At 48.6% G+C, this 125,410-nt stretch overlaps 1 protein-coding gene across 1 annotated transcript; it reads left to right on the forward strand.

Moving 5' to 3' along the window:
• The first annotated feature begins 41,080 nt into the window (after positions 1 to 41,080).
• Positions 41,081 to 73,316, forward strand: TTC5 (tetratricopeptide repeat domain 5). Its single transcript, XM_075341348.1, has 10 exons — positions 41,081 to 41,191; positions 44,786 to 44,918; positions 51,037 to 51,248; positions 51,355 to 51,505; positions 53,076 to 53,167; positions 56,373 to 56,429; positions 63,449 to 63,595; positions 64,007 to 64,194; positions 72,127 to 72,271; positions 72,758 to 73,316. Exons 1-10 carry the CDS (start codon positions 41,141 to 41,143, stop codon positions 72,875 to 72,877), a joined length of 1,296 nt encoding a protein of 431 aa, XP_075197463.1. The 5' UTR covers positions 41,081 to 41,140; the 3' UTR covers positions 72,878 to 73,316.
• Positions 73,317 to 125,410: the final 52,094 nt, after the last annotated feature.

Consider the following 125,410-nt stretch of genomic DNA (forward strand, 5'->3'; position numbering starts at 1 on the left):
GAGAGGTGTGTATAACATACAGTACAGAGAGGGGTGTGTACAGCTTACAGTACAGAGAGGGGTGTGTATAACATACAGTACAGAGGGGTGTGTATAACATACAGTACAGAGAGGGGTGTGTGTACAGCTTACAGTACAGAGAGGGGGGTGTGTACAGCTTACAGTACAGAGAGGGGTGTGTATAACATACAGTACAGAGGGGTGTGTATAACATACAGTACAGAGTGGGGTGTGTGTACAGCTTACAGTACAGAGAGGGGTGTGTATAACATACAGTACAGAAGGGTGTGTATAACATACAGTACAGAGGGGTGTGTATAACATACAGTACAGAGAGGGGTGTGTACAGCTTACAGTACAGAGAGGGGTGTGTATAACATACAGTACAGAGGGGTGTGTATAACATACAGTACAGAGAGGGGTGTGTGTACAGCTTACAGTACAGAGAGGGGTGTGTATAACATACAGTACAGAAAGGTGTGTATAACATACAGTACAGAGGGGTGTGTATAACATACAGTACAGAGAGGGGTGTGTGTACAGCTTACAGTACAGAGAGGGGTGTGAGGACTGGCATCTGGCTCGTTGAGGACCCTTGGGTGAGCTGCTCCTCATCTTGTCCATCAGTGCCAGGTTGTGCGATGTCCTCTGCAGAGCTGTTCTCTGGCGTCGGGCTCTTGGAGGGCTCGTGGACAACCTCCTCATCGTCTCTGGCCTGAGCATCGGCCATTCCTTTGGCTTTGCTCCTGGTGCTCTCAGCCATTGTTGCAGACTTTTGGTCACTGACACAGAACTGACACCTGATGCCTCCACACACCTTACAGTAACTGCACTCTGACACTCTAGTGTTGAGCTGGTCTGAAGACCCCAGCAGCCACAGCTGCTGCAGGCAGTCTTTAGTGTCTGGGAGTATGGGTCTCACACTCACACACACTATTATCTCGATCCCACCGCTTGCCACCAATATGTCACGAACCACCGGGGGGGGTCACTCAGAAATCCCCCGCGCTGGCTACCAGTACGTCACAATCGGGGGGTAACAAGTGGGGGTCACCCCTCCTTTATACCTCCCGACCGACAGACAGAGCACGTGACGCGCTCTCTAGCGCCCCTCTTATAGTCAGGCCAATTATGGAATTGCCCGACAATAAGCAAGGAGGCCGCTATACTACTTATGCCGATTATTGAAGGGTCCCCGGTGAGAGTAGGGTATATATTCCCCCGACCTCCGCGGGCGGAATATATAAAACCTCCCCGAATCTCACTGGCCTCCCCACAATAATCCTTGGCACAACTCGCTGCCACCAACCGCTTCACGGTAACTATTAGCCGAACACACAGACGTGGGATTCAAGATCGAGTTAACAGAACAGCCCAAGATTAATTATATAATTTAATCAGCCTAAAGCCACACTAGAAAATACAATATATACAATAGGGAATCTACAGAATATACATAGGTCAGAGTACAGTTACAATCAAAGCATGGGTTACAAACAGGCATACACAGTTCCAGCAGTTACCTTGTGCGTCTGGCCACAGGGGGGCGCTGCAGACCAGGTTTCTAGGATCCTTCCCACAGATGTTTCCTACACGTGACCCCCGGCGAAAGAACACTGGAAAATGGCCGAAGTAGGGTTATCAACCTGGGCAAATCCAGGTCCCCTCCTACCTTAGTGACCTCAGAGGGAGCACTGCTCCACCCCTGGCTGGAGTTATGGACAATATCCACAACAGGGGATATGGCCATAACTTGGCCTGGGAGCGTCGTAGGCAGACGCCAACGCTCTCATTGTGACAGTTATGAATTTAGCTACAGAACGAGAGGACTCATGACTTGTCTACTAGTTCCCCATTGGCTGATATCACGCCTGGGGTATTTCCCCAGGTCCTGCTCCCATAAAAAGGGTGTGCCAGCCTCGTCCGCATGCGGAGACACCATTTTTATGGTTGCCATATTTATCGGAAATATGGCTTGCGAGATATGAACCATTTTTTACTGGAGTCGTTCTGTCTGGATACTTCCATAGCCTTATAATGAGATACAACTCTTGTTACAGGGTGACGGCAGGGGGTCATCCTGTGTCCATTGTTCCCAGGTCATCTAATCTCCATATCACAGGAGATGGCCATGGGATGTGTTGCTGGGATGTGACACCTTCCCAGATGGTGGACATTGAGAACAAGAAGGGAGGGGGCACTGCCAGGGAGTGATGAGAGCGATTATGACTGGCAATCATAATCCCTCTTCATATCCCAGGATTTGCCTCACATGATTTAACCCCATATTTCCAATTTTCACAAGGGGAATATGTAAAAAAGGCTCCATAATGTGTACAACATACAGTACAGAGAGAGGTGTGTACAACATACAGTACAGAGAGAGGTGTGTACAACATACAGTACAGAGGTGTGTGTACAACATACAGTACAGAGAGGGGTGTGTGTACTGCTTACAGTACAGAGGTATGTACAACATACAGTGCAGAGGGGTGTGTGTGTACAACATACAGTACAGAGAACTGTGTGTTTGTGTGTGTGTACACAACATACAGTACAGAAAGGGGTGCGTGTACAGCTTATAGTACAGAGGTGTGTACAACTTACAGTACACAGAGGGGTGTGTACAGCTTACAGTACAGAGAGGGGTGCCTGTACAGCTTACAGTACAGAGGTGTGTGTGTGGCTTACAGTACGTAGAGATGTGTGTGTGTACAGCTTACAATAGAGAGAGGTGTGAACAACATACAGTACAGAGAGGGGTGTGTGTACAGCAACAGTACAGAGAGGTGTGTGTATAGCTAACAGTACAGAGTTGTGTACAACATACAGTTCAGAGAGGTGTGTGTACAGCTTACAGTACACAGAGGTGTGTGTGTTTTACAGTACAGAGATGTGTACAGCTTACAGTACAGAGAGGTGTGTGTACAGCTTACAGTACAGAGAGGGGTGTGTGTGTGTGTGTGTGTGTGTGAACAGCTTACAGTACAGAGAGGTGTGTGTGGCACCTCTGAGACTCTGGTAGCTACAAGGTACTGCGCCTCAGTTAAGGTGCGGTACCCATCTCAGGTAAGGGGGGGGGTTAATCACCGGTGTTCCACATTCACACTTACATACGGCTTAGGAGCTTTCATACAGGGTGGGATAGCTCAGGGTAGGCAGGGGGGTGGCCATCACGATACATGGTACTTCCCAGGGGGCTGGTTCTACTTGGGGGTAGAAGTAGGCGCAACACACATCAAAAACAGATCCATCGGGACCATAGTTCTGACAAGACACCTTTGGAATTCTTGGACTTTATTAGGCCTCGGGCTTGGAGCGTGATCTCGGCCAGGTTACCTAACTGCAGAGGGGGACATCCTAGAAAAGGGACATTCTCCTTCTCTCTCTTAAAACACCGGTGGTGGCCACTTACTTGCCCTGGGATTGACCGGAGCCCACGACAGCAGAGACCAGCACCTGGGTGCAGCTTTAAATCAGTGAGTAAAAGAACCTGGAACAGCAGTTGCCGACTCAGACTCTGACTAGCAACACTGTTGCCCCGCGCTCCGGCGCTTCCACGGGACTGCCACTTCCCCCGTTATCCACCCAGGGCCCGCTCCGCCTGTGGAGAGCGACACCATCCTGGCTGCCAAAACATCTGCCCCGGTGAGGAATTCTGCAGGGGCGGGTACTCCCTGGCCGCATACCACAGGTGGCGTCACGATAAACTTTCCCTAATACCCCTCTTCCCCCACCATTTACTGTACGCCTCGGGCCAACGGGCAAGGCCACCCGTGACATCGCCTGACCCGACCCGCGACTACCCGGCAACGAGTAGGTTAACCACCTGACCCGTGAGGCGCTACATATGTACAGCTTACAATACAGAGAGGTGTGTGTAAGTACAGCTTACAGTACAGAGGAATGTGTGTGTGTACAGCTTACAGTACAGAGAGGGGTGTGTGTGGCTTAGGCTGCTTTCACACATCCGTTTTTTTTCTGAGCGGTACAATCCGGCTCAAAAACCTATGCAACGGATGCGGCGAAAAAAACGGATCCGTTGAATAAGTTTTTCCATGCAGCCCGTCCGTTTTTTGAAGGTTGCGGCTTGATACTGAGTATGCGCAGTTCAAAAAACGCATCCGGCGGCCGGATGCGTTTCTTGCCGCAGGACGCCGCATCCGGCGTCCATAGGCTTGCATTGTAAATCGCGCCAGATCCGGCGCGATGTGTTTTTTTTGCCGCACAAAAAAACGTGCCAGGCAACGTTCCATCCGGCCGCCGCATGGGCTAAATATGCCGGACGCAACGCAAGGCCATGCGGCACAATACGGCGCTAATGCAAGTCTATGCTGAAAAACGCAAACGGCGGCAAAAAAACCCGGTTGCGTTTTTTCTGCAAAGCGCCGTATTGTGCCGCTCAGCAAAAACTGGATGTGTGAAAGCAGCCTTACAGTACAGAGGTGTGTGTGTACAGCTTACAGTACAGAGGTGTGTGTGTACAGCTTACAGTACAGAGAGGTGTGTGCATAACATACAGTACAGAGGTGTGTGTACAGCTTACAGTACAGAGGTGTGTGTATAACATACAGTACAGAGGGGTGTGTACAGCTTACAATACAGAGAGGTGTGTGTATAACACAGTACAGAGGTGTGTGTATAACACAGTACAGAGGTGTGTGTGTACAGCTTACAGTACAGAGGTGTGTGTATAACATACAGTACAGAGGGGTGTGTACAGCTTACAGTACAAAGAGGGGTGTGTATAACACAGTACAGAGGTGTGTGTACAGCTTACAGTACAGAGGTGTGTGTATAACACAGTACAGAGGTGTGTGTACAGCTTACAGTACAGAGGGGTGTGTATAACACAGTACAGAGGTGTGTGTATAACATACAGTACAGAGGGGTGTGTGTATAACATACAGTACCGAGGGGTGTGTGTATAACATACAGTACAGAGGGGTGTGTGTGTGTATAACATACAGTACAGAGAGGGGTGTGTGCGGCTACAGTACAGAGAGGTGTACAGCTTACAGTACAGAGGGGTGTGTATAACACAGTACAGAGAGGGGTGTGTATAACATACAGTACAGAGGGGTGTGTATAACACAGTACAGAAATGTGTGTATAACATACAGTACAGAGTGGTGTGTGTACAGCTTACAGTACAGAGGGGTGTGTATAACATACAGTACAGAGAGTGGTGTGTACAGCTTACAGTACAGAGAGGGGTGTGTATAACATACAGTACAGAGGGGTGTGTATAACATACAGTACAGAGAGTGGTGTGTATAACATACAGTACAGAGGGGTGTGTATAACATACAGTACAGAGAGTGGTGTGTATAACATACAGTACAGAGGGGTGTGTATAACATACAGTACAGAGGGGTGTGTGTATAACATACAGTACAGAGAGGGGTGTGTGCGGCTACAGTACAGAGGTGTGTGTATAACATACAGTACAGAGGGGTATGTGTATAACATACAGTACAGAGGGGTGTGTGTATAACATACAGTACAGAGGTGTGTGTGTATAACATACAGTACAGAGAGGGGTGTGTGCAGCTACAGTACAGAGGTGTGTGTACAGCTTACAGTACAGAGGGGTGTGTGTATAACATACAGTACAGAGGGGTGTGTGTATAACATACAGTACAGAGAGGGGTGTGTGCGGCTACAGTACAGAGAGGTATACAGCTTACAGTACAGAGGGGTGTGTATAACATACAGTACAGAGAGGGGTGTGTACAGCTTACAGTACAGAGAGGGGTGTGTATAACATACAGTACAGAGGGGTGTGTATAACACAGTACAGAGGTGTGTGTACAGCTTACAGTACAGAGAGGGGTGTGTATAACATACAGTACAGAGGTGTGTGTACAGCTTACAGTACAGAGGGGTGTGTATAACACAGTACAGAGGTGTGTGTATAACATACAGTACAGAGGGGTGTGTGTATAACATACAGTACAGAGGGGTGTGTGTATAACATACAGTACAGAGGGGTGTGTGTGTATAACATACAGTACAGAGAGGGGTGTGTGCGGCTACAGTACAGAGAGGTGTACAGCTTACAGTACAGAGGGGTGTGTATAACACAGTACAGAGAGGGGTGTGTATAACATACAGTACAGAGGGGTGTGTATAACACAGTACAGAGGTGTGTGTATAACATACAGTACAGAGGGGTGTGTATAACACAGTACAGAGGTGTGTGTATAACATACAGTACAGAGGGGTGTGTGTACAGCTTACAGTACAGAGGGGTGTGTATAACATACAGTACAGAAAGTGGTGTGTACAGCTTACAGTACAGAGAGGGGTGTGTATAACATACAGTACAGAGGGGTGTGTATAACATACAGTACAGAGAGTGGTGTGTATAACATACAGTACAGAGGGGTGTGTATAACATACAGTACAGAGAGGGGTGTGTACAGCTTACAGTACAGAGGGGGGTGTGTATAACATACAGTACAGAGGGGTGTGTATAACATACAGTACAGAGAGGGGTGTGTACAGCTTACAGTACAGAGAGGGGTGTGTATAACATACAGTACAGAGGGGTGTGTATAACATACAGTACAGAGAGGGGTGTGTACAGCTTACAGTACAGAGAGGGGTGTGTATAACATACAGTACAGAGGGGTGTGTATAACATACAGTACAGAGTGGGGTGTGTGTACAGCTTACAGTACAGAGAGGGGTGTGTATAACATACAGTACAGAAGGGTGTGTATAATATACAGTACAGAGGGGTGTGTATAACATACAGTACAGAGAGGGGTGTGTACAGCTTACAGTACAGAGAGGGGTGTGTATAACATACAGTACAGAGGGGTGTGTATAACATACAGTACAGAGAGGGGTGTGTGTACAGCTTACAGTACAGAGAGGGGTGTGTATAACATACAGTACAGAGAGGTGTGTATAACATACAGTACAGAGGGGTGTGTATAACATACAGTACAGAGAGGGGTGTGTACAGCTTACAGTACAGAGAGGGGTGTGTATAACATACAGTACAGAGGGGTGTGTATAACATACAGTACAGAGAGGGGTGTGTGTACAGCTTACAGTACAGAGAGGGGTGTGTGTACAGCTTACAGTACAGAGAGGGGTGTGTATAACATACAGTACAGAGGGGTGTGTGTATAACATACAGTACAGAGGGGTGTGTGTACAGCTTACAGTACAGAGGGGTGTGTATAACATACAGTACAGAGAGGGGTGTGTACAGCTTACAGTACAGAGAGGGGTGTGTATAACATACAGTACAGAGGGGTGTGTATAACATACAGTACAGAGAGGGGTGTGTATAACATACAGTACAGAGGGGTGTGTATAACATACAGTACAGAGAGGGGTGTGTACAGCTTACAGTACAGAGGGGGGTGTGTATAACATACAGTACAGAGGGGTGTGTATAACATACAGTACAGAGAGGGGTGTGTACAGCTTACAGTACAGAGAGGGGTGTGTATAACATACAGTACAGAGGGGTGTGTATAACATACAGTACAGAGAGGGGTGTGTACAGCTTACAGTACAGAGAGGGGTGTGTATAACATACAGTACAGAAGGGTGTGTATAACATACAGTACAGAGGGGTGTGTATAACATACAGTACAGAGAGGGGTGTGTACAGCTTACAGTACAGAGAGGGGTGTGTATAACATACAGTACAGAGGGGTGTGTATAACATACAGTACAGAGAGGGGTGTGTGTACAGCTTACAGTACAGAGAGGGGTGTGTATAACATACAGTACAGAGAGGTGTGTATAACATACAGTACAGAGAGGTGTGTATAACATACAGTACAGAGAGGGGTGTGTACAGCTTACAGTACAGAGAGGGGTGTGTATAACATACAGTACAGAGGGGTGTGTATAACATACAGTACAGAGAGGGGTGTGTGTACAGCTTACAGTACAGAGAGGGGGGTGTGTACAGCTTACAGTACAGAGAGGGGTGTGTATAACATACAGTACAGAGGGGTGTGTATAACATACAGTACAGAGAGGGGTGTGTGTACAGCTTACAGTACAGAGAGGGGTGTGTATAACATACAGTACAGAGAGGGGTGTGTATAACATACAGTACAGAGGTGTGTATAACATACAGTACAGAGAGGGGTGTGTATAACATACAGTACAGAGAGGGGTGTGTATAACATACAGTACAGAGAGGGGTGTGTATAACATACAGTACAGAGGTGTGTATAACATACAGTACAGAGAGGGGTGTGTATAACATACAGTACAGACTACAGAGGTGTGTATAACACACAGTACAGAGAGGGGTGTGTATAACATACAGTACAGAGAGGGGTGTGTATAACATACCGTACAGAGAGGGGTGTGCGTGTGTATAACACACAGTACAGAGAGAGGTGTGTATAACACACAGTACAGAGAGGGGTACACAGTACAGAGAGGGGTGTGTGTACAACATACAGTACAGAGAGGGGTGTGTATAACATACAGTACAGAGAGTGGTGTGTATAACATACAGTACAGAGGGGTGTGTATAACATACAGTACAGAGAGTGGTGTGTATAACATACAGTACAGAGGGGTGTGTATAACATACAGTACAGAGGGGTGTGTGTATAACATACAGTACAGAGAGGGGTGTGTGCGGCTACAGTACAGAGGTGTGTGTATAACATACAGTACAGAGGGGTGTGTGTATAACATACAGTACAGAGGGGTGTGTGTATAACATACAGTACAGAGGTGTGTGTGTATAACATACAGTACAGAGAGGGGTGTGTGCAGCTACAGTACAGAGGTGTGTGTACAGCTTACAGTACAGAGGGGTGTGTGTATAACACAGTACAGAGGGGTGTGTGTATAACATACAGTACAGAGAGGGGTGTGTGCGGCTACAGTACAGAGAGGTATACAGCTTACAGTACAGAGGGGTGTGTATAACATACAGTACAGAGAGGGGTGTGTACAGCTTACAGTACAGAGAGGGGTGTGTATAACATACAGTACAGAGGGGTGTGTATAACATACAGTACAGAGAGGGGTGTGTGTACAGCTTACAGTACAGAGAGGGGGGTGTGTACAGCTTACAGTACAGAGAGGGGTGTGTATAACATACAGTACAGAGGGGTGTGTATAACATACAGTACAGAGGGGTGTGTATAACATACAGTACAGAGAGGGGTGTGTACAGCTTACAGTACAGAGAGGGGTGTGTATAACATACAGTACAGAGGGGTGTGTATAACATACAGTACAGAGAGGGGTGTGTGTACAGCTTACAGTACAGAGAGGGGTGTGTATAACATACAGTACAGAGAGGTGTGTATAACATACAGTACAGAGGGGTGTGTATAACATACAGTACAGAGAGGGGTGTGTACAGCTTACAGTACAGAGAGGGGTGTGTATAACATACAGTACAGAGGGGTGTGTATAACATACAGTACAGAGAGGGGTGTGTGTACAGCTTACAGTACAGAGAGGGGTGTGTGTACAGCTTACAGTACAGAGAGGGGTGTGTATAACATACAGTACAGAGGGGTGTGTGTATAACATACAGTACAGAGGGGTGTGTGTACAGCTTACAGTACAGAGGGGTGTGTATAACATACAGTACAGAGAGGGGTGTGTACAGCTTACAGTACAGAGAGGGGTGTGTATAACATACAGTACAGAGGGGTGTGTATAACATACAGTACAGAGAGGGGTGTGTATAACATACAGTACAGAGGGGTGTGTATAACATACAGTACAGAGAGGGGTGTGTACAGCTTACAGTACAGAGGGGGGTGTGTATAACATACAGTACAGAGGGGTGTGTATAACATACAGTACAGAGAGGGGTGTGTACAGCTTACAGTACAGAGAGGGGTGTGTATAACATACAGTACAGAGGGGTGTGTATAACATACAGTACAGAGAGGGGTGTGTACAGCTTACAGTACAGAGAGGGGTGTGTATAACATACAGTACAGAAGGGTGTGTATAACATACAGTACAGAGGGGTGTGTATAACATACAGTACAGAGAGGGGTGTGTACAGCTTACAGTACAGAGAGGGGTGTGTATAACATACAGTACAGAGGGGTGTGTATAACATACAGTACAGAGAGGGGTGTGTGTACAGCTTACAGTACAGAGAGGGGTGTGTATAACATACAGTACAGAGAGGTGTGTATAACATACAGTACAGAGAGGTGTGTATAACATACAGTACAGAGAGGGGTGTGTACAGCTTACAGTACAGAGAGGGGTGTGTATAACATACAGTACAGAGGGGTGTGTATAACATACAGTACAGAGAGGGGTGTGTGTACAGCTTACAGTACAGAGAGGGGGGTGTGTACAGCTTACAGTACAGAGAGGGGTGTGTATAACATACAGTACAGAGGGGTGTGTATAACATACAGTACAGAGAGGGGTGTGTGTACAGCTTACAGTACAGAGAGGGGTGTGTATAACATACAGTACAGAGAGGGGTGTGTATAACATACAGTACAGAGGTGTGTATAACATACAGTACAGAGAGGGGTGTGTATAACATACAGTACAGAGAGGGGTGTGTATAACATACAGTACAGAGAGGGGTGTGTATAACATACAGTACAGAGGTGTGTATAACATACAGTACAGAGAGGGGTGTGTATAACATACAGTACAGACTACAGAGGTGTGTATAACACACAGTACAGAGAGGGGTGTGTATAACATACAGTACAGAGAGGGGTGTGTATAACATACCGTACAGAGAGGGGTGTGCGTGTGTATAACACACAGTACAGAGAGAGGTGTGTATAACACACAGTACAGAGAGGGGTACACAGTACAGAGAGGGGTGTGTGTACAACATACAGTACAGAGAGGGGTGTGTATAACATACAGTACAGAGAGTGGTGTGTATAACATACAGTACAGAGGGGTGTGTATAACATACAGTACAGAAAGTGGTGTGTATAACATACAGTACAGAGGGGTGTGTATAACATACAGTACAGAGGGGTGTGTGTATAACATACAGTACAGAGAGGGGTGTGTGCGGCTACAGTACAGAGGTGTGTGTATAACATACAGTACAGAGGGGTGTGTGTATAACATACAGTACAGAGGGGTGTGTGTATAACATACAGTACAGAGGTGTGTGTGTATAACATACAGTACAGAGAGGGGTGTGTGCAGCTACAGTACAGAGGTGTGTGTACAGCTTACAGTACAGAGGGGTGTGTGTATAACACAGTACAGAGGGGTGTGTGTATAACATACAGTACAGAGAGGGGTGTGTGCGGCTACAGTACAGAGAGGTATACAGCTTACAGTACAGAGGGGTGTGTATAACATACAGTACAGAGAGGGGTGTGTACAGCTTACAGTACAGAGAGGGGTGTGTATAACATACAGTACAGAGGGGTGTGTATAACACAGTACAGAGGTGTGTGTATAACATACAGTACAGAGGGGTGTGTATAACACAGTACAGAGGTGTGTGTATAACATACAGTACAGAGGGGTGTGTGTACAGCTTACAGTACAGAGGGGTGTGTATAACATACAGTACAGAGAGTGGTGTGTACAGCTTACAGTACAGAGAGGGGTGTGTATAACATACAGTACAGAGGGGTGTGTATAACATACAGTACAGAGAGGGGTGTGTACAGCTTACAGTACAGAGGGGGGTGTGTATAACATACAGTACAGAGAGGGGTGTGTACAGCTTACAGTACAGAGAGGGGTGTGTATAACATACAGTACAGAGGGGTGTGTATAACATACAGTACAGAGAGGGGTGTGTACAGCTTACAGTACAGAGAGGGGTGTGTATAACATACAGTACAGAAGGGTGTGTATAACATACAGTACAGAGGGGTGTGTATAACATACAGTACAGAGAGGGGTGTGTACAGCTTACAGTACAGAGAGGGGTGTGTATAACATACAGTACAGAGGGGTGTGTATAACATACAGTACAGAGAGGGGTGTGTGTACAGCTTACAGTACAGAGAGGGGTGTGTATAACATACAGTACAGAAAGGTGTGTATAACATACAGTACAGAGGGGTGTGTATAACATACAGTACAGAGAGGGGTGTGTGTACAGCTTACAGTACAGAGAGGGGTGTGTGTACAGCTTACAGTACAGAGAGGGGTGTGTATAACATACAGTACAGAGGGGTGTGTGTATAACATACAGTACAGAGAGGGGTGTGTGTACAGCTTACAGTACAGAGAGGGGTGTGTGTACAGCTTACAGTACAGAGAGGGGTGTGTATAACATACAGTACAGAGGGGTGTGTGTATAACATACAGTACAGAGGGGTGTGTGTACAGCTTACAGTACAGAGGGGTGTGTATAACATACAGTACAGAGAGGGGTGTGTACAGCTTACAGTACAGAGAGGGGTGTGTATAACATACAGTACAGAGGGGTGTGTATAACATACAGTACAGAGGGGTGTGTATAACATACAGTACAGAGAGGGGTGTGTACAGCTTACAGTACAGAGGGGGGTGTGTATAACATACAGTACAGAGGGTTGTGTATAACATACAGTACAGAGAGGGGTGTGTACAGCTTACAGTACAGAGAGGGGTGTGTATAACATACAGTACAGAGGGGTGTGTATAACATACAGTACAGAGAGGGGTGTGTACAGCTTACAGTACAGAGAGGGGTGTGTATAACATACAGTACAGAAGGGTGTGTATAACATACAGTATAGAGGGGTGTGTATAATGTGTCGCCCTGGGCAAGCCAGGGGACACAGGTCACAACACCACCACACCCCACACTCCAGGTAGGCACATCTGCTAACCAGAAATCCTTGTTGCCTTCCTCCAGGAGTCTGTTGATGCACACCAGGGGGTGGGCCAGGCGGTTGGCTCCGTCCACCAAGGAGCTCACAACTCTGGAGGCAGGAAGTAACCAGGCAGTTGAGCCCAGGGAGGGCAAGAGAAAGGAGAGTCTAGTCAGGGAGGAGGAAGTGGAAGGAGTGAGGAGTAGCCCAGGCAGGGGCTAGAGTAAACAACCAGAAGTGAAAGTGAAGGAAAGGAAAGTGGAAAAGGAGGAAAGCAAGAAGTGGAGACAGCGCAGAGAGTGTGCAAAGCCTGAGAGCCCAGCTGTGTGTAGGGCTAGAACAGCAAGGTCAGCGACGGCGGTGACTGTCCGGAGGGGGACCGTTTGGAAGTTCCTGGAAGGACCCCGTTGGCTGTGTGCCCGGTGGTCTGGAGCAGTGTTCCGAAGGACAGTCAGCACCAGGGCAGGGGCCTCTCGGACCCCGGCAAGGCTAGGAGTCGCCAAATTTGCCGAATCCGTCAGTGAAGGGGACGTAGATCCCCCAACAACCAAGTCCCGATTGACGGCAACAGCCCGACCATTACCGGGGAGACACCGCCACCGCCAGGGCACCAGTTTCCCCAGGGCCAGCGCCTGCGGGCAAAGTGTAGAGCTCCTCCGGCCCAGATTGCAGTCGGGGAGCGGGTAACCGGAGGGAATCCACCGCTACCATCAGACAACACAGGTGCAAGGAAGAGAGACGTCACCGTCACCTACCGGGAGTGCAGGTGCAGCCGTCTGTGGGACCGTCCTACCAGCCGTTGGTTTACCGTACAAACTGTGTCCGTGTCTCAGGCTGAGTGAGTACCACAGTGCCGCAAGGCACAGCGCTGCCCCCGCGTCCCTGCGCCCTCCAGGCCCTACACTTTACATCTCTTCACCGGGCCCCGGGATCACCAACCCCTACCCACGGAGGGGCAACACAACACCTGGCTGCTCCCATCACCATCCCCGGGATCCCCATCCAAAGCAGCGGTGGTGCAATCACCACAACCGTGGGTGGCGTCACGAACTATAACCCCAACAAACACCCCCCTTTCACTCACGGGCGAGGAGTGTCGCTCGAGACACCCCGGGATCCGGCCCACAGCTCGAGCCACCACTGAGCAGCTGCCGGACCCGAGCAGAAGGGGTGAGCGCGGTGTGCTGACACCCTCCTCCCCGCCCGCGACAACTTGGCGTCACGAACAGGATCTCACCGCTCTGCCGTCTGGTAGAGGTGCGCCTTGTTACCGCCGGAGGTATTTGGCAGAAAAATTTCAGAAGCCGCCATCTTTGGCGCGAAAAGTTCCCGCTCGAGCGTCTTCTCGAGCAGTAGAGGCGCGAAGGCCGAAACCCCGCCCCGAGAGAGGAGGGGCCGGAAAGAGCTAAGGGGGACGCGATGGCGGCTGGCCGCATGTGAGCGCGGCTCTGGAAGCAGGGACGCCAGGACCCTGCGGCCATTTACTGGTTCCTGGAAGAGGCCGCTGCTAAAGATGCTGAGTCCGACCAACAACACCGTGGTCCCCGCGCCCGGCATGGCGGCGTGGGTGGAAGTCCGGACCGCCCAGCTAAGCAGCCGTCTGCAGGTCCGCATGCAGCTCCTCCTGGAGGAGTGGGAGGCCGACATGGTGGAAGCGGTGGCTGCTATGCGGAGATGCGAGGTGGAGCAAGATTTGGAGGAACGGGTAAGAGACCCACGTCCCTGTATTCCCGAGGGATCGGCCGCTGCGGCTGAGGGGCCCGGCCTACACCCGTTCACCCTGCTGCCTCTCCCGCTACCCGCGTTAGCTGCTGCTGCCCCGCCACTAGGCCCGCTACCACCACCACCGGTAGCGGTACCCTGCCAATCCGCCCCGGCGGACCGACCTGCAGCAGAAGCTCATGACCACCCTGAACCGCTTCTATGGAAGAAGCCAAAGGCTGAGCCCGTCAGCAAAGATGCACCGGAGGCACGGCGGGGATGCAGCTGCCAGGAGGCAGAGGAGGCCATGTCACAGCGGGGTCCCTCATTACTGAAGGTGCCGGTCGTAGCCGACACGGAGGGACTCTGGCTGGGTCCGTCCCCCGCACACGCTGAACCGGAGCAAACAGAAAGTACTCCCGGCTGGGAGCGGCGGCAACAGCAGCTGCGCAGGGAGATCGATGCCCGAGAGGGGTGTAGAGCGGATGTGCATGCCCGCATGAATATGGAAGAGGATCGCCTGCAGCGAGCTACCATTGGGGTCCAGAGCGGTGCACCGTGTGAAGGTGGCACTAGAGCCCCACGAGTGAGAATGGACTGTTAAGCCGCAAAAGGGCAGCAGATGCCCGCAGCACCGTCCCCGTTGGGACCACCTGCTTGTTTGAAAAGTTTTTGAAAGTTCTGCAATGATAAGTGAAAATGATTACCGAGAAGTCACCTGATTTATTTTGTTGATTTGCAACCGGCTGGAGCCGGCACCGTTGTCCCCGTGGGGACCGTTTAAAGTTTAAAAATGCATGGGAACTCTCCATGGACAAGCCCGTGAACTCTGCAGGGCAACCACAAACGTTAGTGGCTTGTAAATATGTTGGGTACCGTTACCGTTTCCGCAGGCCGCCTCCGGAGAGGCAGGTTGGAGGGAGGGCCCTGAGCAGAGCAGGCCAGGGCCCAGCCACCAAGGGAACCGGTGGCTACCCTCTGGAGGGAAGGACAGATCCCGCTCGGGTACCGTGTGCTGGACTGTGGGTCAAGGGGTGCTGCCTGGGTTTTAGGGGCAGCATCAGGGCCAGGTTACTTGGGTGGGAGAGAGCGGAAACCGTGACCGTATACCGTTGAAACGTTAAAAGAAAATGTGCCTCCCGTCTTGGGAAGAGTTTATTAAAAATGTTATGCATGTTTGTTTAACCCTGTTATCCCCTTTTTACAGAAAAATAAAACCGGTGTAGGACGGCAGCCCGCGGACGGTCTGCATTTTGCTAAGGGGGAATGTGTCGCCCTGGGCAAGCCAGGGGACACAGGACACAACACCACCACACCCCACACTCCAGGTAGGCACATCTGCTAACCAGAAATCCTTGTTGCCTTCCTCCAGGAGTCTGTTGATGCACACCAGGGGGTGGGCCAGGCGGTTGGCTCCGCCCACCAAGGAGCTCACAACTCTGGAGGCAGGAAGTAACCAGGCAGTTGAGCCCAGGGAGGGCAAGAGAAAGGAGAGTCTAGTCAGGGAGGAGGAAGTGGAAGGAGTGAGGAGTAGCCCAGGCAGGGGCTAGAGTAAACAACCAGAAGTGAAAGTGAAGGAAAGGAAAGTGGAAAAGGAGGAAAGCAAGAAGTGGAGACAGCGCAGAGAGTGTGCAAAGCCTGAGAGCCCAGCTGTGTGTAGGGCTAGAACAGCAAGGTCAGCGACGGCGGTGACTGTCCGGAGGGGGACCATTTGGAAGTTCCTGGAAGGACCCCGTTGGCTGTGTGCCCGGTGGTCTGGAGCAGTGTTCCGAAGGACAGTCAGCACCAGGGCAGGGGCCTCTCGGACCCCGGCAAGGCTAGGAGTCGCCAAATTTGCCGAATCCGTCAGTGAAGGGGACGTAGATCCCCCAACAACCAAGTCCCGATTGACGGCAACAGCCCGACCATTACCGGGGAGACACCGCCACCGCCTGGGCACCAGTTTCCCCAGGGCCAGCGCCTGCGGGCAAAGTGTAGAGCTCCTCCGGCCCAGATTGCAGTCGGGGAGCGGGTAACCGGAGGGAATCCACCGCTACCATCAGACAACACAGGTGCAAGGAAGAGAGACGTCACCGTCACCTACCGGGAGTGCAGGTGCAGCCGTCTGTGGGACCGTCCTACCAGCCGTTGGTTTACCGTACAAACTGTGTCCGTGTCTCAGGCTGAGTGAGTACCACAGTGCCGCAAGGCACAGCGCTGCCCCCGCGTCCCTGCGCCCTCCAGGCCCTACACTTTACATCTCTTCACCGGGCCCCAGGATCACCAACCCCTACCCACGGAGGGGCAACACAACACCTGGCTGCTCCCATCACCATCCCCGGGATCCCCATCCAAAGCAGCGGTGGTGCAATCACCACAACCGTGGGTGGCGTCACGAACTATAACCCCAACAAACACCCCCCTTTCACTCACGGGCGAGGAGTGTCGCTCGAGACACCCCGGGATCCGGCCCACAGCTCGAGCCACCACTGAGCAGCTGCCGGACCCGAGCAGAAGGGGTGAGCGCGGTGTGCTGACACCCTCCTCCCCGCCCGCGACAACTTGGCGTCACGAACAGGATCTTACCGCTCTGCCGTCTGGTAGAGGTGCGCCTTGTTACCGCCGGAGGTATCCGGCAGAAAAATTTCAGAAGCCGCCATCTTTGGCGCGAAAAGTTCCCGCTCGAGCGTCTTCTCGAGCAGTAGAGGCGCGAAGGCCGAAACCCCGCCCCGAGAGAGGAGGGGCCGGAAAGAGCTAAGGGGGACGCGATGGCGGCTGGCCGCATGTGAGCGCGGCTCTGGAAGCAGGGACGCCAGGACCCTGCGGCCATTTACTGGTTCCTGGAAGAGGCCGCTGCTAAAGATGCTGAGTCCGACCAACAACACCGTGGTCCCCGCGCCCGGCATGGCGGCGTGGGTGGAAGTCCGGACCGCCCAGCTAAGCAGCCGTCTGCAGGTCCGCATGCAGCTCCTCCTGGAGGAGTGGGAGGCCGACATGGTGGAAGCGGTGGCTGCTATGCGGAGATGCGAGGTGGAGGAAGATTTGGAGGAACGGGTAAGAGACCCACGTCCCTGTATTCCCGAGGGATCGGCCGCTGCGGCTGAGGGGCCCGGCCTACACCCGTTCACCCTGCTGCCTCTCCCGCTACCCGCGTTAGCTGCTGCTGCCCCGCCACTAGGCCCGCTACCACCACCACCGGTAGCGGTACCCTGCCAATCCGCCCCGGTGGACCGACCTGCAGCAGAAGCTCATGACCACCCTGAACCGCTTCTATGGAAGAAGCCAAAGGCTGAGCCCGTCAGCAAAGATGCACCGGAGGCACGGCGGGGATGCAGCTGCCAGGAGGCAGAGGAGGCCATGTCACAGCGGGGTCCCTCATTACTGAAGGTGCCGGTCGTAGCCGACACGGAGGGACTCTGGCTGGGTCCGTCCCCCGCACACGCTGAACCGGAGCAAACAGAAAGTACTCCCGGCTGGGAGCGGCGGCAACAGCAGCTGCGCAGGGAGATCGATGCCCGAGAGGGGTGTAGAGCGGATGTGCATGCCCGCATGAATATGGAAGAGGATCGCCTGCAGCGAGCTACCATTGGGGTCCAGAGCGGTGCACCGTGTGAAGGTGGCACTAGAGCCCCACGAGTGAGAATGGACTGTTAAGCCGCAAAAGGGCAGCAGATGCCCGCAGCACCGTCCCCGTTGGGACCACCTGCTTGTTTGAAAAGTTTTTGAAAGTTCTGCAATGATAAGTGAAAATGATTACCGAGAAGTCACCTGATTTATTTTGTTGATTTGCAACCGGCTGGAGCCGGCACCGTTGTCCCCGTGGGGACCGTTTAAAGTTTAAAAATGCATGGCAACTCTCCATGGACAAGCCCGTGAACTCTGCAGGGCAACCACAAACGTTAGTGGCTTGTAAATATGTTGGGTACCGTTACCGTTTCCGCAGGCCGCCTCCGGAGAGGCAGGTTGGAGGGAGGGCCCTGAGCAGAGCAGGCCAGGGCCCAGCCACCAAGGGAACCGGTGGCTACCCTCTGGAGGGAAGGACAGATCCCGCTCGGGTACCGTGTGCTGGACTGTGGGTCAAGGGGTGCTGCCTGGGTTTTAGGGGCAGCATCAGGGCCAGGTTACTTGGGTGGGAGAGAGCGTAAACCGTGACCGTATACCGTTGAAACGTTAAAAGAAAATGTGCCTCCCGTCTTGGGAAGAGTTTATTAAAAATGTTATGCATGTTTGTTTAACCCTGTTATCCCCTTTTTACAGAAAAATAAAACCGGTGTAGGACGGCAGCCCGCGGACGGTCTGCATTTTGCTAAGGGGGAATGTGTCGCCCTGGGCAAGCCAGGGGACACAGGACACAACACCACCACACCCCACACTCCAGGTAGGCACATCTGCTAACCAGAAATCCTTGTTGCCTTCCTCCAGGAGTCTGTTGATGCACACCAGGGGGTGGGCCAGGCGGTTGGCACCGCCCAACAAGGAGCTCACAACTCTGGAGGCAGGAAGTAACCAGGCAGTTGAGCCCAGGGAGGGCAAGAGAAAGGAGAGTCTAGTCAGGGAGGAGGAAGTGGAAGGAGTGAGGAGTAGCCCAGGCAGGGGCTAGAGTAAACAACCAGAAGTGAAAGTGAAGGAAAGGAAAGTGGAAAAGGAGGAAAGCAAGAAGTGGAGACAGCGCAGAGAGTGTGCAAAGCCTGAGAGCCCAGCTGTGTGTAGGGCTAGAACAGCAAGGTCAGCGACGGCGGTGACTGTCCGGAGGGGGACCGTTTGGAAGTTCCTGGAAGGACCCCGTTGGCTGTGTGCCCGGTGGTCTGGAGCAGTGTTCCGAAGGACAGTCAGCACCAGGGCAGGGGCCTCTCGGACCCCGGCAAGGCTAGGAGTCGCCAAATTTGCCGAATCCGTCAGTGAAGGGGACGTAGATCCCCCAACAACCAAGTCCCGATTGACGGCAACAGCCCGACCATTACCGGGGAGACACCGCCACCGCCTGGGCACCAGTTTCCCCAGGGCCAGCGCCTGCGGGCAAAGTGTAGAGCTCCTCCGGCCCAGATTGCAGTCGGGGAGCGGGTAACCGGAGGGAATCCACCGCTACCATCAGACAACACAGGTGCAAGGAAGAGAGACGTCACCGTCACCTACCGGGAGTGCAGGTGCAGCCGTCTGTGGGACCGTCCTACCAGCCGTTGGTTTACCGTACAAACTGTGTCCATGTCTCAGGCTGAGTGAGTACCACAGTGCCGCAAGGCACAGCGCTGCCCCCGCGTCCCTGCGCCCTCCAGGCCCTACACTTTACATCTCTTCACCGGGCCCCAGGATCACCAACCCCTACCCACGGAGGGGCAACACAACACCTGGCTGCTCCCATCACCATCCCCGGGATCCCCATCCAAAGCAGCGGGGGTGCAATCACCACAACCGTGGGTGGCGTCACGAACTATAACCCCAACAAACACCCCCCTTTCACTCACGGGCGAGGAGTGTCGCTCGAGACACCCCGGGATCCGGCCCACAGCTCGAGCCACCACTGAGCAGCTGCCGGACCCGAGCAGAAGGGGTGAGCGCGGTGTGCTGACACCCTCCTCCCCGCCCGCGACATATAACATACAGTACAGAGAGGGGTGTGTACAGCTTACAGTACAGAGAGGGATGTGTATAACATACAGTACAGAGGGGTGTGTATAACATACAGTACAGAGAGGGGTGTGTGTACAGCTTACAGTACAGAGAGGGGTGTGTATAACATACAGTACAGAGAGGTGTGTATAACATACAGTACAGAGGGGTGTGTATAACATACAGTACAGAGAGGGGTGTGTACAGCTTACAGTACAGAGAGGGGTGTGTATAACATACAGTACAGAGGGGTGTGTATAACATACAGTACAGAGAGGGGTGTGTGTACAGCTTACAGTACAGAGAGGGGTGTGTGTACAGCTTACAGTACAGAGAGGGGTGTGTATAACATACAGTACAGAGGGGTGTGTGTATAACATACAGTACAGAGGGGGGTGTGTACAGCTTACAGTACAGAGGGGTGTGTATAACATACAGTACAGAGAGGGGTGTGTACAGCTTACAGTACAGAGAGGGGTGTGTATAACATACAGTACAGAGGGGTGTGTATAACATACAGTACAGAGAGGGGTGTGTGTACAGCTTACAGTACAGAGAGGGGGGTGTGTACAGCTTACAGTACAGAGAGGGGTGTGTATAACATACAGTACAGAGGGGTGTGTATAACATACAGTACAGAGAGGGGTGTGTGTACAGCTTACAGTACAGAGAGGGGTGTGTATAACATACAGTACAGAGAGGGGTGTGTATAACATACAGTACAGAGAGGGGTGTGTATAACATACAGTACAGAGGTGTGTATAACATACAGTACAGAGAGGGGTGTGTATAACATACAGTACAGACTACAGAGGTGTGTATAACACACAGTACAGAGAGGGGTGTGTATAACATACAGTACAGAGAGGGGTGTGTATAACATACCGTACAGAGAGGGGTGTGTATAACACACAGTACAGAGAGAGGTGTGTATAACACACAGTACAGAGAGGGGTGTGTATAACACACAGTACAGAGAGTGGTGTGTGTACAACATACAGTACAGAGAGGGGTGTGTATAACATACAGTACAGAGAGGGGTGTGTATAACATACAGTACAGAGAGGGGTGTGTATAACATACAGTACAGAGAGGGGTGTGTGTACAACATACAGTACAGAGAGGGGTGTGTATAACATACAGTACAGAGGGGTGTTTGTGTAACATACAGTACAGAGAGGGGTGTGTATAACATACAGTACAGAGAGGGGTGTGTGTACAGCTTACAGTACAGAGAGGGGTGTGTATAACATACAGTACAGAGAGGGGTGTGTGTACAACATACAGTACAGAGAGGGGTGTGTATAACATACAGTACAGAGGGGTGTTTGTGTAACATACAGTACAGAGAGGGGTGTGTATAACATACAGTACAGAGAGGGGTGTGTGTACAGCTTACAGTACAGAGAGGGGTGTGTATAACATACAGTACAGAGGTGTGTATAACATACAGTACAGAGAGGGGTGTGTATAACGTGTATAACATACAGTACAGAGAGGGGTGTGTGTACAGCTTACAGTACAGAGAGGGGTGTGTATAACATACAGTACAGAGGGGTGTTTGTGTAACATACAGTACAGAGAGGGGTGTGTATAACATACAGTACAGAGAGGGGTGTGTGTACAGCTTACAGTACAGAGAGGGGTGTGTATAACATACAGTACAGAGAGGGGTGTGTATAACATACAGTACAGAGGTGTGTATAACATACAGTACAGAGAGGGGTGTGTATAACATACAGTACAGAGAGGGGTGTGTATAACATACAGTACAGAGGTGTGTATAACATACAGTACAGAGAGGGGTGTGTATAACATACAGTACAGACTACAGAGGTGTGTATAACACACTTTACAGAGAGGGGTGTGTATAAAATACAGTACAGAGAGGGGTGTGTATAACATACCGTACAGAGAGGGGTGTGTATAACACACAGTACAGAGAGGGGTACACAGTACAGAGAGGGGTGTGTGTACAACATACAGTACAGAGAGGGGTGTGTATAACATACAGTACAGAGAGGGGTGTGTATAACATACAGTACAGAGAGGGGTGTGTATAACATACAGTACAGAGAGGGGTGTGTATAACATACAGTACAGAGAGGGGTGTGTATAACATACAGTACAGAGAGGGGTGTGTGTACAACATACAGTACAGAGAGGGGTGTGTATAACATACAGTACAGAGGGGTGTTTGTGTAACATACAGTACAGAGAGGGGTGTGTATAACATACAGTACAGAGAGGGGTGTGTGTACAGCTTACAGTACAGAGAGGGGTGTGTATAACATACAGTACAGAGAGGGGTGTGTGTACAACATACAGTACAGAGAGGGGTGTGTATAACATACAGTACAGAGGGGTGTTTGTGTAACATACAGTACAGAGAGGGGTGTGTATAACATACAGTACAGAGAGGGGTGTGTGTACAGCTTACAGTACAGAGAGGGGTGTGTATAACATACAGTACAGAGAGGGGTGTGTATAACATACAGTACAGAGGTGTGTATAACATACAGTACAGAGAGGGGTGTGTATAACACACAGTACAGAGAGGGGTGTGTATAACACACAGTACAGAGAGGGGTGTGTGTACAGCTTACAGTACAGAGAGGGGTGTGTATAACATACAGTACAGAGAGGGGTGTGTATAGCATACAGTACAGAGGTGTGTATAACATACAGTACAGAGAGGGGTGTGTATAACATACAGTACAGAGAGGGGTGTGTATAACATACAGTACAGAGAGGGGTGTGTATAACATACAGTACAGAGGTGTGTATAACATACAGTACAGAGAGGGGTGTGTATAACATACAGTACAGACTACAGAGGTGTGTATAACACACAGTACAGAGAGGGGTGTGTATAACATACAGTACAGAGAGGGGTGTGTATAACATACCGTACAGAGAGGGGTGTGTATAACACACAGTACAGAGAGCGGTGTGTATAACACACAGTACAGAGAGGGGTGTGTATAACACACAGTACAGAGAGGGGTGTGTGTACAACATACAGTACAGAGAGGGGTGTGTATAACATACAGTACAGAGAGGGGTGTGTATAACATACAGTACAGAGAGGGGTGTGTATAACATACAGTACAGAGAGGGGTGTGTATAACATACAGTACAGAGAGGGGTGTGTGTACAACATACAGTACAGAGAGGGGTGTGTATAACATACAGTACAGAGGGGTGTTTGTGTAACATACAGTACAGAGAGGGGTGTGTATAACATACAGTACAGAGAGGGGTGTGTGTACAGCTTACAGTACAGAGAGGGGTGTGTATAACATACAGTACAGAAAGGGGTGTGTGTACAACATACAGTACAGAGAGGGGTGTGTATAACATACAGTACAGAGAGGGGTGTGTATAACACACAGTACAGAGAGGGGTGTGTATAACACACAGTACAGAGAGGGGTGTGTGTACAACATACAGTACAGAGAGGGGTGTGTATAACATACAGTACAGAGAGGGGTGTGTATAACATACAGTACAGAGGGGTGTGTATAACATACAGTACAGAGAGGGGTGTGTGTACAGCTTACAGTACAGAGAGGGGTGTGTATAACATACAGTACAGAGGGGTGTTTGTGTAACATACAGTACAGAGAGGGGTGTGTATAACATACAGTACAGAGAGGGGTGTGTGTACAGCTTACAGTACAGAGGTGTGTATAACATACAGTACAGAGAGGGGTGTGTATAACATACAGTACAGAGAGGGGTGTGTATAACATACAGTACAGAGGTGTGTATAACATACAGTACAGAGAGGGGTGTGTATAACATACAGTACAGACTACAGAGGTGTGTATAACACACTTTACAGAGAGGGGTGTGTATAAAATACAGTACAGAGAGGGGTGTGTATAACATACCGTACAGAGAGGGGTGTGTATAACACACAGTACAGAGAGGGGTACACAGTACAGAGAGGGGTGTGTGTACAACATACAGTACAGAGAGGGGTGTGTATAACATACAGTACAGAGAGGGGTGTGTATAACATACAGTACAGAGAGGGGTGTGTATAACATACAGTACAGAGAAAGGTGTGTATAACATACAGTACAGAGAGGGGTGTGTATAACATACAGTACAGAGAGGGGTGTGTGTACAACATACAGTACAGAGAGGGGTGTGTATAACATACAGTACAGAGGGGTGTTTGTGTAACATACAGTACAGAGAGGGGTGTGTATAACATACAGTACAGAGAGGGGTGTGTGTACAGCTTACAGTACAGAGAGGGGTGTGTATAACATACAGTACAGAGAGGGGTGTGTGTACAACATACAGTACAGAGAGGGGTGTGTATAACATACAGTACAGAGGGGTGTTTGTGTAACATACAGTACAGAGAGGGGTGTGTATAACATACAGTACAGAGAGGGGTGTGTGTACAGCTTACAGTACAGAGAGGGGTGTGTATAACATACAGTACAGAGAGGGGTGTGTATAACATACAGTACAGAGGTGTGTATAACATACAGTACAGAGAGGGGTGTGTATAACACACAGTACAGAGAGGGGTGTGTATAACACACAGTACAGAGAGGGGTGTGTGTACAGCTTACAGTACAGAGAGGGGTGTGTATAACATACAGTACAGAGAGGGGTGTGTATAGCATACAGTACAGAGGTGTGTATAACATACAGTACAGAGAGGGGTGTGTATAACATACAGTACAGAGAGGGGTGTGTATAACATACAGTACAGAGAGGGGTGTGTATAACATACAGTACAGAGGTGTGTATAACATACAGTACAGAGAGGGGTGTGTATAACATACAGTACAGACTACAGAGGTGTGTATAACACACAGTACAGAGAGGGGTGTGTATAACATACAGTACAGAGAGGGGTGTGTATAACATACCGTACAGAGAGGGGTGTGTATAACACACAGTACAGAGAGAGGTGTGTATAACACACAGTACAGAGAGGGGTGTGTATAACACACAGTACAGAGAGGGGTGTGTGTACAACATACAGTACAGAGAGGGGTGTGTATAACATACAGTACAGAGAGGGGTGTGTATAACATACAGTACAGAGAGGGGTGTGTATAACATACAGTACAGAGAGGGGTGTGTATAACATACAGTACAGAGAGGGGTGTGTGTACAACATACAGTACAGAGGGGTGTTTGTGTAACATACAGTACAGAGAGGGGTGTGTATAACATACAGTACAGAGAGGGGTGTGTGTACAGCTTACAGTACAGAGAGGGGTGTGTATAACATACAGTACAGAGAGGGGTGTGTGTACAACATACAGTACAGAGAGGGGTGTGTATAACATACAGTACAGAGGGGTGTTTGTGTAACATACAGTACAGAGAGGGGTGTGTATAACATACAGTACAGAGAGCGGTGTGTGTACAGCTTACAGTACAGAGAGGGGTGTGTATAACATACAGTACAGAGAGGGGTGTGTATAACATACAGTACAGAGGTGTGTATAACATACAGTACAGAGAGGGGTGTGTATAACACACAGTACAGAGAGGGGTGTGTATAACACACAGTACAGAGAGGGGTGTGTGTACAACATACAGTACAGAGAGGGGTGTGTATAACATACAGTACAGAGAGGGGTGTGTATAACATACAGTACAGAGGGGTGTGTATAACATACAGTACAGAGAGGGGTGTGTGTACAGCTTACAGTACAGAGAGGGGTGTGTATAACATACAGTACAGAGGGGTGTTTGTGTAACATACAGTACAGAGAGGGGTGTGTATAACATACAGTACAGAGAGGGGTGTGTGTACAGCTTACAGTACAGAGAGGGGTGTGTATAACATACAGTACAGAGAGGGGTGTGTATAACATACAGTACAGAGGTGTGTATAACATACAGTACAGAGAGGGGTGTGTATAACACACAGTACAGAGAGGGGTGTGTATAACATACAGTACAGAGAGGGGTGTGTATAACATACAGTACAGAGGTGTGTATAACATACAGTACAGAGAGGGGTGTGTATAACACACAGTACAGAGAGGGGTGTGTATAACACACAGTACAGAGAGGGGTGTGTGTACAACATACAGTACAGAGAGGGGTGTGTATAACATACTGTACAGAGAGGGGTGTGTATATGTGGTGCCCCTGACCTGGTCAGGCACCACTGAGTACTGCACCCATGCTGGGGACAGTACAATACAGGTAATCCAGAAGGCTGACCGGGGTGTGGAACACAGGCGCATAGTGACCAGGTCTCACACATGTACCCATGAGAGGACCCCTGGGGATCCCAGGAGGGGGCAAGCCTTCACCTTCACTGGAATAGTGGAGGGGGTAGAGCCTCCATCTCCTCTCAAGGGGTGTGGTGGAGAGTCTGGTTGCTAGGTGGCGTAGGCAAGAACAGGAGAGGAGGGGCAGTGAGTCAGTTAGAGAGAGAACTCCATAGGGCTCAGGAAGGAGCAGACCTGTGGGGCTTGTGCTGTCTAACAGCGCCCGCGCAGTGGCTATTGACGGGGGAGAACGGTCAACTAGGAGTGCTACCTGAAAGCCAGCTTCAGCTAGGGAGTGCAACGGAGTGGGAAGTAAGGAGACTGCTAGAGAGCACCAGGCCCAACCGGGCGGCAGATCCCGAAGCGAGGATAGATCCACCTTTCCCTGCTAAACCTGCCGGTGTGGGGCTCTCAAAGCCCACACCACAACACCACAAAAGCCGCAGCCACGTAACCACAGCGAGGGCCCATAGGTCACAGGAGGCAAGCAGCTGGAGTGGCCTGGTCCGGGGAACAAGCATACGGCGAACGAAGGGGAGAGAGAGGCTGCAGCATCTTCCCTGGGTGACCCCCATAGGGACTAAAAGTCGGGGTCACCCCAAACCACCAAGGGCTAAGGAAGGCGAGTCAGTAGTCACCCTCATAAAGTCAGCCTGAAGGATACCTGGTTCCCACCTGGTTCATCCCAGCTACGCCCGGGTTACTCACCCTGCCATCAAATGTGAGTAAAAACCCTAAAAGACATCCTGCCTGTGTGGTCATTCTGCGACTTGTGGTACTACAAACCTACACAGGGCCCTGGGGCTTGCCTCACTCTCAGGAGGCTACTACATCCGACTGCACCCACCATCAGCCCCAGGCGTCCCCTAACCTGCAGTGGCGGTCCCCACTGACCGCAATACTGAGAGTGGCGTCACGATCAAAACAGAAGATTTCCTACCAGTGACGGAGATCCAGCAACGTGGAGTCCCTGAAGGTAACGCACCGACACCGACACATCACTGGTGGGGCCTCACATCTGGCGTCACGAACAGGATAAGGACTAGACCTGTTCAGACAGGTGACCATGTGCCTGGGCGGTCCGCTTGAAAAATTGGAAGCGCCGCCATATTGCCACCATGAAAAGCGCGCTGAAAAACAACAGCAGCCCGCGCTGGAAGAAGTTACCGCCCACGAAGAGGTGTGGCTACCCAGAGATCCCCTGCAGAGTCCTGACCTCGCTGATGAAGAAAGCGGAAGCGTCCAGAGACGGCGGAGCAGAAGAGAAGCCAGCAGCTTGCTAGAGAAAATGGAGTCCAGACGCGGATACCCAGAACCAGGCACTGCTGCCTGGTGGTGCCGGGAGCTTGCTATCTTCTGCGACCAGCTGGAGGCCAGGATTGTGCGACGGCTCAGAGAAGAACGCACGGAGCTTCTGGAGATGGCGGCGGCGGTTCGGACCTACGAGGAGGGAGCCGCGCGACGCATGCCAGACCGAGCGGCGACGACGCAGACCCCGATGCTGCCACAGATGGGTGAGTCGAGTGATGCCCCGGCCAGCGCAAGTGCCCCGACCCCTGCTGCCACGCCCGCGGTCCCAGAAGAGGCGCCCGGCGCGGCGCCACCGGACCAGGCCGCAGCCACGCTAGATGCGGCCCGCCAAATCCAGGCCGCCGCAGCCATGCCCCGCCTGGCCCGCAAAGGTCCGACTACCACTGCGATACTGATCCGTGCCGCAGGTGTGACACTGACCCAGGCTGCCACCCTGCTGAGCCCAGTCCGCCAAGACCCCACCGCAGCAGCGACGCTCGTCCGCGCCGCAAGTGAGATGCTGAACCAGGCCGCAGCCCCGCCAGGTGCGGCCCGCCAAGCTCCGATCGCTGCAGCGACGTCCAGCCCGGCCTGCACAGAGCCCCCTGCAACAGCGACACTGATCCAGGCCGCCGCCATGCCAGGCGCGGCCCGCCAAGACCAGGCCGCCGCCATACAGGGCGCGGCCCGCCAAGACCAGGCCCCCGCCATGCCAGGCGCGGCCCGCCAAGACCAGGCCGCCGCCATACAGGGCGCGGCCCGCCAAGACCAGGCCGCCGCCATGCCAGGCGCGGCCCGCCAAGACCAGGCCGCCGCCATACAGGGCGCGGCCCGCCAAGAGATTGCATCACTATTTTCCCCGGCCTGCAAGGCCAGAGCAGACACCGCTCCCCAGTCCAAAGAGGTCCCTGCTAGGAAGACCCTGATAGGAGAGGACCCCGAATACTGGAAGCTGAAGGCTGACCTAGAGGCCCAGTTCCCACAAGAGATGGTGGATCGGTATCTGCTCCCTCCGTATACCCCCAAGGAGATTCAGGCAACCCCTGCAGCTGCGCCGGAGAGTCCACCGCCTGGGCCAGCTGAAGAACACTCATCCCCAACGCTGCCACAACCAGAGTGCAGCGAAGAACTAAGGGGGAGGGGAGGCCAGGAAGCTGAGGGGCTGACTCCGACTCCAGTGCCACCAGCAGTGGACCCATACCCAGAGCCAGAGATGCTGCCCTATTCTCGCTGGGATGAGGAAGACCTGACCCCGTCTGCTGACGAAGATCAGCCCAAAGACCTCACCTGGGAGCCTGCAGGCATGAACCCAGCCCGCAAGACACGGCGCAGCAGAGCAAAGTATCCTCCAACACCACAGTCTCCAGAGCAGAGAGAAGTCACAGCCAGAGACCTGCAAGAAAAACGAGCCCTGAGAAGATCCAAAGCCCAGGTCAGAGGACCCCTTTGCAGAGGAGTTGTGGAGGACTTCAATTTGAAAAGCGGATACGGCTTTATTGTAGCAAGAGGAATAAAAGAGGGCATATTTGTGAATCGGAGAGATGTTCAAGCCCACCTGCCCAGAGGACATTCAGGCAGAAATTTGAAAATTGGAGACGCAGTACAGTTCACCTTGCATCAAGGAGAAAGGGGCTACTATGCCTTAGACGTAGCACCATGTCCCAAAGAAGAAAGAAAAGACAGAGATAAAGAAACAGATGCAGAAAAGGAAACAGATGAAGATCTAGAAAGAAAAGACAAAGAGCCTACAGATGAAACTACCTCAGAGGATGACAAGGAGCAAGAAAACAGCAGGTGCCGTAGCCCAATAGGCCAAAGCCCTGGTACCGAGGAGTAAAGTAAAGAAAGAAGTACCGAAAGTTTGACCAGTTTGACAAGTTGAAAAGTTTGCAACGTTATTGTTTAAGCATGTGCCCACAAAAACTATTGTGAGAAATAAACTTTAAGGCTATGAACTTGCTATAGCCACAAACTCTCGCAGTGTAAATAGTTACACCAGTGGCACCGCCACCAGAGCCAGCCTGTTTAGGGGCTTGGCTCGTCTGCAACCAGGAGGAGTCCGTCCGTATATAGGGCCTTGGCTCACTTGCGACCAGAGAGCACGCCTGTTTATGGGGCCTTGGCTCACCACCACAAAGAGGGTACCTGGTCAGCACCAACTGTGGAGGCCGCCTCTACATCCTGCCAGAAGGGGCTGAAGGCGCGGATCCACCAGGCCAGGTAGACCCTGAAACCACCAGCCCATGAAAGCCGCCTCTACATCCTGCCAGAAGTGGCTGAAGTCGCGGCCAACGGGAGAGGAAGATTGGAGGAAAGGTCTGGGGAAACGGATGGCCCAGACCTGGTTACCAACAGGACCGGTGACCTGCCTCCTGAGAGGGTTTTGGGTGGGTTAACGGACTTGTGGGTGGAGGGTGGTGATGTCTGATACCTGGTGGTTTTAAAAATGTTTTACATGTTTTAATGTTTTATGCATTTTAAAATGTTGTCTTGCAGCCCGAGGACGTGCTGGTGATAACTAAGGGGGAATGTGGCGCCCCTGACCTGGTCAGGCACCACTGAGTACTGCACCCATGCTGGGGACAGTACAATACAGGTAATCCAGAAGGCTGACCGGGGTGTGGAACACAGGCGCATAGTGACCAGGTCTCACACATGTACCCATGAGAGGACCCCTGGGGATCCCAGGAGGGGGCAAGCCTTCACCTTCACTGGAATAGTGGAGGGGGTAGAGCCTCCATCTCCTCTCAAGGGGTGTGGTGGAGAGTCTGGTTGCTAGGTGGCGTAGGCAAGAACAGGAGAGGAGGGGCAGTGAGTCAGTTAGAGAGAGAACTCCATAGGGCTCAGGAAGGAGCAGACCTGTGGGGCTTGTGCTGTCTAACAGCGCCCGCGCAGTGGCTATTGACGGGGGAGAACGGTCAACTAGGAGTGCTACCTGAAAGCCAGCTTCAGCTAGGGAGTGCAACGGAGTGGGAAGTAAGGAGACTGCTAGAGAGCACCAGGCCCAACCGGGCGGCAGATCCCGAAGCGAGGATAGATCCACCTTTCCCTGCTAAACCTGCCGGTGTGGGGCTCTCAAAGCCCACACCACAACACCACAAAAGCCGCAGCCACGTAACCACAGCGAGGGCCCATAGGTCACAGGAGGCAAGCAGCTGGAGTGGCCTGGTCCGGGGAACAAGCATACGGCGAACGAAGGGGAGAGAGAGGCTGCAGCATCTTCCCTGGGTGACCCCCATAGGGACTAAAAGTCGGGGTCACCCCAAACCACCAAGGGCTAAGGAAGGCGAGTCAGTAGTCACCCTCATAAAGTCAGCCTGAAGGATACCTGGTTCCCACCTGGTTCATCCCAGCTACGCCCGGGTTACTCACCCTGCCATCAAATGTGAGTAAAAACCCTAAAAGACATCCTGCCTGTGTGGTCATTCTGCGACTTGTGGTACTACAAACCTACACAGGGCCCTGGGGCTTGCCTCACTCTCAGGAGGCTACTACATCCGACTGCACCCACCATCAGCCCCAGGCGTCCCCTAACCTGCAGTGGCGGTCCCCACTGACCGCAATACTGAGAGTGGCGTCACGATCAAAACAGAAGATTTCCTACCAGTGACGGAGATCCAGCAACGTGGAGTCCCTGAAGGTAACGCACCGACACCGACACATCACTGGTGGGGCCTCACATCTGGCGTCACGAACAGGATAAGGACTAGACCTGTTCAGACAGGTGACCATGTGCCTGGGCGGTCCGCTTGAAAAATTGGAAGCGCCGCCATATTGCCACCATGAAAAGCGCGCTGAAAAACAACAGCAGCCCGCGCTGGAAGAAGTTACCGCCCACGAAGAGGTGTGGCTACCCAGAGATCCCCTGCAGAGTCCTGACCTCGCTGATGAAGAAAGCGGAAGCGTCCAGAGACGGCGGAGCAGAAGAGAAGCCAGCAGCTTGCTAGAGAAAATGGAGTCCAGACGCGGATACCCAGAACCAGGCACTGCTGCCTGGTGGTGCCGGGAGCTTGCTATCTTCTGCGACCAGCTGGAGGCCAGGATTGTGCGACGGCTCAGAGAAGAACGCACGGAGCTTCTGGAGATGGCGGCGGCGGTTCGGACCTACGAGGAGGGAGCCGCGCGACGCATGCCAGACCGAGCGGCGACGACGCAGACCCCGATGCTGCCACAGATGGGTGAGTCGAGTGATGCCCCGGCCAGCGCAAGTGCCCCGACCCCTGCTGCCACGCCCGCGGTCCCAGAAGAGGCGCCCGGCGCGGCGCCACCGGACCAGGCCGCAGCCACGCTAGATGCGGCCCGCCAAATCCAGGCCGCCGCAGCCATGCCCCGCCTGGCCCGCAAAGGTCCGACTACCACTGCGATACTGATCCGTGCCGCAGGTGTGACACTGACCCAGGCTGCCACCCTGCTGAGCCCAGTCCGCCAAGACCCCACCGCAGCAGCGACGCTCGTCCGCGCCGCAAGTGAGATGCTGAACCAGGCCGCAGCCCCGCCAGGTGCGGCCCGCCAAGCTCCGATCGCTGCAGCGACGTCCAGCCCGGCCTGCACAGAGCCCCCTGCAACAGCGACACTGATCCAGGCCGCCGCCATGCCAGGCGCGGCCCGCCAAGACCAGGCCGCCGCCATACAGGGCGCGGCCCGCCAAGACCAGGCCCCCGCCATGCCAGGCGCGGCCCGCCAAGACCAGGCCGCCGCCATACAGGGCGCGGCCCGCCAAGACCAGGCCGCCGCCATGCCAGGCGCGGCCCGCCAAGACCAGGCCGCCGCCATACAGGGCGCGGCCCGCCAAGAGATTGCATCACTATTTTCCCCGGCCTGCAAGGCCAGAGCAGACACCGCTCCCCAGTCCAAAGAGGTCCCTGCTAGGAAGACCCTGATAGGAGAGGACCCCGAATACTGGAAGCTGAAGGCTGACCTAGAGGCCCAGTTCCCACAAGAGATGGTGGATCGGTATCTGCTCCCTCCGTATACCCCCAAGGAGATTCAGGCAACCCCTGCAGCTGCGCCGGAGAGTCCACCGCCTGGGCCAGCTGAAGAACACTCATCCCCAACGCTGCCACAACCAGAGTGCAGCGAAGAACTAAGGGGGAGGGGAGGCCAGGAAGCTGAGGGGCTGACTCCGACTCCAGTGCCACCAGCAGTGGACCCATACCCAGAGCCAGAGATGCTGCCCTATTCTCGCTGGGATGAGGAAGACCTGACCCCGTCTGCTGACGAAGATCAGCCCAAAGACCTCACCTGGGAGCCTGCAGGCATGAACCCAGCCCGCAAGACACGGCGCAGCAGAGCAAAGTATCCTCCAACACCACAGTCTCCAGAGCAGAGAGAAGTCACAGCCAGAGACCTGCAAGAAAAACGAGCCCTGAGAAGATCCAAAGCCCAGGTCAGAGGACCCCTTTGCAGAGGAGTTGTGGAGGACTTCAATTTGAAAAGCGGATACGGCTTTATTGTAGCAAGAGGAATAAAAGAGGGCATATTTGTGAATCGGAGAGATGTTCAAGCCCACCTGCCCAGAGGACATTCAGGCAGAAATTTGAAAATTGGAGACGCAGTACAGTTCACCTTGCATCAAGGAGAAAGGGGCTACTATGCCTTAGACGTAGCACCATGTCCCAAAGAAGAAAGAAAAGACAGAGATAAAGAAACAGATGCAGAAAAGGAAACAGATGAAGATCTAGAAAGAAAAGACAAAGAGCCTACAGATGAAACTACCTCAGAGGATGACAAGGAGCAAGAAAACAGCAGGTGCCGTAGCCCAATAGGCCAAAGCCCTGGTACCGAGGAGTAAAGTAAAGAAAGAAGTACCGAAAGTTTGACCAGTTTGACAAGTTGAAAAGTTTGCAACGTTATTGTTTAAGCATGTGCCCACAAAAACTATTGTGAGAAATAAACTTTAAGGCTATGAACTTGCTATAGCCACAAACTCTCGCAGTGTAAATAGTTACACCAGTGGCACCGCCACCAGAGCCAGCCTGTTTAGGGGCTTGGCTCGTCTGCAACCAGGAGGAGTCCGTCCGTATATAGGGCCTTGGCTCACTTGCGACCAGAGAGCACGCCTGTTTATGGGGCCTTGGCTCACCACCACAAAGAGGGTACCTGGTCAGCACCAACTGTGGAGGCCGCCTCTACATCCTGCCAGAAGGGGCTGAAGGCGCGGATCCACCAGGCCAGGTAGACCCTGAAACCACCAGCCCATGAAAGCCGCCTCTACATCCTGCCAGAAGTGGCTGAAGTCGCGGCCAACGGGAGAGGAAGATTGGAGGAAAGGTCTGGGGAAACGGATGGCCCAGACCTGGTTACCAACAGGACCGGTGACCTGCCTCCTGAGAGGGTTTTGGGTGGGTTAACGGACTTGTGGGTGGAGGGTGGTGATGTCTGATACCTGGTGGTTTTAAAAATGTTTTACATGTTTTAATGTTTTATGCATTTTAAAATGTTGTCTTGCAGCCCGAGGACGTGCTGGTGATAACTAAGGGGGAATGTGGCGCCCCTGACCTGGTCAGGCACCACTGAGTACTGCACCCATGCTGGGGACAGTACAATACAGGTAATCCAGAAGGCTGACCGGGGTGTGGAACACAGGCGCATAGTGACCAGGTCTCACACATGTACCCATGAGAGGACCCCTGGGGATCCCAGGAGGGGGCAAGCCTTCACCTTCACTGGAATAGTGGAGGGGGTAGAGCCTCCATCTCCTCTCAAGGGGTGTGGTGGAGAGTCTGGTTGCTAGGTGGCGTAGGCAAGAACAGGAGAGGAGGGGCAGTGAGTCAGTTAGAGAGAGAACTCCATAGGGCTCAGGAAGGAGCAGACCTGTGGGGCTTGTGCTGTCTAACAGCGCCCGCGCAGTGGCTATTGACGGGGGAGAACGGTCAACTAGGAGTGCTACCTGAAAGCCAGCTTCAGCTAGGGAGTGCAACGGAGTGGGAAGTAAGGAGACTGCTAGAGAGCACCAGGCCCAACCGGGCGGCAGATCCCGAAGCGAGGATAGATCCACCTTTCCCTGCTAAACCTGCCGGTGTGGGGCTCTCAAAGCCCACACCACAACACCACAAAAGCCGCAGCCACGTAACCACAGCGAGGGCCCATAGGTCACAGGAGGCAAGCAGCTGGAGTGGCCTGGTCCGGGGAACAAGCATACGGCGAACGAAGGGGAGAGAGAGGCTGCAGCATCTTCCCTGGGTGACCCCCATAGGGACTAAAAGTCGGGGTCACCCCAAACCACCAAGGGCTAAGGAAGGCGAGTCAGTAGTCACCCTCATAAAGTCAGCCTGAAGGATACCTGGTTCCCACCTGGTTCATCCCAGCTACGCCCGGGTTACTCACCCTGCCATCAAATGTGAGTAAAAACCCTAAAAGACATCCTGCCTGTGTGGTCATTCTGCGACTTGTGGTACTACAAACCTACACAGGGCCCTGGGGCTTGCCTCACTCTCAGGAGGCTACTACATCCGACTGCACCCACCATCAGCCCCAGGCGTCCCCTAACCTGCAGTGGCGGTCCCCACTGACCGCAATACTGAGAGTGGCGTCACGATCAAAACAGAAGATTTCCTACCAGTGACGGAGATCCAGCAACGTGGAGTCCCTGAAGGTAACGCACCGACACCGACACATCACTGGTGGGGCCTCACATATAACATACAGTACAGAGGGGTGTGTATAACATACAGTACAGAGAGGGGTGTGTGTACAGCTTACAGTACAGAGAGGGGTGTGTATAACATACAGTACAGAGGGGTGTTTGTGTAACATACAGTACAGAGAGGGGTGTGTATAACATACAGTACAGAGAGGGGTGTGTGTACAGCTTACAGTACAGAGAGGGGTGTGTATAACATACAGTACAGAGAGGGGTGTGTGTACAGCTTACAGTACAGAGAGGGGTGTGCATAACATACAGTACAGAGAGGGGTGTATATAACATACAGTACAGAGGTGTGTATAACATACAGTACAGAGAGGGGTGTGTATAACATACAGTACAGAGAGGGGTGTGTATTACATACAGTACAGAGGTGTGTATAACATACAGTACAGAGAAGGGTGTGTATAACATACAGTACAGACTACAGAGGTGTGTATAACACACAGTACAGAGAGGGGTGTGTATAACATACAGTACAGAGAGGGGTGTGTATAACATACCGTACAGAGAGTGGTGTGTATAACACACAGTACAGAGAGGGGTGTGTATAACACACAGTACAGAGAGGGGTACACAGTACAGAGAGGGGTGTGTGTACAACATACAGTACAGAGAGGGGTGTGTATAACATACAGTACAGAGAGGGGTGTGTATAACATACAGTACAGAGAGGGGTGTGTATAACATACAGTACAGAGAGGGGTGTGTGTACAACATACAGTACAGAGAGGGGTGTGTATAACATACAGTACAGAGAGGGGTGTGTATAACATACAGTACAGAGAGGGGTGTGTATAACATACAGTACAGAGAGGGGTGTGTATAACATACAGTACAGAGAGGGGTGTGTGTACAGCTTACAGTACAGAGAGGGGTGTGTATAACATACAGTACAGAGAGGGGTGTGTGTACAGCTTACAGTACAGAGAGAGTGTGTATAACATACAGTACAGAGGGGTGTGTGTATAACATACAGTACAGAGAGGGGTGTGTATAACATACAGTACAGAGAGGGGTGTGTATAACATACAGTACAGAGGTGTGTATAACATACAGTACAGAGAGGGGTGTGTATAACATACAGTACAGAGAGGGGTGTGTATAACATACAGTACAGAGAGGGGTGTGTATTACATACAGTACAGAGAGGGGTGTGTATTACATACAGTACACAGGTGTGTATAACATACAGTACAGAGAGGGGTGTGTATAACATACAGTACAGACTACAGAGGTGTGTATAACACACAGTACAGAGAGGGGTGTGTATAACATACAGTACAGAGAGGGGTGTGTATAACATACCGTACAGAGAGGGGTGTGTATAACACACAGTACAGAGAGGGGTGTGTATAACACACAGTACAGAGAGGGGTACACAGTACAGAGAGGGGTGTGTGTACAACATACAGTACAGAGAGGGGTGTGTATAACATACAGTACAGAGAGGGGTGTGTATAACATACAGTACAGAGAGGGGTGTGTATAACATACAGTACAGAGAGGGGTGTGTGTACAACATACAGTACAGAGAGGGGTGTGTATAACATACAGTACAGAGAGGGGTGTGTATAACATACAGTACAGAGAGGGGTGTGTATAACATACAGTACAGAGAGGGGTGTGTATAACATACAGTACAGAGAGGGGTGTGTGTACAGCTTACAGTACAGAGAGAGGTGTGTGTACAGCTTACAGTACAGAGAGGGGTGTGTATAACATACAGTACAGAGAGGGGTGTGTGTACAGCTTACAGTACAGAGAGGGGTGTGTATAACATACAGTACAGAGGGGTGTGTGTATAACATACAGTACAGAGAGGGGTGTGTATAACATACAGTACAGAGAGGGGTGTGTACAACATACAGTACAGAGAGGGGTGTGTATAACATACAGTACAGAGAGGGGTGTGTATAACATACAGTACAGAGAGGGGTGTGTATAACATACAGTACAGAGAGGGGTGTGTATAACATACAGTACAGAGAGGGGTGTGTATAACACACAGTACAGAGAGGGGTGTGTATAACATACAGTACAGAGAGGGGTGTGTATAACATACAGTACAGAGAGGGGTGTGTGTACAACATACAGTACAGAGGGGTGTGTATAACATACAGTACAGAGAGGGGTGTGTATAACATACAGTACAGAGAGGGGTGTGTATAACATACAGTACAGAGAGGGGTGTGTATAACATACAGTACAGAGAGGGGTGTGTGTACAACATACAGTACAGAGGGGTGTGTATAACATACAGTACAGAGAGGGGTGTGTATAACATACAGTATAGAGAGGGGTGTGTATAACATACAGTACAGAGAGGGGTGTGTATAACACACAGTACAGAGAGGGGTGTGTATAACATACAGTACAGAGAGGGGTGTGTGTACAACATACAGTACAGAGGGGTGTGTATAACATACAGTACAGAGAGGGGTGTGTATAACATACAGTACAGAGAGGGGTGTGTATAACATACAGTACAGAGAGGGGTGTGTATAACATACAGTACAGAGAGGGGTGTGTGTACAACATACAGTACAGAGGGGTGTGTATAACATACAGTACAGAGAGGGGTGTGTATAACATACAGTACAGAGAGGGGTGTGTATAACATACAGTACAGAGAGGGGTGTGTATAACACACAGTACAGAGAGGGGTGTGTATAACATACAGTACAGAGGGGTGTGTATAACATACAGTACAGAGGGGTGTGTGTATAACATACAGTACAGAGAGGGGTGTGTATAACATACAGTACAGAGAGGGGTGTGTGTACTGCTTACAGTACAGAGGTATGTACAACATACAGTGCAGAGGGGTGTGTGTATAACATACAGTACAGAGAGGGGTGTGTATAACATACAGTACAGAGAGGGGTGTGTATAACATACAGTACAGAGGGGTGTGTATAACATACAGTACAGAGGGGTGTGTATAACATACAGTACAGAGAGGGGTGTGTATAACACAGTACAGAGAGGGGTGTGTATAACATACAGTACAGAGGGGTGTGTATAACATACAGTACAGAGGGGTGTGTATAACATACAGTACAGAGGGGTGTGTGTATAACATACAGTACAGAGAGGGGTGTGTATAACATACAGTACAGAGAGGGGTGTGTATAACACAGTACAGAGAGGGGTGTGTATAACATACAGTACAGAGGGGTGTGTATAACATACAGTACAGAGGGGTGTGTATAACTTACAGTACAGAGAGGGGTGTGTATAACATACAGTACAGAGGGGTGTGTATAACATACAGTACAGAGAGGGGTGTGTATAACATACAGTACAGAGGGGTGTGTATAACATACAGTACAGAGGGGTGTGTGTATAACATACAGTACAGAGAGGGGTGTGTATAACATACAGTACAGAGAGGGGTGTGTATAACATACAGTACAGAGGGGTGTGTATAACATACAGTACAGAGGGGTGTGTGTATAACATACAGTACAGAGGGGTGTGTGTATAACATACAGTACAGAGGGGTGTGTGTATAACATACAGTACAGAGGGGTGTGTATAACATACAGTACAGAGGGGTGTGTGTATAACATACAGTACAGAGGGGTGTGTGTATAACATACAGTACAGAGAGGGGTGTGTATAACACAGTACAGAGAGGGGTGTGTATAACATACAGTACAGAGGGGTGTGTATAACATACAGTACAGAGGGGTGTGTGTATAACATACAGTACAGAGAGGGGTGTGTATAACATACAGTACAGAGAGGGGTGTGTATAACATACAGTACAGAGAGGGGTGTGTATAACATACAGTACAGAGGGGTGTGTATAACATACAGTACAGAGAGGGGTGTGTATAACATACAGTACAGAGAGGGGTGTGTATAACATACAGTACAGAGGGGTGTGTATAACACACAGTACAGAGAGGGGTGTGTATAACATACAGTACAGAGGGGTGTGTATAACTTACAGTACAGAGAGGGGTGTGTATAACATACAGTACAGAGGGGTGTGTATAACATACAGTACAGAGAGGGGTGTGTATAACATACAGTACAGAGAGGGGTGTGTGTACTGCTTACAGTACAGAGGTATGTACAACATACAGTGCAGAGGGGTGTGTGTGTGTACAACATAGGTGTGTGCGGCTACAGTACAGACTACAGAGGAGTGTATACAACGAACATACAGTGTACACTAGTGATGGGTAGTTCGTGAGTGAGTAGTTCAAAATGAACTACTCCTCAGAGTGAACTAGTTCATCTAGTTCACCATCCTGACAGAGATTAGTTCATTATGAACTAAACAGAAAGTGTGAGGAGACAGAGATCCACTACAGCTCCAGGAGGCTCCTGCTCTCACACTGGCTCTATATAACTCCGGATGCTGGAAAAGGAGGTAGTAAAACACTAGATCACACATCAAATACAAATAGTAATAATAAAAACTGAAATTGCAGAGTAGACAAGACACTGCTCATATGTGTGTATGAGAGAGCGTGTTTCTGTGTGTGTTTCTGGGCTCAGTGAGATGCATCAGACTGAACTAGGCTGCTCTGATTCATTCTCAATACAACATTTAGTTCAGCAGCTCATATAGTTCATTTAGTTCACAGGTCACATGATGCATTTCCTGTCAGCTCCTCCAGAGAGATACTGAACTAAATGAACTAATCTTTTGAACTAAACAGCAGTGTGAGGAGACAGAGTGATCCTCTACAGCTCCAGGAGGCTCCTGCTCTCACACTGGCTCCTTATAGCTCCTGATGCTGGAAAAGAAGGTAGTAAAACACTAGACCACACATCAAATACAAATAGAATAATAATAATAATAATAATAATAATAATAATAAAAACTGAAATTGCAGAGTAGACAGACACAGCTCATATGTGTGTATGAGAGAGAGTGGTTCTGTGTGTTTCATGCCCCTCACCTGTCTGTGATAGGATCACCCTCTTGTAGAGGAGCAGCCTCCTGTAGCCTAGATCAGTCTTGCTAAAATCTTTACCACTGGCTCATGTTGTGTTCTGAAAATGGTGGCTGCTGAACTGCTTCTCAGCTCGCTCATACACATTCATTATGAGTCAGTACTCTACACTACCACAGGGGGCGCTGCTGGGTTCGCTCATACACATTCATTATGAGTCAGTACTCTACACTACCACAGGGGGCGCTGCTGGGCTCCTCATACACAGTCATTATGAGTCAGTACTCTACACTACCACAGGGGGCGCTGCTGGGCTCCTCATACACATTGATTATGGGTCAGTACTCTACACTACCACAGGTGGCGCTGCTGGGCTCCTCATACACATTCATTATGAGTCAGTACTCTACACTACCACAGGGGGCGCTGCTGGGCTCCCTCATACACATTCATTATGAGTCAGTACTCTACACTACCACAGGGGGCGCTGCTGGGCTCCTCATACACAGTCATTATGAGTCAGTACTCTACACTACCACAGGGGGCGCTGCTGGGCTCCTCATACACATTCATTATGAGTCAGTACTCTACACTACCACAGGGGGCGCTGCTGGGCTCAGTGAGATGCATCAGACTGAACTAGACTGTCCTGATTCATTCTCAATACAACATTTAGTTCAGCAGCTCATATAGTTCATTTAGTTCACAGGTCACATGATGCATTTCCTATCAGCTCCTCCAGAGAAATACTGAACTAAATGAACTAAATGAACTAATCTTTTGAACTAATCTTTTCAGTGAACTAGTTCATGGTGAACTAATCACCAAAATGAACTAGATTTCCCATCACTAGTGTACACACACACTTCCGTGAAGCTCCTCCTCCCCACGTGACTGGTCACATGGTTATGACATCATCACAGGTCCTTTAGCCCAGAAGAGTTTGGTGTGTACTCTTCAGAAATTATGGCTGAAGGGGGAGTGGAGACCGAGGCTGACGTGAGGGGTCGGTTGCAGGTGGGTCCAGGCCACGGGGCAGAGCCCGTCATGTTCTCCGTGACCAGTAATGGCCGCTGCGCAGGGTGTGTTTGGTTCGGTCACTGTCTGCAGGCTCACACTGACCCATAGAGCGGCTGGCTATGAAGTGCTGCTGTGTGAGGCGTACGGCCGCTTCTTACTGGAGAGTTTCTGCGGTCTCTCTTTCACTTATTGTTTGTTGCTATAGCAACCCCGGCCGCTGGTAGTGATTGTGCAGAGGTGTAGGAGCAAACAACTCCTGTCAGGGCAGCACAGTGCCAAACATGGAGCATAGGAGCCAATCAGCGCCGGCGGTGCTGCTCCAGGGCCGCTGCTATAGACACCTCCTCCCCTCCCCTTGTGCTGCTTGTAATGAATAGCCCACATTGTCCACCAGGCAGAGCTCATGTGTTGTGTCCTCCACTTCTCATGGCAGCCAATTACAGGGTATTCCTAGAATAGGTATTCCTTAAGAATGGGATAGATAACTTTAGGATTGTCATCTGGAGAGTGGGGCTCCGAGTGCTGAGAACTGGTGGGGGCAGCGCTGAGCACGGCTGTTTCTGGTAGTCCCTTAGATAATGGAGCAGAGATGAGCACGGCGGATCTTGTACATTGGTCTGAGCATAGCCCTCCTCTGTTTCAGGTAGTCCCTTAGATAATGGAGCAGAGGTGAGCATGGCGGATCTTGTACATTGGTCTGAGCATAGCCCTCCTCTGTTTCAGGTAGTCCCATAGATTATGTAGCAGAGGTGAGCATGGCGGATCTTGTACTCTGGTCTGAGCACAGCCCCCCACTGTTTCCGGTAGTCCCTTAGATAATGGAGCAGAGGTGAGCATGGCGGATCTTGTACATTGGTCTGAGCATAGCCCTCCTCTGTTTCAGGTAGTCCCATAGATTATGTAGCAGAGGTGAGCATGGCGGATCTTGTACTCTGGTCTGAGCACAGCCCCCCACTGTTTCCGGTAGTCCCTTAGATAATGGAGCAGAGGTGAGCATGGCGGATCTTGTACATTGGTCTGAGCATAGCCCTCCTCTGTTTCAGGTAGTCCCATAGATTATGTAGCAGAGGTGAGCATGGCGGATCTTGTACTCTGGTCTCAGCATAGCCCTCCTCTGTCTCCGGTAGTCCCTTAGATAGTGGAGCAGAGGTGAGCACAGCGAATCTTGTTCTGTGGTCTGAGCATAGCCCTCCTCTGTCTCCAGTAGTCCCTTTAGATAATGGAGCAGAGGTGAGCACGGTGGATCTTGTACTCTGGTCTGAGCATAGTCCTCCTCTGTCTCCGATAATCCCATAGATTATGGAGCAGAGGTGAGCACGGCGGATCTTGTACTGTGGTCTGAGCATAGCCTTCCTCTGTCTCCAGTAGTCCCTTTAGATAATGGAGCAGAGGTGAGCACGGTGGATCTTGTACTCTGGTCTGAGCATAGTCCTCCTCTGTCTCCGATAATCCCATAGATTATGGAGCAGAGGTGAGCACGGCGGATCTTGTACTCTGGTCTGAGCATAGCCCTCCTCTGTTTCTGGTAGTCCCATAGATTATGGAGCAGCAATGAGCACGGCAGATTTTGTACTTAGACCAAATCAGTGGTATCTGATTTGCCCATGAAATTGCAGCATGCTGTAGTTTTTTTTCTTATCTCAAATTTCTATGAGAAAAACAAATGCAAATCAGCACTGCCCCATTACCTATCATTGGTCTGAGTGCTGTCTCTTCTGATATACAGTGTGTCCGTAAAGTAATGGTGCACTTTTGACCGGTCACAGGAAAGCAACAAAAGACGATAGAAATGTGAAATCTGCACCAAATAAAAGAAAAACGCTCCCAGTTTCATACCTATTCATGCGCACATGCTGCCACGTCATCCTATAGAAGCTGGGAGGGTTTCCTTTTATTTGGTGCAGATTTCACATTTACATCGTCTTTTGTTACTTTCCTGTGACCGGTCAAAAGTGCACCATTACTTTACGGACACACTGTATACGGCCCTAACAAGCTTCTTTAATTGTGTTTTTCCTGTTGGTTTTTCGTTTTTTTACCCTTTTATTTGATGCATTTTTGATGCAGATTTGAAGTAGCGGCTGTTTAAACTTGCCAGCCAGCCAGTATTGCAATGCTGTTAACCTGCAGATTAATCCTGTGTGTGCTGGTAAAATCCATTTTAAAAAGGTGACAGATTCTCTTTAAAGAAATAATTAAAAACATTAAAAAGATGCTGTTTCAAATCTGCATTAAAAATGCATCAAATAAAGGGTAAAATGCAAAAAAAAAACCCCACAAAGCAAAAATGCAATAATAAGAGAACATTATTCTGTATTTCTTGATGTTACCCTGAAATGGTAGTGTTGTGATTCACCTTACCTGTGGATAGGTGGAGAACTAGTTACGTTAGGACAACCCCTTTAAGGCTGCTTTCACACTACTTTTTTTTTTTAACATGCGTCATGAACGTTTTTTTGCTGTAAGGCTATGTTCACACTAGAAAAATGATTTTTCTTAAGAAATTTCTTAAGAGTGCACCTGTGTTAAAAAACGCACCAAAAACGCACCTGCGTTTTTGCCGCGTTTTTGGTGCGTTTTTGGTGCGTTTTCGGTCCGTTTTTGGTGCGTTTTTACCGCTGGTTGCTCCCTGCGTTATTGTGCCAATTATCTATGGCAAAAAACGCAGTAAGCTGCAGAAAAGAAGTGACATGCTCATTCTTTTTTTTAAGAAAATCTACTGAAAGAATTTTCTTAAGAAAAAAACGCAGTGTGTGCACAGCTAATTTATTTTGCCATAGGTTTTGCTGGGGAATGTCTGCAGAAAGGTTACAAGAATTTCTCAAGAAATTTCTGCAGCAAAAACGGACCCAAAACGCAGGTAAAAAACGCAGTGTGTGAACATAGCCTAAAAGTGGATCCTGTTTTTACAAAGAAAAACGCATGCAAACGCATGTGTTATTTTGCAGGATCCTGTCACTTGAAGTTTATGGGCGGGCATTGAAGTCATGTGATCGGGAGTGAGGGGAACTGAATGTGATAGACTGGGAGCCGGCATCTGACAGCTGCGGATGCTGGTAACCAAGGTAAACATCGGGTAACTAAGCGAAGTGCTTTGCTTGGATACCCGATATTTACCTTGGTTACGAGCGTCCACCACTCTCAGGCGGGGGAGAGAGAGAGAGGAGTGGGAGGGGGAGAGTGAGACTGATCACGCCAGGCTGGTTTCTGGGCATGCTCAGTAGTGCAAGCAGGATCCTGTCTATCAGCATGCCAGCGTTCACATGCGTTTGCGTGCAGTATAGTCAGGATCCAGTGAAAAACAGTATTTCGACGCAGCTCAAAAACGCTACAAGTATAGTTTTTGAAAAAAGTTAAAAAAAACCTGCAAGTCGCTGGATCCTCACTATAACGCACGCAAACGCATGTGAACGCATGTTGATGCGAGTCCATTGCAAATGCATTGAAATGAAAACGCATTTGCACTGGATCCGTTTTTGCGTTAAAAAAAGTTCATGACGCATGTTATAAAAAACGTAGTGTGAAAGCAGCCTAATCTGTGATGCATATCTTGATGAATTTGTCTTATAGCAGCTACTTCTTCTATTGCAGGAACTAGTAGACAAACTGTATCTTTTCCGGGACCACTATTTTGAAACCCACAGTGTTGAAGATGCTATCCGAAAACAATATGACGTGAAGGAGGAAATGGAGAAAACCATCATTTTGATGGATGAGGCTGATGGTAACATAACACATTGTCTTCTGTCTGTACTATTTTTCTTGGTATCCTTTTTAATGCTCAGGCTATGTTTACACTTGCATTTTCAAAATTCCTTTTGTCTGTTACGTTTTCGGGAACATAAAGGATTAATATAAACAATGAATTTACTATATAAGTAATGCAAGCGGAGGCAGAGGGGCTCCATTCATTATGGGATATGTCTGGTTCTATCCATTTTTACAAACCCATTTCCAAAAAGTTACGATGCTGTGTAGAATATAAAGAAAACAAGAATGCAATGATTGGGAAATCTCATATCCAAGTTGTATTCAAAACAGAACTTAGAACGAATATCAGAAGGTGACAAGGTTGAGAAAAGGATCGAAAATGAAATAGTACTTATGAATAACATCATACAACGAGAGCGATCACTGGAGATAATGGTCAGAAGAATAGAAGGAACAATTTGATTAGGAAGATCAGCAACCCAATGGCTTGAAACAAGCAAGATAACGGCAGAGAAGATCCTGATTAACTTATTTAGGCTTGCACAAGATCAATCTTCCTACAGAACATTGATCCATCAAGTCGCAATGGCTCGAGATTGTGCTGATGGCCGTTAATAATATAATAACTTATGGATAACAGTTGAAGGGTCAATTTACATGATTGCGTATAAGAAGAACACGTTAGAGAGGCAGAGTCTCTCAGAAGCAAAGATGGTCAGAGGTTCACAAATTCTCAAAAACGGCGTATAAAATTATGAAACCATTTCAGAAAAATGTTCCTGAATTTAAAATTGCAAAGACTTTGAATAGCCTACCATTTACAGTACATAATATGAAATGATTCAGAGATTCTGGAGAAATCCATGTCCGGATTCACTGCATGAGCTCAGGAATACTTCCAGGAATCATGATCTGTGAACACTGTTCCCCGTGCAATCCACAAATGCAAGTAAAAACTGTATCTGGCAAAGGAGAATCCATATATCAACACAATCCAGAAACTGCGATCTTCTGTGGGCCAAAGCTCATTTCAAATGGACTGGGGCAAAATGGAAAACTGTTCTGTAGACAGATTAATCCAACTTGGAAAATCTTTAAGAAAACTACACAGACCATGTCCTGCCAACTTTAAAGGGTTTGCTACTACTTGGACAACCCCTTCCAATTCCCCATGTTTGGCCTCATTAAAATAAAAAAGCCTATATGTAAGTCGTGTACAGGGTGGGCTCCCCAGTATACAGCAAAACCACGCACCAGGAAAAGGACTCTAGGCAGTTGGATTGCTAAATGATTGTTTTACTTTACCAAAATAAAAAAAACATGCATAAAACAGAAAGAATAGAACAATATATTTACAGGGCCAAAAGCCTACACCCCTGTGCTGCGCCACTCGTAATGGCGATTTATGCCGCCTTCTCACCAACCTTTGCCTAACCAAGGGACTGTCTAAACAGTCGCCTAATACCTAGTAATCCCTCTGGATAGCAGGAGTAAAGGCCCCTTTACACACTGCAACATCATCGCTGTAACGTCATCGGTTTTGTGACGTAATAGCGACCTCCCCAGCGATATTGTAGTGTGTGAAACGCATCAGCGACCTGGCCCCCGCTGTGAGGTCGCTGATTGCTACAAATCTTTCAGGACCATTTTTGGTCCTTTTGTGTCCCTTTGTGTAGCATGCATCGGTGTGTTTGACACCGTTACAACGACTTCGTTAGCGACTTCCCTTTCAAATAGCTGCTTTGACACGTCCCCAATGACTAGCTAGGTCGTTCTGCAGGTCCGGGATCGCTAGAAAGTCTCTAAACGCTGCTGCGTCGTTGGCCAGGTATGCTTGTTTGACAGCTCACCAGCGACTCACCAGAGACTTTGTAGCGATCCCGGCCAGGTTGGGATCGCTGGTGGGATCGCTAGAAAGTCTCAGTGTGTAATGGGGCCTTAAGTGTGTGTGTGTGTGTGTGTGTGTGTGTGTGTGTGTGTGTATATAAACACACCCTACCAGTGGTGCAGCACAAGAGCTTACAACTAAAGGCCACGTCACACTTAGCAACATCGCTAGCAACATCGCTGCTAAGGAACAACTTTTATGACGTAGCAGCGATGTTGCTAGTGATGTCGCTGTGTGTGACATCCAGCAACGACCTGGCCCCTGCTGTGAGGTCGCTGGTTGTTGCTGAATGTCCTGGGCCATTTTTCAGTTGTTGCTCTCCCGCTGTGAAGCACACATCGCTGTGTGTGACAGCGACAGAGCAACAACTAAATGTGCAGGCAGCAGGAGCCGGCTTCTGCGGACGCTGGTAACCACGGTAAACATCGGGTAACCAAGAAGCCCTTTCCTTGGTTACCCGATATTTACCTTCGTTACCAGCATCCCCGCTCTCACGCTGTCAGTGCCGGCTCCCTGCTCTCTGCACACGTAGCCACAGTACACATTGGGTAATTAACCCGATGTGTACTGTGGCTAGGAGTGCAGGGAACAGGGAGCCGGCACTGACAGTGTGAGAGCGGGGATGCTGGTAACGAAGGTAAATATCGGGTAACCAAGGAAAGGGCTTCTTGGTTACCCGATGTTTACCGTGGTTACCAGCGTCCGCAGAAGCCGGCTCCTGCTGCCTGCACATTTAGTTGTTGCTCTGTCGCTGTCACACACAGCGATGTGTGCTTCACAGCGGGAGAGCAACAACTAAAAAATGGTCCAGCACATTCCGCAACAACCAGCGACCTCACAGCAGGGGCCAGGTTGTTGCTGGATGTCACACACAGCAACATCGCTAGCAACATCGCTGTTACGTCACAAAAGTTGTTCCTTAGCAGCGATGTTGCTAGTGATGTTGCTTAGTGTGACGTGGCCTTTAGTGTGACATCTCACCAGCGACCTCCTAGCAACTTACCAGCGATCCCTATCAGGTTGTATCGTTGTTGGGATCACTGGTAAGTTTAGTGTGACTGGGCCTTTATCTACCTAAACATAAACAAAACCCATTAACCCCCCTGAATAGCCTTAATTGCTGAAGCCTCACAGATAAGGCAGATGATAACATTGGGAAGGCAAACCACAAAGCTCAGCAACACAGTCCTGGAAACCTTCTAAAGCAACAGTCAATGCAAACATGTGTCGCTGTCCCTTTAAGGTTTTAAATGTAACTGACAGACCAGAGCCAGCAAGTCTTAAGGCCCTGTCACACACAGAGATAAATCTGCGGCAGATCTGTGGTTGCAGTGAAATTGTGGACAATCAGTGCCAGGTTTGTGCTGTGTACAAATGGAACAATATGTCCATGATTTCACTGCAACCACAGATCTGCCAAAGATTTATCTCTGTGTGTGACGGGGCCTTTACTGTGTATATAGTCGGCCTAAGCAGAACAGACATGTGTTTTGGTACCAAAACAAAGTGTTGCGTGCACGCAGTCCTGGGCCCAGCCTACCGTACCCAGGTACTATGATGTCCAGCTGCCATAAACAGAGACTTGAAGGTCCTCTCACAGTGACCAGTATAGCCAGCAACTGAAGAATGGCGGTCTCCGGCACAGGATGCTGCTCACACGCGTCACAGTCCTCCTCACTAAACTCTAACATGAGTGTTCTCACAATTTACTTAAGTGTTTCAGCGGCGGCTCCTTTCTGTTACTCACACCTCTCACTTTCCCTTCAGCTCACACACAGCACCTCCTCAGGTCTCCCAAGTCCACAGCCGAAGTCAGCTGAGCTGTTGCTATAGTAACCAAACAGTCAAAGGCAGATGCAAAACAGCAGCCTCTTGTGGCTGGTCAGTAACAATACATACAATGAATAGTAAATAAGCATTTTGCATTCACAGTGAATAAAGGTCATTTAATACACTCTTACCCTATCACATATACTCTCCTCCAGTGGTGGCGCGATTCCAGCGTTATCTGTGCTCACATGAAGTTGTGATGTCACTCTTGACCCGCTCCCAATCACCGCCGGCTTCTCTCTCCCCATTTTTGGATGTATGAGTAATCAACAGGAAGTGAGTACTGCGGCTGGGCACTCACCTCCTGTTGACCATCCAGCTTATCAGCGCACACTTTAGAAGTCTGCATTCTGTATGGCAAGTTGTTGAATTAGTATCTATGACATATGTGTGGCGTCCCTGTGGTTAGGCACTACAGGGGAATACAGCACCTTAACAGCAAGGTGCAGTGCTCTTTGGTCACAGGTGAAAGAGAGAAGAAATGCAGAGTCTTATATTAGATTGAGTAACATTGACTCAGCAGTCCCTACCTTCATATTCCTGGGACTGTTTATATAGTAGGTCCATAGGGGGGTGGAGCCTAGCTGAGCGTCAGACGTGACGTGGTTGCCAGGATGACTGGGTGACAGTCAGTCAGTAAGGAGTGACAAGAAGAGATGAGAGTAAATTGATGACTGAAAGAAGGGCTAGAAATAACATAGGCCCGACGTCCTGAGCGAGGGTACCCCAAAAGAAAAGAAAGACACTGGAAAAGGGGTAACCCAGACGGAAAGGGGACGCTTTAGGTCTGGCGAGAGCCGGCTGAAGAGTTCAGGTCGACACCGGTATAACGGGACCAAGGAGGTTTGTCAGGTTTATCCCCAAAACCATTGACTGTTAACCTGGGATCCTAAATAAGAGGAGTCCCGGTACCCATCAAGAGTCTCACTACTAACCCCAAGCCGAGTTCACGACGCTGTTGCGGGATAGATAAAGAAATCGTGCAGCATCAGACCCCTGGGAAAACCAGTGACAAGACTAACGAGTGGGTTAAAGAGGGAGTCACAGAGCCCTCAGAGCAGAGACCGAGAAAGAAACAAAGAAAGGTTACCTCAGAGAAAAAACTCTGTCATCAAATCTCCGACGAACCTTGTGACCATTGGCCTTCTGGTAACCGAACTGTTGCTGCTGTGAACTGTGCAAAATAAACCAGATTCTAGTAAAAAGGACTTGTTTAAGCTGATGTGGACTCGGTGTGTCATCTCTCCGCCGTTCTACAGGACCCTTCAGAGAAGAAGGCAGCCATCACCGCTCGGTCACCTGCCACCCTGAGATAAGAAATATCCACCTGTGGGGAGGGAGCTGAGAGATCTTAAGCTGCCGTCACCATCGCCTCAGAGATCGGCCGTGGGCAGCGCTGGTATATCCCGCTTACCAGACACCACAGGTGGCGTCACGTATATCCCCAAAATCATCCCTGAACCCCATTCCACAGCCGCAGAGTGAGCGCCCAGGGCACGAAACCGGGACCGACCACCTGTGATAACGCCATCGAGAGTAAAGTATCCGTAGTCCCGGCGCCAGAGTACCCCTACCGAAAACCCTAATGGTCGACTCATATGCATCTTGAAAGGCACGGTCAATGCAGAGCATTATATAGAGGTTGTAAAACACCTGCTTCCATGCAGACATCTATTTCAGAAAAGAAATTGCGTATTTCAATAAGACTATTCTAAACCACATACTGTATCCATCAAAACAGCATGGATTCTCAGAGGAAGCGTTCAGGTGAGGAACTGGCCACCTGCAGCCCAGACCTTTCACCAATGGAAAACATTTGGCAAGTTATGAATCACGAATTCCGGAAAAGACGACCCAGGACTGTTGAGCAGTTAGAATCCTATATCGGACAAGAATGGGGCAACACTACTCTCCCAAACTCCAGCAATTGGTCTCTTCACTTTCCAGATGTTTACAGAGGGGATGTTACACAATGGTAGACCTGACCCAGTCCTAGCTTTTTTGGATGTGTTGCTGCCATCAATTTCTAAATTAGTTAATTTTTCAAATGAAGTGAAAAAATGTCCAACGTTCACTTTCTGATTTATGTCCTATGTTCTGTTGTGAATGAAATATGGCTATAACAGATTTCCACATTATTGCCTTCTTGTTTTCTTTTACATTTTACTTGGTGTCCCAACTTTTGAGGAATTGAGGTTGTAGAGCAAATGAAAATCTTCTGCTTGATGAGCTTTCTCTTCCATTTAGAAGACTGACACATATAATTAATTGGGCTCCTCTTTTAGTTTGTATTAGTTATGCAATAGATCCATTTTTGACATTATTTCCATATGTTCATAAAAACCTGAACAGACAGACTCAAGTGAATATAGATTGGAGTGGACTGGGCATCACTATTTGTCTTATTTCATAGATGCCTGGAAGAACAAAGCTTTCTATTTAATGCTGAAAGGAAAGGCTCTGAATGTGAATCCCAGCTATTGCCTAGAAGCAGAAGATGTGCTTTCTAAGGCAGTAAAATTAGACCCAGACCTTGTAGAAGCTTGGAATCAGCTCGGAGAAGTATACTGGAAGAAAATGGATGTGACCGCTGCAAAGACTTGCTTTTTGGGTGCCCTGAATCATGTAAGCATTGATAACACATGGAGAAATATGTCGCCTGTATTGTATTGACCTTGTCACCAGTCCTGTAGATGTACACCCTATCTTAATTTCATGTTTCATATTGAAGTGTAAGAACAAAGTTTCGTTGCGAAACCTCTCAATGGTGATGAGGCAGCAGCGCTTGCAGGACGCTGATGAAAATTCTCGAAATATTATGGATAGTGTAAAGCAAGCCAAGCGAGCCGTTCAGATGGACACAAGAGACGGCACCTCCTGGTGTAAGTACTGTACATTCAGTCTTTTCATATGTGCCTCTGAAGGGTTGTCCACCAATATTTTCTTTTCTTAAATAGTCCCAGTGTGTTAGGCTAAGTTCACACTTCCGTTGTTTTGCATCAGTCACAATCCGTAGCCTTGAGGAATTACGGTATCCTGAAAAATATTTTGCAGGAATCCTGTTTTTCCCCATAGACTTCTTCTATTAGTAACAGATTGCGACTGATGATGCTGCGTTGCATCCGCTGCGTCGCGGTCAGTCGTTTAACTGACCGGGCGGGAGCAACGCAGCCTGTAACGTTTTTTGAGCAGCGCGATCCGTAGTATTTTGCTGCGCATGCTCTCTCTGGCTCCCTGCCCCCGTAACCAGGATAAACATCGGGTAACCAAGCAATGCGCTTTGGTTAGTTACCCGATATTTACAGTGGTTACGGGTGCAGGGAGCCCGCGCTAAGCGGTGTATGCTGGTAACCAAGATAAATATCGGGTAACCAAGCAAAAAGTGGTTTGCTTATACCCGATATTTACCCTGGATACAGTGTGCAAGGAGGCCGATACTTCACCACTCGGCTCCGCCCCCTTCCGCATGTGTGTGTGTGTGTGTGTGTGTGTGTGTGTGTGTGTGTGTGTGTGTGTGTGTGTGTGTGTATATATACACACACACACAGACACACACTTGTCCCCAGCCCTGCAGTCCCCGCGGCACTGAAGTCCTCAGCTCCACGGCCCCGCTCGGCTCCGCCCCTCGCGCTCCTGCACTCCGCATGTACACACGCATGTAGACACACACACTCACCTGTCCCCAGCCATGTAGACCGCGGCACTGACGTCCTTATCTCCGCCCCCCGAACTCCGCCCCCAGCACACAACAGAGTCCGACAATAAAATTCTTTTCTTTGTCATTCGTTGTACAAGGCATCAGTCACATGCGTCAAGCAACGCATGTGACTGATGCAAAACAACGGAAATGTGAACTTAGCCTTAGTCAAGTTTCTGTTTCCCTCATGTCACTGCACAGGTCCCCCCTGTAGTCTCCTGGTTTCTATATATTGGCTAAAATCGTCACATTAACCTAGGAGTAAAACAGAATGTACAGAACCTAAATTTTAATTTGACCACCACATGGGCTAAGAGATTGTGGACAGCCCCTTTTTAGGAGGAAGAAAAAAGTGTTGCCTCTGGGTTGTCATGTTTATGGTCTGGGGCACACACTATAGTAACTCATGTTGCTGCCGTGGCCTGAGGGTATAATATTTTCTTCTTCTGGATTATCATTTTTTTGGCCCAACCATTTATTTTTCGTTGCCTATCTGTGGTACAGACACATTGCGTACTTGCAGTCACCTGGTGTGCAGTAGCACCTCTTTGAGGTAGCGTATAGTGATGGATGCACTGTACTGCTCTCTATCATTGATAAATGTGCTATATGACTCTCTCCCTGTGCCTGGACAAGTGGCACAACGTCAGGTGGGAGTGACTCCATTTGTTTCTGACTGTATACTTAGACCGACATGTTTTGGTTGTGTGTTCTTCATTATGCACTGTGTGTTTTACATTTCATTGCTTTTGCAGATATCCTTGGCAATGCCTATCTGTCTCTGTTCTTCTGTACTGGACAAAATCCCAAAATTTCCCAGCAGGCTCTAAATGCCTATGTCCAAGCGGTGAGTTTTTCAAATTCTATCAAACCAACCTGTTCTGTGATGGGCGGCAGGGACATCACACACAGCTCTGCATACTCTGACTCCTTCTCCTGGCTCCCCAAAATCTTGCAGCCAGGATCTGATTCAAGCTGTATGTGGTTTTGGCAGTTGAGTGACTGTTTTCCCCTTTAAGTTAGGGAAAGACAGGATGGGAGGGGGTGATGTTACTTTTTACCTCAGGCAGCAGCAATGCTAGACTTAGCCCTTCATGAGACTTCTGCACACTGAAGTGGACAGACACAGAAAAACTACTTTCCTTTGCTACCTGACACAACTCGTGATGCCTCAACTACTTAACCAGATTCTCCTCTCCTGCGCACTTCATCTAAAGAAAATGACAGATGCGTGGCAGAAGCCAAATCCCTGCTCCGATAAATGTTTGGCTTCATCTACTGCAGCACGAAACGTTGTCATTGTGGGTTTCGTGCCTACGGGCGGACAACATCTTCCCAGAAGAGAAAGTCCAATGTTGGAAACGTGACATGGTCTATTACCAGTTACTAGCCCTCATTAAGGTGGAAAATAAGGAGTTGGAATCTACAGTGGCAAGTCATGTACTGGTGTCTGACCATTTAGGTGATTGAGTGCTTTTCTCAGTGGATTTCTAATTTTACTCGTCTTTGACAGAATCTCCTCCATCCTCTTCTCGCTTCCTCTGTTGGCTTATTGCCAGTTTAGGAGTAAAGTGACCTAATTGCTGGTCATGTGGTAGATTTTAATACCTTTTTGATCAGTATGACTATTTTTGTCTTTTTATGTTAAAGGGAACCTGTCAGGTGCAATGTGCACCCAGAACCACGAGCAGTTCTGGGTGCATATTGCTAATCCCTGCCTAACCGTCCCTGCATAGATAAAGAGATCTTTAGAAAAAGTATTTCTAAAGATTCTTTATAATATGCTAATGAGGCCAGGGACTAGTTCTAAGGGTGTTGCTTCCCTTGCTAGTCGGCCCTATTAGCATGGTAGTACACCCCTGAGGGTTTGCTATCATGCTAATGAATGCTCCGCTGCCACCGCACCCGACGCTGGATTTTGGCTCAGTGCCCATGACCCCAAAGTTTCGATCATGTGCACTATGAAGTCAGGAGTACGCGTCCCAGCTTCAAACTGGAGTAGTGCGCATGACCGAAAGTCTGGGGTCATGCGCACTGAGCCCAAAATGCAGCAACTGGCGGCGATGGCAGCAGAGAGGTGAGTGAGATCATCCTGTGACGCCGCACATTCATTAGCGTGTTAGTACACTCACAGGGGCGCAATAACACGCTAATGGGGCCGACTAGCAAGGGAAGCAACGCCCTTGGGACTAGTCCCCGCGCTCATTAGCATACAATAAAAGATCTTTAGATATACTTTTTCTAAAGATGTTTTTATCTATGCTAGTGTATACAGGGATAGTTAGGCAGGGATTACTAATATGCACCCAGAACTGCTTGTGGTTCAGGGTGTATATTGCACCTTACAGGTTCCCTTAAAGGCTTATTATTCTTCCTCCCTACCTTACATATTTTTTATAACCGCAAATACTCATGTAAATATTGGGGCATTCATTGTCCATCTAAATTGGGTTATTTAAAAATACTAAATTGGAGTATATTCACACCTGAATGTTTCTTACTTCTAAGTAAATTCTATGCACTTTATTATGTTACATATTCACGCTGGAATTTTTTGTACTAAACTGTATGTGCCTTAAGGCTATGTGTCATGTTTCATTGTTTTGCTGCATTTTTTTTCTCAGCAAAACCTGCTCTCTAGCCAGTAAAAAAAAAAAGCTGCTTCAAAAAAAGCAGGTTTTGCTGTTTTTTTAAGCTAAGTTTTTGTTGTGTCAGTTGTCTATAATACATGTTAGTTTAATTCTGCCCAAAAGCAGCAAAAAACACAGTTGAAATTTGTACCTTCATTGCTTTAAGTGTTGAAAAAAGCAGCAAAAACGCTGAATAAATTGCCATGCTGCTTCTTTAAAAAATGCAGCAATTTGCCGTTTCAGTCAGGGGGGGGAAAAAGCAAATGTTTTTGCTGGTACTGTAAAAAGCAGCTTTTAATCTGCATGAAACTCATGAAAAAAGAATGCAAAAAAATGCAGCTAAAAAACACCACTTGTGAACATATTTTAACTATGCATTTTTTTGGTCTCCAGAAGTACTGGTGTCAGTCTTTACATATGTTTGTGCGCGCACAAAAAACTCTGTTTCTCACTTTTTTTGTTTGTTTGTTTTTTGGAGAGTCTTAATATGGGTTTAGAAGTACACTGGTGCATTTTATTTGTAATACCCATTCATGATAAATTCAATATTTACCTGTTGACTTTATGGTTTCTAATTATTTTACTTGTATTGGATAAATGACATTTTAGCTTCAATACCAAGAGAAATCCTTTCATCCTATCTGATGTTTAAAGCGCACCAGTCACCAGGATTTTCCTATATAACCAAAAGCCAGTGCTATACTGGCACTATCAGGGTGATTCTACACATACCTTTAGTTGTCATCTCGGATGTTTAGGTTTTGAAACACAAGCAAGTAAAGTTTGTAAAATCAGCAGCCTGTTGAGTGAAAGCAGCTGATAGCTGGGGGTGTTCATAGTTATCCACTCCCCTGTTACTTATGCTAATTCTATTATACAATCATTTTACTTTGTGACTAAAAGGACCTGTGCTAATGTCATACCCTTGTGACCAGAAGGGGCGGGGCCTCAGCCAACATAGCTTGTACCAGGAAGTAACATTTTTCTATTGGCTGAGGCCCCGCCCCTTCTGGTCACATGGGTATTACATTAGCACAGGTCCTTTTAGTCACAAAGTAAAACGATTGTATAATAGAATTAGCATATGTAACAGCTGGGGGTATTCAGTTATCCCCTCCCCCTATCAGCTGATCGGCAGCTGCTATCACTCAACAAGCTGCTCATTTTACAAACTTTACTTTCTTGGATTTCAAAACCTATGCATTCTAGCTGACAACTAAACGTATGTATAGAATCCTCATGATAGTGCCAGTATAACACTGGCTTTCGGTTATATAGGGAAATCCTGCTGATTGGTACGCTTTAAAGCAAAATCTACTCTAAAGAAATGAAGTGTTATAATGAGAAAATGTAATGAAAGCGCATTAAGTATTCAGAGTTCATGATTTTAATAGCTATTCACTAAAACCTCTTATATCATAGGAGAGGGTGGACAAGACTGCCTCCAGTAATCCAGATTTACACCTCAATCGAGCAACTGTAAGTGCCTCAGTGATAAGATTGAGTACCCAGGAAGGTAAACCGTTTTCTTGTATCTGCTGTCTTTTGCTCATTTTGCATAGGAAATTGTTGAATTCATGTGTTCAGCTGAAAGAAACATCATTGACTGTATAGCAGTCACACAGTGCATAATGGCCTCTGGGAGGATTGATTGCAAGGCTGATTTCTTCTATTGTTTCCATTGAATTAAACTAGTAGGAAATAACTGATATTTTTAACTTTGATAGTATTGTCATTAGTTTATAATCACTTTTGTTACAGTAATTATAGAAGTGTTTTCCAGTATACATCTCCTGCTGATTCTTTTATTATAATGCTTATTACATCTGGACCTCTCAGGGTATAAGCTAAATGGTTGTAGATCTGAAGAAACTGGCACGCTTTGCCTCCAATGCTCCCTCAACTCAGTATGAGCAGCCTGTCTACAATTCTCTTGACTGTTCCTGGAACCATACATGAAGGCTGCCAGTAGTGAAACCTAATGACATAGTTTCATATTTTTTAAGCTTGAAGGTAGACTTAAAGGGAATCTGTCAGCACGTTTTTGTTATGTAAGATAAAACCAGGATGCTGTAAGGGTTAAGACAAAGTTCAGGCATACCTGCCTTGTTACAGATCATGGCTTGTTTATTTGCTATGTTTGTTTTAGTAGCCAGACCCTTATCATTGGTGTGGCTTGCTGGCTTGTGCCAGGTTGTGTGGCATGCTCTTGCTGTGATTGTGCATTGACTGTGCAGTGTCAATCTCTATTGAGAGCCTGGTGTGGACAGGACACCTCTCCCAGCTTAGAGAACTCAATTCTTAGATAATGTCAGAATAGCTGCACCCAGTAATCGAAGTTTTACATGGTTAATTTCAGAATCTCTGCCTATGGCATACTGCTCTCAGATGAAGAAGCAAAAACCTGCTGCGAGATTCCCTTTTAAGTCCATCTAGTTCAACCTATAGCCTATCATGTTGATCCAGAGGAAGGCAAAACTCAATGGGGCAGACCATAAGCTCCATAATAGGTGATAAATTCCTTCCTGGCTCCACATAGGGTAATTAGACTAGTTCACTGGATATGGCACAATCACAGAATTTAGTGTCCATAACCTGTAATATTTATATTTCTTCATCGTTCCTTATGGGAGACCCAGACCATGGGTGTATAGCTTCTGCCTCCGGAGGACACACAAAGTACTACACTAAAAGTGTAGCTCCTCCCTCCGAGCATATACACTCCCCGGATGACAAATCCAACCAGTTCAATGCTTTGTGTTCAGGAGGTCACACACACACACATGCATCCTCTGATTTTTGATTTCAAAGATTTGGAAGAAAAGCGGGTCCAATCTGGACTCCCGGCTTGTCCCTTCTCACCCCACTGTGTCGGCGGTGCTGTTAAGGTTGATTTTACAAGGCTGGAGCCTTCACATGCCGCGCTCCTTCACCATCCCCTGAGGCTCTGGCTTGAAGTGGGAGCCATCACGGTTCTCACTGCTTTGCAGGAGACCGGTCTCCATCCGCAGCCCTGTTCAGGATCCTGTCGGACGGAGCGCTCACCTCCCAGGGACCTGGCACCTGCGTCTCACAAGCTAAGTACTGAGACGTTATTACCACAGACAGTGGTCTTTCCAGGGGTCCCTTGTACTTTATATTTTGGGGAGAGTGTGTTTTATGACTGTGTTAACATTTCCGGCCGGTTCTCCAGTTTTCACTGGAGAACCGCGCCGATGGTGCCTGCACGCTGGCCGCATGTTTAAATCTAGGCCCCGGCTTCGCCTGAGGCCTACTTTCGGTTTCACTCCCCCTGCATGTCAGTCATGCAGAGGGACAGTGTGGCTCCGCCCAGCGGCTGTTCAGCACAGGGGAGGACACTCCTCACTGAGGAAAGATTCCCTCCCCTGTATACCTCATTTGCCCTCCGGATCCAGCTCTCAGAGTAGGCCCCGCCTCCTCTCCTCGCTCCGGCGCCATTTTCTCGGCGTTCTCAATGTCTGCATAACACATTGTGACAAATGGGGGCCTTGGGCTGGGGGATCTGGAGGGCACAGAGATGTCCCTATGTTAAATGGTCTGGCAAGCCACAACCTCCGGTTGTGCAGCTGCTTATATACTCTGTTTATATACTCTGCTGGGGGTCATTCTGGACAGGAGCCCCCACTTCTGCAGCATGTCTCACATCAGAGCAAGGCTGCAAGGCTGTTCTTATTATGCACTGCATGTAGATCTGTCTGTACCGAGCACATAACCACATTGTGATGCTTGCGCTAACATAGTGGTCCCTCAGCCTGGAAGCTCATCAGTGGTCCCTCCAGCTGCTCCGGCTCCGGTGGCTGATCCCCCGGTTTGGGCAGAATCCCTCTCTCCAGGGGACAGCTGTCCCGGACACTGCTGAGCATGCATCAGCCCCCTTCTCAGGGCGCTTCTGCTGCTACGGCTCGCTCAGCAAAGCTCACAGAGGATTCTTCATCTGGTCTCAGTCCCCGTCCTCCTAAAATGGAGTCGCAGGGTCCCCTTTCCTTTCTCGTCCCGCAGCTCTGATTCACGAGCCGACTCGCAGGACGAGGAGGATGCCTTTACTAGGGGCTCGGACGGATCTTTCAGAAGGTGACGCAGATGCTAATGATTTGATTGCGTCCATTATATTTGTACTGGACCTCAATCCGCCTGTATCAGGGGTGCATTCCCCTCTGGCAGAAAGGCATCAGTATACCTTAAGAGAACAAGGAGTGTGTTACTTAACCACTCCAGTTTTCAGGCCACTGTGACCAAGCCCAGAGCCTATCCTGACAGACGCGTCCCAAAGCGTGGTTCTGATGACTGTTTCCCCCTTCCACCAGTGGTGGTCAAGGAGTGGGCTCATTCACCAAGGGTGGACCCTCCGGTGTCTAGACTTTCAGCCCGGACAGTTGTATCAGTGGCTGACGGCACCTCTCTAAGGATCCCACTGTCCGCCAGGTTGTCCTTCTGGCCAAATCTATATATGAGGCGGCGGGGGCCTCGTGCTCCCCATCTTTTGCAAGTGCGGGCTCTCAAAGCCATCTCTGGAGGAGATGCATTCCCTCACCAGGGACTTTATGCCCGAAATGGTTGCCTTAACTTCCAGGCTTTAGTCTTTTCATCCTATGCCATGTCTGCCATGCTGGAGACCGTCACCGCACTGCGGTGGCCTCGGCTACTTCCCTCGCTATCCGCAGGCTCCTGTGGCTTCGAGAGTGGAAGGCAGATGCTTCTTAAGAAGTTCCTTGCTGGGCTCCCTTTTGCTGGGACCAGTCTATTCGATGAACATCTGGATGAAATTATTAAGGAAGTTTTTTGGCAGGAAGAGTACTTCCATGCCACAAACCCAGGAAACCTGTCCAGGGCAGGAACCAGTCGAGGTTTCGTTCCTTTCGTTCCTCTAACTGGTCGTCCTCTAAGCCCTCGGCCTCGTCCACTAACTCAGCCAAGGTCCGTAATCCAACTGGCGCATGAAGCCGCGTCCTCAGAAGTCCGCAGGAGCTGCTGCCACCAAGGCAGCCTCCTCTTGATTATCTGGCCGCTCCAGTAACGTCCTTGGTCGGTGGCAGGCTCTCCCTCTTGGGCGACGTGTGGTTTCAACACGTCTTCGATCAGTGGGTGTGGGTTACCATCTCCCACGGCTACAGAATAGAATTCTATCCAGCCCGCCAAACAGATTTTTTCTGTCAACTCCCCCCTGCCCCAAGGCCGCCGCCTTCTCACAGGCCGTGGCATTCTTGCAGGCCAATGGAGTAATTGTACCAGTTCCCGACTGGGAACGGTTCAGAGATTTCTACTCAAATCTCTTCCTAGTCCCCGAAAAGGACGGTGCTTTCCGACCTGGATCTCAAGCTTCTCAAGAAGCATGTCAGGTGCGGCATTTTTGCATGGAATCTCTGCGATCAGTCAATGACCCAAGGAGATTTCTTAGCAGCCATCGACATCAGAGATGTCTTTCTGCTTGTGCCAATCGCAGTTTCACACCAGCGTTGGCTACGTTTTGTAATTGGAGAGGAACATTTCCAATTCGTGGCTCTCCCCTTCGGGTTAGCCACGGCCCCTCGTGTACTCACAAGGTCATGGCAGCAGTGGTTGCGGTTCTGCACCTCCAGGGGTTGGTAGTGATTCCTTACCTGGACGACCTTCTAGTCAAGGCTTCATCCAGTGCAGACTCTCAGCGGAGTGTCTCGCTCACTCTCAGCGGCGTGTCTCGCTCACTCTCGCCACGCTTGCAAGTCCACTCTGACCCCGACCTAGGACCTTACGTACCTAGGGATGCAATTCGAGACTCTGCTGGCACTTGTGAAGCTGCCCTTAGTCAAACAGCCCCTTCATCTGGCGGTTCGCTCTCTGCTGAGGCTCCGCCGTCATTCCATCAGGCACCTCATGCAGGTGCTGGGTCAGATGGTGGCGTCAATGGAAGCGGTTCCCTTTGCCAGTTCCATCTGCGTCCCCTGCAGCTGGACATTCTCCGCTGTTGGGACAAGCGGACCTCTTCCTTGCACAGGCTGGTGGCTCTGTCGCCACAGACCAGGAGCTCTCTTTAGTGGTGGCTTCGGCCCCTCTCTCTGTCCCAGGGACGCTCCTTTCTGGCCCCGTCCTGGGTGATTCTCACCACGGATGCCAGTCTATCCGGCTGGGGAGCAGTGTTTCTCCACCACCGAGCACAGGGCACTTGGACTCCGTCCGAATCAGCCCTCTTGATCGAGGTGCTGGAAATCAGGGCTGTACTCCTAGCTCTCGTAGTTTTTCACCACCTGTTGGCGGGCAGGCACATTCGTGTCCAGTCAGACAACGCGACAGCAGTTGCCTACCTCAATCACCAAGGCGGGACTCACAGCCGCCTAGCAATGTCGGAAGTTCAACGTATCCTTCAGTGGACGGAGGACTCCAAGTCCACCATATCCGCAGTCCACATCCCAGGCTTAGAAAACTGGGAGGCAGACAGCGGCGAGTGGGCCCTGCATCCGGCAGTGTTCCGGTCAATCTGCTGCAAGTGGGGCACTCCGGAAGTGGATCTAATGGCATCCCGGCACAACAACAAGGTCCCGGTTTACGTGGCTCGCTCCCACGATCCTCAGGCCTTGGCAGCGGACGCGCTGGTTCAAGATTGGTCCCAGTTCCGTCTGGCCTACGTGTTTCCCCCTCTAGCTCTCTTGCCCAGAGTCCTGCGCAAGATCAGAATGGAGGGCCGTCGGGTCATAATCATTGCTCCAGACTGGCCCAGGCGAGCTTGGTTCCCAGACCTGCTCCGTCTGTCCGTAGAGGTGCCGTGGCATCTCCCGGACCGCCCAGACCCTCACAGGGTCCGTTTTCCGCCAGAATTCTGCGGCTCTCAGATTGACGGCGTGGCTCTTGAGCCCTGGATCCTTACGGCTTCAGGCATTCCTTCCGAGGTCATCTTCACTATGACTCAGGCTCGGAAGTCTTCCTCGGCCAGGATTTACCACAGGACTTGGAGAATTTTCCTGTCCTGGTGTCGTTCTTCCGGCCATGCTCATTGGCCGTTTTCCTTGCCGACCATCCTGTCCTTTCTACAGTCCGGTCTGCAGCTAGGACTGTCCCTCAATTTCCTCAAGGGACAGGTCTCGGCTCTGTCAGCGTTGTTCCAGCGGCGTTTCGCCCGGCTGGCCATAGATGCGCACCTTTATACAGGGCGCATCTCACATCATTCCGCCTTACCGGCGGCCTCTGGATCCCTGAGACCTTAATCTGGTCCTCACGGCCTTACAGAAAACCCCCTTTGAGCCTCTTAGGGAGGTTTCGTTGTTTCGTCTTTCACAGAAAGTGGTCTTTCTGGTGGCCATAATTTCTCTCAGGAGAGTCTCTGATTTGACTGTGCTCTCTTCGGAGTCACCCTTTTTGGTCTTTCACCAAGACAAGGTGGTTCTCCGTCCGACTCCGGGCCTTCTCCCTAAGGTGGTGTCTCCTTTCCACCTTAACCAGGACATTTCATTGTCTTCCCTTTGTTCGGCCCCTGTGCATCGCTTTGAGAAAGCGTTGCATGCTTTAGATTTGGTGCGGACTCTCCGGATCTATGTGTCACGCACCGCTGTTCTTAGGCGGTGCACCCCTTTTTTTGTGCTGACCACAGGTCAGCGCAAGGGTCTCTCGGCTTCTAAACCGACCCTAGCTCGTTGGATTAGGTCGGCCATATCCGATGCCTACCAATGTTCTCAGGTGCCTCCCCCGCCGGGGATTAAGGCGCACTCGACCAGAGCTGTCGGTGCCTCTTGGGCTACGGCTCAGCAGGTCTGTCAGGCTGCCACTTGGTCTAGTCTGCACAACCTTTCGAAGCACTACCAGGTGCATGCTCATGCTTCGGCAGATGCGAGCTTGGGCAGACGCATCCTTCGGACGGCTGTCGCCCATTTGTGAAGTTAGGTTTTGCCTACTTCTCAGTTTCTGTTTATTTCCCACCCATGGACTGCTTTGAGACGTCCCATGGTCTGGGTCTCCCATAAGGAACGATGAAGAAAAAGAGAATTTTGTTTACTTACCGTAAATTCTTTTTCTTATAGTTCCGACATGGGAGACCCAGCACCCTCCCTGTTGCCTGTTGGCAGCTTTCTTGTTCCGTGTGTTTTCACCGGCTGTTGTTGTAGACAGAGGTTCCGGTTATTCCGGGTTTTGCTCTATCTCTACTTATGGGTGGATGTCCTCCTTCAGCTTTTGCACTAAACTGGTTGGATTTGTCATCCGGGGAGTGTATATGCTCGGAGGGAGGAGCTACACTTTTAGTGTAGTACTTTGTGTGTCCTCCGGAGGCAGAAGCTATACACCCATGGTCTGGGTCTCCCATGTCGGAACTATAAGAAAAAGAATTTACGGTAAGTAAACAAAATTCTCTTTTTTTTCAAGAAAGACAGCCAGGCTCTTCTTGCATCTTAGTAATGAATAAACCATTACAACATCATGTGGCAAAGAGTTTCATAGTTTCGCTTCTCTTACATTAAAGGTTCTATATAGCATGCTTCACAAGACCTTTTGTAATGGCGTTCTCTTCCACTCAGTTGTCCAAGTATGAAGAGAACTATCAAGTAGCGCTGGATGGATTTTCTCGAGCTGCTGCTCTGGAACCGTCTTGGACTGAACCTTTGATGAGGGAAGAACAGTTGCTTGATTACCTGAGCAAGTTGAGTGGTCTTATCAACAACAAGGTATAAACCCACCAGACACCAGCAGAGCTCTAGGTCTCTGTCATATGTTTATTGGTGTAAGCGAGAGAAGTTAAGTGGGGGGTGACTGGTAGAGAATAAGGGATATGGTGAAGAATATTTGTCATCAGGGGGTAATATCTACAAACACCAGTTGTATGGGAGAGTGTAACTGGGAAATATTCGTTCGTTGGTGAGTTGATATGTTTGAAATGAAGGGGGGGGTAAGTTGGTTGTATCCTTACTGTGCCTTAAGCACTAGGTGCCTGAAGCAGTAGGTGGCTCAGTATAGAGGGCTTTTAAGTCACCATGTAGCCCACACCTTGAATTCAGATAAGCAGTTGTCACAATTTAATTGTCTCACAGCACCAACGTGCTTTATTTATTTGTTTCTTCTTAAATCCTCCCTTACAGGGAAAAATCCGTGGTAAAAGACTACAGAACATGCTGAGTAGATTGAATCCGGGGCTTTTGGGTCACTATGGAAGTTCTGGTGGACTACAGCTAAAGGCCTTAAGTGCTTTGCAGTCAGGAAAAAACGCTGGCTGTGTGGTGCTGGGGAGGGCCGTATTCAGCCTAGTTCCCGAGGAGCGAGTGCCATTGTGAGTAGTAGCCTGTCCCCTTATGCAAACTGATCCAGAGTCAGATGAGCTGGAGAGCAGCCATGAATGATCGTTATAGAAGGACATTCAGTTTACCCCCACTATTAAGGACACTTATCTTCTTTAATTTTTTTTTTTTTTAAATTATTGTATACAATTGATATGAATGGGCTATTCCAAGTCTACTTATACTATAATTTACAAGACATTTTTTAAGTAAATATTTTACATTATTTCACAAGCTTGTGACCTTCTGCTTCTTCTAGAGGCAGCATCTGTTATAAGTGGAAGGGCTGAAGCAATGACCTTTTTGTATAATGCTCTCTTGGGTCGTTGCAGGTTTTCAAACATAGTACTCCTGCATTAGAATAGCTGCCTTATGTCTTGTCTTTACTGTATATATAATATTACCAAGTGTACATCTGAGAACTAAGGCTGTGTGCACCTCTGTGTCAGATGCATGCAGTGCTGTTCTCTCATGTAAATGATGTACAACTTGATGGAACTCGGTGATCCCTATTGCAAATGATTGCTGTTTGTTGAGCAATATCTGACATTTTATCATGGTTTTCAGTTTAAAAGGAGAACTATGATGCACATATGAAAGGAGTCTGAGCAAAATGTTTACTGGCCTACCTGGTAAATCGCTTTAATGGTTTCACCTACTTTAACAGATATATATAATTCTACTCTCCAATCACACTGGTGCCAATTCTCTACACTTGTTGATGCCTTGAGACCAACAGCAACGTCTGCAGGGGGCGCCACATGATCTTTTACAATTTACCAGAGGCAGCTCATCAGCGTCAGCCTTCATGTTTCGTCTGGTGGCTCGGATGCAATGGGAAGTCTGCAACCATACATCAGCTGCCAATTACTTGCAGTGGTCATGTGATGCCTCTTTTTGGCTATTGATCAGCTCTGAGTCCAATTATAGGACACAGTAGAATGTCAGAGGACCGGGACCAGTCAGTGAGATGAGCATAGGATTTATTTTTTACCCCATTCACTGAGAAGTCATTTAGCTGCAATCCCCAAACTGTGCACAGTTATTTAGGTTTTGGAGGAAAACTGCCATTGTCCTTGACTATCCTTTTTATTGAGCAGTTTTTAGTTTCCATCTCCATTGCTATGAGGCCAGGCAAGGACATAAAGCAGAGAAAAAGGAGCCAGCACGATCTGAAATTGGCATGCACCATATAAAAAGTGAAAATTCACAGATTTATTCCAACTGTACTATAATATAAAAAAAAAAGAGATTTTTAGCAAATAATTGATCAATTCCCTGAGCCACCCCTGCCAACGTCACGGCAAATCTCAATAAGGGGGTCCTAACCTATATTATGTATTTCTTTATCGTTCCTTTGGGAGACCCAGACCATGGGTGTTTAGCTTCTGCCTCCGGAGGACACACAAAGTATTACACTTAAAAGTGTAGCTCCTCCCTCTGAGCTTATACACCCCCTGGTAGCCAGTCCTAGCCAGTTTATCGCTTTGTGTCAGGAGGCATACATCCACACATGCATTCTCATCTGATTTGTTTGACTTTTGGAAAGAGTTTGAAGAAAAGCGGGTCCATGTCTGGACTCCCGGCATGTCCCTTCTCACCCCACTGTGTCGGTGGTGTTGTTAAGGTTGATTTACAAGGCTGCAGCCTTACATGCCGCGCTCCTTCACCATCCCTTCTGGGCTCTGGCTTGAAGTGGGAGCCAGCACGGTCTCCATGCCTGGCAGGAGTCCGGTCTCCATCCACAGCCCCTTGAGGATTCTGTTGGACCGGAGCACTCATCCCCAGGGACATGGCCCTGCGTCTCAGCAGCTAAGTACCTGAGACGTTTATGTTGGGGGTCCCGGTTCTTTATTGTAAGGGGAGAGTATGCTGTATGTGATTGTTTTAACTTTTCCGGCGGGTTCTCTAGCTTTTGCCTGAGAACCGCGCCGATGCTGCCTGCTTGTCGGCCTCGCCGCTTAAATTTAGGCCCTGGCTTCGCCGGAGGCCTAGTTTCATTTTCCTGCCCTCGCATGTCACTCATGCAGAGGCACAGGTTCGGCTCCTCCCGGCGGCCGTTCTACACAGGGGAGGGACATTCCCCACTGCTGGGGCGTCCCTCCTTCCCTGCAGGTCTCTATAGCCCTCCAGTTCCCGCTCTTTTATAGGAACGCCCTCTTCTCAGGCAGAGTTCACTCTGCTCTGGGACATCCTGCATTCTGCATCTCTGCTGAGGTGCTGCGACTGGGGGACCGGGCTTCGGGATCTGGAGGGCACACAACACCGCACTCAGCGGTCTGGTAAGCCACAGCCGGTCTCCGGTTGTGGACCTCTGTATATTCTCCCTGGGGTTCATTCTCTGCAAAGCCCCCACTCCAGCAGCATGTCTCACACAAGGAGCAAGGCTCCAAAGCCTTATTCTGCATGCACTGCATGTAAGCTCCTGCTGCCTGAGCCGAGCATTTATCCACACTGTGATGTCTGCTCTAACTTGGCGGTGTCACAGCCTGGAGTCTCACCCCGAGTGGTCTCTCAGGCTGCTGCTGCACCTGTGATTGAACCCCCGGCCTGGGTAGAGTCCTTTTCTAGGTCCATATCCCAGTCATTTGCTGAGTCCATGGGGCTTTTGTCCAGGACTTTGATGAATATGCATCAGCCCCCCTCGCAGGGTGCCTCTAATACTCTTGACAGAGGACTCCTATCCTCTGACCTCCGTCCATCGGAGCTCACGGAGGATTCATCATCTGATCCCAGACCCCGTCCTTCTAAGAGAAGTTGCAGGGTTTCCTCCCCCTCCCCATCCCACGGCTCTGTCTCAAGAGCTGACTCTCTAGATGAGGAGGATGCCCTCACTGGGGGCTCGGAGGCTATGTATCCCATCGATTTCTCTAAGGGTGACTCAGATCTTAGTGATTTGATTGCTTCTATTAATTCTGTGCTGGATCTCAATCTGCCAGTATCAGAGGAGCAACCCTCTCTGGCAGAAAAGCACCAGTTTACCTCGCCTAAGAGAGTGAAGAGTGTGTTCTTTAACCACTCCAGTTTTCAGACCGCTGTGACCAAACCCAGGGCCTGCCCTGACAAACGCTTTCCAAAGCGTGGTTCTGATGACCGGTTTCCATTTCCACCTGAGGTGGTCAAGGAGTGGTCTCACTCCCCAAAGGTAGACCCTCCGGTGTCTAGGCTATCAGCCCGGACCGTTGTGTCGGTGGCTGACTGCACCTCACTTAAGGATTCCACTGACCGTCAGATTGACCTTCTGGCCAAATCTGTGTATGAAGTTGCGGGGGCCGCGTTTCCCCCGACTTTTGCAGCAGTGTGGGCTCTCAAAGCCATCTCTGCTTCTCTAGAGGAGATGCATTCCCTCGCCAGGGAATCTATGCCTGAGATGGTTACCTTAACTGCTCAGGCTTCAGCTTTTTCATCCTATGCCATGTCTGCCATGCTAGAGGCTGCTCACCGCACTGCGGTGGCTTCAGCTAATTCTCTTGTTATCCGCAGGATTTTGTGGCTTTGAGAGTGGAAGGCAGATGCTTCTTCCAAGAAGTTTCTTGCTGGGCTCCCTTTTGCTGGTTCACGGCTGTTTGGTGAACAGCTGGATGAAATCATTAAAGAAGCTACTGGCGGGAAGAGTACTTCCATGCCACAAACCAAGACCAGGAAACCCGCCTCGTCCGCTAACTCAGCCAAGGATCAGAAATCCAACTGGCGCCCAAAAGCGCGTCCGCAGAAGACCGCAGGAGGTTCTGCCACTAAGGCAGCTTCCTGATGACTCTCTGCCTGCTCCAGCCACGTCCTTAGTCGGTGGCAGGCTCTCCCACTTTGGCGACGTTTGGTTAAAGCAAGTCTCCGATCAGTGGGTGAGAGACATCATATCTCACGGCTACAGGATAGAATTCTCTTCCAGCCCTCCAAACAGATTTTTTCTCTCAACTCCCCCCTGCTCCAAGGCCGCCGCCTTCTCGCAGGCCGTGGCGTCCTTGCAGGCAAACGGAGTGATTGTCCCAGTTCCCGCTCAGGAACGGTTCAGAGGTTTTTACTCAAATCTCTTCCTAGTTCCGAAAAAGGACGGTACCTTCCGGCCCATCCTGGATCTCAAGCTTCTCAACAAGCATGTCCGGGTGCGGCATTTTCGCATGGAGTCTCTGCGATCAGTCATTGCCTCTATGACCCAAGGGGAGTTCCTGGCGTCCATCGACATCAGAGATGCCTTTCTACATGTGCCAATCGCAGTGTCACATCAGCGTTGGTTACGTTTTGCGATAGGACAGGATCATTTCCAATTCGTGGCTCTCCCCTTCGGGTTAGCCACGGCCCCTCGGGTATTCACCAAGGTCATGGCGGCAGTGATTGCGGTCCTGCACCTCCCAGGGGTTAGCAGTGCTTCCTTATCTGGATGACCTTCTGGTCAAGGGTACATCCAGCGCAGACTGTCAGCGGAGTGTTTCGCTCACTCTCGCCACCCTAGCCCAATTCGGGTGGATTGTCAATCTTCCCAAATCCACTCTGACTCCGACCCAGAGTCTCACGTACCTAGGGATGCAGTTCGAGACTTTGCCGGCACTTGTGAAGTTGCCCTTAGACACCTCCATGGAGGTGGTTCCCTTTGCCCAGTTCCATCTGCGTCCTCTGCAGCTGGACATTCTCCGCTGTTGGGACAAGCGGCCTTCCTCCTTACAGAGGTTAGTGGCTCTGTCGCCACGTACCAGGAGCTCTCTTCAGTGGTGGCTTCGACCCCTCTCCCTGTCCCAAGGGCGCTCCTTTCTGACTCCGTCCTGGGTGATTCTCACCACGGATGCCAGCCTATCCGGCTGGGGAGCGGTACATCTCCACCACAGAGCACAGGGCACTTGGACTCCGTCCGAGTCAGCCCTTTCATTCAATGTGCTGGAAACCAGAGCTGTGCTTCTAGCTCTCCTAGCCTTTCACCACCTGTTGGCGGGCAGGCACATTCGTGTCCAGTCAGACAACGCGACAGCGGTTGCCTACATCAATCACCAAGGCGGGACACGCAGCCGCCTGGCAATGTTGGAGGTCCAACGCATTCTTCAATGGGCGGAGGACTCCAAGTCCACCATATCCGCAGTCCACATCCCTGGCGTAGAAAACTGGGAGGCAGATTATCTCAGCCGTCAATCCGTGGACGGTGGCGAGTGGTCCCTGCACCCGGCAGTGTTTCAGTCAATCTGCCGCAAGTGGGGCACTCCGGACGTGGACCTAATGGCATCCCGTCACAACAACAAGGTTCCGGTTTACGTGGCTCGCTCCCACGATCCTCAGGCCTTCGCCGCGGACGCTCTGGTTCAAGACTGGTCCCAGTTTCATCTGTTCTACGTGTTTCCCCCTCTAGCTCTCTTGCCCAGAGTCCTGCGCAAGATCAGAATGGAGGGCCGTCGAGTCATCCTCATTGCACCGGACTGGCCCAGGCGAGCTTGGTATCCGGACCTGCTCCAACTGTCCGTGGAGATGCCGTGGCATCTTCCGGACCGTCCAGACCTGCTCTCGCAAGGTCCGTTTTTCTGCCCAAATTCTGCGGCACTCAAATTGACGGCGTGGCTCTTGAGTCCTGGATTTTGACGGCTTCTGGTATTCCTCCTGAAGTCATCTCCACTATGACTCGAGCCCGTAAGTCTTCCTCCGTCAAGATCTATCACAGGACTTGGAAAATTTTCCTGTCCTGGTGTCGCTCTTCCGGCCATTCTCCTTGGCCATTCTCGTTGCCGACCCTTCTGTCTTTTTTACAGTCCGGTCTGCAGCTAGGACTGTCCCTCAACTCTCTCAAGGGACAAGTCTCAGCTGTATCAGTGCTGTTCCAGCGGCGTCTCGCCCGGCTGGCTCAGGTCCGCACCTTCATGCAAGGTGCGTCTCGCATCATTCCGCCTTATCGGCGGCCCTTGGATCCCTGGGACCTTAACTTGGTCCTCACGGTATTGCAGAAACCCCCTTTCGAGCCCCTTAGGGAGGTTTCTTTGTATCGTCTTTCTCAAAAGGTGGCCTTTCTAGTTGCCATAACTTCTCTCAGGAGAGTCTCTGATTTGGCTGCGCTCTCCTCGGAGTCACCTTTTTTGGTTTTTCACCAAGACAAGGTAGTTCTCCGTCCGACCCCGGACTTTCTTCCTAAGGTGGTCTCTCCCTTCCACCTTAACCAGGATATTTCCTTGCTTTCCTTCTGTCCGGCCCCTGTTCATCGCTTTGAGAAAGCGCTGCATACTTTAGATCTGGTGCGTGCTCTCCGAATCTATGTGTCTCGCACCGCTGCGCTTAGGCGGTGCACCTCTCTTTTTGTGCTAACCACAGGGCGGCGCAAGGGTCTCTCTGCTTCTAAGCTTACCTTGGCCCGTTGGATTAGATCGACCATTTCGGACGCCTACCAGAGTACTCAGGTGCCTCCCTCGCCGGGGATCAAAGCACACTCGACCAGAGCTGTCGGTGCCTCTTGGGCTTTTAGGCACCAGGCTACGGCTCAACAAGTCTGTCAGGCTGCCACTTGGACTAGCCTGCATACCTTTTCGAAGCACTACCAAGTGCATGCTCATGCTTCGGCAGATGCGAGCTTGGGCACACGCATCCTTCAGGCGGCTGTCGCCCACTTGTGAAGTTAGGCTCCGCCTACTTAGTTTTTTCTGTTTATTCCCACCCAGGGACAGCTTTGGAACGTCCCATGGTCTGGGTCTCCCAAAGGAACGATAAAGAAAAAGAGAATTTTGTTACTTACCGTAAATTCTTTTTCTTATAGTTCTGTATTGGGAGACCCAGCACCCTCCCTGTTGCCTGTTGGCAATTTTCTTGTTCCGTGTGTTATCACCGGCTGTTGTCGTGGACAGAGTCTCCGGTTGTTCCGGTTCTTACTCGGTTCTACTTGTGGGTGGCTATTCTCCTTCAACTTTTGCACTAAACTGGCTAGGACTGGCTACCAGGGGGTGTATAAGCTCAGAGGGAGGAGCTACACTTTTAAGTCTAGTACTTTGTGTGTCCTCCGGAGGCAGAAGCTAAACACCCATGGTCTGGGTCTCCCAATACGGAACTATAAGAAAAAGAATTTACAGTAAGTAACAAAATTCTCTTTTTCATGTGCCATGGGGCCTCCTAGATAAAGTTAAAAGCAGAACCATAATGGAGCACACATACCTGTAACCTGTATATAGCTGCTTTCATGTTGCAAAAAAGGCAATTGTGGATAGAGGCCAGCCCAGGTCCCAGCATGTGGAGCAAGCTCTACACATACCAGGACTATATCAGAACTGACCCTCCCAGTGCCAGACAGCAACCACTGATAAAGGTGGACCAGATCCAAGTATGGTGCTTAATTAGCATTGCCTGTGGAAAGGGTGAGGTAACTGAATCTGAACAGCTACCAACAGGAGGAATACATTGCAAACCAAAATCAGGCGTGCATGGTATGGTGATGGTCAGTCACCAGAAATTCTAGCATAACTACAGTCATAACAGAGAAAAAGGAGCCAGCACGATCTGAAATTGGCATGCATCATATAAAAAGTTAAAATTCACAGATTTATTCCAACTGTACTATAATAAAAAAAAAAAAAAAAAAAAAAATGAGATTTTTAGCAAATAAGGACATAAAGCAGTTGGCTGAACATTCTTGTTCCCTAAATGAACCTTATGTGTTCCACCCACAGAGAAGATTGCTGTTAGTTTGAATCAACATTTTTCTGACCGTGACCTCACAATATGAAAGTCATTTTGATCTATAACAAGACTTGTAGGTTTGATCTCGTTACTCGCACTGTAAGTAAGGGGTTTGCCCAGGAATACTAAAATGTAATTGTTTTGTTACAAAAATGCGCGATACTGATGCTTCAGCACAGTCGCTTTACTGGTCTTGATCTGTAATACCAGATGCAACCTTTGGAAAAGCCTTTTTAATTCTGTTTTTTTTTATCATATATAATATTTTTTAAATATATTTCTTTCCCCTTTAGCACATTTGGCCTTGTAGATGCAGATGGAAGTTGTTACGCCGTAATGGTTTACAATATGGTGGAAAGCTGGGGAGTGCTCATTGCAGACTCTGTTACCATCCCTGAACCCCACTTAAAACAACATAATATTCAGCACAAAGGCCAGGTGAGTTTCTAGCTAGTGCCTGAAAGAAAACCTGTCAGATGCATCAGTGTGCATGCCGGACACTGTACACAACGGTATTTTAAGGACATCTTGTAGACTGTTCCCTTATAAACCTGTTACTGTAGATTGTGGTCTTCAGGCTTTGTTGCGCTTCCTTTTTAAAGGGTTTTTGTCCTCTTATAGAAAATGCTCTTCCATACACTGATAAAAGTTTTAAGAAAATAAAGTACTACTTACCCTCCCTGCATCCAGCGCCAGCTCTCCCACCACTGCCAGGAAGTAGGCATGACGTCACTTTGCTGCAGCCAATCTCTCAGCTCAACAGCTGGTGCTGTCTGCATAGGCATCATGATTGGCTGCAGCCAAACAACAAAAACTATCATTTGTGAAGAGCTGAGGTAGATATGCAGGGGGTAAGTAATGTTTATAACTATATTAGACTACAGTTACCTTCTTTCTCAACATGCTTATCTTTTTTATTATCAGGCATTTGTTTTTCAAAGTATTCGCGTAGACTCCCCGGTACGGTTGCTGGTGAACGGTAAGCCTCAAGGACCAAGCACTCAGGCCAGCGCAACAGTGGCATACAGACCCCAGAGCGAGTAATTGCAGGACAGCGGGACCTATTCTCTATGCTGTGAATTGGGGACTTTAAAGCAGTAGCATCAATTGCTGTGCCCCTCACGTTCTGTGGTGAAGAATAAACTCTTACAGGGTTATAACACAGGCACTTACAAGCTGCACTAATCTGGTACCATACCGTTAATTTTCTAATGTCTTGTTTCAAGCCTATTCTTGTATTAAGAAATGATCTAAAATGGTTTCCTGTAACATGTGGCCACATTCCTTATTGCTTGATGTTTGTGCTGTTTCCCCCATTTGTTTGCTCGCTATTTTGTTTTAAAAGCTGTAGTTGTATTTATAATGCAGATTCAGAATTGTGATTATTTATTTTGCCAAAACCTCTTGTTGCCTCATATTTAGAGGAAGATTAAACTTTATTTTTTTTTTCTATAAAATTAAAATTCAGTTATTTACAATTTAATTTTTTTCCCCTGATCTTCAATTCTTTAGCTTTTCTTGCATTTGACATGGTGTTTTGGTGTATGGTGTTTTGGTGTATGGTGTTTTGGTGTATGGTGTATGGTGTTTTGGTGTATGGTGTTTTGGTGTATGGTGTTTTGGTGTATGGTGTTTTGGTGTATGGTGTTTTGGTGTATGGTGTTTTGGTGTATGGTGTTTTGGTGTATGGTGTTTTGGTGTATGGTGTTTTGGTGTATGGTGTTTTGGTGTATGGTGTTTAGATGAATAATTGGATTATGCAAGTGCTCGAGTTTGGTAAGGCTATGTGCGCACGCTGCATTTTTTTGACGCAGCATTTTTGTACGTTTTTGGCCGCTAAAAACGCATCCGCAGAAAAATGCACAAAACAACGCACTGATAAAAACGCGTGCGTTTTTAACGCATTTTGGTGCATTTTTGGCTGCGTTTTGCTGCGTTTTCGATCTTGGCGTTTTTCCAATGCATTGCATGGGGGGAAAACCCAGGAAAGAATTGACATGTACATTTTTTTTTTTTTTAAGCTCAAAAACGCAGCTTAAAAAAAAAAATTGTGTGCGGACAGCAAAAATGAAAACTCATAGACTTTGCTGGGGAAGCAAAGTCATGCAGTTTTGAGCCCAAAACCACACAAAAACGCACTGTGCGCACATAGCCTAAGATTGAACAATTCAACTGACAAAGGTAAATTAATTAAGGAAGACTTTACATCACACTAGTACCTGAGTGCCCCAATACAGTGATGGCCAACTTGGTGTGTCAAAATTTGTATAAGTAAAAAAAGAAAAAAAAAAAAAGCATAACTCGGGTGGTGTCACGTCTCGAAAAATCCATAATTTTATGTTATTTGTAGCTCTAATAACAAAATGTTATCTGATAATAACTGCTCGGGAGAGGCGGAGAAGAGATAATGACTGCTCTGAGAGGACGAGATAATGATCTCCTCTCCCCCTCCCCCCGGCAGTCATTAAAAAAAACCATTGGTTTTAAATTTAGTTTGTTTTTCTCATGCTATTTTCTGTACAGATTTTACATTTTATAATTTGTTCCAAGTTTTGCAGATGCAACAAAGCCAAATATTTTTTTTGTCTTTTATTCAAAGAAGTGAAGAAGGTGATTTTAAATATTTTTTTTAAGTTCATTTAGGGGACTTGCGCCTCCGGTTGCCTGATCACACTTCTTGCCTGTAATATATATATAAAGAATTGGTTGTAATTGTACCGAATAATATTAAGAAAGAAGAACATGCATATTTAGCACAACATTATAGAAAATCCTGCCATGACAGACGTGTATTAGGAAGGACTTTACATACTTTCTACAAAACAATATTTATTTTATTTTGCTGGAGATCAGTCAGTTCTTGAATCTGGTTAGATTGTAATTGCTTAAAACCATAAGAAAAAAATTTATTCTATTAAGTCTTTGTCTTTAAAGAATTAAGGCCGCTTTACATGCTGCGACATCGCTAGTGATCGCACCCGCCCCCGTCATTTGTGCGTGACGTGCAAATCGCTGCCCGTGGCAAACAATATTGCTGGTAAGCGTCACACATACTTCCCTTCTTAACGACGTCGCTGTGGCCGGCGAACAACCTCTTTTCTAATGGGGTGGTTCGTGCGGCGTCAGTGAAGTCACATAGCAGGCCACCAATAGAAGCGGAGAGCAGCCGCGTAAACAACACTCCCACCTTGTTGCCGGCGGACGCAGGAACGATGTTGTTCGTCATTCCTGGGGTGTCACACGTAGCGATGTGTGCTGCCTCAGGATCGACGAACAACCGGCGTCCCAGAAGTTCAACATTTGGAAAATGAATGACTTGTCAACGATCAACTATTTGGTGAGTATTTCTGATCGTTAGCGGTCGCTCGTAGGTGTCACACGCAACAACGTCGCTAACGAGGCCGGATATGCGTCACGAATTCTGTGACCCCCCAACGATATCTCGGAAGCGATGTCGTTGCGTGTGAAGGATAGGGATTGACAGTCATAGCTATAATTCTCCTTTAGGAGAGACTAGCAAGTATAAAAGTGTATGTGTGTGTGTGTGTGTTCGTGTTCTCTCCGATTTGCTTTTCTTGAATTTTAAATAAAGGACAATTTTCTCTGCCTATAGTTCTAAATAGTATTTCTCTTCTTTACAGGCATATTGTACTGGTACAGAGAACAATCTCTCTATGGCGATATATGTTCGCTCATCTATAGTTATTTTCGCCATTTAAAAAGTGTAATATATATGTATAATATATTGCACTTTTTAAGCGGCAAAAATAACTATAGCTGACTGAACCTGTAGAAGTTCGGTTTGAGACCTGGATTTGACCTGAACATGCGGCCAGCCATAAACAGATTCCTCCCGGGGAGAGTGGGCTGGGTTTTTCCATTTTTATTTATTTATTTTTTTGTGTGCACACTACATCCAATAACTCTTTTGTTATTACACTGCAGGCGGCTCGCACTGGGCTGAGCACTGAGCGTACTCGAGCACATCGATGATCACAGGAGTGGGCAGCATACGTAAGGCACCTGATTTCCGAACCTGAACGTTTTTTGTGATAGTCTGTTGGGTCTGAACTCCGAATCTCTGGTTCACTCATCTCTACAAATAACATGAACATATTTGGTTTCCCTGTAATTGTACCATCCCTGATAAAAACGGTGCTAAAATTATTTACATTGATCCTTAAATGGAAAAAGTGACTTTTTTTTTTTTTTTTATTTTTTTTTCTCTCCATTAAATCTATAATAAAGTTACAAATATAAAACTTTAAAGGTGTGTCTAGTAAAATAGCACACAGTCTCGTATAAAAAGAAGAAAAAAAAAACCAAGGCTGTTTTCATCCTGAATTGATACAAAAATAAATTGGTCTTCAGAACAAGTGCATCACAAAAATAAAATGTTTATGCATGTATTGTGTGTATTTGTACTGTAGTATGTGCATAATTTATATGTGTGCTTTTACATGTAAGTATGCAGGTTTGCTGATGGAAGGGGCCCAGACACAAGTCCTGCACAAGGGCCCTTCATTGCCTGGGAAGTAAACTGAATATTTGACACAGGTGAAAGGAAGCAGTTATATGTCCCAGGCACTGCCCCTTTGTCTTTTTTGCTGTAGATGCCTTGCTTTGCTGTAGTTCGTACTGGGTTTTTTAAGCATCCATGAAAACTCCTTTGACATAATCACTCAAGACATCTTATAGAGGGAATCCCAATAATATTTTTGTCCCCTTATGCTGTCTATGTAGTTTAGACTAGGTGAGTTTAATATACTTACCGATCAGTTTTCCCTAATTTCCAGCGTAGCTGCTGCCCTATAGTTCATGTGAGCATCTTGCCAGCCTGCACCAGCACTGTTGTTTGGGGCATTGTTACTTCCTTAATGTAAGCATCTGGTACTGTACTTCAGAACAAAGATTCTAATGCGGGCTTTACACGAGACGACTGATCATGCGATGCATCGTCGGGGTCACGGTTTTCGTGACGCACATCCGGCATCGTACACGATGTCGTCTCGTGTAACACCTCCTAGCGACGCAGTATCGCTCACAAATCGTGAGTCGTGTACTCGTCGCTAGCTTTCATAAAATTGTTTAATTAAAATGGCGCCGGTTGTTTATTGTTTCCGTGGCATCACACGTTGCTCCTTGTGACACCACGGGAACGATGAACACAGCGTACCTGCGTCCCGCTGCACCCGCCGGCTATGTGGAAGGAGGTGGGCGGGATGTTTATATCCCGCTCATCTCCGCCCCTCCACTTCTATTGGCCGGCTGCCGTGTGACGTCGCTGTGACGCCGAACGTCCCTCCCACTCCAGGAAGTGGACGTTCGTCGCCCACAGCGAGGTCGTCCGGAAGGTAAGTGTGTGTGACGGGGGTTAAACGAGTTTGTGCGACACGGGCAGCGATTTGCCCGTGACGCACAAACGACGGGGGCGGGTACGATCGATCGTGAAATTGCACGATCGGTCGTCTCGTGTAAAGCAGGCATTAGACATACATTGAAAAAGCAACTTCAGGTCCACACACATACTTTTATGTGATCCAGCGAGTAACAATTTTAGCTCACATGACCATTAGCTTAAAAAGGACCCCTTAGTGAAAAACATTAACCCTCTTCGTGACCAAACCAATTTTGGAGATCTTACCACTGTCACTTTTTCTGGTAATAACTCTGGAACCCTTCAACGAATCCTAGTAAATATGCAGTTGTTTTTTGTGACACATTGTGCTTCATGGTAGTGGTCACTTTAGGGCTGCTTCTCACTTGCGAGTTTCTCGCAGTAGAGCAATGCGAGAAAAACTCGCATTGGAATCTGACACATGTTAGTCAATGATTCAGCTCGCATTTGCGATTTTTTTTTTTTTTTTTTTTTTTTTTTTTTTTTTTTTTTTTCTCCCCCTCAGGCCAAATCGGACCGAGAAAAAAATCGCAGCATGCTGCTTTTTTGCGAGTTTCTCGCACCATTTGTCGCAATGATTTCCTATGGAAGGGGATTAAAAGTAGGATCACACACGCGCACCAGCGTTCACATTTGCGAGTGTGGCAGGAACTACGCTCATTAAATATTCAACAGATGAATGTGACATCACATTCCCAAAGGTAAAATAAATGACACATGTGTAATCAATTTAATGTAGTTAAGATGTTGCAGGAAACTAGCATCGCAATCGCGACACACACGTGTCGCAGACGCGAGCCAAATCATTAATTCAAAAAAAGGATCGCAGTTGCGTTGCACTCGGACCTAACGTGAACTAAATTCAGCCGAGTTTTTCTTTGTCGCTCCATTGGGAGACCCAGACAATTGGGTGTATAGCTTCTGCCTCCGGAGGCCACACAAAGTTATTACACTTTAAAAAGTGTAACCCCTCCCCTCTGCTATACACCCTCCCGTGCATCACGGGCCCATCAGTTTTATGCTTTGTGTTGAAGGAGGCACACATTCACGCAAGCTCCACATTTTAGTCAGCAGCAGCTGCTGACTTTATCGGATGGAAAACAAGAGGGCCCCAGGGCCCCCGGCATGCTCCCTTCTCACCCCACTTTGGTCGGCGGTGCTGTTAAGGTTGAGGTACCCATTGCGGGTACAAAGGCTGGAGCCACATGCCGTTATCCTTCCCCATCCCTTAGGGGCTCTGGGAGAAGTGGGATCCTAACCGGTCACCAGGCACTGGGACCGGGCTCCCTCCGCAGCCCCTGTGGGAACCTGACGGACAGGAGACTGGATGTCATCAGGGAATATTCCCGCCCCCGGGCCTGCCAGTCAGGGGCAAGGGCGGGACGCTAGACTGCACGTCAGCGGTGAGGGCTGGAGCATACTTAGTATCCTCCTCCCCCCTCACTGAGCACCGTGGGGCACCAGATTCCCGCACTTTCTGAGGCACGCCCACGGCTCCCTCCTCCTCTCAGAACGCTGGCAGCCATTGTTATTATCGCTGCTGCCGGAGGAGAACTTCAGATAGAGCTCCACAGCGCTGGGAGGCCCAGGCAGGGAATCTGGTGGACACACAACCGCTGAACGCGGTCGGTAAGCCGCACCTGTTACAGGTGCTGGCCCCCCTGGGTGCCGCAGTGTATATATATATATCCATATTGGGTATACATTTACTCTGCTCGGCCGCAGTATTTGCTTGGCTATATACCCTCACTGTTTGCTAAGAGGAGATAACAGCATGTCGTCTGCAAAAAGCAAGGGTGCCAAGGCACAGGCTTATTTTGCAACTTGTACCTCTTGTGCGGCTATGTTACCTGCAGGTTCCACCTACCCTCATTGTGTGCAATGCTCGGCCCCTGTGACACTCACTCAGCCAGAGCCTCAGGCACTGGTGGGACCCTCGGCTCAGGTAGAACCACCGGCTGTCACTGTCCAGGTGGCAGGGACAGAGTTTGCAGTGTTGGCTGAGAAACTTTCTGAGTCCCTTTCACAATCCATGGCTCAGTCTATGGACAAATGGTCTGCTAAGATACTAGAAGCTTTGCAGTCCAGGCCGGTAACACAGGCCCCGGGCACTGTTGAATCATTGACCCCAGGCCCCCCTCGGTTGGAGCAGCAAACTGCTCCTGAGGTGACACATAGGTCCCACGAGGAGGACTCCGACTCGGACCGCAGTCACAGACCGTCTAAGCGGGCTCGCTGGGGACCCTCATCCACTTCATCACGCTGCTCAGGGTCTCAGCATGAGGACTCTCTGGAGGATGAGGCGGAGGTTGCAGCTCAGGGCTCTGATCCTGACTGTGCTCTCAATATTGATACACCTGAAGGAGACGCCATTGTAAATGACCTTATAGCGTCCATTAACCGGGTGCTAGAACTTCCTCCTCCAACTCCACCTGTTGAGGAGTCAGATTCACAACAGGAGAAACACCAGTTTAGGTTTCCCAAACGTACAAGGAGTGTTTTTTTCGATCACTCTAACTTCAGGGATGCTGTCCGGAAGCACAGAGCATATCCGGACAAGCGCTTTACTAAGCGCCTTAAGGACACACGTTACCCCTTCCCACCTGACGTAGTTAAGGGTTGGGCTCAGTGTCCCAAGGTGGATCCTCCAGTCTCTAGGCTGGCGGCTAGATCCGTGGTATCAGTGGCAGATGGCTCATCGCTCAAAGATGTCACTGACAGGCAAATAGAGCTCCTGATGAAATCCATCTATGAAGCCATAGGTGCGTCTTTTGCTCCAGCATTTGCAGCCGTGTGGGCACTCCAAGCTATCTCAGCTTGTCTGTCTGAGATTAATGCGGTCACACGCACTGCTACTCCGCAGGTCGTGTCTTTGACTTCTCAGGCGTCGGCTTTTTCGTCCTACGCCATGAACGCTGTCCTCGACTCGGTGAGCCGTACAGCGGTAGCATCCGCCAATTCGGTGGCAGTCCGCGGGGCCATGTGGCTACGCGAATGGAAGGCAGACTCTGCTTCCAAGAAGTTCTTAACCGGTTTGCCATTTTCCGGCGACCGCTTGTTTGGCGAGCAATTGGACGAAATTATCAACCAATCCAAGGGAAAGGACTCGTCCTTACCCCAGTCTAAACCGAACAGACCTCAGCAGCGAAAGATTCAACCGAGGTTTCAGTCCTTTCGGCCCTCAGCCAGGTCCCATTCCTCCACGTCCAACAGGTCACAGAAGGGCCAGAGCAACTCTTCTGCATGGCGGTCTAAGTCACGTCCTAAAAAGACCGCCGGAGGAGCCGCCCCCAAGGCGGCCTCCTCATGACTTTCGGTCTCCACAAACCGCATCCTCGGTCGGTGGCAGGCTCTTCCGCTTTTGCGACGCCTGGTGGCCACATGTCCAAGACCGATGGGTGAGAGACATTCTGTCTCACGGTTACAGGATAGAGCTCAGTTCTCGTCCTCCGACTCGTTTCTTCAGAACATCTCCGCCCCCCGAGCGAGCCGATGCACTTTTTCAGGCGGTAAACACTCTGAAGGCAGAAGGAGTGGTGATTCCCGTTCCACCTCAGGAACATGGTCACGGCTTCTACTCCAACTTGTTCGTGGTGCCAAAAAAAGGACGGATCATTCCGTCCCGTTCTAGACCTCAAGCTGCTCAACAAGCATGTGAGCACCAGAAGGTTTCGGATTGAATCTCTCCGCTCAGTCATCGCCTCGATGTCACAAGGAGACTTCCTAGCATCAATCGACATCAAAGATGCTTATCTCCATGTGCCGATCGCTCCCGAGCATCACCGCTTTCTGCGTTTCGCCATCAAGGACGAACACCTTCAGTTCGTGGCGCTGCCATTCGGCCTGGCGACAGCCCCACGGGTCTTCACCAAGGTCATGGCAGCAGTGGTGGCGGTCCTACACTCTCAGGGTCACTCGGTGATCCCTTACTTAGACGATCTTCTAGTCAAGGCACCCTCCAGGGTGGCATGCCAACACAGCCTGACCGTCACTCTGGAGACTCTCCAGAGGTTCGGGTGGATCATCAATTTCTTTGTCGCTCTATTGGGAGACCCAGACAATTGGGTGTATAGCTTCTGCCTCCGGAGGCCACACAAAGTATTACACTTAAAAGTGTAAGGCCCCTCCCCTTCTGCCTATACACCCCCCGTGGGATCACGGGCTCCTCAGTTTTCATGCTTTGTGCGAAGGAGGTCAGACATTCCACGCATAGCTCCACTGTTTAGTCAGCAGCAGCTGCTGACTATGTCGGATGGAAGAAAAGAGGGCCCATACTAGGGCCCCCAGCATGCTCCCTTCTCACCCCACTTTTGTCGGCGGTGTTTGTTAAGGTTGAGGTACCCATTGCGGGTACGGAGGCTGGAGCCCACATGCTGCTTTCCTTCCCCATCCCCTTAGGGCTCTGGGTGAAGTGGGATCTTATCGGTCTCCAGGCACAGGAGACCGTGCTCCATCCACAGCCCCTGGGATGGAGCTGAGTATCTTCAGGGACATGGCCCTGCTACGATTGAGGTACTCTGTGTCCCCATAAAGGGGACCGCGCACAGACACACGGCAGCACTGCTGGGTGTGTTAGTGCGCCAGGGACGGCGTCGCTGCCCGCACTGGTGCCATCGCACACTACAGCATAGCTGGGTGTGTTAGAGTATTGGGGGGACTGCCGCGCTAACCGCCGCTGCCATTTTTATCTCAGGCGCGGCTGGGACTTGTGGTGCGCCGGGGACTTCCGCGCCGACCAGGGCTTATATGCCGGACCGCGCTTATCACTCTAGTCCCCGGCTTTTGCGGCCTAGTCTCACTTCGTTACCGCCCACAGGCCTGCCAGTCAGGGTAAGGGCGTGACGCTGCACAGCACGGCAGCGCTGAGAGCTGGAGCATGCTTTGCATACTCCACCCCTCTCACTGTACACAGTGTGAAACCGGATTCCCGCACTTTCTGGGGCACGCCCACGGCCTCCTCCTCTACACAGGACGCCGGCAGCCATTCATGTCAGTTTTTTCTGTGGCTGAGAAAAGAGACAAGTTTGGGAAGACCCTGGCAGGGATTCTGGTGGTCACACAACCGCTGTGAGCGGGCGGTAAGCAGCACCTGTGGTGCTGACCCCACTAGTGCCGAAATGCACATATAGATATATGCTTGTACGCTATACATTGCACTGTTCGGTCGCACTTTTGTATTTTGGCTATATACCCTCCTTGATTGTTCGGAGGAGATAACAGCATATCGTCTGTGAAAAACAAGGGTGCAGAAGCACAGGTTTTCTATGCAGCCTGTACAGCATGTACGGCTATACTGCCGGCAGGTTCCACGGACCCCAATTGTATGCAATGCACGGTCCTTGTGGAACTTACTCAGCCGGAGTCTCTGCTAATGGTCCAGGTGATGGGGACGGAGTTTGCAGCATTTACTTCAGACTTTCTGAGACTATGGCTATGATACTAGAAGCCTTGCAGTCTGGCTATGATACTAGAAGCCTTGCAGTCCAGACCGGTCTCTCAGACCATGGGCACTGTTGTTTCATTACCCCTGGTCCCCCTCCAGTTGGTACAACAAGGTGCTCCTGGAGTGTCTCAGGGATCCCAGGGTGAGGGGTCTGACTCGGACCGCAGTCCCAGACCCCCTAAGCGACCTCGCTGGGAGCATCCCTCGACATCACCGCATCATTCAGGGCCTCAGCATGGGGACACTCTCTATGATGAGGCGGAGGTATCTGATCAGGATTCTGATCCTGAGAACGTTCTCTACCTGGATACACCTGATTGTGATACCGTAATGAACGATCTTACGGCATCCATCAATCAAATGTTGGTTACTTCTCCCTCAGCTCCTACGCCTGAGGAGTCAGCTTCTCAGCAGGAGAAGTTCCGTTTCAGGTTCCCCAAGCGTACATTGACTACGTTTCTGGATCACTCTGACTTCAGGGAGGCAGTCCAGACCAACCAGGCTTGTCCAGATATCGTTTTTTTCCAAACGCCTTAAGGATACACGTTATCTCTTCCCTTTTGACGTTGTCAAGGGCTGGGTTCAGTGTTCCAATGTGGACCGCCTATCTCCAGCGGCTAAATCCTTAGTTGCAGTGGAAGATATGGCTTCACTCAAAGATGCCTATGAAGCTATTGCCGCGTCTTTTGCTCCAGCTTTCGCAGCCGTCTGGGCGCTCCAAGCGGTCTCAGCGGCTCAAGCGCAAATTGAAGCAGTTACACGTTTGTCTGCATCGCAGGCTGCGTCTTAACATCTCAAACGTCAGTGGTTGCGTCATACGCCATCAATGCTGTCCTGGACTCGGCGAGCCGGAAGGCGGTTGCGTCCGACAATTCAGTGGTAATACGCAGAGCCTTGTGGGAAGGCAGATTCTGCTTCCAAAAGGTGCCTAACCAGTTTGCCAATCTCTGGTTACCGCTTGTTTGGTGAGCGACTGGATGAAATCATCAAACAATCAAAAGGAAAAAGATACATCCTTTCCTCAGGCTAAACCGATCTTACCCCAACAGAGGAGGGGACAGTCGAGGTTTCGGTCCTTGCGGGGCGCGGGCAGGTCCAATTCTCCTCGTCCAAAAGGCCTCAGAAGGATCAGAGGAATGCCGATTCACGGCCTAAATCACGGTTACAGGAGAGAGTTTTCCTCTCGTCCTCCGACTCGATTCTTCAGAACATCTCCGCCTCCCAAGAGAGCCGAGGCTCTCAGGCAGGCGGTGTGCACTCTGAAGGCAGAAGGAGTGGTGGTCCCGGTTCCTTTTCAGCAACAGGGTCACGGTTTTTACTCCAACTTGTTTGTGGTCCCAAAAAATGGCGGGTCTTTCCGTCAGGGCAACAGACACGTTAAAACCAGGCGGTTCCGGAGGAATCCCTCCGCTTCGTCATCGTCTCAATGTCCCGAGGAGATTCCTTGCATCGATCGGTATCAAGGACGCTTATCTCCACGTGCCGATCGCTCCAGAGCATCAGCGCTTCCTGCAGTTCAACATAGGAGACGAGCACCTTCTGTTCGCGGCACTGCATTTCGGCCTGGCGACAGTCCCGCGGATTTTCTCCAGGGTCATGGCAACAGTAGTAGCGGTCCTCCACTCTCAGGGACACTCGGTGATTCCTTACCTGGACGTTCGGCTTGTCAAGGCACCCTCTCAAGGGGCATGCCAACACAGCCTCAACGCTACTCTACAGATTCTCCAGAGCTTCGGGTGGATCATCAATTTTCCAAAGTCAAATCTGACACCGGCACAATCGCTGACATATCTAGGCATGGTATTTCATGCCCTATCGGCGATGGTGATACTTCCGCTGGACAAACAGCGGTCACTGCAGCAGGGTTGCACAATGTGACATCCTTAGCAAATGGGACAGGAAGTCGGCGTTCCTCGACAGGAACGTCTCCCTCCCTCAGGCAGCCAAAGATTCTCTTCGGTAATGGCTTCTTCCCACTTCATTGTCGAAGGGGAAATCCTTCCTACCCCCATCCTGGGCGGTGGTCACGACGGACGCGAGTCTGTCAGGGTGGGGAGCAGTTTTTCTCCACCACAGTGCTCAGGGTACGTGGACTCAGCAAGAGTCCTCCCTTCAGATCAATGTTCTGAAAGTCAGGGCAGTGTGTCTTGCCCTAAAAGCTTTCCAGCAGTGGCTGGAAGGCAAGCAGATCCGAATTCAATCGGACAACTCTTCAGCGGTGGCTTACATCAATCACCAAGGAGGAACACGCAGTCGGCAAGCCTTCCTGGAAGTCCGACGGATTTTGATGTGGGTGGAAGCCACGGCCTCCACCATATCCGCAGTCCACACCCCGGGCGTAGAAAACTGGGAAGCAGACTTTCTCAGTCACCAGGGCATGGACGCAGGGGAATGGTCCCTTCACCCGGACGTGTTTCAGGAGATCTGTTGCCGCTGGGGGATGCCGGACGTCGACCTAATGGCGTCTCAGCACAACAACAAGGTCCCGGCATTCATGGTGCGGTCTCACGATCACAGAGCTCTGGCGGCAGACGCCTTTGTTCAGGATTGGTCGCAGTTTCAACTCCCTTATGCGTTCCCACCTCTGGCACTGTTGCCCAGAGTGTTACGCAAGATCAGGTCCGACTGCCGCCGCGCCATCCTCGTCGCTCCAGAATGGCCAACGAGGTCGTGGTACCCGGATCTGTGGCATCTCACGGTAGGCCAACCGTGGGCACTATCAGACCGACCAGACTTGCTGTCTCAAGGGTCGTTTTTTCCATCTGAATTCTGCGACCCTCAACCTGATGGTGTGGCCATTGAGTCCTGGATCCTAACATCTGCAGGGTTATCTCAAGAGGTCATCACCACTATGAGACAGGCCAGAAAACACACATCTGCCAAGATCTACCACAGAACGTGGAAGATATTCTTATCTTGGTGCTCTGTTCAGGGAGTTTCTCCCTGGCCAATTGCCTTGCCTACTTTCTTTCCTTCCTGCAATCCGGTTTGGAAAAAGGTTTGTCGCTCGGCTCCCTTAAGGGACAAATCTCAGCGCTCTCTGTATTTTCTTCAGAAGCGCCTAGCAAGACTTCCTCAGGTACGCACGTTCCTGCAGGAGGTTTGCCGCTTAGTCCTTCCTTACAAACGACTGTTCGAACCCTGTGATTTGAACAGGGTGCCGATGGTTTTTCAGAAACCACCATTTGAGCCTATGAGGGATTTTTCTCTCTCACGCCTTTCGCAGAAAGTGGTTTTCCTAGGGGCAGTCACTTCACTTCGGAGAGTGTCTGTCGGGGCAGCATTGTCGTGCAAAGTCCCCTTCCCGGTGTCTCACCAGGTCAAGGGGTTCTGCGTCCGGTTCCGGAATTTCTCCCTAAGGTGGTATCCCCCCTTTCATCTCAATCAGGGTATCCCCGTACCCTCTGTTTGTCTTCATCCAGTTCACCAATGTGAAAAGGATTTGCACTTGATTAGATCTGGTGAGAGCACTCAGACTCTACATCGATCGTACGGCGCCCCTGCGCCGCTCGGAAGCACTCTTTGTCCTTGTCGCTAGCCAGCGTAAAGGGTCGCAAGCTTCCAAATCAAGACTGGCTCGGTGGTTCAAGGAACCAATTCTCGAGCTTATCGTTCTGCTGGGCTTACGGTTCCCTCAGGGCTGAAGGTCCATTCTACCAGAGCGGTGGATGCGTCCTGGGCTTGAGGCACCAGGCTACGGCTCAGCTTGTGTGTCAGGCGGCTACCTAGTCCAGCCTCCACACTTTCACGAAACACTGTCAGGTGCATACCTATGATTCGGCGGATGCCAGCATAGGCAGACAAGTCCTTCAGGCGGCGGTTGCCCACCTGTAGGAAGGGGCCGTTTTACGGCTCTATTACGAGGTATTATTTTACCCACCCAGGGATTGCTTTTGGACATCCCAATTGTCTGGGTCTCCCAATAGAGCGACAAAGAAGAAGGGAATTTTGTTTACTTACCGTAAATTCCTTTTCTTCTAGCTCTAATTGGGAGACCCAGCACCCGCCCCTGTTTTCTTCAGCGCTCTATTGGGAGACCCAGACGATTGGGGTATAGCTACTGCCCTCTGGAGGCCACACAAAGCACTACATTAAAAGTGCAAGGCCCCTCCCCCTCTGGCTATACCCCCCCCGTGGTATCACGGGTTCTCCAGTTTTAGCTTTGTGTGCGAAGGAGGTCAGACATTCCATGCATAGCTCCACAGATTTTAGTCAGCAGTAGCTGCTGACTATTTCGGATGGAAGAAAAGAGGACACATATAGTGTCCCCAGCATGCTCCCTTCTCACCCCTGGATGGTGTTGTAAGGTTGAGGTACCTATTGCTGGTACAGGGCTGGAGCCTGACATGCTGTTTTCCTTCCACATCCCCTTGTAGGGCTCTGTGGAAGTGGGATCCTGCCGGCCTCTCTGCTCTGACGCCGGGCTCCATCCACAGACCCATTAGAACCTGATGGAGACGGAGCAGGAGTACCATCAGGGACAGGGCCCTGCATCATACAGGTACTCTGTGTCCCCGGCAGGCACAGACACACTCCGGGCTGGCTGGGTGTTGTAGTGCGCCGGGGACCGCAACGTTGGAGTTGGTGTCCCTACAGATTACTGGGGGACTTTTCGTGTATGGGAACGCAGCGCCGACCCCCTCTGGACCGGGCGGCGCTGCTGTGACTTGTGGTGCGCCGGGGATCCGCCGTCCGCGCTTTTACGGCGGCGGCGGTTATAAATTTAGTCCCCGGCTTTTTGGGCCTAGGACGCCGGCACCTCCGATTCGTTCCCGCCCCCACCCTGTCAATCAGGGTAGGGGAGAGACGCTGTTCGCTAGCAGCGACGAGGGCTGGAGCCTGATTTACATGCTCCAGCCCTCTCACTTGGCACAGAGGGAAGCAGGCTTCCCGCTCTTGGCCAGGAACGCCCAGGGCCCGCCCCCCTTCCTCTCTCGGGACGCCGGCAGCCATTACATGCATGCCTGGCTGGAGGAAGGACGCAAGGCTCTGGGAGACCTGGACTAGGGGCTATCTGGTGACCACACACCCGCTTTTTTAAGCGGGCGGTAAGCGATTTTTCTGTGCTGGTCCCTCTAGTGCCTCACTGTGTATCGGTGTACTGTGTACAGATATATAGATATTGTATTTCTTGCACTGTGAGGTCGCTTCTGGCTGCATATCCCAGATCGCTCTGTGGAAGCAGCAACATGTCATCCTCAAAACGCAAGGCGGCCAAGGCAAAAAGGGCTGTGTATACTGCGTGTGCTGCATGTGGGGCTAATCTACCAGCAGGCTCCGATGACCCCCATTGTGTGCAATGCTCCGACCCGGTGCTGCTTCGCCAGCCGGAGTCAGGAGAGGTAGCGACCCAGGCTGAGACGCTTGTAGGTTCTGCCCCGGTGACAGGGACAGACTTTGCAGTTTTTGCAGATAATATGTCTGTGTCTATGGCAAAAATCCTTGAAACCTTGCAATCTATGCATGGGGCTCAGTCTTTGGGCACGGCGAGGCCTCTGTCCTCAGGTCCCCCTTACTTGGAATGTATCCAGCCCACAGGGGGGTCCCCGGCTTCACAGGCCGAGGATTATGACTCAGATGATAGCCCCAGCCACCCTAAGCGAGCTCGCTGGGAAAGACCCTCGACGTCATCACACTGCTCAGGGTCTCAGCGCAATCAGTCTCCCTGTGATGTGTCTGATGAGAGTGATCAGGAATCCACTCCTGGAACCCCTCTCAACCTGGATACCCCTGATGGGGATGCCATGGTAAACGACCTTATCTCAGCCATCAATAGGCTGTTGGATATTTCTCCCCCAGCCCCTTCAGCAGAAGAGGCGGCTGCGGAGCAGGAGAAGTTTCGTTTCCTTTATCCCAAGCGTAAATTGAGTGCTTTGTTAGATCACTCTGACTTCAGAGAATCAATCCAGAAGCACGACGCTCACCCAGAAAGGCGTTTCTCTAAACGATCTAAAGATACGCGTTTCCCTTTCCCCCCTGAGGTGGTCAAGCGCTGGACACAGTGTCCAAAGGTAGACCCCCCGATTTCCAAACTTGCAGCTAGATCCATAGTTGCAGTGGAGGATGGCGCTTCACTTAAAGATGCCAATGACAGACAGATGGACCTTTGGTTAAAATCTGTCTATGAAGCCATCGGCGCGTCGTTTGCTCCGGCATTCGCAGCCGTATGGGCACTCCAGGCTATTTCAGCTGGCTTAGCAAAAGTGGATGCTATCATGCATCCAGCAGTGCCGCAAGTGGCGCACCTTACCACGCAGATGTCGGCGTTTGCGTCTTACGCTATCAATGCGGTCCTAGAATCTACCAGTCGCACCTCAATGGCGTCCGCCAATTCGGTAGTTTTGCGCAGAGCCTTGTGGTTAAAGGACTGGAAAGCAGATGCTGGTTCCAAAAAATGTTTAACCAGTTTGCCTTTGTCTAGAGATAGACTGTTTGGCGAGCCATTGGCTGACATCATTAAGCAGTCCAAGGGTAAAGACTCCTCTTTACCACAACCCAGAACAACCAAACCTCAGCAGAAAAAGTGGCAGCAGAGGTTTCAGTCCTTTCGAGGTTCGGGCAAGACACCATTTACCTCGTCCAAGGGGACTCAGAGGACGCAAAGAAACTCAGATTCGTGGCGGACTCACACACGCCCCAAGAAAGCAAATGGAGGTACCGCTTCCAAAGCGGCTACCTCATGACTTCCAGCCCCCTCCCTCCGCATCGCCGGTCGGGGGCAGGCTCTCCCGCTTTTCCGGCATTTGGATGTCACAGGTCAAAGACCGGTGGGTGACGGACATTTTGTCTCGCGGGTACAGAATCGAGTTCATTTCTCGTCCTCCAGCTCGGTTCTTCAGAACCTCCCCACATCCAGACCGAGCAGATGCTCTGCTGCAGGCGGTGGATTCCCTAAAAGCGGAAGGAGTGGTGATCCCAGTCCCTCCTCAGGAACAAGGGCAAGGGTTTTACTCCAATCTCTTTGTGGTTCCAAAAAAGGACGGCTCGTTCCGTCCTGTTCTGGACCTAAAACGGCTCAACAAACATGTGCACGCCAGGAGGTTCCGGATGGAAACCCTCCGCTCTGTCATTGCCTCAATGTCCAGAGGAGACTTCCTTGCCTCAATAGACATCAAAGATGCTTATCTCCACGTGCCAATTGCTACAGAACATCAACGTTTTCTACGTTTTGTGATAGGAGACGACCATTTTCAGTTCGTAGCTCTTCCATTTGGTCTGGCGACAGCCCCACGGGTCTTCACCAAGGTCATGGCGGCGGTGGTAGCAGTCTTGCACTCTCAGGGACACTCGGTGATCCCTTACCTAGACGACTTATTGGTCAAAGCTCCCTCTCAGGAGGCATGTCAGCACAGCCTGAATGCTACGCTGGAGACTCTACAGTCTTTCGGATGGATCATCAACTTTCCAAAGTCGATCCTATCACCGACTCAGTCACTAACGTATCTTGGCATGGAGTTTCATACTCTAGCAGCGATAGTGAAGCTGCCGCTGAACAAGCAGCGGTCACTACAGACAGGGGTGCAATCTCTCCTGCAGGGCCAGTTGCATCCCTTGCGGCGCCTCATGCATTTCCTAGGGAAGATGGTGGCAGCCATGGAAGCAGTTCCCTTTGCGCAGTTTCATCTGCGCCCACTTCAATGGGACATTCTCCGCCAATGGGACGGGAAGTCAACGTCCCTGGACAGGAAAGTCTCGCTTTCCCAGACGGCCAAGGACTCTCTACAATGGTGGCTCCTTCCCACCTCGTTATCTCAGGGAAGATCCTTCCTGCCCCCATCCTGGGCAGTAGTCACGACAGATGCGAGTCTGTCAGGGTGGGGAGCAGTGTTTCTCCACCACAGGGCTCAGGGGACGTGGACTCCGCAGGAGTCCACCCTTCAGATCAATGTTCTGGAGATCAGAGCAGTGTATCTTGCCCTACTAGCCTTCCAGCAGTGGCTGGAAGGAAAGCAGATCCGAATCCAATCGGACAACTCCACAGCGGTGGCATACATCAACCACCAAGGAGGGACGCGCAGTCGGCAAGCCTTCCAAGAAGTCCGGCGCATTCTAATGTGGGTGGAGGACAGAGCATCCACCATATCCGCGGTTCACATCCCAGGCGTAGAAAACTGGGAAGCAGACTTCCTCAGTCGCCAGGGCATGGACGCAGGGGAATGGTCCCTTCACCCGGACGTGTTTCAGGAAATCTGTCGCCGCTGGGGAGTGCCGGACGTCGACCTAATGGCATCCCGGCACAACAACAAGGTCCCGGCATTCATGGCGAGGTCGCGCGATCAAAGAGCTCTGGCGGCAGACGCCTTGGTTCAAGATTGGTCGCAGTTTCAGCTCCCTTACGTGTTTCCGCCTCTGGCGCTCTTGCCCAGAGTGCTACGCAAGATCAGATCCGAGTGCAGCCGCATCATACTCGTCGCTCCAGACTGGCCGAGGAGGTCGTGGTATCCGGATCTGTGGCATCTCACGATCGGTCGACCGTGGTCACTGCCAGACCGACCAGACTTACTGTCCCAAGGGCCGTTTTTCCATCAGAATTCTGCGGCCCTGAACCTGACTGTGTGGCCATTGAGTCCTGGATCCTAGCATCTGCAGGATTATCTCAAGGAGTCGTTGCTACAATGAGACAAGCCAGAAAGTCGAATTCTGCTAAGATCTACCACAGAACGTGGAAGATTTTCTTATCCTGGTGCTCGGCTCAGGGAGTGTCTCCCTGGCCATTTGCATTACCCAAGTTTCTTTCCTTCCTGCAATCGGGGTTAGAAAAGGGCTTGTCGCTCAGCTCCCTTAAAGGGCAAGTTTCGGCACTATCCGTGTTTTTTCAGAAGCGTCTAGCACGTCTGTCTAAGGTGCGCACGTTCCTGCAGGGGGTCTGTCATATTGTGCCCCCGTACAAGCGACCGTTAGATCCATGGGATCTGAACAGGGTACTAGTTGCTCTCCAGAAGCCGCCCTTCGAGCCTCTGAAGGAAGTTTCCTTTTCTCGGCTGTCGCAGAAAGTGGCGTTTCTTGTTGCGATCACATCGCTTCGGCGAGTGTCTGAGCTGGCAGCTCTGTCATCCAAGGCTCCCTTCCTGGTGTTCCACCAGGACAAGGTTGTGCTGCGCCCCATTCCGGAGTTTCTCCCTAAGGTCGTATCCTCTTTTCATCTTAATCAGGATATTTCCTTGCCTTCTTTTTGTCCTCATCCGGTTCACCGGTATGAAAAGGACTTACGTTTGCTAGATCTGGTGAGAGCACTCAGAATCTACATTTCCCGCACGGCGCCCATACGCCGTGCCGATGCACTTTTCGTCCTTGTCGCTGGTCCGCGCAAGGGGTTGCAGGCTTCTAAAGCCACCCTGGCTCGATGGATCAAAGAACCAATTCTAGAGGCCTACCGTTCTGCGGGGCTTCCGGTTCCTTCAGGGCTAAAAGCCCACTCAACCAGAGCCGTGGGTGCGTCCTGGGCATTACGTCACCAGGCTTCGGCTCAACAGGTGTGCCAGGCAGCTACCTGGTCCAGTCTGCACACTTTCACCAAGCATTATCAGGTGCATACCTATGCTTCGGCGGATGCCAGCTTAGGTAGAAGAGTCCTGCAGGCGGCAGTGACACCCCCGTAGGGGAGGGCTGTTTTGCAGCTCTAACATGAGGTATTTCTTTACCCACCCAGGGACAGCTTTTGGACGTCCCAATCGTCTGGGTCTCCCAATAGAGCGCTGAAGAAGAAGGGAATTTTGTTACTTACCGTAAATTCCTTTTCTTCTAGCTCTTATTGGGAGACCCAGCACCCGCCCTGTTGTCCTTCGGGATGTTTTTTTGTTGTTTGCGGGTACACATGTTGTTCATGTTGAACGGTTTTTCAGTTCTCCGATGTTATTCGGAGTTAATTTGTTTAAACCAGTTATTGGCTTCCTCCTTCTTGCTTTGGCACTAAAACTGGAGAACCCGTGATACCACGGGGGGGGTATAGCCAGAGGGGGAGGGGCCTTGCACTTTTAATGTAGTGCTTTGTGTGGCCTCCAGAGGGCAGTAGCTATACCCCAATCGTCTGGGTCTCCCAATAAGAGCTAGAAGAAAAGGAATTTACGGTAAGTAACAAAATTCCCTTCTTTTTGTATACACATGTTGTTCATGTTGAATGGTTTCAGTTCTCCGATATTCCTTCGGATTGAATTTGCTTAAACCAGTTTATTGGCTTTCCTCCTTCTTGCTTTTGCACTAAAACTGAGGAGCCCGTGATCCCACGGGGGGTGTATAGGCAGAAGGGGAGGGGCCTTACACTTTTAAGTGTAATACTTTGTGTGGCCTCCGGAGGCAGAAGCTATACACCCAATTGTCTGGGTCTCCCAATTAGAGCTAGAAGAAAAGGAATTTACGGTAAGTAAACAAAATTCCCTTCTTCCCAAAGTCAAATTTGACACCGACCCAATCGCTGACTTACCTCGGGATGGAGTTTCATACCCTTTCAGCGATAGTGAAGCTCCCGCTGGACAAACAGCGTTCACTACAGACAGGGGTACAATCTCTTCTTCGGGGTCAGTCACACCCCTTGAGGCGCCTCATGCACTTCCTAGGGAAGATGGTGGCAGCAATGGAGGCAGTTCCTTTTGCGCAGTTTCATCTGCGTCCACTTCAATGGGACATCCTCCGCAAATGGGACAAGAGGCCGACGTCCCTAGACAGGAACGTTTCGCTGTCACGGACAGCCAAGACCTCTCTTCAGTGGTGGCTTCTTCCCACTTCCTTGTCGAAAGGAAAATCCTTCTTGCCCCCATCCTGGGCTGTGGTCACGACGGACGCTAGTCTGTCAGGGTGGGGAGCGGTCTTCCTCCACCACAGGGCTCAGGGAACCTGGACTCCGACAGAGTCCTCCCTTCAGATCAACGTTCTGGAGATAAGGGCAGTGTATCTGGCCCTAAAGGCGTTCCAGCGGTGGCTGGAGGGCAGGCAGATCCGAATACAGTCGGACAACGCCACGGCGGTTGCGTACATCAACCACCAGGGCGGCACACGCAGTCGTCAAGCCTTCCGAGAAGTTCAGCGGATTCTGCTGTGGGCGGAAGCCACAGCCTCCACCATCTCCGCAGTTCACATCCCGGGCGTAGAAAACTGGGAAGCAGATTTTCTCAGTCGCCAGGGCATGGACGCAGGAGAATGGTCTCTTCACCCGGACGTGTTTCGGGAGATCTGTTGCCGCTGGGGAACGCCGGACGTCGATCTAATGGCGTCTCGGCACAACAACAAAGTCCCGGCATTCATGGCTCGGTCCAAGGATCACAGAGCTCAGGACTCGTTAGTTCAGGACTGGTCGCAGTTTCGACTGCCTTATGTATTTCCTCCTCTGGCACTGCTGCCCAGAGTATTACGCAAGATCAGGTCCGACTGCAGTCGCACCATCCTCGTCGCTCCAGACTGGCCGAGGAGATCGTGGTACCCGGATCTGTTGCACCTCACGGTGGGTCAACCGTGGGCACTCCCAGACCGACCAGACTTGCTGTCTCAAGGGCCATTTTTCATCTGAATTCTGCGGCCCTCAACCTGACTGTGTGGCCATTGAGTCCTGGCTCCTAGCGTCATCAGGGTTATCTCAAGATGTCATTGCCACCATGAGACAGGCCAGGAAACCAACGTCCGCCAAGATCTACCACAGGACTTGGAGGATCTTCTTATCCTGGTGCTCTGATCAGGGTTTCACTCCCTGGCCGTTTGCCTTGCCCACTTTTCTTTCTTTCCTTCAATCCGGAATGGACAAGGGCTTGTCTCTCGGCTCTCTCAAGGGACAAGTATCGGCACTTTCCGTGTTTTTTCAAAAGCGTCTAGCCAGGCTTCCGCAGGTCCGCACGTTCCTGCAGGGGGTTTGCCACATAGTTCCACCTTACAAGCGTCTGCTAGAACCCTGGGATCTTAACAGGGTGCTGACGGCTCTCCAGAAGCCACCTTTCGAGCCGATGCGGGATGTCTCTCTATCTCGCCTTTCGCAGAAAGTGGCCTTCCTAGTGGCAGTCACATCACTTCGGAGAGTGTCTGAGCTAGCAGCGCTGTCATGCAAAGCCCCCTTCCTGGTGTTTCACCAGGATAAGGTGGTTCTGCGTCCGGTCCCGGAATTTCTCCCTAAGGTGGTATCCCCGTTTCATCTCAATCAGGATATCTCCTTACCTTCTTTTTGCCCTCATCCAGTTCACCAATGTGAAAAGGATTTGCACTTGTTAGATCTCGTGAGAGCACTCAGGCTCTACATTTCACGCACGGCGCCCCTGCGCCGTTCTGATGCGCTCTTTGTCCTTGTCGCTGGCCAGCGTAAGGGGTCGCAGGCTTCCAAGTCAACCTTGGCTAGGTGGATCAAGGAACCGATTCTTGAAGCCTACCGTTCGTCTGGGCTTCCGATTCCTTCAGGGCTGAAAGCCCATTCTACCAGAGCTGTAGGTGCGTCCTGGGCATTGCGGCACCAGGCTACGGCTCAGCAGGTGTGTCAGGCGGCTACCTGGTCGAGTCTGCACACTTTTACAAAACACTATCAGGTGCATGCCTGTTACATCTCGTGGCTCTCCTCTTGCAAGGAATGAGGTGGTCCCCCATTCCTTGCCTGCCGCGAGCCCTCCTGCTCAGCAACGCCAAAGGTCTGGGAGACTGCAGGAGTTTCCTCCTCATAGATGCAGCAGAAGGGTGACACCTAGTGGTTTACTCCTTGTAGGGAATGGAGTGGTCTCCCATCCCTTCCCTGCCACGTACCCTGCTGCTCAGCATCGCAGAGGGTCGGAGTGGTTGCACAGTGTGCAGAGAATAGATACTCAGGGAAGCAGCAAGACTTCCTTTATCTCTGCACATTGTGAAACCGAAGATCCCGCCTTTATGACTCAGAGGCAGGAAGTTGAGCATGTGCTCCACGTGACGTCTTCTGATTCGCTCACTGGTATCACACGGCCCGATAACGAGGCTGGTGATGTGCTGAATCCTGACTGGCCGGGCCAGGACGTCACATATCGTGATTGGGTCACACCCGTCTCGCGCCCGCCCTTGGCTGGAGCTATACCTCCTTAAAAACCCCTCCTGCCATCATGGCGGCGCGCGACCGTCCTTCTATGTTTGGATGTCTGGCAGCGTGCTGCCACGCCACTGTACAGATGTCATTGTTTTGTGCAGGTCTCGCCCCTGCCTTGCTGCTCCGGCAGTACTACGTTTAACAGGCTGTGTTCCTGTCCCAGGTGAGCTCCTTGAATCTCTGTTGGACTCACCTGATCTCTGAAGCACACGTGCGCGGGCACCTCTGTGCTACCCTCGTGCCATACTCCGGTGACTCCCGCTGAACACACGTGCGTAGGCACCTCTGTGCGTCCCCGTGCAACAGGTACATCGTGTTGTGAGCCCCGTGTCATACAACCCTCACGGGTTAGGGCGAACAGGTGTACGCAGGTCGTCTGTGACATTCCGGACGACCGCTAGCAGCGACCCGCTCACTCTTCACCCACCATAGCAGCGGTTCCCTACACCGCACAGTGGACCTTGACCGGCGGAAGCTGTCCATTTACCATCTTGGCACGCTTCCCCGGGTCCCCCTCGTAACATTACGGTCGCGCCAAAGGTCTGGCTATGGCAGAAGAGCAGCAGCAGTTGCTGCGCTATGTGCAGCAGTTGGAGTCACGATTGGCAGCTCTGGAGCAGTCTTCCCCCGAATTGACCAGAAAGGCACCTTGCCTTGCGCTCCCAGAGCGCTTCAACGGGGACAGCTCCGAGTGCCGTGGTTTCATAAACCAGGTTACCACCTACTTGGAGATGTCCGCCTCTCTTTATGCTACTGAGAAGGCGAAAGTAGCATTCGTCCAGTCCCTGCTCACAGGGAGAGCGCTAAAATGGTCCACGCCGTTGTGGGAGCGCGGAGATCGGGTGGTGAATCACCTTCCAGTCTATCTTGAGGCCATGAGAAAGGTGTTCCTCGGGCCTCAAGTCACCCATGACTCCGCGCTGCGACTCCTACGCCTTCGGCAAAGGTCCACTTCAGTCGGGGACTTTGCGGTGCAGTTCAGGACACTCGCCGCAGAGCTGGACTGGCCAGATAAAGTCCTTGTCCCTGTGTTCTGGGAGGGTCTGGCAGGGTTCGTCAAAGACGCACTGGCTACGCGTGATGTGCCGACCACCTTAGAGGCCTTGATTCGGCTTGCCTCCCGCATAGACATCCGCCACACGGAGCGGAGGCTCGAGGTCTCTTCGGCACCCACGTCTACCTGGCCTACAGAGCCTCTGACTCCCCTTCCCCACCAGATCAGTCTCCCAGCCAGTTCTGTTGATGACTCTGTGGAGCCCATGGAAGTCTCCAAAGTGGTCTCCTCTACCACAGGCTCTCGGCCGCCGGTCGTTTGTTCTGCCTGTGGGCAGAGGGGACATGTAGCTACCCGATGTTCAAAACCATCGGAAAAGAGACAGTGTATGGTTTCCATCAGAGGGGAAACCCTAGACTCTGCCTCTCCTTCTAAATTAACCCTCAGCGCCCAGTTGCAGTTCGGCACCACTGTCTTCCCTGCCCTGGCTTGCTTAGACACTGGCGCTGACGGCAATTTCATTTCAGCCTCCCTGGCAACTAGGTACTCTGTCCCCCTAGTCCTGTTGCCTAAACCAATCAGTATCCAGGTAATCAACGGGTCCCTACTTGTAAAACCCATTACCCAGGTCACCGTCCCTCTCAGGATGGATGTATCACCAGGCCACCATGAGCAGCTGTCCTTTCTGGTGCTTCCTGAGGGGACGGATGAGATCCTTCTAGGACTCCCCTGGTTGAAACTGCATGCTCCGATACTCGACTGGACAACAGGGGAGATCTCGTCCTGGGCAGGGTCATGTAAGGAACACCTCGGGACCACCGGGCCACCCACTCCCCTAGACCAGGTGCCACCTGGCCAGACCCTCGTTCCCCCTAGGTTACGGAACGATGTACATTCCTGGGACCATACCTCCAAGGTCGTGGGCCTCTTTAGGGCCAAAAGGACCAGAGTTCTAGAGGCCAGGCATGATTGGCGGCCGACGGCCGACTCCTCGTCCGACAACCCTGAAGTAGCGAGGCTGGTGAAAACAAAATACGTTCAAGGCAGGAGGTACTTTCTCGTGGAGTGGGTCGGTCGTGGACCGAAGCATAGGACCTGGGAATTGGAGGATCATGTCCACGCCCCGGCTTTGGTAGCAGCCTTTGAGCGCAGGCGGCGGGGGGGGCCCTAGACGGGGGGGTAATGTTACATCTCGTGGCTCTCCTCTTGCAAGGAATGAGGTGGTCCCCCATTCCTTGCCTGCCGCGAGCCCTCCTGCTCAGCAACGCCAAAGGTCTGGGAGACTGCAGGAGTTTCCTCCTCATAGATGCAGCAGAAGGGTGACACCTAGTGGTTTACTCCTTGTAGGGAATGGAGTGGTCTCCCATCCCTTCCCTGCCACGTACCCTGCTGCTCAGCATCGCAGAGGGTCGGAGTGGTTGCACAGTGTGCAGAGAATAGATACTCAGGGAAGCAGCAAGACTTCCTTTATCTCTGCACATTGTGAAACCGAAGATCCCGCCTTTATGACTCAGAGGCAGGAAGTTGAGCATGTGCTCCACGTGACGTCTTCTGATTCGCTCACTGGTATCACACGGCCCGATAACGAGGCTGGTGATGTGCTGAATCCTGACTGGCCGGGCCAGGACGTCACATATCGTGATTGGGTCACACCCGTCTCGCGCCCGCCCTTGGCTGGAGCTATACCTCCTTAAAAACCCCTCCTGCCATCATGGCGGCGCGCTACCGTCCTTCTATGTTTGGATGTCTGGCAGCGTGCTGCCACGCCACTGTACAGACGTCATTGTTTTGTGCAGGTCTCGCCCCTGCCTTGCTGCTCCGGCAGTACTACGTTTAACAGGCTGTGTTCCTGTCCCAGGTGAGCTCCTTGAATCTCTGTTGGACTCACCTGATCTCTGAAGCACACGTGCGCGGGCACCTCTGTGCTACCCTCGTGCCATACTCCGGTGACTCCCGCTGAACACACGTGCGTAGGCACCTCTGTGCGTCCCCGTGCAACAGGTACATCGTGTTGTGAGCCCCGTGTCATACAACCCTCACGGGTTAGGGCGAACAGGTGTACGCAGGTCGTCTGTGACATTCCGGACGACCGCTAGCAGCGACCCGCTCACTCTTCACCCACCATAGCAGCGGTTCCCTACACCGCACAGTGGACCTTGACCGGCGGAAGCTGTCCATTTACCATCTTGGCACGCTTCCCCGGGTCCCCCTCGTAACACATGCCTATGCTTCGGCAGACGCCAGCCTAGGTAGGCGAGTCCTTCAGGCGGCAGTGGCCCACCTGTAAGAAGGGGCCGTTTTTTCGGCTCTTTTTTATCGAGGTATTCTTTTACCCACCCAGGGATTGCTTTTGGACATCCCAATTGTCTGGGTCTCCCAATGGAGCGACAAAGAAGAAGGGAATTTTGTTTACTTACCGTAAATTCCTTTTCTTCTAGCTCCTATTGGGAGACCCAGCTCCCGCCCCTGTTCCCTTCGGGCTGTTGTTCTTTTGTGTACACATGTTGTTCATGTTCAATTGTTCTTTGGTTCATGGTTTCAGTTCTCCGAACATCCTTCGGATTGAATTTACCTTAGACCAATTTATAAGTTTCCTCCTTCCTGCTTTGGCACCAAAACTGATGGGCCCGTGATGCACGGGAGGGTGTATAGCAGAGGGGAGGGGTTACACTTTTTAAAGTGTAATAACTTTCTGTGGCCTCCGGAGGCAGAAGCTATACACCCAATTGTCTGGGTCTCCCAATAGGAGCTAGAAGAAAAGGAATTTACGGTAAGTAAACAAAATTCCCTTCTTTTCAGCCCAGTCGGACCGATTTTACTCGCATAGATGTGTTTCCAGCCTTAGGTTGATATGTTTTGCTTTTATTTGTGAAAATTGCAAACATTTTGCCAAATTTCGATTTTTTTTTTTTTTTTTTTTTTTTTTTTTTTTTTTTTTTTTTTTTTTTTTTTTGGCCATTCTTCTGGAGAGACGTAACAATCAATATGGTCATGTGAGGGCTCATTTTTTGCGGAACGAGCTGTACTTTTAAATTAAATCATACGTTTTACCATATAGTGTACTGGAAAATGGCAAAAAAATTTCCAAATGCGGAAAAATTGCAAAAAAAGTGTGATAGCACTATTGTTTTTGAGATATTTTATTCACTGTGTTCACTATACAGTAAAACTGATGCATGGGTGTGATGCCTGAGGTCGGTGCAAGTTCGTAGACACCAAACATGTATAGGTTTACTTTTATCTAAGGGGTTAAAAAAAATTCAGAAGTTTGTCCAAAAAAAGTGGCGCACGTTTTACGCCATATTCCGTGACCCGTAGCGGTCTCATTTTTCGGGATCTATGGCTCAGTGACGGCTTATTTTTTGCATCTCAGGCTGCCGTTTTTAACGGTACCATTTTTGCGCAGATGCTATGTTTTGATCGACTGTTATTGCATTTATCGCAAAATTTGCGGCAACCAAAAAACATAATTTTGGCATTTGGATTTTTTTTTGCCGCTATGACGTTTACCGATCATATTAATTGATTTTATATTTTGATCGGGCATCTCTGAACGTGGCAATACCAAATGTGTGTGTGCTTTATTTTTTTAACCCTTTAATTTTCAATGGGGCAAAAGGGGGGTGATTTGAACTTTTAGGGTTTTTATTTTTTTTTTAAAACTTTTTTTTTTTACTTTTTTTTTATTTTACTAGGTCCCCTAGGGGACTTTATGGATCAGCAATCTGATCGTTCTGCCATATCTGCTGATCACAGCTGTTAACAGCAGATATACTCATTTACTGTCTCACCCAGCTCTGGGCCAGGTGAAACAGAAAGTGAGTCATGTGAGCTACAGGAGTCATCACATGACCCTGTGCTACCATGATAACCACCGGAAGTCACATGATCATGTCACGTGACTTCCGGTATCGGCCGGTGAGTAAATGTTTACCGCCAATGCAATTATAATGGCGCTGTCACAAATTGACCGCCATTTAAGCGGTTAAACGGCATGGGCAGATAACGATTCTGCTCGTGCCTGGCAGGCACACATCTCGGCTGTAAAAATCAGCTGAGATGTGCGCCGATCGCTGCAAGCTGCCGGCAGCAGACCGCGGGCAGTAACACTATGACCGCTAGGACGTAAGATTACTGCCCGCGGTCGTTAAGGGGTTAAACCAGTTAGTCATGCTGTACAGAATAATTAATAAATAACATTTTCCATGTCTACTTTACATCTGCATTATTTTTTTTTTTTTCTTCAAACGCCATTATGTTTTGTTAGGATGTTAAAAGGATTAAAAGTTTAGCAGCAATTTCCCATTTTTTTTTTTTTTTTTTTATTTCAAGAAATTTACAAAACTTGTTTCTTTTAGGGATCTATTCAGATTTAAATGGCATTTGAGAGGCCTATATATTGGAAATTCCCCCAAAGTGATTCCATTTTAAAAACCACACTCCTTAAATACTTAACCTGCTGTGAGGACATTTTTACAGGAATTAATGTAAAATGGAGTAGGGGAAAATAATTTCTACCATTCTGGAAACTAGACCTATTAAGCAAATCATCTGGGGGAGTGTTCAGCATTTTTAACCCATAGTTGCTTCACAGAACTTTTTAACGTGTGGAGGTGAAAACAATATCTTTTTTTATTATTTTTCCTGCTAAAATGTTTTTCGCCCCAAATTTGAAATTTTCACAATGGATAATAGGAGAAAATGGTCGCCATAATTTGTTAGGCAATTGCTCCTGAACGCAATGATACCTTGTACAGTTGAAACCAGAAGTATACATACATTATCTATAAAGTCACATCTGCATGGTTTTTTTCACTATCGGACATGAAATCAGAATGAACCTTTCCTGTTTTAGGTCTATCAGGAACCAAAATTATTTTATAATTATTAAATGCCAGAATAATCAGAGATAGAGAGAATGTTTTAAGGCATTTTTATTACTTTCTGCAAAGTCAAATCAAAAGTTTACATACACTAAAGCCTGCTTTACACGGTACGATTTATTGTGCAATTTCACGATCGATTGTACCCGCCCCCGTCGTTTGTGCGTCACTGGCAATTAGTTGCCCGTGGCGCACAAAGTCGTTAACCCCTCATCACACGCTCTTACCTGCTGTACGACGTCGCTGTGGGCGGTGAACATCCTCTTCCTGAAGGGGAGGGATGTTCGGCGTCACAGCGGCGTCATACTGCAGGCCGGCCAATAGAAGCGGAGGGGCGGAGATGAGTGGGACGTAAACATCCCGCCTACCTCCTTCCTTCTGCATAGCTGGCGCTTGCCGCGGGACGGAGGTAAGCTGCTGTTCATCGTTCCCGGGGTGTCACACGGAGCGGCGTGTGCTACCCCGGGAACGATGAGCAACTGGGGCCATTTTAATTAAACGAGATTATGAAACCGAGTGACGAGTACACGACTTACAATTTGTGAGCGATACTGCGTCGCTCGGAGGTGTCACACAGCCCGACGTCGCAAGCGATGCCGGATGTGCGTCACAAAAACCGTGACCCCGACGATCTATCGCATGATAGATCATCTCGTGTAAAGTACCCTTAAGAGTACTATGCCTTTAAACAATATGGGACAGCCCATATGCTGATGTCATGCCTTTGGACGCTTAATAATTTTTGGGGAGTGCTTCTTTAACCCTTTCACTCCATCTTCCTGATCAGGCCAAATATTGCAATTCTGACCAGTGTCACTTTATGTAGTAATAACTGAAGTTCTCTAGTATATTCCAGTGATGTTGAGATTTTTTTTTTTTTTCTTCATGACAAGTTGTACTTCATATGAGTGGTAAGTTTTGGTCAATTATGATTTGTGTTTATGAAGATATCGAACATTTGACAAATGTGAAAATTGTGCAATTTTTGAACTTCAAATATTTGTGCCCTTACACCAAATAGTTATACCACACAAAATAGTAAATAACATTTACCACATGGGTACTTTACACAAGTAGCATTTTTTAAAAAAAATCTATTTTTTTGGGGACCCGGTTACATTTGCGTATTCAGATAAACAATATGTTGTCAAAAACTACTGTTTGGGCAACATGGCTTTCAAGGGAAGGAGCGCTATTTTGGGTGGAATAGGGCCCCTAACATTAAAAAATAGTAGAAATCCCCACAAGTGACCCTATTTTGGAAACTACACCTCTTGAGGAGTTGATCTAGGGTAGCAGTAAGCATTTTTAACCTTAATGCGAATCACAGAATTGTATAACATTGGGCTGATTAAAAGAAAAATTTCCAATTTTTTTTCCCACTAAAATGCTGCTTTAGCCCCAAGTTTTTCATTTTTTTAATGTCAACTAGGAAATAAAATACAGCACAGTTTTTTCTGCAATTACTGCTGAGTGCGCCAATATCCTACATGTAAACGGGAACTACTTTTCAGGCAGAGTAAAAAAGCTCAGAATGGAAGAAGCACCATATTGTAGGGCAGATTTTGTTATGATTTGTGGGTGCCATGTCACATTGGCAGAGCCCCTGAGGTGCCAGAACAGCAGAACCTCACCCATAAGTGACCCCAATTTACAAACTACACCTCTCAATTTATTGAGGGGTGCAATGATCATATTGACACCACAGATTTGTCACCGAATTTTATACCATTGGGCGGCGAAGACATTTTTATGATTATGGGTGGGTACTTGGATGACGCTGGTGATGACATTTACAGCGCCGCCCATAATCACCGTCCCTGCGCAATAACCTCACCAGCGCTCGCAATTTGCATAATGCTCAGTCCCGCGATAATGCCACTGGGCATGCGCGAGAACTCAGGAGCACTGTGTTACAGGAGGGCGACAGCCTCATGTATGTAAATGAACACTGGGGGACGGCGAACAGCAGCAGGAGGGGGAATAACGGACGAAAAACAGCCTGCCCCCGTGGCCAGAAAACATCATTAGCATACCAAAAGGTATGATTTTTATAAAGTGTTTATTTAGGTCTGAAAGGGGGGCCAGTAGCAAGATGAACCTTTCTAGAATGCAGCCCAGGAGCTGCAGAAGGGGATTCTTTTAGTTTAATTGCGAAAATTCTGGTGACCGGTTCCCTTTAAGAGATTAGGCAATGATACCAGCCATAGCAATTACTTAAGGCCCCGTCACACGCTACGATATATCTAACGATATGTCGTCGGGGTCACGGAATTCGTGACGCACATCCGGCATCGTTAGAGATGTCGTAGCGTGTGACAGCTCCGAACGACTGTTAATGAGCAAAAATACTCACCTTATCGTTGCTTATTGACACGTCGTTCATTTTCATAATGTCGTTCCTCCTTCTGCGCGCCGGTTGTTCGTCGTTCCCGAGGCAGCACACATCGCTGCGTGAGACAACCCAAGAACGACTAACACAGCTTACCTGCATCCCGCCGGCAATGAGAAAGGAAGAAGGGCGGGATGTTGCGAGCGCTCATCTCTGTCCCTCCGCTTCTATTGGGCGGCTACTGTGACGTCGCTGTGATGCCAAACGTCCCTCCCTCTTCAGGAAGAGTATGTTTTCCGCCCACAGCGACGTTGTTAGGGAGGTAAGTACGTGTGACGGGGGTTAACGACATTGTGCGCCACGGGCAATTAATTGCCCGTGACGCACAACCGACGAGGGCGGGTGCGATCGCACGATATATCAGAGCGTGTGACTGGGACTGAAGGGAAACTTCCTACATCTGATGCACTGTTCGCTGGTCAGAATACCCCCCTGACCAGTCTGTGCATTGCAGTCCGTTAAGACTGTGAAACATAGCTGTAGGAAACCGACCTAACATTTCAAGAAAGAATAAACAATGTAGGGGACTATTGACGTGACCATATGTGAATGTGATGCAGAAACATTTGGCATGCATTGCATCCAAAGGTAACAATTCTCAGCACATTGACATCTCCTCACCATCCCAATTATGTTTTATTATTATTCTGGCGCCATTTATTCCATGGCACTTTACATGTGAAAGGGGTATACATAATAGGGACAAGTACTATAATCATAAACAATACAAGGCACAGACTGGTACAGGAGGTGACAAGACCCTGCTGGCCAGGGCTCACAGTCTACAAGGGATGGGTGAGGATGCAGTAGGTGAGGGTGGAGATGGTCGTGCGTCTTGATGGAACAACAAAGCCTTCCCACCTGGTGTAGATGACTACACTTCCTTCTCGTGGTGGTGGGTAAGTGGCTTCGAGGAAAGTTTAATTGTTCTCTTCTGGCCTTGTCTACTTTTGAGGTACTGAGATAAAAATACTCAATTCCTTCAGAACATCTGAAATTTTTGTAAATAAAACATCCTATTCCCATTGTTTTAGCCACTGTAGCTAACTTTATGACCAATGATAAACTTATAAGTCTTTTCATTGACAGTCTGGCTAAATTCTTCAAAATTTGGACCCCGTGAATAGTATGTTCCCATCCACATTTCTCAAATGCCATATCTATAACACAGTATATCTGAATCATCTTCTGGTCTCTTATTTATCATATGCCCCTTCCCTTATCCCCTTTATCTTCTCCCCTTCCCCACCTCCTCCTTTTTTCTTTTTAGTTGTCCCTGTTTTCATATTATTGAACTGAAGAAATAGGACGTTATTTATTTTTGTTTGGTAAAATATAATTTGTGTCAAGTTGTTAAGTAGTATACCAAATTTTACACTGACATTAACCCCTAGAGTGCTTAAAGAAAGAAACATTTTTAACCAACATAGTAACAGGAGGCATACAGACAACAGCCCTGAGTCAATCACAAGTCCCACAGCACATAGTGAAAAATGTGACAGATATATGGTAACTGCTGATGGTATTAGCCTATTTTTTTTTACTTAGTGATATGGTATATGGAAAAGTAAGTATTAAAGGGGCTGTTCACTACTTTTTATTAGTTGGAGGCCTGGGACACACTAGCGTATGGCATCCGAGGTGAGAGAATAATATGCGATATGATAACGACCCTCAGCTCAAACTCTGCTGTGAGCGTGATTAGAGTGTCCACTGTGATCCCATTCTCTCGCATGTGAGGATCAGATCACGGGTGAGGAAAAGATGGAGAAATTAATTTGCATGTCTCTGCGTATATCGGCCTGCACTGATGCCATCCCAGTGCAGTCCGATGTTTCACACGCACCCATAGACTTGTATGGGGGTACATGATCAGAGATACGCTGCCAATCACAGCATGCTGCAATTTTTCTCTCAGGCCGAGTCCACATGAGATCTAATCTGCCTCATTGACTAATATTGGTCCAAGTGCAATGTGAGATTTTCTCAAACTGCACTCGTCCGATTTAAACACTAATGTGAGCGAACCCTAAAAATTGTCCCATGATAGTCTGATAAAAGAAACCACATACTTCCCTATGGTACTAGAGCAGCCTCCTTGGTACTGTGGCCAGTGTCTCCCCCTAATCTCCTGCCTTCACTTTCATTCCGGTGACCCTGCAGCAGCCAATTTAATAACGAAATACCATGAGGCCTGCTTAATTGACAAGACTATTTACATTAAATGGAAACCTTTTAAGGATTGTAGATAAAAGATAAACGGAATACTTTATAATACAGTAGTCATAACATATTGATATTCTAATCAATTGCTGAACAGAATCGATAATTTAGTGTGAAAATGGATTTACTGTATCAGTGGAGGATGTGCTACGTCATGTCACCACTAGAGGGAGCAACAGACTACTCACACATGAATCCTTATTTTTGGTGCACTAAAATGAGATCAGAAGGACAGCTGAAACTAGCTCCACCCTGGAAAAGGGAACCTTCTACACTACAGCCCTAATACAAAGCATGTGGAGACGTCTGTAGCTGATCCTCACAGAAGGGCCCGACGTCCAAAGCTTCTATTATTACCTGGATACAGAGCCCAAGTAGGTCCTGAAAGCTGATTCTAAACAATCCACTGATTGCATTGTGGCCATTGTCTGCCTCAGGGTATGTGCACATGATCCAAAATGCCAGCGTTCTGGTCCCAGCATGTTTTCTCTTCGGGGTGGGAAATCGCGCTGTCTGTGAACTCGATCAGGATTAGTGATGCAGTATAATTTATCTGTTTTCTCCCGCTTAGAACAATCGCGTCTCCGCAAGAATAAATTGTCATGCTGCAGCTCGTAAACCTGCGTCCCAGGTCAGTTTATGGAGCGTCTAAAAGAAGCACAGTGGGCAGGAGATTTCTATAAATCCAAACACACATCCAAAACGCTGCTAACAATGATCGTGTGCACTCGCCCTTAAAGGCTTAACTTAAATTCCTGAGCCCCCGAAATCTGTCCCACACATGTGCACAGGGCCGGCGTCAGTACCCGGTAAACCCGGTCAAATGCTGGGGCCCTGGGCTGCCAGGTGGGCCCACTCGCGGTGGCAGGCCACGTCACTGCTACTCAGGGGGGCCCGGTGCCCGCGCTGACACCGGCCCCCCTCCCCCGCCGAGGATCGACCTTTCAATTGTATCGGCATCGCAGTTGCCGATACAATTGAAAAGCAATGAATGATGAGACGGAGCGGCATGCTCCCTCTCTCATCATTCTCCCACTGTGTCTGTCGGCGCTCTGACAGCTCAGCAGCACAGCGCAATGACGTCAACACTGCGCGCCTGCAGAGAGGTCAGAGCGACAGCAGTGGACACGCTGAGGAGACTGGAGCAGCAGGGTAACGAGGAAAAGTGAGTATGTATTCAATCACTGTGGCCAGACGACCATGGGGTGCCTGTAAATGATAGGGGAGCTGTATACTACATGAGGATGCCAAATGCTATCTGGGTCTGCACTGTGCTATATACGGGCTGTATACTACATGAAGGTGCCTAATACTATCTGGGTCTGCATTGTGCTGTATACAAGCTGTATACAACATGAGAGTGCCTAATACTATCTGGTCTGCATTGTGCTATATGGGTACTGTATACTACACGAAGGTGCCAAATGCTATCTGGGTCTGCATTGTGCTATATGGGGGCTGTATACTACATGAGGGTGCCTAATGCTATCTGGGTCTGCATTGTGCTATATGGGGGCTGTATACTACACGAAGGTGCCAAATGCTATCTGGGTCTGCATTGTGCTATATGGGGGCTGTATACTACATGAGGGTGCCTAATGCTATATGGGTCTGCATTGTGCTATATGGGGGTTGCATAGTGCCATATGGGGACTGCATAGTGCCATATGAGGGCTACATAATACTATGGAGGACTATGGGGGCTAATATACCCCAAGATTTGTATGTCTCCTCCACCCCAGTGCTATATATCCCCTCATAGCTGTATGTCCCCCCACCTCAGGGCTGTATACCCCCAGAGCTGCATGTCACTCCCCCCACCTCAAAGCTGTTTATCTCCCCACCTCAGAGCCACATGCCTCCTTCTGCAGCTGTATGCCCCCCATTGCTGTATACCCTTTCCTCAGTAATATGTATGCTCACCAGTATTGTGTATGTCCCCAGCCTCTCTTGTGATGTATATACAGCAGTGTCAGTGTGCTCTGTGTGGCCATGTCTGTTAGTGACTGCCACCAATCAGTGTGGCACAGACACATGCCCAGGAGGAGCTGGATGGAGACAAGCGGGGAGGTGAATGAGGCTGTTGCCGGCTTCCCAATATTAGAAATATCTTTAATGTGGATACGTATGTCTCACTGTTCTGCTAAGGGCAGAACAAAGCATTGTAGTGTGCATTTGACAAAGCTCTTGAGACTTTCACTGAGCATGCGCACTATAGTAATTTGCTCTGGCCTAAGCAGGGTAGAGAGAATTATGCATGTGCAGGAGCGCAATGTTAGACACTGTGTGGATCATGTAAGACGAGTTATCCACATAAAGCTGGGGAAAAGAGGAAGGCGATCGTAAGAAGAGAGGAGGCTCCAGATCAAGACCAGCGAACTGGACCACCTTGTAGATGAGGATTAAGGATATATACAATATTCTAGAATGCTGTACATGAGGGCTTACAGGTGGTGGTCATACATTATACTGGAAACAATCAATGTGAGGAGGTGCTCCGGCACAAAATGTCCATGCAGACAAAATTGTTAGAGATTAATAAAACATCTTTAATTCATAATGGTTAAAAAACATGGTGAGAATAAAATTTCCTATGATTGACGCGTTTCAGACGCTGGGTCTTTAGTCATAATCATCACCATCATTTATCCTCACCATCTTTTTTAACCATTAGGAATTAAAGATGTTTTTTTAATCTCTAACAATTTTGTCTGCATGGACGTTTTGTGCCGGAGCACCTCCTCACTTTGATTGTTCTACAGTCTCCCTTGTTCTACTGAGCACCGTCCAGGAGCTTTCATCCAGCTGAATTTTCAACAAACTGGTGAGCTGAAAACACTTTTTTTTTTCTCTATTATACTGGAAAACTAGGTGACAGGTTCCCTTTAAATAAACAGCTATGTGTTATGTATCACTGGCACGTTTGGAAGAGCCAGGAGGCTATCTATATTAAAAACCTGGTGACAGGTTCCCTCAGAGCATCACCTTCTGCAATAAGATATATGCTCCAAGCCATTCATGGGCAATTAAATTCTATCCAATGACCACTATTCTTGAGGTCAGCCTGTTCTTCATTTGCTCTAAAGTCAAAATGATAAACCGTACAGAGGCTGACTGTAGTATTCTGTAATTGATTGAAGGTCCCTATACACAGTTTCATCTATGGTTTTCATGGCTAGAACTCGTACCTATTAAAGTCTATTGGGTATTTCATATGTCTGTGTCTTTTTCTGGATCGAGTGATCCATACTAACACATGCAGACATATCCATTCTTCATCCAATTCTTGAAACACCAATAATTAGAGGATAAACTCCATACCACACGAGATCACTAATAAATATTAAGTATGAAAATCAATAAATATAATCTAAAAAAAAAAAAATTCATCCAATTCTTGTATTAAAATTACCAATGCAATTCTATAGAGCCGTGAAAAAAAAAAACAGGCCAGCACTGCGATGTCATCCGAGTGCTGTTTGTTTTCTTGGACCTTTTGATAGGAGAAGGTTCAAAAAAACCTCTGGGGTTTTTTTTTCCATCAGAGAATAACTTATGAAACTTTGACCAAACTCAGATGTTAAAAACAAAAACACTGACCAAACTCTCCTGAAAATCTAATTGTACAAGAAAAATCACTGACGTGTTGGTTGAAACCCTCAATATCAGTAGGATTGGTGGACTGTCTAACGTATATGGTGGCCTCCAGACTCTTGGGTTCAGGCAGTTTGAATCTTAACACCCGACTTTTTTGCTGTTCTGGTGATATTCCACTGCCAGAGGCATTTGCCAGCAGATTTTTATGCTCTTCTCTTTGATAACAAATAAATGCTCAGTCAAGCCAAACATTCATAGAGTGGTATACAAACGTTTTGGCACTCGTGGTCAAAATTACTGTTAATGTGAACAGTTAAGCAAGTTGAAGATGAAATGATGTCTAAAAAGCATAAAGTTGACACATTTCCTTAGTGTTTTAGGCAAAAAAAATAAATTATCTTTTACGTTTTTAAATTAATAAAAAAGGAAAATGGGCCGATGTAAAAGTTTGGGCACCCTGCATGATTAAAAGCTCGTAGCTCCACCTTTGGCCAGTATCACAGCTTGTAAATGCTTTTTGTAACCAGCCAAAAGAAGTTCAATTTTTGTTTTAGGGATTTTCATCCATTCTTCCTTGGAAAAGTCTTCCAGTTCTGTGAGATTCCTGGGTCGTCTTGCATGCACTGCTCTTTTGAGCTCTAGCCGCAGATTTTCAATGATGTTCAGATCAGGGAACTATGAGGGCCATTTTAAAACCTCCAGCTTGCATCTTTGAGGTAGTCTATTGTGTAGTTTGATCTGTGTAGGATCATTAACCATTTGTAGAAGACATCTTCTTTTGAACTTCAGCTTTTTTTTTTACGGCAAAAATTCTGTGAGAGCTGCTCCTAGAATTGCTAGAAAGGCAAATCAGAATCCCCGCTTGACTGCCAAAGACCTTCAGGAATATTTAGCAGACTTGAGTTGTGGTACATTGTTCTACTATTGAGAGATACCTGGACAAATATGGCCTTCATGGAAGAGTCATCAGAAGAAAACCTCTCCTGCGTCCTCACTATAAAATTCAGTGTCAGCAGTATGCAAAAGAACTCCCTAACAAGCTCATGCATTTTGAAAACAAGTCCTGTAGACCGATGAGGTTAAAGTAGAACTCTTTGTCCACAATGATGGAAGGTATGTGTATAGAAAAAAGGCCAACATATCGCCAATCGTTAAGCATGGGGATGAATCAATCATGCTTTGGGGTTGTGTTGCAGCCAATGACACGGGGAATATTTCATGGGTAGAGGGAAGAATGGATTTCATGAAATTTTAATAAATTGCTGATGCAAACATACCACCATCTGTAAAAAAGCTGAAGTTGAAAAGAGGATGGCTTCTACAAATGGATAATGATCTTAAACACACATCAAAATTCACAATAGACTACCTCAAAAGGTGCAAGCTGAAGGTTTTACAATGGCCCTCACAGTCCCCTGATCTGAACATCATTGAAAATCTGTGGCTAAACCGAAAAAAGCATGCAAGACAACTCAGGAATCTCACAGAACTGGAAGGCTTTTCCACGGAAGAATGGATAAAAATCCCTCAAACAAGAATTGAAAGACTCTTGGCTGGCTACAAAAAATGTTTACAAGCTGTGATACTTGCCAAAGGGGGTGGTACTAGCTACTAGCCATGCAGGGTGCCCAAACTTTTGCATAGGCCCATTTTCCTTTTTTGTTAATTTGAAAATGTAAAAGATGAAAATATATATATTTTTTTGTCTAAAATACTAACAATGTGTCATCTTTAATTTTATACCTTTTAGAGATCATTTAACCTTTGTCAGGCTGCATAATTTTGCCAAAATTTCTCGACCCCTTATCTCGGAAGGGGGAGGAGATATTTTATTGAAATTTGGCCAATATATTCTGGACCAAAACTGCTGAGATGTCACTAAATTTCAGCCCTCTACGGCTTTTCGAAAAAAAAAAAATTATTGCAATTTAAAAAGGGAATAGTTACAATTGTACCTATTCAGCCGGACGAAGGTTAATCTTCAACTTGCTTAACTGTTCACAATAATCGTAATTTTGACCGGGGTGCCCAAACTTTGCATACTACTGTATTTATGGAGGAGTCAAGAGAAGTAGCTGATAGCTGATGGCCACATATTCATTTGTCTATCGAACCTGTATGGCCAGCTCTAGTGATATCAATATTAGAAGAATATTTACCTATATGATCAGTACTTTAAAGGGAACCTCTCATGTTGTACATACAGTCTGATCTGTGGACAGCATGGTATAGAGAAGGAGAAGCAGAATAGATGGATACATAGGTTTGTTGGAAAATATTCAGTAGAACTTGTATACATTCAAGTCCAGTAGGTGGTGCTACTTAGTAATTGACAGCTATCTCCATGCACATTCATATAGGGAAGACTGTCATTCCCTGAGTAGAACCGCTCACTGGACTCACCTATACAAACACCAGGGAGCCCAATGAATAAAATACAAGTTATACAAAAATGTATATCAATCTGACCAGTTCCTTCAGCTATAACGTCCTGACTACTGCAGAAAAGATACCATTTTTCAACATGACGGGTTCCCTTTAAAGGGGTATTCATCTCCAAGATCCTATCCCAATATGTAAGTAGGTGAAATAATAATAATATTAGCAAATACCTTCTATCAGAAATGTAGTATAGTTCTCCTTATTAGCTATATCACTTACCTCATATGCAGGGCATTACAATAGCTTAGGTATCAATGGTTACGACCACTAGCAACTAACTTTCACTATATGTGTGGTCTTACTATAACAAGGAACAAAATATTTAATTCAACTGCTCAGCAAAGGAAGATTAGAGATACCATTCTTACTTTCAAATTTATCTTCTTATATGTTGATAGACAAGCATTAATCTTTTTTTCTGTCTTTGGTACTCAGATCTCACGGGACAGAATGGCATCCATTTCATATTTTTTCTTACTTGCTGCAATTCTCGCTAGCATCTCCATCATTCAATGTCAGAATTACAAGAAATTTCTAGAAAAACATATTGTTGAAGATCAAGCCAAGATCAACTGCAACAGTACCATAAAAGATCGAAACCTCAACAGAGATTCCTGTAGGTTTCATAATACCTTTATCCATGATACCGAAGCAAGGAAAATTCGTGAGATGTGCTCCCCACATGTGGATTCTACCGTTGTTTCCAGTGATAGATCATTAACACTCACCGATTGCAAACTGTTAAAATCTCCATCAGCCACAGGTTGTTCTTACAACCAGACAGCAGTGAAGGGAGTGGTGTATGTAACCTGCGAGAGACAAGTCCCGGTGCACTTTGTGAAATTCGTACAAGGCTTTGCCTCACACTGCGTCCCCTGCATGTGGACACTCGGCCTTCTTATTCTCCTCGGAGATCTGTTGTAGGCAGTTTGTATTGATTTTATTGCTTAACATTTCTTTTTAAACTACATGAGACTATTCCAAAAGCTTATTACTGGTTGTATTATCAAAAATATTAAAGGGAAACTGCATTTTAATAAATCATTAGTATCATTTATAGTATTTATAGTAAGCAGCTACTACCATGTTTACAAAAACAAGACACTCATATTATTTTATGCCCCGAAAAATGCACTAGGGCTTATTTTCGTGGTAGGGCTTATATTTGGGGAAACACGAGTTGGGGGTAAGTTTACCCCCCAAAAAAGACAGCCCCCAGGAGCAGGGCCGGCTCCAGGTTTTTGTGGGCCCTGGGCGAAAGAGTCTCAGTGGGCCCCATCCACACACAGACATGCACAGATGCATACACATACAGGCACACATACACATATATATTTAAAGAGAAATTCACAAAAACACATAAATAGACATAAATCTAGACACAGTCATATACACTGCCATACATAGATACACATCATACGCACACACACACACACACACATTATTTTTATATATTTATCCTGTATATATATTTCTAATATTGGGAAGCCGGCAACAGCCTCATTCACCTCCCGGCTTGTCTAACAGACATGACCGCACATAGAGCACACTAACACTGCAGTATATACATCACAAGAGAGGCTGGGGACAAACACAATACTGGGGGGAATACATATTACTGAGGAAAGGGGTATACAGCTCTAGAGGAGGGCAGTGACTGAGGTGGGGGGGGACAGCTGTGAGGTGGGGGGTTGACATGCAGCTCTGGGTGTATACAGCTCTGGGGTGGGGGGGACATACAACTCTGGGGGTATAGTAGTATGCAGCCCCCATATTGTGTTATGAAGCCCCCATTGTCCTCCATATAGTATTATGTAGCCCCCATATGCACAATGCAGCCCCCATATAGCACAATGCAGACCAAGATAGCATTAGGCACCTTCATGTAGTATACAGCACACATATAGCACAATGCAGACCCAGATAGCAATAGGCACCCTCATGTAGTACACAGACCTATATAGTACAGTGCAGGCCCAGACAGCACAGTGCAGAGCCAGATAGCAGTAGGCACCCTCATGTAGCATACAGCTTGTATATAGCATAGCCTGTATATAGCACAGTGCAGAGCCAGATAGCAGTAGGCACCCTCATGTAGAATACAGCTTGTATATAGCATAGCCTGTATATAGCACAGTGCAGAGCCAGATAGCAGTAGGCACCCTCATGTAGCATACAGCTTGTATATAGCATAGCCTGTATATAGCACAGTGCAGAGCCAGATAGCAGTAGGCACCCTCATGTAGCATACAGCTTGTATATAGCATAGCCTGTATATAGCACAGTGCAGAGCCAGATAGCAGTAGGCACCCTCATGTAGCATACAGCTTGTATATAGCATAGCCTGTATATAGCACAGTGCAGAGCCAGATAGCAGTAGGCACCCTCATGTAGCATACAGCTTGTACATAGCATAGCCTGTATATAGCACAGTGCAGAGCCAGATAGCAGTAGGCACCCTCATGTAGAATACAGTGATTAATACTCAGTGGCGTAACTAGAGTTTGATGGGCCCTGGTGCAAAATTTGGACCGGGGCCCCCCTCCACGTACACCGACACTTAGGGTGCGGGATAATGACACTGACACTCGGGGTACAGGATAATGATGCTGACACTTGGCTCTTACCCTCAGCACCCAGGTTTCCCATGATCTGAAATCCCTCTATCAGTACCCAGCTTTCCCATGTTCTGATATCCATCTTTCCCTCAGCACCCAGCTTTCCCATAACAGAGTAAAGCTGGGTGCTGAGAGATGTATAGCAGAGCATGGGAAAGCTGGGTGCTGAGAGATGTATAGCAGAGCATGGGAAAGCTGGGTGCTGAGAGATGTATAGCAGAGCATGGGAAAGCTGGGTGCTGAGAGATGTATAGCAGAGCATGGGAAAGCTGGGTGCTGAGAGATGTATAGCAGAGCATAGGAAAGCTGGGTGCTGAGAGATGTATAGCAGAGCATGGGAAAGCTGGGTGCTGAGAGAAGATGTATAGCAGAGCATGGGAAAGCTGGGTGCTGAGAGAAGATGTATAGCAGAGCATGGGAAAGCTGGGTGCTGAGAGAAAGAGCCTTTTTCCCTCAGCACAAAACATTCCCATCCCATACTTGTATCTTTGTCCTCCTTATATATAGATCTCCAAATACTATAATGGTCCCCACATAGCCTTCCGTTTAATATAAAGGGTCCCACATAACCCGTCATATATTATAAGGCACCCCCATAGTTCTCCATGTATTATAATTCACCCCATAGTACTCCATATATTATACTGCACCACAGTCCTCCATGTTTTATAACGCACACCCATGTGTGTCCATGTGTAAGGTAGCCTCCATATTTCTCCATTTATTATAATGTAGCCCCTATAGTGCTATATGTATTATAATGTAGCGCCATAAATCATCATATTGTATTATGCAGCCCCATACTCCTCCATGTATAATGCACCCCTAGTCCATGTATAAGGTGTCCTTCATGTTTATTATGCAGTCCCATAGACCTCCATGTATCATGCAGCCAGCAAAATAAAAAACAAGTACCTCTCTTCTCCTTCCGACCCCTGCGACTGCGGTAGTTACGCCCCTGCCCCCATATGTCACACACCCTGCACCCCCATATCACACACACTACACCCCCATATCTCACACACCCTGCTTCCCATACAGCCTGCAGCACCCATATCAAACACACACACACACACACTGCTCCCCATACAGCCTGCACCCCCATATCACACACACACACACACACTGCTCCCCATACAGCCTGCACCCCCCATATCACACACACACACACACGCACACACACACACACTGGTCCCCATACAGCCTGCACCCCCCATATCACACACACACACACACTGCTCCCCATACAGCCTGCACCCCCCATATCACACACACACACACTGCTCCCCATACAGCCTGCACCCCCCATATCCCACACACACACACTGCTTCCCATACAGCCTGCACCCCCCAGATCTCACACACTACACCCCCATATGTCACATACCCTGCTCCCCATACAGCCTGCACCCCAAATATCACACACACACTGCTCCCCATACAGCCTGCACCCCCCATATCACACACACACACACACACTGCTCCCCATACAGCCTGCACCCCCCATATCCCACACACACACACTGCTTCCCATACAGCCTGCACCCCCCAGATCTCACACACTACACCCCCATATGTCACATACCCTGCTTCCCATACAGCCTGCACACCAAATATCACACACACACACTGCTCCCCATACAGCCTGCACCCCCATATCACACACAATACACCCCCATATCTCACACACCCTGCTCACATATCTCACCCTGCCTGTACCCCAACTTACCCCTCTCAAACACTCTGCACCCCTTCACATGCTTCTGTCACAGTCTGCAGCCCTCATATGCCCCTCACCCTGCAGCCCCCCTCACCCTCATGTCCCCTCTTTTCTTATTACCAGTCATCATGTGTCCACATCTCCTTCAGGATTCAGTTCTCTTGCTTTCTGCCCGGCATCCTGTGTCTCCTCCCACACAGTCACATGGGCGTGACATCATCGCAGGTCCTGCAGGATGGAGATTCCGTCTGCTGTGCAGGTCAGGACTAGCACTCCTGCAGCTCAGACATGGCTGGTGGCCTCTCCAGGTCAGGGGCCCCTCTACTGACACTGGGCTCCGCTGACTCACAGGCCAGCCACTACACAGCGGCACTACACATAGACGCAGAGCGGCTGCCGGGCCCCTATGTGTACTAGTGCCGCTGTGTAGTGGCCGGCCTGTGAGTCAGGGGAGCCCAGTGTCAGTAGAGGGGCGGCTCACTTCTCCTCGTTCCCCCGCTGATCCGGTCTCCTCGGCGCATCGTCCATTGCTGTCGCTCGCTGACCTCTCAGCAGGCGCGCAGTGATGACGTCACCGCGCTCGCTGCAGAGCTGTCAGAAGAACGCCGACAGTCACAGCGGGGAGAATGATAAGAGAGAGAGCGCGCCGCTCACTCTCTCATCATTGCTCTCAATTGTATCGGCACCTGCGATGCCAATGCAATTGAAAGCTCGATCCTCGGCGGGGGCGGTGACAGCGCGGCCACCGGGCCCCCCTGAGTAGCGGTGCGCCACTCCTGCCACCGCGAGTGGGCCCCCCCGGCAGCTCAGGGCCCCGGCATTTGACCGGGTTTGCCGGGTGCTGGCGCCGGCCCTGCCCAGGAGAATCGTACTTACCAGACCCACAACAGGTGCTCCCAGTAGGTCCTTCTATGCTTCACAGCAGATTGATGAGTTCCACCGCAGGTCCTTAATGAATTTCACCACAGGTCTGTTCGGGGTGTGATGAGTATGATTGCAGGGGTCTGTCTTCTCTCTTTTGGGGGTATCTGCTTTCCTTAATGAAGTGTCCTGCTGTATTCTTTATTTACTCTTTTTTTTTTTTAACTTCATAGACACTTCATTATTGAACTGTGACTAGGGTTTATTTTCGGAGTAGAGCTTATATTTGAGCCTTATTCCGAGAAGGACAAAAATTCCTGCTAAGGCTGATTTTCGGGGTAGGGTTTATTTTTGGGGAAACGCGGTACTAACATTGGTGACCACACTAAACCTATGGCCACCCTCTTGTGGAGAACAGTGTTTGTCTTTTATACACTGCTCAAAAAAAATGAACTAAATTAGGAGCTGAATATCTTTGCTGATATAAATTGTGAAATTTAATGAAAACAAAATAACATTTTGACAGTCAATGGGAATTAGTCATCAACTAATTGAGGACTAGACTCTAAATCACCTGAAAATCAAAGTAAAAAGTTGAAATTATGGGCAGATTTAATTTGGATGAATTTTATTTCAGCAACTTATAACACTCATTAGTATGTATGGCCCCATGTGCCTGTATGTACTCCTGACTAATGATGAGTGGACTCGCAGATAACCAGGACCAGCTGGTCCCGGTGATACGGTTTCTAAGATCTGGTTCGGGGCCGGTTTCAGGTCCGCATATAAGTCTATGGAGACCAGAATCCAGAAATTAAAAATGGTGGTAGAAGGGATAGGAGCAAGTGTGCTATACTTACCAAGCCTCCGGCATGGCTGTACACTGCTTTCAGGCCCAGCATTCACTTCCGGTGCTGCGCATTAGGCTCATTGACTATGCACTGCTTTTCCCACCAACCGGCGTTTGTGATTGGTTGTAGTCAGACACACCCCCACCCTGAGTGACAGCGTGTCTGACGCTTCCAATGACAGATGTTGTGTGCATCTATCGTGGTATAAAAATAAATAATACATTTGGCCCTAGGGTCCACCCATATTATGATACCATCATAGATAAAACCCACGGCTACAGGCTGCAGCCCCCAGCCGTGCGCCTGTCTTGGCTGTGTATCAAAATCTGAGAAACGGCATACAACTTTTTTTTTTTTTTAATTATTTAAATAAATAATTTTAAAAAACTGATTGCGGTCCCCCCAATTTTGACACCCAGCCAAGATAAAGCCATACAGCTGAGAGCTAGTATTCTCAGGCTAGGGAGACCCAGCCAAAAATTACCAGCCTGCAGCTGCCCGGAATTGTCGCATCCATTAGATGCGACAAGCCCGGCGCTTTATCCGCTGGCTCTTCCTGATTGCGAGAGGGATTGTCCTCACAGCACCTGGACTCTGGTTACCACCAGGATGAAACTTTAATCCTAGACCTTATCTACAACTGTCCCCTGATGAACCCTGTGAAGCGAACAGGGAGAAACGCGTCGGGACGACGTCTGATCATGAGGATCTGATACATTTGGCCAGCTAAGTCACACTATTATGTTGACAACCTCTATTATCAGGTTATTTTAATTCACTTTTTGCACATATTAGTGTAGTGTAGGGATATCCAGGGTTACTCTAAGGTTTCACGTCGGTGAATGGGGGCGCCACAACCCTAGGGCGTCATACCCTCCATTGCTAGGTAGGGTGACTAGAGAGATAGATTAGGGACATTGTCATTATCCTCCCCTCCCCCTGGTAACTTTTCATTGTTCCTACACTATTAGGGTGAGCGTTACACTTTGGTAAATTATAAATTATTTGTACTATACCTTTTAAAATGTCATATTAAAGTTCTGTTTTAAGGGACTTTTTCTTTCTTGGTCTTACACTCTTCCCGATTGCCCTTGTGCCATGGCAGTCGGGGTAATATAAGAGGTTAATGACAGCCCACAGCTGCCACTAAGCTCTAGATTAGTAATGGCAGGCGTCTGAGACCCCCCCATCACTAATCTGTAAGTGAAAATAAATAAACATAAATACCGAAAAAATCCTGTATTTGTAATGAAAAACAAAAAATCCCCTCTTTCACCACTTTATTAACCCAAAACACCCTTGCAGGTCTGTCGTAATCCACACGAGGTCCCGCAATGATTCAGCCTTGCTACAGCTGAAATTACAGCATGCAGCCAAACAACAATGACTGCGCGCTGTAAAAGCAGAGGCAGAGACTGAGCAGCAATCAGCGGTGAGGTCACTCAGGCTATTTGCGGTCACAGGTGGAACATGTGACCACAAATCACCTGAGTGACGTCACCGCTGATCGCGCGGCTCACTCTCTGCTGGAAGCTCACAGATGGAGGTCATTGTTCTATGGCCGCACTATTAGCTCACATGATGCAGAGCCAGGATCATCATGGGATGTCGTATGGATTACGTTGGACCTGCAGGGGTGTTTTGGGGGTAATAAAGTGGTGAAGAAGGATTTTTTTTTGTCTTTTATTTAAAATAAAGGATTTTTTCTGTGTTTGTGTTTATTTCTCTTCACTTACAGATTGTGACCCACAGACAGCGCCTGTGATTAGTTGCAGTCAGACGCTTTCACACAGGCTGGGGGCACGTCTGACTGCAACCAATCACAGAAGCCAGGGCGGGGAAAGCAGTGCATATGGATGAGCAATAATGAGCTGCCCAGGAAGTGAAGGAGAAGGCCGCAGGAGCAGTTACAGCCGCAATGGAGCGTCGGTAAGTATGAGAAATTGCTGAAGAACTTTGAACCCTTCTAACTTCCTAACAAAACAAAAAAAAAAGTTTCAAAAATTGTGCTGATGTAAAGTAGACATGGGAATGTCTTTATTAACTATTTTGTGTGACAAAAAACTCTGGTTTTTCGGCATAAAAATTCAAAATTTGAAAATTGCAAATTTTTTGCCAAATTTCCATGAACTTCAATATGTCCCGAAAAACAATCTCAGAAGCATCCGTTGAAGCGTTCCAGAGTTATAACCTCATAAAGTGACACTAGTCTGAAATAAAAAAAAAATGGCCTGGTCATGAAGGTGAAGGGGTTAATCGAATGAAGTGAGGCCTGCCTAAAGAGATGTGTTTTTAGAACATGCTTAAAAATGTGAGGACTAGGGATTTATCGGTTCATCTGAGGTAGTACATTCTAGAAAACTGGAGAGTGTGTGGGTCATATTTTGTGCAGGGGTATTGTGTCGGGATGTGCTGCAGAAGACTGGCGAAGATGGAAGTGTGCAGAGATGAGTAGTGGCCGTGAAAAGTCATCATGGCATCTGGATAACATAAAAAAGAAAAGAAAGAGAATGACTCCGATCAGAGAAGCTGTCACCTGTAAGGTACCTGGAACTAAATGTTTTTTTGTGATACTGCCTGCATCTCATCAATAATGTGGTTCCTGTATTGTCTGCAGTTTGGTCAGGACTGATAACAACTCCCAGCATCTTCTTAACATTGTTAAGGACATACTGGGTGTAGTAGGTTCATATGATACAAATGTATATGGGGTTGACCTGACCTTACAATAGATGTACCATGTACTGATGGTAGTTCTGGTACTGAATTCATGTACAAATAGTGGTCTAGGTGATGTATTCATTCTTAGACTAAATTTTTAAATGATCTAATAAAATGCAATTTTTTTCATTATCTCTACTGTAGAGTTCTTTGTGCCTTCAAGAGCACATTCACAAAATCTGCTGTGGAATTTCAGCATCTGCATCAAACTTTGCAGATTTCACCCTATGCATTGCAAAGGGTAAAATCATTGGTAAAAATCCACAAGAATTGACATGCTGCAAACTTACAATCCATACTGCCAATTAATTTTATTTGCAGATTTCATGCACTTAGACGGTACTTTAATACACCGCAAATTTTCACATGGGAAATTTGCCGAACATGCATCATGTAAACATGTTCTAAAAGTGCAACAAGGAATGTCAGTTGCAATCCTCAGCCACATTTTTTACCTTGCCTAGTAATGCATTTAGCATCACAGTGAAGCATATATGTAATTTTAATAATTCAGTGCATATACGGTTTGTTTGCTCTACAGGGACACATTATTTGCTGCTATAGGCTAATAGCAAGAGGAATTTTCAGCTGATCGTGCACACAGCACGTTTCACATAGGGGCCTAACTGGATTGACATAGAGATCCATGAGGCCTGTATTATACATCCAGATGCCTTAGGTCATAAAGAGGTATACCGAGATTTTGTCTCTTGGTTTCTGCATGCATCCACTGGAAAAAATGACAGGCATTTGTCAGCATGTGAGTGTGTAAACAATACATGTATAACCATAATGTCACACATAAGCATGCATACACTGAAAAATATATAAAAATATATAAAACAAATCATCAATCTTTTTGAGTATGTCACCAGTATCTTGTATGTATGATGGCAGGCATTCTACTGAGAATTTGAGGTTGGAGTCTATAAATGTACTCACATTCCCCAGTACCCAAAATAATTGTCTCCCAGGAGGTATTGTAAAGTTTTTGTGGATTTTTTCTAAAAAATAGTTTGGAGTTGGGTCGGTTCTTCAATCTGGAGGGCTACTGCTAATTCCTTTGTAATAATATTCGAATCCTTGGCTGTTTGAATTATTTTCTTAAACTGCCTTGAGTAGGATTTATCTTGTAACCAACACATGCCTTTTTCATTCTGCTAGTTATATATCCATTTGCCATTTTGTTTTTATTTATTTCTCAATAAAATATTTGACATTTTCATTTATTTTGAAAATATCTCGGCTTTTTCTTTTTTAGGTCTTTTGCACTTATCTTATTCCGAGGGCCTATATCACTGGGCTTAGTCCTCACAATACTCATACCAACACTCACCACATAAAGGATTTTTCTCTATGTTCTGTGTTTTTTTCTTTTTACTTATACGATTAGTAATGGAGGGGTCTCATAGACCCCTACCCATTACTAATCCAGGGCTTTGTGGCAGCTGAAATTTTTTCACAGCTGTCATTAACCCTTTACACTACCTAGATAATCACTGCACCAGGGCAATGGGAAGAGCTGGGTCCAGCACCAGAATTGGCGCATCTTATGGAGGCGCCACTTTTTGTGGCAGCTGTGTGCTGCTATTGTTAGGCTGGAAAGGGACAAATAATGATGGGCCTTCCCACCCTACTAATATAAGCCCCCTGCTGCACCTTGGCTGGTTTTAGAAAAATGGGGGGCCCCCCATCAATTTTTTTTTTTTTTTAATAAATCAAATAATTATGGGATAATGTGGGATCCCCTCTATTCTTCATAACCAGCCAAGCTGCTGCTGTTCTTTTGCTGGATATTAAAAATGGTGGGGACCCTACCTCATTTTCTTACCCCTAAAAACGGAAAAAAAAAACAGCTAGCCATTGCTCTATCAAGCTATTCTGTTATTTCTATTTATTCTATATGTTCTTTCTTATCTATTCTATATGTTCTTTCTATCTATTCTTTCCATTTATCTATTCTAGCTATCAATTATCCTATCCTATCATATTCTATTTCTCCTTTGAAAAATACACTGACAAAAACACATCAAAAACGCATTGAAAATGCATCAACAACACGTTTTTTTTTGTCAAACGCAGTGTTTACATTTATCAAGTCTGTAGGGAGTGCATTTTTGTGTCAAATCAAGAATGCTGCGCGCGGACATACCCTTAAACAATGTCTTACCCATTTCAAACTTAAAAGAGGCTCTTAATCTAAAGGCTGCGAAAACGATGTCGCTCGTGAAAGCACCCGCCCCCGTCATTTGTGCGTCACGAGCAAATCGCTGCCCATGGCGCACAATATCGCTAGTACCCGGCACACTAACTTACCTGCCTAACGACGTCGCTGCAGTCGGCGAACAGCCTCTTTTCTAAGGGGGCGGTTCATGCGGCGTCATAGCGACGTCACACGGCAGGCATCCAATAGAAGCAGAGGGGCGGAGAGCAGCCGCATGAAAGACACACCCACCTCGTTGCCGGATGACGCAGGTACGGTGTTGTTCGTCGTTCCTGGGGTGCCACACGTAGCAATGTGTGCTGCCTCAGGAACAACGAACAACCTGCGTCCAGCACCAGCAACGATATTTGGGATTAGAACTTCCAAAAAATTCAAATGACCCAGATTCTCATAAAACATTAAATTCTTTATTTTTCATTAGACATACAAACAAACATCATTAAAAAGATGGATAATGATATACACGTATCCTGGGCTCAACAAGTGTTAATTTTTCTTTTTTTTTAAATTATACATAATAAATTCATACAGGTTCACAATACAAGCAATTTTTAGAAAAAAATTATATATATATTTTTATGAAGTTGGTCTCCTGAAAAAGTATTCAACCCCTAATCAGTCCGTATAAGGAGGTCCATTGAAAAAATATAATGTATATTCTAATGGAAAGCTAGTGCATTAGTATTAGGTTATGAATTAATAAATAATTAAAGAGACCAAAAATACATAACAGACAATGAGGGGTTGAATAGTTTTTGTTTCAAGGTTGAAAATATACCAAACAATTAAATTTGCTCATTGTAGTAAATTTATGCGGAGGATTTTATTATATTTCTATAAGGGTCTTCAACTGGTAAATATCCTTGTATTATTTGATCTCACATAGAGGATCATACTGGGATAAAACAAACCGGAGTAAAACTGCATCAAAATAAAGTTGTCTCTGTGAGCGCTCGTCTTATCACAAAGTTGCTGCAGACCTCTGGATAAAGGGTTCACAGGACAAAATTCAATGTAACGAGCAAATGCAGGGATTAGACTGAATCAGCATGTTACCAGGCAGGCCATATAAAATAGCATTAAGCCATATACAATGATATAAACAGAGCAAACATTTTTCCAGCAAGTGCAGGGATTAAATCAGTATGTTACCAAGCAAGCGATATGGAACGGCAATGAACCATAAACATGAATATACCGTATTTTTCGCTTTATAAGACGCACCTGATTATAAGATGCACCTAGGTTTTAGAGGAGGAAAATTAAAAAAATAAAATTGAGCCAAATAGTGTGCTAAAACATTTTAATAAAATGAAAAAAAACATTATTTTAACAATTTAGACTCAATAGGAGGGTCTGTTATGGGGGGGATCTGTGGATTATGCACTGCTGTGGGGGACCTGTGGATAATGCACTGCTATGGGGGACCTGTGGATGACACTGCTATGGGGGACCTGTGGATGGCGCACTGTTATGGGGGACCTGAGGATGATGCAGTGTTATGGGGGACCTGTGGATAACGCACTGCTATGGGGGACCTGTGGATGACGCACTATTATGGGGGACCTGTGGATGACGCACTGCTATGGGGGACCTGTGGATGACGCACTATTATGTGGGACCTGTGGATGACGCACTATTATGGGGGACATGTGGATGATGCACTATTTTGGGGGACCTGTGGATGACACTGCTGTGGGGGATTTGTGGATATCGCACTGCTATGGGGGACCTGTGGATGACGCACTATTATGGGGACCTGTGGATGATGCACTGTTATGTGGGATCCGTGGATGACATGGCTATGGGGGACCTGCATGATGCACTTTTATGGGGATCTGGGACTACCACCCCCCTCATTCTTAGGAATACACCCATGTACTGTATACCATACATGGCTGTATTCTGAAAGATGAGGGGGGTGGTAGTCACATTTACACTTTAGCCACTACATTAGTCCCTCCCTGGAGTGTTTACACTAAAGGACTACAGTCCCCATCATCCTTCAGAATACACCGATTGATACAGTATATTCTGAAGGATGATGATGGGGGTTGTGTTCCCCTTCAGTGTTTTTTGCTCACCTATTAGGACCCTTCGTTCAACTGACAACACTTTGTCAGGCTCAGATCACTGATTGGTGGAGACAACTTCTGCAGAGCTGCCTCCACCAATCAGCATCCAGCCCTAGC

This window comes from Anomaloglossus baeobatrachus, chromosome 1 (genome assembly GCF_048569485.1).
Source record: "Anomaloglossus baeobatrachus isolate aAnoBae1 chromosome 1, aAnoBae1.hap1, whole genome shotgun sequence".
Classification (NCBI taxonomy): Eukaryota; Metazoa; Chordata; class Amphibia; order Anura; family Aromobatidae; genus Anomaloglossus; species Anomaloglossus baeobatrachus.

Excerpts from the sequence above, each read along its gene's own strand:
- TTC5 (XM_075341348.1), top strand. The coding sequence starts at position 41,141 with ATGGCTGAAGGGGGAGTGGAGACCGAGGCTGACGTGAGGGGTCGGTTG. Across the intron at positions 51,249-51,354 it reads TTTTGGGTGCCCTGAATCAT|TGTAAGAACAAAGTTTCGTT; the intron begins GTAAGCATTGAT and ends TTCATATTGAAG. Across the intron at positions 63,596-64,006 it reads GTGGTCTTATCAACAACAAG|GGAAAAATCCGTGGTAAAAG; the intron begins GTATAAACCCAC and ends CCTCCCTTACAG.